Source organism: Rhinolophus hipposideros, assembly GCF_964194185.1.
Source record: "Rhinolophus hipposideros genome assembly, chromosome: 18".
Classification (NCBI taxonomy): Eukaryota; Metazoa; Chordata; class Mammalia; order Chiroptera; family Rhinolophidae; genus Rhinolophus; species Rhinolophus hipposideros.
Window position 1 is genome coordinate 50794262 of NC_138064.1, and position 144179 is coordinate 50938440.

At 39.6% G+C, this 144179-nt stretch overlaps 3 protein-coding genes and 3 pseudogenes across 9 annotated transcripts; 3 read left to right on the forward strand and 3 right to left on the reverse strand.

Moving 5' to 3' along the window:
• Nucleotides 1-8408: 8408 nt before the first annotated feature.
• LOC308510471 (large ribosomal subunit protein uL22-like) lies at nucleotides 8409-13991 on the reverse strand (annotated as a pseudogene). Its single transcript has one exon. The product of its transcript is annotated as a large ribosomal subunit protein uL22-like (transcript).
• Nucleotides 13992-18756: 4765 nt separating this feature from the next.
• Nucleotides 18757-19897, forward strand: LOC308510473 (large ribosomal subunit protein uL18-like; annotated as a pseudogene). The gene has a single exon. The product of its transcript is annotated as a large ribosomal subunit protein uL18-like (transcript).
• A 3147-nt stretch (nucleotides 19898-23044) lies between these two features.
• CBLL1 (Cbl proto-oncogene like 1) lies at nucleotides 23045-42199 on the forward strand. 2 transcript variants are annotated; one of them, XM_081079751.1, is made up of 6 exons: nucleotides 23045-23449; nucleotides 29078-29245; nucleotides 32456-32556; nucleotides 32964-33047; nucleotides 34213-34286; nucleotides 36811-42199. In XM_081079751.1, exons 1-6 carry the CDS (start codon nucleotides 23437-23439, stop codon nucleotides 37844-37846), a joined length of 1476 nt encoding a protein of 491 aa, XP_080935877.1. In that variant the 5' UTR covers nucleotides 23045-23436; the 3' UTR covers nucleotides 37847-42199. The 2 variants fall into 2 exon arrangements, with proteins under 2 accessions (XP_080935877.1, XP_080935878.1); XM_081079752.1 differs by having other exon boundaries at nucleotides 23377-23449; nucleotides 32459-32556; nucleotides 36811-40314.
• A 3844-nt stretch (nucleotides 42200-46043) lies between these two features.
• Nucleotides 46044-79790, reverse strand: SLC26A3 (solute carrier family 26 member 3). 3 transcript variants are annotated; one of them, XM_081079754.1, is made up of 21 exons: nucleotides 79520-79790; nucleotides 70301-70518; nucleotides 69650-69789; nucleotides 68376-68486; nucleotides 67959-68131; nucleotides 66529-66693; nucleotides 64987-65139; nucleotides 64461-64543; nucleotides 61570-61717; nucleotides 61346-61459; nucleotides 61165-61242; nucleotides 57641-57736; nucleotides 56551-56657; nucleotides 55279-55348; nucleotides 55094-55186; nucleotides 53311-53406; nucleotides 52749-52982; nucleotides 51077-51131; nucleotides 49692-49834; nucleotides 49503-49568; nucleotides 46044-47751 (listed from the first exon to the last, which is right to left on the reverse strand). In XM_081079754.1, the coding sequence occupies exons 2-21, from the start codon at nucleotides 70429-70431 to the stop codon at nucleotides 47728-47730; spliced, it is 2280 nt and encodes a 759-aa protein (XP_080935880.1). In that variant the 5' UTR covers nucleotides 70432-70518; nucleotides 79520-79790; the 3' UTR covers nucleotides 46044-47727. The 3 variants fall into 3 exon arrangements, with proteins under 3 accessions (XP_080935880.1, XP_080935879.1, XP_080935881.1); XM_081079753.1 differs by lacking the exon at nucleotides 79520-79790 and adding an exon at nucleotides 71754-72000; XM_081079755.1 differs by lacking the exons at nucleotides 70301-70518; nucleotides 79520-79790 and adding an exon at nucleotides 69941-70160.
• LOC308510475 (small nuclear ribonucleoprotein F-like) lies at nucleotides 54306-54582 on the reverse strand (annotated as a pseudogene). Its single transcript has one exon. The product of its transcript is annotated as a small nuclear ribonucleoprotein F-like (transcript).
• A 32535-nt stretch (nucleotides 79791-112325) lies between the features above and the next one.
• On the forward strand, nucleotides 112326-113345 carry LOC308510460 (annexin A2-like; the record flags this gene model as incomplete). The annotated part of the gene is made up of 1 exon (XM_081079731.1): nucleotides 112326-113345. The coding sequence occupies one exon, from the start codon at nucleotides 112326-112328 to the stop codon at nucleotides 113343-113345; it is 1020 nt and encodes a 339-aa protein (XP_080935857.1).
• Between the last annotated feature and the right edge of the window lie 30834 nt (nucleotides 113346-144179).

Consider the following 144179-nt stretch of genomic DNA (forward strand, 5'->3'; position numbering starts at 1 on the left):
TTAGATACACGATATCTCTGGAGTGAATTTTTGTGTGTGATATGAGGCAAGGAATGAAGATACACTTTATTTTGTTCAAAAATAGATATTCCATTGACCCAGCACCTTTCAATAAAAACACTATCTTTTCTCCTTTAATGCAGTTTTTTTTTTAATCATAAATCAACTGACTGTATATATTTGTGTCTGTCTCTGGGTTCTCTTCTCTGTCCCATTGGTCTCTGTGTCTGTACTTGTACCAATACTTCACTGTATTGATTACTATAGGTTTTTAGGAGCTCTAGATACTTGGAAGTATAATTCCTCCAGTTTGTTCTTTTCCTGCTATATTTATACTTAGCCTTCTGCATTTCCATATACATTTTAGAATAGCCTATCAATTTCTAGCAAATATTATTCTTAATATAGTCTCTAGAATTACCAAAAATTTTCATCAGGGGCCAAACATTCAAAAACTTAAATATACTTTACATTAAGTGAAATAATATATATATATTGAAACCCACAAAAATTAATCATGGTAATGTTTTATTAAATGATGCAAAATACAAAAGCAACTTGAGTTTTGTGTTTAAGTTAGATAGAAATACAGATTTTGACTCATCTGTGTCATAAACTTACATGGTAGGACTCCCGGGTTGAGGTCAAGTGTCTAACAGAAATTGAGATCCATCTAGGTGCTGCCAAGATGGCGGAGCAGGTTAACGCTGTGTGTGCCTGCTGTCACGACCACATCAAAATTACAACTCTACCCGCAGACTAGGTAGCCGAAACATTTGTTTCTCACAGTTCTCGAGGCTAAAGTCTGAGATGAGTGTGCCAGCATAATCGGGTTCTTGGTGAGTGCTCTCTTCCTGGGTTTTAGAGGGTTGTCTTCTGGCTGTGTCCTCACACAGCTAGCTCCCTGGCCTCTTCTTGTGAGAGTACTAATCCCATCATGAAGTCTCTACTCTGCTGGCCTAATCAGCTCCCGAAAGCCCCACATTTAATACATCACTTTGGCATTATGGTTTCAACACATAAATTTCCAGGGGGACATACTGGATTCACTGCCACTCTTCAAGAGAGCTGTGAACTAGGTGGCACTGCCACACACCTGAGGACGCATTCTGATCTCTGTGAGTTGATAAAAATAGTCAACCCTCCCTAGTCTTCTTGGTGAATTCACTTCCTAGCTCATTGACTTGTGGTGAATCTAGCCCCCGAGGGTCCTCTAACCCATCCCTCCAAGCCTATGCAATGTACAAAGGAAGCCTGGACCTCCTTCTATATCATGGCATGGAGGTTTTCAGGTGAATAGGAGAGGTCTGCACCATTCAAACACACTTGGGAGCCCATGACCCTTCTCAGTTAAGTGGTAAAGGAAGGAACTGGTGAGAAATGAGGCTGGGAGGTGGACAGGGGCGAGATTATGAGGGGCCTTTTATATCACATAAAGGATCGTGGATTTTATCCTCCACTCGGGTAAGAGATAAGGGCGAAATTGCTGGGTTACATTACCTAGCTAATCCAGTCAACTGACCTGGATACCTATAAATAAATTCAGAGGTGAAATTAAAGTAGAAATGAATGAAGCTTTTGTTGTTTAGTTTCCAAGGAAAAAGTAACAGATGAACACAGACATTAGCTTTTGTGATTAAGAAATTAAAAGCTGTTCCATGGATATGATTTTTATTTCCCTAGTTTATCCTTTTAAAGACAATTTTAGTATTCTATTATCTATAATAAGATGAGGCATTGCTTTTATAATTAGGAAAATATGTGCTACATTAAAGGATTTAAATGCAGAAACAGATACTGAGATTGAGATTGTGGAGTTAATATTTCCTTATAAACATGTTGCTGTTTCTATGTAAGAGTCATTGTCTTTTCTGGTTTTACTTGCTTGTAAAACAAAGAATTTTCGGTCCCTAAAACAAAGGAAGAAGTGATTGCCTAATCTTTCTGTTTAAACCAGTTATTAAATGTCTGACAAAATACAAGTTCTGGCAAACGAGCGCCCTATGCTTGCTGTGACCTTCTTCCAAAGAATTCAAGGTCGTGAACCTTTGGGAGTGATGCTCTTCTCTTTTCTCACTTCCTCTTGATATTCAGTGGTTGGCATAACCAGAGACACAGCCAGCCACACAGTGTGAGAAAGCTCAGGATGAAAAATCTGTACTCTGGGGAGAAACAATATGAAAGCCAAATTTGCCTGCTTAAATAGTTGAGGCTAGTTTCTCTTTTTAGATTCATCTGCCTTTTGTTTTTTCCAGGGCATTATTTTTCCTGTCTGTTCTTTATTCATTCATTCATCAAGTGTTTACTGTGCATCTATTCTGTGATGGGCACAGAACTCGGGGCTGGGTATACAGCTGGGTATACACACTCTCTGTTGTCATAGAACTTAAAGTCTAATGTGGGAGCTGACCAATAAATACTGGGGTGCCAAAAGAATGTATACAAGTGGACACTTTGGTCAATGCTGCTCAAGCAGTAGTTCGCCTTAATCAGAAGTGTCTGGACGCTGATGGTAACCACTTTGAGCACCTCTTGTAATTGCAGAAGTCAACGTGACTTGTATTCATCTTTTGTTATAGGTATATATTGAGTATTACAATTTTAATAGTTTTCCTTCCTTAAAATGTGTATACACTTTTTGGTACCCTCTGTATATTATGACTAGGGAGCTGCGCCATGGAGTGGGGGTGGGGCTGAGCGAATGAAGCGAGATGCTGAAAAGCCAAGATGCAGATTCACCTGGAATTTCTGGAGCCTCTGAAAACTTGACATTCAAAGAGCACCAGGTTCTTCTTCTTCTTTTTTTTTTTTTTACAAGTTTCTTTTATAGAGTCTGAGTTTGAAAGGGCAGTTTGAAGGGCAGTAGAATACAGTGAGATATTTCTTCTCCCCCATCTTCCCCAAGGAGTACAAAGAAGTCCCATTTCTATGCTTTTTCAAAAACTTTATTTTAGCTCTCCAACGGAGAACAGTTTGAACTAACAGACTATTGTTTGCACTATTTAGTAGCAACTGCAGACTGTTATACAGGAGAGTCAGGTTTTGTCTTCCAGGGGAGAGAATATGTGAAGACAGGCTGTGTGTTTAGTCCAGAGCTAACATGCGATAAGATTTCTAGTTTTCACTTAGAGTTCTGAAGCAGCTTAGACCCAAGCTTCCTAAAAGTGAGAAGATGCACGTCAGAAACTTTATCCCCTCTCATTCTTTACAGGTCCAAGCCCCCTTGATCAATTCTAAATATTGGATTGAAAAAATTTTTTCCAACAAAAAGATTTTGAGGCTTTAAGCTTAGGAAATTTTATTTTTATAAATACCCGATTGTTATAATAAATCATTGGTGATTTTGAAGATGGCAGTTAACATTAGAAAGATAACTAAATATTTCCAATATTCAAGGAAATCTATAAAAGAGTATCTTTAGCTGAACAGTATTGATGTGAATAGAAACAAAAATATCTGAGAAGAATGTCATATTAATAGGTGACACTAGAACACAACACTAGCTCAAGAATTTTAAATTTAAAAAAGATTTACATCGATAAGTTGTCAAGGAAGGGAAAAGGTTCAATTACGCATGGCATCTGTAGTTTAAATTTGTAAAAATAGCTTGTATGGCAGTTCAAGCTATGTTTTTACATTAATAGAATGATTTGATTTTCATTTGTTGAATTATTAGTTACTACTGTCATTTCTTCCGCTATAAATATGGGGCTAATGTTGGGGAGACGGACCTCACTTTGTCTTCTAATGTGTGATGTTAACATGGTAAATTATTTTGGGATTACGAGCAAATTTTCTATTTGTTAAAACCCTGGTGTGGGGTCTAGATGATTTTTCTGACCATGTCGTTATTTTACAAATATGTATGTAGGAAAATATTCATACTTTCAAACAGAAGAGGGAGGAGCTTTCTAGCCTTAGAATAAGAGTTACATGATAAATCATTAAATGGCAAGTGTAAATATTTTTTATGTCTATCAGGGTTCTCATGTGGAAGTGTGCTTTTACCATTTCCCTTGTTTAAGTAAGAGAGTAAAATGGTTCTGTGTGTTTATGAAGGGTTTGCATTTGCTCCAGAGGTGCTGGGAAGAGCAGGCTTCTCCCAGATATCTTGAGAACTCTGGCAACCTTATGGGGACTACATCCACACTTTCTTCAAAGAAAATGATGCAGATGAACTACTATTCTGTTAATATATAGAAAAAGAAACAAATACATGTTAAGTACATGCAAATATATGAAATATCTACATATAGGGATATTTATATGTCTGGTTGTAAAATTCACAAACAAGTGGATTTAGCCACCCTTCCATGTAGGTCAAATGCGAGTAAGTGTGAAAGTGCCTTTCATAACTGCATTACGATGGAAAAAACATCAAAACTGCTGTAGTTTTCCATTTCTACTATATTTTATATGCAACCTATTTTAATAAACTTTGTGTGTGTTTAAGTGTAAATATATGTACGTATATACATATATATACGTACATATATATACACACATACAGAGGGTGCCAAAAAAATGTATACATAATTTAAGAAAGGGAAAAACCTTACTAAAACTATGCCGATGGCAACCACTTTGAGCACCTCTTGTAATTGCAGAAGTCAAACATGGCTTGTATTCATCTTCTGGTATATATTGAGTATTATAAGTTTAATAGTTTTTTCCTTTCTTAATATGTGCATGCATGTTTTGGGCACTGTGGGTATGTGTGTGTATTTACATTTATATATATGATAACTATTTGTTGCAGGGACCTCAGACGACAAATGGAAGGCCATCTGTTGCACAGAGTGACAGGGGTGGGAAAGCGGTGCACTCTCTGAGGAGGAACTATTTAAGGAGAGGATTAGCACGCGTGGAGTTGGGAGGAAAGTGTCCAGGCAGAGGGAACAGCACAGGGAAAGGCCCCGAGACAGGGAAGATCTAAATTGAGAAGGGGATTATCTGCACCTGAGACCAGCAGGCCTGAGGAAGTCGCCAACACAGGCTCCTCAAGGCCAAGAGCTTGTAACGGAAAGGAGGTGAAAGGCTTTGAAACAAAAGGGTGAAAGGAGGGAAAGGGACGGCCAGGTTTGCATTTTCAGAAGATTCCTCTGAAAGCTAGACTTACTTGCAGAGGCCTCTCCCGGGACACACAAGGACCTGGTCTTCTGTGCCTACAGGAACAGGAGCAGGGTGGCCGGGGCCCGGGGGAGGCCAAGGTTTTACTGGAGATCCTTGATTAACTTCTGATTTTGAGGTTATTACATATATATTCCAAGACTGGAAGCAGGAACAGGAAAAGGGCTAGTGCAGATGTCCAGGACAGACTTGAGGCATACTTAGGAACACCTGGTGATCACCGTGGGAGCGAGCGGGAGGGAGGAGTTCCAATGATGCCTGTTTCTGGATTTGGGATTGAGCAGCTAAGGAGACGGGGATGAGAACTGAAATTGGGGAGAGTTGAAGAGAGACTGTCTGGGGCACTAGCAGCTCCAGAATTTCCCTGTAGGAGAGGCTTAGAAGTAGGTGCTGGAAGAAATTTGTCTTAAATATGCATTTGCATAGCATTTAAATCAGTCAGGATATGTTTGATTATGATGCAGTGACCTAAAACACACACACACACACACACCTCAGAACACAAAAAGCAAAGCCTCAGTGACTTATACAACAAAGGTTTTACTCTTCTATCTTTTTGTTTTAATTCTTGCTCAAAATTTGTTGTGGGTTCAAATGACTCTGGGCAATTTTCCGCCACATGACGGCTCAGCATTCCAGGCTGTTTCAATCTTAGGCATCTACGTTGCAACAAATGATAAGCCTAGAACAAAGAAAGGGAGGAAAAGACAGCGAGGCAAATTGTGCACCTGCTTTTAAATATTTCCATCCAGAAGCAGTATGTGTAGTTTTCACTCACATTTTAGTGGCCAAAGTAAGTGCCTGTTGTGCGGGGTGGCCTGCGGGGTCCCTGGTCCCGCTCCCCACCTAAGAACACAGGACATGGTGAGGCCAAACAGGAACACCCACGGAGCCATAGGTAGGGGAGTCATACCACTGTATTCTCGCTGGCAGCACCCGCCTCTCTGCAATCCGCTCTTGCTAGCTCAGCCACCATCTTCTTGCTAGCCCCCATTTTCTGCTAGTGCAGCCACGGCAGTTATATTAGTGGCTGATATATATTATATATTATATTATATATATTATATTATAGTATATATAATATATATTATATCATATTATATATAATATATATTATATATTGTATTAGTGGCTCACTGGTTACAGCTGACGACCAACTAGCCACAGCTGATGGCCATGCAATCACAGTTGATGGACGTTTACTACCCGAGCCTGCACCTTTCCACGTGAGGCCGAGAGCCTGGAAACTGCTCTCCTGGTTCTATTCCCACAGTGCCATAGCCAGGTCTAACTTCAAGGACATGGGTAAATAAAATCCTCCATTGGCGAACTCCAGTAATGTTTACAACATTACTCTACATATGAATGAAAAACTTCAAAAGTCTGTATCAAAGAGTGGGACAGAGGTTATGAAGGGAGGTGGAACTTGGGGCTCGATTAGCCTTCCCCTCGCCCCCAGTCCCACTCCCATTCACTATCCTGTTTTGTGGGGTGAGGGTTGGGGGAAGGGGTTCAAGAATTCCAATTTTGGACACATTTAATTCAAGATGCGTCTCTCCAAGTGGAGGTGTCAAGCAGCGAAATCAGACGGTCAGAGGGCAGGGCTGACTGGAGATGATTTGAGAGACTAAAATTGTAAGTCTACAGTGGGATATGAGCGTGTGAAGCCCAGGAGAGTGGGCTACCCCGGGTCGGGGTAAGACTGAGGAAAACGTGGACAGGATTAGAAGGCCGGCAGAACCCTGCTGACGACCACAAGTAAAGGAGGGTCCGAGAAGGAGACAAGAGGAACAGACAGCAGGGGGAGAATCAAGTGTCATCGCTAAAACTAAGGAAACAGCTTTACAAGGCCTGCGTGTCTCTCCTCCTATCAAAGCAAAGCCCTCCACGTGTGCGATGCGTCCCGCCCCTCCCGGCCTCCATTCCTCTGGCTCGCTCCGCTGAATCATTCCCGAGGCGCCGACACGTGCTCCGGTGAGTGACGTGTCCCACCTCGTACAGCGAGACCCGCCTCCGCCGCCGTCCTAACCAGAGTCCGGTCACAGCGCTGGGCACGCGCAGCTCCTTCCAGTCGCTCCCTCACCCCAAGTTCTCCAGGCCCTTTGCACGGATTCTTCCCTCTGACAGGCAGGCTTTCCCCAAGTGTTTCTAAAGATGAACTTTCTCATCTTTTTAGGCTCAGCTGAAATGTCACCTTCCCAAAGAGGCTTCGGTCACACTTTGTAAAGCGGTTCTGCATCCCTACCCTCGGGCCATGGGCGCCTGTCTTAGTCCGTGCAGGCTCTCTAACAAAAATGCCATAAACTCAGTGGCTTAAAAACAACCAACGTTTATTTCTTACAGTTCTGGAGGCTGGGAAATCAAAGACTATGGCTTCGGCAGATTGCATATCTGGCAAGGCCCCACTTCCTGGTTAGTCCAAGGTACCTTTTCACTGTATCTACACAGCAGAAGTGGGCCAGGGACCTCTGCGTAAGCCGGTTCACGAGGGCTCCACTCTCAGACCTAATTACATCCCAAAGGCCCATCTCCTACTATTATCACCATGGTGGTTAGGATTTCAACATGTCAGTTTGGGAGCCGGGGACACAAATATTCAGACCATAGCAGTGCTTTATATCACATTGTCCTGCTCTGTTTCCTGCACAGCACTTATGAGTCTCTGAAGTTCTTGTTTGTTTACATGCATACTGTGAGTTCCTTCCACTAGAAAGTAAGCTACAAGAAGAGGCTATAAGGAAAACTTATTTGGGGGAGGGTGTGGGAGTTTGGGTGTATAAGAAGTGGTCATTACCCCCCAAAGTATCACATTTGCCGCAATTTTAAGACAGTATGTTGATAAGAGAGTTAATATGATGAAAATAACATTTGTGCAAGCAGTCTGAAATTCATATTGTGGTGCAAGCAGAGAAGTTAGTCAAAGGTTGGCACCTTTGTAAGTGCTGGCTGCCCCACCAACCACAGTTGTGGGGCCCACCACCTCCCTTACCCTGGCCCCAGGCCAGATAACTCAGACGTCATAACCTGCTACACTCTTTTTTTTTTTAAATTAATTAAATTTATTGGGGTGACAATTGTTAGTAAATTTACATAGATTTCAGGTGTACAATTCTGTATTATATCATCTATAAATCCCATTGTGTTCACCACCCAGAGTCAGTTCTTCCATCACCATATATTTGATCCCCCTTACCCTCATCACCCACCCCCCACCCCCTTACCCTCTGGTAACCACTAAATTACTGTCTTTTTTAAAACAATTTTTTTTTTTTAATTGTACTGGCAACCTTATGGTTGAGAGCCCACTGGCCCATGTGGGAATCAAACCGGCAGCCTTTCGAGTCAGGAGCATGGAGCTCCAACCACCTGAGCCACCCGGCCGGCCCCTACACTCTTAAGGCAGGACCTCCTCACAGCTATGCAGTGCCTAGAACAGTGTCAAACACATAGTAGGTGCTCAATAATTATTGAATGAATGTTAACAGTTGCAAATGTTGCATAGAGCTTAGATTCAGGCTGGAAACCACCCACTGATTTTGATATGAAGTTCACTGGTAACCTCAGGTGGGGGCGTTCACAGTTGAGTATTGGCAAAACAGCCAGAATGCAGGGAGGGGGAAGAAAGAGAAAAGGGGACGTGAAGTCGGGGAGATTGCTCTTTCTAGAAGCATGGTGCAAACGGAAGAAAGAACAGGACAGTAATTACAAGGTGCAAAATGAGAGGAGGGGTTTTGTTTGGCTCTAAAAAGTAGAGACTTTACCTTTTTTTTTTTGTATGTCAAGAGAATAGAGCCAGTAATGAAAGAAGAATTGAAGATGTATGAAAGGGGATAACTGATGGTGTGTGGACAAGAGGAGAGTTCGCATAAGTCAGACAAAGAAGTCCCTTTCCTCTGGGATAGCAAGGAGATCAGGATGGGTTAGGGTGGGGGCCAGGAAGTTGAAGGATGGGCCCGCTACTCGTCTCTATTTTCTTTCAAAACAGAAAGCTCAGAAACTTGACTTCAGAAACAAACTGCTCTTTTCAAGTTTTCCTCCGAACTAATTTAATTCTGCTCCATATTTGTTTACATCTCCTCTTTACTTTTGTCTTGTCAGGCTCTGTCTGTCATCTCCTCCCTATTCGGTCTCCACCTGCAGCCCCCTCGGCTGAGTCGGTGTATTACCATGGCCCGTCTTCTGGGATCACCTTGCTCTTTGACACCCAAATAACCTTCCGTGCTTCCATGAAATTGTAGGCTTGCCAGGTTTTTATCTGATTTCTCTAAACATTAATGAAGATTCCCGTGGAGTTTTTTCACATTTCACAAACTTTATCACCTATTTCTGTAACTCAGTTCCAATTGGCATAATAATTCAGCTCAAAGATGGACACAAACTGTCCCTTAATTCCCTAAAATATAACCAAGATATTTTAAACAAGTTTTTATTTGAAGGCTTAGGGATAACAGAAAGGAATTACTGGGAAAAAAAGGTAAAGAAGTGTTTAACTCACATGTCCAGCCCATTTTTTCCTGTTCTACCTTGAGATCATTTTCTCAGAACTCAGAAAAGCATATCTAATTACACAAGTGCCATTAAGATTTCTCATCACATAGAAAAACTTGCTGAAAACCCTATCTGAACTCTTCTGCACTTCCAACCAAGTTTCTGTACCTATGTCAGTTGTCTGTTCCCTTGTGCATCCCTGCAAAAGTTTCCTCCCAAAACACAAAAACCTCTGGCCTTCAGCAGCTTCTTTATCCAGATCGCAACCTGCTCTGCAAAACGAAAGATGGCGGAACAAATTTCTGCAAAACAAAAGCCCTACTTGTTAGTCAAACTTGACCAAGCATCGTACCACCACACCCCTCCTGGGGTCTGGGAATCAAACCAGAATTTTGCCTTGTAATTGTTTTAGACATGCTTTAGGTCATTATTATGGATCAAATGCTTAGTTTGTGGGCCACAATATATTTGTATTTATATATGCACATTGCCTCATTACCATTGCAGTTCTCTCTTCATATGACTTGCAAACTTTTGATGAAATAGAACATTCAATACCTACATGTGGGAGACTTTGTTTACCTGTAGCTGGTGCCACCTACTGGACATCATGTCCAAAACAGCTTTGAGTCTGCTGCTTTTTGTCCACCTGGCAAAGGTGGTGATAAAAGTGAACATGGCTAACATTCATTAAGTGCTTATTATTTGTTAGGCATTGTGTCACATGTGATGTTAATCTAATTAAATAATTGTTTCTCCAAAACACTAGGACGTGGGAACAACTATCCCTGTTTTGCAGAATATGGAAACTGAGACAAGGAAAGCTTAAGTGAGTTGCCTACGACCACTCAGGAAGTAAACAGCAGGGCTAAAATTCCAAAGTCCACACTTTTAATTACTATGCCAAAACAATGAATCAATTCTATTGATGATTTAGTACAATGCGTTTATGCTATATTGGGAGGTGAGTGGTTTAACACCTGGGAGATGGTTTAAGAAGACTTAAGTACTAACAGGTCTCAAGGAGGCAGCTTGGTTGTCCTCTGGGGCATTAAGAAGGGGCCAAAGAAATGTCCTGCACTGAGCAGACAGGATGCATTCTGAATTCCTCTGGTGCCCTGGGCAAGGATGCAGGCGGACTAGGCCATCGTTTTTATTGTCTTTCTATGCAGGAGATCAGCAAATATTCGCAGTAAGTGGGATCAATAAAGGGTAAAAAGTGACACTCTCCCCTCGCCCCCCATGAAATTAGAAAGCTCAGACTCTATCCTGACAATCTGGAGTCTTTATTCCTGACAAAGGAAATGTATACCATTCTCCAGTCTCTCAGTGAGAAGCTCAGTGCACCCAACTGCCCATATTATCTCTGTTGAGGAGACCTGATAGGTATCTTCATGGTGCAGCCAAGGATTTTGTGTATCTCAGGAAAATTAAGTCACTCGCAGATGTATTGGTCAGCTTGCCATAAGAAAATACCATAGATGGGGTGGTTTAAACGACAGGAGCTTTATGTCTTCACAGTTCTGGAAGCTGGAAGTCTGAGATTTGAGGGTTAGGTTCTCGTGAGAGCTCTCTACAAGAAGGCAGACAGGAAGGGAGTTCTTACCAGAAACGGACCTCAGTGCAAGTTCCTTGGTGTCTCTTCCTATAAGGCCACTGATCCTATCGTGAGGACCCCACCCTCACGACCCCATCTAATCCCGATTATTTCCCAAAGGCCCTGTCTTCAAACACCATCACACTGGGGCTTAGGGCTTCATCATATGAAGTTTGGGGGGACACATTCGGTCCATATCACCAGATAGTTTAATTTCTTTTGTTTACACTTATTTTTATTGCAGCGTCTGTCTAGAATTTTTCCAACTTTTCATTATATAGTGTTTTAAACACTAGAAAAGCTGAAAGGATGGGACAATAATACCTGGGTTCATTAATTGCCAAAATTGCCTTATCTGTGCTATCTGCTTATTTAGCTATTTTTTTTGTTGTTCAAAGTAGCTTTGTTCAAAGTATGCTGACATCATGATATTCTACCCTTAACTGTATCAGCATGCACCTCCTAACCATAATACCGTTTTACACTTAAAAAAATAATTCAATTATATCATCTTCTAGCCAATCTGTATCAAAATTTCCCGATATCTTTTAGAGCTATTTTCCCCTGAATTTGGATCCAATGAAGCTTCAAGCATTGCATTTAGTTGTTATAGCTCTTTAGTCTTGTTCATTTAGAAAAGTCCTCCTACACTTTTTCCCCCATTACATTGATTTTTTGAAGAGACTAAGGTGTGGTGATGGCACTGTGACTTTATTATCTCTTAGAGATTTATACAGAAATATTTACAAACGAAATGGGTAAAATGCTTTTACAAAAATACAATGCATAATTGATTGTATTATGGCCTCAGATTTAATTTAAACTTCTTACTTGAGTGGAATCAAAAAGTTCATTCATTGCAGAAGTTAACATATTGCTACATGGTCATAATACAGGAAGACATTGTATGTTCATAATTCTTGAACTCTGCCTAAATTTACCATAGTTTTAAACTTATGTTCATTAATGGTTCAGCTCATCAAAATTTATGGGTGAAAAAATTTTTAAATTCAACTTTAAAAATGCAGAAAAATATAAGGATAAAATTGCAAGAATCACTCAAAATCAATCTATCCAGAAATAACTATTATTAATACCAGGTGAATAGTGAGGGGGAGCAGAGTTTGCCACCCCAAAACACATTTTGGGATATTATTTTAAGCTGGTGATTTAAGAAAAACACAGGAACAACCATAGACTTTCCCCCCAAACTGCCTAAAAGAACTGAGAGGATGCTTCATAGGGACTAGCACGTGACAGACGGGGAAGAACCCAGCAAGGCCCGTTTGATCCAAGTCCTCTGTTTCCCATGGGTAAAGATGGCCCAGCTAACATTTATCAAACATCTGCTTTTCCATCTCCCTGTGAACTGCCTTCCTCTCCACTGAAGTCCCAAACCACAAACCCCTGTCCACCTCCATAGCTCAAGATGGTATAGAAGCCTTACCTACCCCATATGTCCTCAGATCTCACACTCTTATGAAATCCCCTTATACAGATCTCTAATAAATTTGGTCATTTTCTCCTGTTAAACTGTCTCATATTAATTTATTAGGCCTGTCAGAAGAACTTAGACACAGCATGCGCAGCTTTCTCTCTACAGCTACGTGGGTAGGTAAGTAGCAATACTTTTACGACAATAATGCGGTTCTCTACACTCAATACAAGGCCTTCGTGCCCATTCCTTGATCTGCCTCTGCTCTAGTAGGACTGCAAGGGGATAATCCTGATAGGCTGCAGTTCCCTGGCTCCTAGGTCAGCTGCTATCTGGCTGGGGTCAATGAATGGGAGACTGGAGGGCAAGAGAAGGGGAGAATCCAGGGCAGATTCTTCACAGACATTGTGTTTTTTCTGGCTCTGTGTTTCAGGGAATAGTGTTTTCTCCCTTTGTCCCTTCAGCCTAAGGGCTCAGTGTTTCTGGCTCTTACTCTAATCACTGGGTTACCTCATTGTCATATTTGGCATCTTAGCTCCTCCATCACCTATACAACCAATTCCCTGCATTAAATTCCCTCCCTGAAAATAATAAAAGTAGTTTCTAGTTAGACCCTGACTGCTCTGATAGATGCTATTTTAATTGCAATATTCTACTTTTTGTTCCTCCTTTTATGAGCATTTATTTGATGTTGAATTTACTCCCGGGCCGTAAGTTTTTGTTTCTTCAGTTTCTTCTGGGAGATCTTCTTCTGAGCAACCTCCTCTTCTGGTTTCGGAACAATCTGCTCTTTTTCAGTGAGGATCACCTCGATGTGGCAGGGGGAGCTCATGCACGGGTTAATCCGCCCGTGAGCTCGGTAAGTCCTGCGCCGCATCTTGGGAGCTTTGTTCACCTGGATGTGCTCAACGACCAGCGAGTCCACACCTAAGCCCTTACGTGCAGCGTTACTCTCTGCATTTTTAAGCATGTGCAGCAAAAATTCTGCACTCTTTTTGGGCCAACGACCCTGCGTCCAGCCCCACTGTTTGGCCCGGGCGCATCTCCCAACTCCGCCATTGTAACGACGGAATGGCACACGTTGCTTTTGTAACGTGACATCCTATAGACGCTTGGTGGCTTTTGGGATATGCATCCCCTTGATGGCCTGGGCAGTTTCACGAGTGTTCTTAAAATGAACCCGTAGATTTGAATCTCTCGATTTACAGGATTTTGTGGGGTTCTCTGGGTCAAGCGAATAGCGAACCATTTTCAGAGGTCACCTCAGGCCTCTTTCGGGAAGAGGAAGCGCAATATTCTACTTTTAATTAATTTTACTTGAATTTGATACAACAAAAGAACAAGAGGCAGAAAATTTTTTTCTTTAACATGAAGGATATTACTTTCTAAGAGCACTTTCTAGGTTAAGGAAAGAAATTATGAAAACCTCTCAGAAGTTAGAGTTGTTATTCTTAATATTTTTAACTATTGTTCAATTTAGACAGTAAAGGTAGATGATTCATGAAAAATTAGTGCTCACATACTATCACCTCTCCACAAGTTTTTGGTTACACTATGTTTATTTTGTTCAGTTTTATAACATTCATATTCCATTCTGTAACCACAATTTCCCTAGTTGCTCAGTATTAGTCAAGTTACATATTTAAACCAGTTGTATTTCACTAGAATGTAAGTTTCACACAGGCAAGGTGGATTATTTGCTTTGTTCACTGAGACATTTAAAATGACTAGAAGAATGAGGAATTCCTGAGAAAGGGAGACTGGAGATGAATGCTGGGGACCTGTATGTCTGAAAATATCTCTAATCTACACTGAGACATCCAGGATGCTGGGATAGAATTCTAAATTGGAAATCACTTCGCATAATTTTGAAGGTACTGCTCAATTTTCTACCTCCCGCAATGCCTCGCTTCCTTTAGCTCAGCTCCATCCACTAGAGAGAGTGCTTTGCTTTAGGCTTTTTTCACGTTCATTAGTAACATTTTAAAATTTTCTAAAAAAGAAAATCCATGTGAAGTAATTGACCATTATGTTTTCTAATGTCTTTTACCCAAGAATAGCTTTTCCCAGAATTTGGTACCAGGAAAATGTCTGAATCTCAGGGAAACTTCTATGCTATCTTTTACAAGACAATAGGAATTAAGTAATCTACTGTGATTCATTTTTTTTTGGTCTTGACTGTTAAGGTCCAAGTCCATTAAACTCTCATACAATACATTCAGTTCATTTGTATCCTCAGATGTTTAATAAATGTGCAGAAAAGGAAAAAAATAAAAATGACTATTGGGGGAACCTGGAAAATGACTAGAAGAGTGCCTGCTACTAATGAATAAATTAGCTACCAGAGTTATTCACTCTTAGTTTTAAATTTTAATCTCTCTCCTTATTCGCTGGGTTTCATTGTTGTATATGTGTGTATGTGTAAACAAACACACACAAAGGGTTTTTTTTCTCACTCAAGAGAAGTTCAGACATGCTTTGCTGTTTGAGGTCCTTCTTGTTTGAAGACATGGGCTGTTGTCTTCTGGCATTAGATGTTCTTTGTTCATTTTATTGAGTGAACTCTGAAATGTTGGTGTAATAAATTGTCACTAATTCTTTACAATCCCAGTGGTCAATACCCTCCTATCATAATTAGTTTTTTTAATTGTAACTTTTATCCATTCGTTTGCCATATTCATTTGTGTGCAGAAGTTTTAAATGTTTTTTTTTTTAAAGTTTTGACAGGGCCATATTATCTCTGCTGATGTTCTTTAGTAAGTCAACAAGTATTTTGTGAGCACTTTCTGCTAAATACTTCCATCCTCTGCTAAATACTGTGTATTATAGAAATATGGATGGCCAATGGACCCTGTCCTCAAGGAGCCTGTTTTGTAAGGTGGACACAATAAGCATGTTACTACAATATGAAGTAGAGAGTGATGTCTTAAAAGAAACACGGTGCCTGGATGTTCTGAAGGGGCAGTAATTACCAAGAAGAATGAGGGAAATGACCAGTTATTGACAGCCTGTTATTTGGCAATAAAGAATCTGCACAGATGTTATCTCCTCTGATGATAAGGATAACTCTGTAAGGAAAGTTATCATTATCCCCATGTACCAACACAGAAATTGAGCTTATTGACAAATTATGACACAGGAAGAGTTGACATTTGAACCCACTTCTGCCTGCTTCCAAACCTCATGCTCTTTATCTATTACATGTTACCTGTTGCAAGAATGAATCAGAGAAGGCTTGATGGAGAGAATGACATGCAAGGTCTGACCAACAAATTCGCGAACTCATCCTACCTTCTTTCCCTGAAAATAAGACCCAGCCGGACAATCAGCTCTAATGCGTCTTTTGGAGCAAAAATTAACATAAGACCGGGTCTTATTTTACTATAAGTAAAATAGTAAAAGTAAATATATATATATACATATATATATATTATACTATATATATAAAACTGGGTTTTATATTAATTTTTGCTCCAAAAGATGCATTAGAGCAGATTGTCAGGCTAGGTCTTATTTTCAGGGAAACACGGTAGAAAAGTGCTCCATACCTCATTGATGAATATCACTAAGGTCACTTTCCAAGTCCTCCCCTTGGGAAGCTATGCACCGGCGCCAGTGACTAGTACACCCATCGAAGCAATTTTGGAACTCTTTTTCTGGAATGGCCATCAGAGCTGTCGTCGTCTGTCGTCGTATTACCCTTGATGTCCTGAATATCATCAAAATGTCTTCCTTTCAATATTTCCTTTATCTTCAGGTAAAGAAAGAAGTCATTGGGGGCCAGATCAGGTGAGCAGGGAGGGTGTTCCAATACAGTTATTTGTTTACTGGCTAAAAACTCCCTCACAGACAGTGCCACAGACAGTTCACCAGTGAGCTGGTGCATTGTCGTGATGCAAGAGCCGTGAATTGTTGGTGAAAAAAGTTCAGGTTGTCTTTTTCACACAGCCTTTTCAGCACTTCCAAATAGTAAACTTGATTAACAGTTTGTCCAGTTGGTACAAATTCATAACAGTCTCTCTGATATCAAAAAAGGTTAGCAACATTGTCGCAACAAGTTGTTCGCAAACTTAATTATCAGACTTCCTACGAGCAGGTGTCTTGATGGATACCGTGTTTCCCCGAAAATAAGACCTGCCCCGAAAATAAACCCGTTAAGATCATCAGCCAGACAGACACATTTAGTACGTTATGACGATGTTCCAGAAGACGACATGACTGTATTTCAATAAATGTAGATTGTCGTACATGTAAAAATAAGACATTCCCTGAAAAGAAGCCCTAATGTGTCTTTTGGAGCAAACATTAATATAACACCTGGTTTTATTTTTGGGGAAATACAGTATAAGACCCGGTCTTCTTTTCGGGGAAACATGGTAGGTATGTTTTCAGGTTGGAAGTATTGCAAATATATGCCTAGTATTTTCCTCAACTGAGGTATGGGAGGGTATTAAATCTACTGTCAAGAAATGGTTTTTGTTCGTTGGGAGACCCAGTTCTCAGGTGGTTACCAATTGCAGAAAAGAAACTCCAAAAAGACTTGTTCTTGAGTTTCCCGGTATTCTTTCGTACGAGGTATCTATTTTCTTCCTCATCACCCCTTTGCAGTCACACAGGATTAAGTCCTCCCAATGCGAAGATTTATCCTTCCTCTCAGACATTTGTAGAACAGCATAAGCTCTTCAAAACACCATGAGAGATATAAAGCAGTGGTTTTCAAACTTAAATTCCAAGACATTAGTGTACTTCTACATTTTAGTGAGTCATAACCAGCTTTTTTTTTTTTTAAGGGACAGAACAGAAGAAGAGCAGAGAACATTATATATGCTGAGGGTAAGTACAGTTTCATGACACTTAGTGTGTGTGTGTGTGTTTATGTACTGGGCTATGACATAAAATAAATTTCTGATAGTGAGAGACATATAAACACTAACAGGGCCTATTTACAAACCAAGTATGCCAGGAGAGCTGGAAAGCCCTCTTCCACCTGGCATGGAGTGGCCACTGGGGTCGGGGTCGGTGAGCACTTGGACAAAAGCCTTCTCACCTCTAGGAAACAGGGTCCCAGACTGCTTGCTTACAAACATGGCATAGCTATAGAGCATTTTAATACCCTAAACATTCTTTCAGGAGTGAACTAAATAGAAATGTAGAGAGAAAAAAATAAGGCAATTATCTCTTCACAGAAAGGCTACAGGGACGAGCAGACCTGTCCAGCTCAGAGGATCCCACTGCAAAACTTTCCTTCTCAGGAAGGCAGGCAGGCTGCGGGGCCTGTCCAGACCAAAGGGCTTCTGCCCACGTGGGTGTGATGCTGCCTCCGGGCTGCAAAGCTGGGAGTGGAGAAATGCCTCGGTCAGCCGTGCACAGTCCTGCAGCCCTCAGCCTCTACTGCCTTCTCATTCCCCGGCTGTTTCGTTTTTAAGATTCTTTTACATTAGCTTTCCTTTTTCTTTTTTTTGTATTAGTTTCAGGTTTAAAAACAATGCAACAGTTAGACATTTCACCCCTCACAAAGTGATAAACCCTGCCCCAATCTACTACCCTTCTGACATTGTATATATCTATTTCAATTCCATTGACTCTATTGCCTATGCTGTACTCCACATCCTGTGACTATATATTAAATTATAGTTGACATTCAGTATTATTCAGCTTCAGTGTACAGCGCAGTGGTCAGGCATCTACACTGTCCATGAAGTGGTCTCCCTAATAAGACAAGTGCCTATCTGACACCCTACAAAATCTTTACATTACTGATTATATTCCCCAAACTATCTTTCATACCCCACGGCAATATTGTAGTTACCAATTTATGCTGTCTAATCCCTTCCCCTTCTCCATTATCCCCACCTCCTCCCATCTAGCAACCGTCAGTTTTTCCTCTGTATCTCTGAGACTGTTTCTGTTTACTTTGCCCATTTATTCAGTTCTTGTTCCACATATAAGTGAGATCATCTGGCCCAGGTTTTGATGATGGTGTTTGGAAAGCCAGCTGCCATACTTAATAAGGCTTGGCTGTGGTAACACACTGGGGGTCAGTTTCAGGAGCTGGTAGGCAGAGGAGGAAGCTGGGACTGGCAGGGCTGGAGTTAAGCCCGCTAATACAGTTTGAGAGCAGATCACTCTACTGACTCCAGTATGCAGAAGTCAAAGAGCCTTGGCTAGCTTTTCTCCCCTGGGGCTGAGCTGGGCCTGCAGGCTGTGATGAGCTGCGGACATGCATCCTGTTCCGCAGGATGGGATTTGGTCAAGTTGTCAAAAATAAGGCCTACTTTAAGAGATGACGAGAGGGTAAAACTGATTACTATGCCTGGAAACGCTCGGTAATCCTGGATAAAAATAAGTACCACACACCCAAATACAGAATGAAAAGTTCGTGTAACCAACAGAGATATCATTTGTCAGACTGCTTATGCCCGTATAGAAGGAGATATGATAGTTTGTACAGCTTACGCTCATGAGCTCCCAAAGTATGGCATGGAGGTTGGCCTGACAAATTAAGCTGCTGTATATTGTACTGGCCTGCTGCTGGCCTGCAGGCTTCTCAATGGGTCTGACATGGACAAGCTCTAGGAAGGTCTTGTCCATCAATCAGGAGGTGACTGGAGATGAATACAATGTAGAAAGCACTGCTGGTCAACCTGGTGCCTTCACCTGCTATTTGGATGCAGGGCTTGCCAGAACTACTACTGGAAATAGAATTTGGGGGTCCATGAAGGGAGCTGTGGACAGAGGCTTGTCTGTCCCTCACAGTATCAAACGATTCCCTGGTTATGATTCAGAAAGCAGGGAATTCAGTGCAGAAGTACATGGGAAGCACCTCCTGGGCCGGAACGTTGCAGATTATATGTGTCACCTAATGGAAGAAGATGAAGACGCTTACAAGAAACAGTTCTCTCAATACATAAAGAACAACGTAACTCCAGGCATGGAGGAGATGGATAAGAAAGCTTGTGCTGCTATACGAGAGTCCAGTCCAGAAGAAGCCTAAGAAGGAAGTTGTAAAGAAGAGGTGGAACCGTCCCCAAATATCTCTTGCTCAGAAGAAAGACTGAGTAGCGCAGAAGGCAAGCTTCCTCAGAACTCAGGAACGGGCTGCTGAGAGCTAATAAACCAAAGAATTGTCCATGAAGATTTTTCATATAAAGACAGTAATAAATGTATTGATTAAGCAGCTTAAAAAAAAGGTGTCTTGGTAAACACCAGGCTTGCTTTGTGTGAGTATCAGCAGGCTAACAGGTCTAAAGGGCCTTATTATCCCTCTTCAAAGCCCACTTCCAGTCCATTTTTATAGGCAATTATAATGAAATTGTAACTAACATTTAATATTCATTTAATAATGTGCCAGCGCACTACTGTTATCTCATTGAATCTCCACTATCATGTCAAGAAACAGTGAATATAGTAACTATCCTGGTAACAATAACAATAGCCATTTAATGACGACTTATTGTGTGCCAGAGGGTGCTAAGTGCTTTAGACAGATAACATGTAATTCTCACAACCCAAAGGTAGGCACTATTATCCCCATTTTACGAATGAAGGAAGTCAGCCACAAAGATTAGGAATCTGCCTCAAGTCTCACAGCTGGTAAGTGGCAGTGCTGGGTTTGGAACCATCTTTGGCTCCCAAGTGCATATATCTACCTGCTATATTCCACTGTCTTTCCCATCCATTTCTGCTTATCCAACCTGTCAGTGTATATGGACACCATCCCGATCAGGTCTTCTCTTGTTAACATTCATTCACACTTGTGGGCTTTGGCCATTATCGGGGTCTCTGGCTTCTTGGTCAGTTGTTCTTCTCCTACATATATTGGTATTAATTCACCTTCCCCCCGCCCCTCCCCACATTTAAGCTCTGCTCATTGTTTCTGACTATATCTTGCTAAATTATGTTGTTCATCTGACTATACTGTGCTAGGTTTTGTTTATATGCTCTTTCTTAACTATTACTCTGAAATCTTACTTTTCAAGCTTCTCTACAATCATACCTTATTTTACTTTTCAGTACTTGCAAACATGGATCAACAGTGCAACTCGACCTGATATGGAAGTAGACAGAAGTCTTCTATAGAAGCTGTAACAATTCTTACATCCTGTTTGCTATGCCTCTCATTGCTCTGCTCCATCAGGCCCAGCTCAAGTCCCCCCACACAGCCCCTCTTCCTCAGTCCTACTACGCATCTTTGCCTCTGAGTTGTAGGCAGTACTGCATTCCCTCAAAACACACAGGATTTAATTCTCCGTGTTTTTTGTTATTTCTATAAATGCTAGCCTGTGCGGTCCCTAAGGTAGGGACCATTATTTATACAGTTCTTACCTTCTGCTGTCTTAGGCACTACAGTGTGATAGAACTAAAAGAGCATTACGGAGATGAAGGTTCATGTCCTGACCTGGTATTGAGGTATTGAGGAGCCTCAAACAAACTCTTGGAAGACAAGCTCTCTGATACCCACCCTATTTTTCCTGTAGCATAAACAGTGCTATGTAAATGGGGGGCTATCAAAGCATCTTGAAGAACTGGCTTGTAATTCACAGGCCAGCAGATGGTCTGTCACTAGGATGAAAATACGCACCTCAGTGCTTCAGATCGTCTGTTACGATGTTTCATCTTTATGCACCTTAGAGTAGTGCCGTGCTATAAAATAAATGTGAATGACGACTTTCAATAAAGAAATTGTGACATTACAGCACACAAGTCACCAACAATAGCTACCAAGCACAGTAATAAAATCTGTATCTATAGCTTTCGCTTATCAGTTTAGTTAAGAGATTTACACTGCTGCACTGGTAAAGTGAAGCAACTACAGTTAAGGGAGAAATGAATATAGAGCATAGAATGCTAAAGTAATGCATGAAAACAACAGATGTTAAATGAAATAATTCACCAAATGTTTAACATTTTATCAACAGGAAGTCTAAACAGGTGAGTTTTCTCTTAGTTAACTTTCATAACAATGCTGACAAAACTTCTGATTTACTGATTATATAAAATACAGTTTGAAAGTTATTTTTTCTTCTAATTATTTAAATATTAGCATCAGTAGACACTAATGTTATTTTCAACCTGGATTTGCATCAATCTAGAGTATGGCCAATAGGCTAAATATGAGGATAGAAAAAGTAAAAAGAGTACTTTCTAGGTGAAAACGACCTTTTTTTAAAACCCAAATTGGTGAAAAATGCTCAATCATATCAACACTGTAAATAAGAGGTATGGAAGGTTAAGCTTCTGCCAGCCTCCAAAACAAAAAATAAGGCCAGCAACCGAAAGCATCTTGAAAACCACATTTTAACAAAAGCAGGGGTAATCTTGATTCACAATTATCCTTAGTTGTGAAGGTACTTAAAGACTTGTTCACAAAGTTGCAGGTATAGCAGTGGGAGTGTCTTTTGAAGGATTCAAGTAAAACACTCACCAAATAACTCGGAACATAGTATTCAAAGCCGTTACTGTGTATCTATACAGATACAGCGCATTGCTACACATACTTTATTTGGAAGTCAGTACCAACCTTTCTTGTAAGAGGTCAGTGTGATCTCTTATTGATGAAGGAACTCTGGCACTGAAAGCGTGAATAACCCAAGGTAATGATGTCGTCACCAAGGGACGACAAGAATAGAACCCAAATCCCCTGACTCCCCAGCTTGTGTTTTCCACTAATTGTGCTCCTTTCTCCCCATCAGAGGGTATCCACGCTAAGAGAGAAGGCAGTGGACACAAACGAGCCACGTCCGAGAGGGGGAGACGGCACTGAAGGTCTCAGGAATCCCTCTTTGCCACTTTCCGTGTTTTGGCCTAAGAAGATGAAGGCGGCGGCGGCCACAAGCCCCCGGGACCAAGACCTGGAACTAGGTACTGCTCACTGTGGTAGCTCCCCTTCCTCGTTTCAGGCCCCGCCGTCCCCGTCTCCCGCGCGGCCGCCCCACGCGCACCTCCGCACGCCTCTCCGCGCGACCCTGCTCCGGTCCTCCGGACGCACGTCTGCCTGCTCCTAGAGGCAGCAGCTTTTAGGCTAGAAAACAGGTGCAGGTCAAGCATGATAGATGTGTCGCAACGGTTAGAAACGTAAGAGGCGGGCACGGGCACAGATACCAAGTCGGCGGTGCGTGGGTCTATGTAGCTCGTCGCGACAAAGCGACCCTCAGGCAGCCAGCACAGCGCCCTTGTCCCCGGCTGGGAGCGTCCCACAGCTCACCCATCCCCCGGGCTACCTCCGCCGGAGGACGCCCAGGGCGGCGCGTGTTTGCACTTTCCCAGAGCCGGGGAGGAGACGGCCGCTGCGGGCCGGGGGGATTCCAAACCGTTACTCCGCCTGCCGGGGTGGGGCCGCCCAACGGCCGAGCCTGCGCAGTGGGCCTGGCCGCTGCGGGGAGCCGGCGCACTGCAAGTCCCAGAAGTCAACGCTCAGCGGGGCGGGCATCCGCCTCACCTGCCAGGAGCTTAGTCCTCCAGCTACTACCGCTCTCTCCCTCCCCGGTTCCCGTCCGTCTCCTTTCCAATTAAAGGCTACTTTCTCTCGAAGCATGTGAGGACAGGCCGTAGCAACCCCCGCATCGAAGGCCTTAGCCTGCTCGCTCTTTCTTCCTCAGCCCGAACTATGCCTAATTCGCTTACCGGAGTTGGCTACTGGGAGCCGGGAAAGGAAGCCCTCGGAAGCCAAAGCCGGGGCAACCGAATCGCACTTCCGCCTCCCAGGCTCCGGAAGGCAGCGCGCACGCGCTCCCTGCGACTCCGGCGCAGTTGACTTCCGCTCCCACTGTGCTCTGCGAGCCGAATCATGGATCACACTGGTAAGGAGGCGGAGGCAGTGGGGGTCCCGGTTCCATGCCCCCTTGGCCGGCCTGGGACTGGTCTCCTAGCGGACATAGAGGGGTTACGCTCGCCCTACGTTACTGGGGTGTAGCGGTGAGAAAGAAATCTTAGAGACCCCTCCCCCTGCCCGGCAAGGGCCTGCTACTTCCCGGCCTACTCTCCGGTGTGGTACCTGCAGCCTGGGTGCCGGCGACGGCCGCTTGTCGGCTTCTGCGGAGCCCCGAGCCGGGACGGCGGGCGGCGCGGGCCTTGTGCGGAGATCTCGCTCGCTCTCTGGCTCTCATTCTGAGCGCTGGGCCCTGCACTCCGGGAACTAGCGGGGAGATCCCGGTCTCGGAGACGGGAAGCCTTTTTCGCTGGGAGAGGATCCGCAGACTGGGCTGGAGACGTCCTGCTGTCTCCGTCGGCCTTGGGCGGCGCTGCGGGGTCAGCGCCCGGGGTCGTGGTCCTCCCGTCCTCGGCGGACGGGAGGTGGGAGCAGGGAGGCGGATGTGGTTCTCGGGGTGATGCTCGGAGCAGCTTCTCTATCGAAGCCTTCGGCCATGGCCCTTACTCGTCATCTGGGGGCATTTACAAAGGGGAACGTAGAGTCAAGACAGTCACGTCTTTTTCTCAAAGTAAGAATGGCTCCACTCTTTGTGACGTGTGTTTTGGTTTAGCTTCCTGGGTGCTTGGATATTGAATGAGTGTACTTGGAATTAGAAAGTGCTTCGTATAGTTATGAAACCACATCACAAATGGGGGGAAAAAGGCTTTCCCCGTATTAAGTACTTGTTGGGATGTCCTCAGTCATCAAATACTGTCTGTCTGTCCGTCTGTATTTCTACCTGTCTATCCATCTCCGAAACTTGTAGGCCTGGAGATGGAATGGTACACAAGGCCGAGTTACTGTCATGGAGGTTACATTTTGTTGGGGAAGGTACAATGAATTTTTTAAAAAGCCCAAATGTTTACCGGTTATGATACGTTCCTTGAAAACAACAAACGTGCTGTGGTAAAGGCTAATGGGCGCACGCTTCAGAGAGGGTGGTAGGAAGGGTCTTTCTCGAAAGGTAGCAGTAACAGCTTGAGGTCTGGTGGATGAGAAGAATGCAGCCATGCAATAAATCAGGAGGAAAGCATTTTCACCGAGTACAGAGACTGAAGTGGGAAACCAGTCGGCTGCAGCGTAGTGATTAGCAAGAAGGAAAGAGCTCTAATGCGAGATTGGAAAGGAGGGCAGGAATCAGGTCGTGCAAGACTTGGAAGGCCATGTTAAAGATTTGAATTTATTTTATGTGCAGTATGAGCCATTGAACAGAAGTAGAGGAGGAGCATAATATCTTAAACATATAATAGGTTCTATGGAGAAGGGTGTAAGAGAGGGTGGCAAGAATAATAAAAAATAGACAATTTAGGAGGTAATTGCAGTAAACCAGAAGGCAGGCTTGGCCTACTGAAGAATGGGAGTGGGCAGATTCAATAAATATTTTGGTGGTGAAACTTAAACCCAAACTGATAGATTAATTTGGAGAAATGTAAGAGAAAGAGAGATGCCTAAGTTTCTGGTTTCATCAGCTAGGCAGTGCCTGTTAACTGAGTTGGGGAAAACTTGGGAGAAAAACATTTTTTAAAGGGGTGAGAGGTGATTGGTCAGCATTTGGGAACAAGATTTTGGACTGCTAAGTATGAAATATATATTGAGATATACAAGGAGACATGTCATGTGGAGATCAGAGAAAGAGGTGGGCTGAAAAATACATATTTGGGGCTTAGTATCACATACCTGATATTTTAAGGCAAGAGGATGGACAAGATCACTTAAGGAGCGGGAATACATTACAGTGTCTAGAACCAGGCTCTAAGGAACTCTGATGTTTGGAAATTTTGTAGACTTGAAACTAAGATATTGATGTTAGAGTAGCAGACATCCAACATTAGCAAAATATTTCTCATTGAGCCTATTAACTGGAAATGGGAGTAAGACCCCACTCCGTTTAGAGAATGTTGTTAGGAAACTGTAATATGGGTGGGTGTGTACCTGAGTATTTAGTATCCTAGTTCACTTAAGTTAAAAAAAGTAAGTTAAGTTAAAAATGTAAAAGTCATCCTAACATGAAAATATTCACTCATGACCTGACCATTTAAAAAATTAGTTCCTACTCAGATATCTCTGCTGCTTAATACTAGTTTCTTTTCTGTTAGTTAATTTTGTTACATCCTTGATGTTTCATATCAGGAAACTATCAAATGCTGTATATAAATTGTGATTACAAACCTTACAAAAGATTCAGGTTTTCATGTAATTTATAAAAGTGAATTTGAATAATTACTTAAACAATTATTTGAATCACAGAATCATTGGCAAGTGAGGAAATGCCAGTTAGCCAGTTAATTGAAGACATTATGACAGGATAGGCATCTCAAAAGAATGATTTTAATATCAAAGGATTAAGAGAAGTCCTTGAGGAAATTGACAAAACCCTCGAATATTATGCAAAAATGACTGATTTTTCTGATCATGCTGAAAAAGTCAAACATATCGAAGGCTACGAATAGAATTTTGCCAGCAAAATTACTCCAAGAAACTGCCAGTTAACACTTAATTTATTTTTTGGTCATTCTAAGAATTAGCACTTAGCTGTAACTGTAATCTAAATTTTCTAAATTATTTTTTGGTTCCTTTAATTCAAGATAAAATTCTAAATATCTTAAAAAATCATATATAAAAGTATTATTCCTTTTTAAAGTGGATTCACCTTAAATGGCCAGTTATATCCTTCGTTCTCTTTCTTTGTAACATCAAAGGACTTTTGCGGTTTTAGTTGGCGTTTTCAAAAGGAAATTGTGCTGTAATTTCTGATTCTTAAACCAGAAAACCCAAGACAGACCCAGAGTTGATGTCATTATTACATGTTGTACTTTGTTGATGGATTCGCAGTCTGTAAGACAGGCGGCAAGGTGTGTAAGGGGCAGCAGGCTCTTGAAAGTTGTGTTGGGTTAAGCAAACAACAGTGGTGATAGTGACTTCAAGGGCTCAGGGTGGTGTGAAAAGGGTTTGGAGTGATGGCATGTTGGTATTCTGATCATTCACCAAGGGAAATCCGTTAAGAGTCGTTTTAATATCTGAAGTGCAGCATTGAACTGTTAACTGTCTACAAGAACTTGATTTTTTTTTCAGTCCACTGGAAAATCAGAAATAACTTTAAGCAAAAAAAATTCATTCTATCATACTTGTCTTTTGGCTATTACATTGCTTGTAGGTACTTACGTAAGCAACTAGAATGAAAGCAGATGAAATACATACTCAACTTGTTAGTACAGTTAGTGAAGTCTTGAAAATTATCAAGTTGGGTTTATCTTAATTGATTTTAGCTGTGCATGTAATCCCTTTTCCATGAATTTTGTCTTGAGTATTAGCTATTTTAAAAGTAATAGTAGAAAGTAGACTGAAAGGTACTTAATTATTCAGGACCCATTTTGAATGATGTTCTGTATATTGTTCAGAAAGAGTGCAAATCATCAATGTGAATTTAATGTGTTTGTAATCCTAGTAGCTCTGGAGGTCATTAGTACTAGGTTACTACTTCCAGATTTGGCTTTACTCTTTAATGTAGACATCTTGGCTCTCAATCGTGGTTGGACTATCTCCTCCAGTAGCAGTTACACAGCCTGTTCAATCACTTGTGATGTTTAAAACATTACTATTTGAAAAAATTATTTTATTTGCATTTCCTACTTTATGGCATTTCCCTTTCTGTCTTTAGTAGGTAAAGGTGAAAATTTTCTGTATTGTAATACTTTGTCATAGACTTGAATAAAGGTGACTTTTAAACTTCAGATGGAGTAAGTTCTTTGAAATAATGCTATTTATTACTCATGGGATATCAGTTAATTTATTTCATAGTCAATAATGAGCAGGGACTTAGAAAGTGTAAGTTGTTTATACCTAGTTGAAGTACGGAAACTTTGCATCTTCCTAAATTATAATTTTCCTTTGCACTGCTGACTAAAACTAACAGTCACATGTACATCTAGAAATGTTATTTCGTGTTTGTACTACTAAGTGATGTGATAATTTTTGCTATGTTCCTAAAATGTTTTTAGAAAAACTATTTCACACTTAAGGGAATAATCTCCTTCCTTAAAACTAACTTTAATTTCAATGCATTTACTTAGTTTTACCACTGTCAGTGTTAAGTTTTGTGTTTTTAGTTTTATTGATTGTCCTGATGTAGAATCAGTTTACTAAATGTATTGAGTGCCTACTTTGCATGCTTGATGGAGACAGGGATGGTTTCCTTTTTCTTCTCAATCCCTCTTTTTCTTCTCGATCCCTCTTTTTCTTCTTTTAAAAAATCTCTTATTTACCGTATTTTGCCATGTATAGTGCGCTCCTGTTTGTAATGCGCACCCATGTTTTTGACCCAAACTTTCAGGGGAAAAAATTTTGTTTTAATTTTTTAATTCAAATTTTTATTTGTTTACATTTAGGTACTTGTTTTTTTGTATTATAAAGGAATTTTAGCATTTAGTTTCTGGCATTATGTTACAAGAAATTTCATGTAACAAATAATTACAAAACACAAGAACATATACAAGGTACAAGCAATTTTATGGGCCAGTAACAAATTTACGATATTTACGCATCATAGAAGGCCAAGAACTCTTCGTTGTTGCAAGTTCGTCATAAGTTCAACAAAACCAACGATCGTATTCCAGGGTATTATTTTGCATACGGATATTGTTATTGATTTCTAGAGTTACACTCTTAACTCATAAGCATAAATAAAAGAATTAAAAACATTTATATAGATATGGAATTAGTACTATCCATGTATAATGCACACCTTATTTTTCCCTCGCAAATTGGGCAAAAAAAGGGCGCATTATAGATGGCAAAATAGAGTACTTCAAGACAGAAGTTCTTATCTTGGGTTCATGAGTTTTATTTTCTATAAATTCCTCTGGAATTATATGAAAAATTTTATTGTCTACTGTTTTAGGGAGAATTCTATAACTTTAGTCAACTTTTTAAAAGGTTCCATGTCTCAAAAAGCATTGCTTTAGGGTTGGCCGGATGGCTCAGTTGGTTAGAGCGCGAGCTCTGAACAACAGGGTTGCTGGTTTGATTCCCACATGGGCCAGTGAGCTGCGCCCTCCACAACTAGATTGAAGACAATGAGCTTCCGGAGGGGCGGCCGGATGGCTCAGTTGGTTAGAGCGCGAGCTCTCAACAGCAAGGTTGCCGGTTCAATTCCCACATGGGATGGTGGGCTGCGCCCACTGCAACTAAAGATTGAAAACAGTGACTGGATTTGGAGCTGAAGCTGAGCTGCGCCCTCCACAACTAGATTGAAGGCCAACTACTTGGAGCTGATGGGCCCTGGAGAAACACACTGTCCCCCAATAAAATAAAATAAATTTTAAAAACCCCGAAAAACCCACATTGCTTTAAGGGTTTATCCCAAAGTAGAGAAAATGAGCACTTACATAACATAGCATTCAAAATCAGAATCCAGATACTCAACCCTTGATAATGTTGGGTGTGTTGCTTTAATACTTGCAGCAGAATACTCTTCAAAAAAGAAAAACTAAAAGATGACAACTTTTTCTCCCTCACACAGACAATGAGTTACAAGGTACCAATAGTTCTGGATCATTGGGTGGTCTTGATGTTCGAAGACGAATTCCTATAAAGCTCATCTCCAAGCAAGGGAACAAAGCCAAAGCTTCACCGCGCACGCCGAGGACAATAAACAGGATGCCTGCAAAGGCTCCGCCTGGGGATGAAGGTAATTTGTCGCAATTTAGAGGTCCGAAAGTCCTTTTGTTGTATGGGATTCCACCAAATAATCCATGTGATTTTATTTATAACTACCTTTTTAAATCTTACATACTCTCTTTTCTTGTACTTTTCTGTCCCTTTATAAATATTTTATTTAGTTTCTTTTGTTGTTCAAAAGGACACTGCCTATTGTTAAAAATTTAAACAATGTTGCAGAAAGCATAAGATTAAAAGTAAAATTGTCCCTCTCACCCCCAAAATACTTCTCCCCCAATATAATCTCTTTCAACTTTTTTATACTTTTTTTCATCTATAACTGCCCTTTTTTCATGTAAGATGCATTTGAGATTTTGCCTTCTCAGGATGTACAGATATACCTCATTTAAGAAAATAAGTTTAGGTATTTCATATATAGATATTTTTTCTAATTTTTTGCTGTTAAAAGCAATGTTGCAGTAAATGTCCTTATACATATACCTTAATATGTATACTTTGTAAAATTTAAACTTTGCATTGGGCATTTTAGAATTTGACAAATGTCAAATGACTCTTCAAAAACAAGTACATTAGTTTATGCTCCCACACATCAATACTGATGCTTACTATTAACCTTAAAAATTTTTTGATATACTTTTCTTTATGAGTGGAGATGTATGTCTTTTCATATTATGTTAGTTATTTAGTTTGCCTAGGATCTACCTGTTTATATTCTTTTTTTCCCGTTTGGTTGTCTTTCCTCTTGATTTTTACGAGTTTTTTGTAAATTAATAAAATGAGCTCTTTATTATATATTGTGTGTTTTCTCTCCCCCGCCTTCTTGAATTTTATATATAACATTTTTATTATAGAGAAGCTGGAAGATTCTAGGTAGCAAATATCCGTATTTTTCTGTTACGACTTCTGAGTTTTTTTACATTCTTAGAAAGGCCTTTCCTATAGTCTATGAGTATAAAACAGTTTTCCCATCTTACCCTTTAATACAGGAGCAGCAGACTATGACCTGTGGGGCAATTCTGACCCTGTTTTTGCAAAATTTTATTGGAACATAGCCATGCCCATTTGAGTGTTGTGTATGGTGACTTTCACACTATGCTGACATAATTAAATAATAACAAGAGACCCATGGCTTACATTGCCTACGCTATTTACTTGCCTGGCCCTTTACAGAAAAGTTTGCTGATCCCTGCTTTGGAACATTAGGGGTATGTATTTTGATTATTTAAAAAACAAAGTGGGGCTGGCTTTATTTATTTTATCTCTAAAACAGCGAGATACTTACCCCAACCATTGAAGTATCTCTTTTCCGTGCTGAATGGGAATCCCACCCTTATCATATATTAAAGTTATACAAGTATTTGTGTCTACTTCTAGATGTGCTATTCTACCCCAGCAATCTGTCTTTATTTCTGTTTTTAGAATGAGACTGTTTTAATTATACCTTATATTATGGTTCCTTTTATTACAGGGTTTTTTCCTCCATCTAAACAAATATATTTGAAATCAAATGTTATAAATCATGGTTGCAACTTAGGGCTGATGCTGTACTAAACTAGGGTCAGTAAACCTGGGACTCCCCCTTTGGCCTTTTCGGTTTTTAAATCATGTTTTAAAACTACACGGTAATGTACAAATAAATTCCTGTAACAATTCAAACAACGCAAAAAAGTTAAAATTCCCCTTGTACCCTTTCCCTCTCATGTATCCCTTCATTCCCACCCCACTTCCTAGAAGGAGCTACTGTTACCAGTCTCTTTAATAGAGCAAATTTAGGCTGAAGATAATCTTTGGATACATTAGATTCACCTATTTGGGGTAAAACAATTTTTTTGATTGTTTTTTTTCCCCTTAGGCCTTGTTGAAAATATGGAATTTGGGGTACTTGTATCTATACAAATATGTATATATTATATATATGTATATGTATATGTATGTGTATGTATTTTAATGATGGATGGGAATGCAGGGTAGAACTATGAAAAGTGATAATGTACTCCTAATTTCCTTGGCTTTTGTTTTGCTCAATAGTTTTTTGAGTTTTAGACAAATAAGAAAAATTGAGTATTAGATGACACCAGCTTTTATAAGGTATAAATGGACCATATAAGAACCTAGGGTCACTCAAATGCATCACTGTGTGTGTCCATGTCCCTGTCCATCTCGTGCCCACTTGTCCTGTGTGTGTGTGTGTGTGTGTGTGTGTGTGTGTGTATGTATGTGTATGTGCGCGCGTGTGCGCAGGGGTGTGTCCATCTCTCCTCCTCGTCCCCGTCTGTCCTGTATCTACATGTACGTACTCAGGTGCTGTAATTTAGCCACGTGGGTAAAGTTAAAACTTGGTGTGCTTTGCTACTCGGTTTACCAGTTCTAGGGCCAAAAGAGTTGTGAGAAGCCGGGCACTTTGGAGAGATAAATTGTCTTCTCAACTTTACTTTAGTTAATTGGATTCTACCTAGAATCCTCATCAGACTGTTCACTGGTTTTCTGTTCTTTTGTATGGGATGAGAGGATTACAATCAACCTTTTAATTAGGTCAGAGAAATTGAGCCCATTTAATCCTCATATTGTTTTAAGTTTACTGATACTGATATACGCAGTATAGGGAGACTACTTGTAAGTAGATAGGATATGGCTTCTGTTTGGGTGATTAACCGGGGAGAGGTTTAAATTGAAAGGATGAAGTATCAATATGTCTGATGTTTCTAAAATCAGGCTCAGTTTAAGGCTGAAGAAGAGGATACCTAATTTACTGAGTCATAAGAAGAAAGTCTGCAGAATTCTTTGTTTCATTATATTCTTTTGGCCTCTTGCAGCATGATACCACTTTGGTAGATAGATTTGAATAAATGGTGATCAACATCTTAAAAATTTGTGTAATAAGCATGATGATAATTAGTAGTTTTATACAGGAGCTAGTTGGGTGAGTAATGAACACTTGAATGGGAGTGAAGAGAGCTGAGTTCTGTTCCCAGCTCTGCCACTTACTTCTCTGTGTTGTTACTGTGGGTCTCCTTATTCTAATATTCCCAGGTATGAAGTAAGAGCGTTGGACATGATCGCCAAGACCACTTCTAGCTGATGTTTACACTAATCTTGGTTATCTTGTTCTTAGAAGAGCTTTGAAAAGCATCAGTGAACAGGCCTGTTTTACCATTGTATGTGTACTTCCAAATGAAATTCAAGATAGAAAAAGTTAATAGATAACTTTTTTTTTTCTCAGAAGGATTTGATTATAATGAAGAAGAACGGTATGACTGTAAAGGGGGCGAACTGTTTGGAAATCAGCGAAGGTTTCCTGGACACCTTTTTTGGGATTTTCAGGTATTACTAAAATAAAAGCATTTATTAGAACAATAAAATATTTTAAATATCTTATTAGAACAATGCAGAATACACAAAGAATGGTATGAACTTTGATTATAGCTAGGTCTCTCAGCGCACGTGATTCATTTGTTTATTAATGCCCTACTTCTGTTTCCAAAAATACTTTGAAGCAATTTTCAGTAAAGTCAGGTAAAATCAATAACTATTAATACTATTTAAGAAAAAAGAAACACCAAAAATAAAGTACAACCAATGGTGGGGAATATGTAAGGATACCAAGAAACTTTTTTTATTTCTAATTGTTTTAACAACATTTATAAAATGCTATTTAATTAATTATGTAAATTATAGATATGATTTTAGAAATGCTTAAAAAGGAAATTTTAATTACATCATTTCAACAGATAAACATCCTAGGTGAAAAGGATGATACACCAGTTCATTTCTGTGACAAATGTGGATTGCCTATTAAGATATATGGGCGAATGGTAAGTACAATTAAAGTAAATTTTATTTTTGTAAATGTAAACATTTATGTAGTGGTAGGATTCTGAAATTTAAATAGCTTTATCACTGTTTAATGACTAATTTTGTGACATTTTAAATATGAAATAGCTAAGGGAAATTTTGGAAGAATAATGCATTTAATATAATTATCTTGACAAAGTCTTGAATTGTTTATAAAGTATTAGTTAAGGGAACTGTTATAATTTCTGAAAACTAAATAATTTCTTTGCACTGTTTCATACCTGTTAGCTTATATTTATTCTAGTTTATTAAGGAAAATTTTTTTCTTGTTTAATAGAATAATGTCAGTTATGCATTTCTGAAGGCTATAATTTTTAACGTAAAACTCAATAAATAATATTTTTTATTTCTGCGAATTGAATTCCAATATTTTTTTAAAAAATTACAACCCTACCCTGTAATTTTACAGTCATTTTTACATATACTCCATTAAAAAAGGTAGTTTTACATTTGTGTTTGAAAAAAATAAACTGAATTCAGTAATATATCTGTGATGGTAGAGGGCATCACACATTGATTGTGTACTATTTTGTACTATAATAGTACACATTGATTGTATACTATTGCTTTGCTGTATAACATTAATTAAATAACAGTCATGGCTATGAAGGTTAAAATGGCCTAACATCATTTTACTATGTCTTGTGTCTTGATTTATTTTTATAAGTTCGTGAACTTACAGCTACCAGGGGCAAAGCTGCTTATGTTAAATCTAGGAGATATTTGTTATCTTACTGCTATGGAATAGTTTCAGGAGGAACAGGATATGATCAAACAGGATATAACCAAACAGGATATGGTTATAGTATTCTTTTTCAGAGGCTTTTAACTTGTAAGGACCATGGATGAAATTTATAGGGTTCATACCTTCAGAAAGTATAAGCGAATGAGCATCTATATGTTTATTGAGGAAAGGGTGGAAGTTTTCATCACATTCCTAAAGGATTTTGTGACTTAAAAAGGTTAACTATTACTTTTATATAATTGGCATAACTTACTAATTGTTCATTTTAACAAACAGTTCCCAACTGTCTTCTATGTCTAGGTCACTGTTCTTACTGTTATTTTTTTTTGAAATATTTTAATTTGTTCTAGTATGCTTAACTGTAACATGTCTCTTCACAGATTCCATGCAAGCATGTTTTTTGCTATGACTGTGCTATTTTACATGAAAAAAAGGGAGATAAGATGTGTCCAGGGTAAGATCATCATTAAATTTTAAATAATAAAGTTTGTGATCTTTATAAATACTGCAATTTATAATGTTGGTTAAAGGTCAGAGGTGATTTAAACCAGCAGCAGGCTGTCATATGTGTAGGCATGGCTAACCTTTCTCTGTGAGTCCAGAGTCGGCCTTAGCCTTCTCCTAGGACGGGGCTAGGTAGCTTCTATCAGTCAATTCAAATTGGCCAAAATGACCAAGTGTATTTGCTATCACAAAATTTGTTTTATAGACTAAAAATAGTTATTTTCTTTTTTTGATGGTACACTGGAGAAGGTAGTGTTGCACGGTGACTGAGAGCAAAGACTTTGGAATTAGAATTCCTGGGTACAAGTCCCTGATCTGCCATTTATTAGCTGTGTGACATAGACTGTTTCTTCATCTATGAAATGGAGCTAATAATAGTACCTGCCTCCCTGGGTTATTATTAGAATTAAATGAAGAGAGAGAGAGAGAGAGAGAGAGAGAGAGAGAGAGAGAGAGAGAGAGAGAGAGAGAGAGAATAAAATAGTATATGTGAGCATAAGCTCTTATTTCTTACCTTCAAATCTGATTATTATGTGTTGAGTGTATCTTGGAACACCATCATGGCATAGACTCAGAAAAGTTATGAAGATCTAGAAGTATTGGTTGATAATGGTCTATACTGGAATGGTCTTGAAAGATCTAGATTAAGCTAGGAAGTTTTATATCAGTGTAGAACCCCTGACAGAAGGCTTGGGAAAGCTTTGAGAGAAACTTCTCTTGTCCTAGTTTCTTCTAACCTGTGTCATAAGCTATCCCGACCTGGAGTTGTAGTGTTGGTTGATAGCAAAGCTCTGGATGATTGTAAGGGATGATTTCCTCTTACGGTGTAGGAAGGCTGGCATCACAGAGAGAAAGGATGATTCAGAGAGAAACTAGTAAAAACGAGTTGTCTTGGCATATTTTTATTAGCGCCTGAAAGTCACATTATAAAATCTGTTGTGTGAGTTTAAAGAATATTTCTTCCCTAGAATTATAATTCAGAAGAATTAGGAAATTAAAAGTGCATATTCGCTTGTTTGTCTAACTTCCTCTAATGCCTAATTTTCCAACATTGTACATTCACTTTAAATTATCTAGGAGATTTGATTGCTTCATTGGGATAAAGGATTTTAGATGTTGTAAAACACCATGGTAGAGTACATTAGAAGGTTTTCTCTTTTATATGTGTTCTAATGTTAATATTTAAGAGGGAATTCAATCTTCAACTTGAATTCCAGTTAGTACCTCCCTGGTTGGCCCTGAGCTGCTTAGAACAGTAAGCCTGTCTGGATTAAGAGACCCAGATCAGAAAGTGAAGACCTGGCAATGCAAGTTAACATAAATATTACATTGCTAGGATTAAGCATCACCGGAAAGAAAGTGCCTCACATCCTGATACTGGGGAAATATTTCTGAGCTTACAGAGAATAAGAAGCAAAAAATGAGAAGTGAGCCAAAAGGCCACTAAGGGAAGCCTGCTGGTATCAAGAAGGAGTGCCAGCCTTACATCAAGGATGGAAATACAGATACAACTCAAAAACCTAGAATGTAGACCCATTTAATATAGTATCACGTGACCTGACATTCATATTTAATGATGATAGCTTATATTTATACATACCTAGTGTTTAACTAGTGATGAAATACTATCGTTTTCATTGTTCCGTTGATTTTAAGGACACTCTTTTAAGTAGGGTGAAACAGATATAAAAATCTTGTGAGTTAGGTAAAGTAGGTGTTTTAACCCATTTTACAGATGAAGAAACAGACATATTGAATGACTTCCCCAGATTACAGAGCCAGCACTAGATCCCAGTTCTTCTGGTTCCTAGTTCAGTCCTCTCTCCACTATTTTAAGAAGACTCTAAAAGACGCAAGAGTGGATTAAATATAATGAATGAAAAATAGTAACAGTTTTGACCCTGAGTCATTAAGAAAATAGAGTTAAATTTAGTGCTTACAATTTAGAAAGATAGGAGTGTGTGCTACTTCTGAGTAGTAAATTTGACTGACAGTTCAGAAAGGTCCCCTTATGCTCGTACTTGTTTCTGTAGTCTTTGTGGCATCTTCCACTTTTTGTCTTCCACTTAGTTTTATTTGCTCAGCAAATGCTATTGCTTGGTAACTAGCTTATAAGGTTGGATTCCTTGGTTGTGACAGATTCTTTGGTTTGCCCTTCCTGGGCTTTTTTGCAAATACATGCAAAGTATAAAACTATTTGAGAAAATTAGATACATTCTAGGTCTTAGGGAAGAATAAGGTCTTTTCTTTAAAACATTCCGTTTGATACACTTTCAGTTTTTTCTTGTAAGATTTGCTGACGCTTAATAGCAAACAGATAACGAGGTGGGAAAGTTAAAGATTCACTTAATAACTATTGTGAGCTTTTGCAATATTTTCCATAACAAATTTAAAAAATAAGCCTATCTTTGAAATGAATTGCATTATTTTTAGTCTGTTTTTAGTAAATCCAATTATTTCCCCTTCTGATTTAGCTGTAGTGATCCTGTGCAGCGGATTGAGCAGTGCACACGAGGTTCTCTCTTCATGTGCAGCATTGTACAAGGCTGCAAGAGAACATACCTGTCTCAGAGAGACTTGCAGGCTCATATCAACCACCGCCACATGAGAGCTGGGAAACCCGTTACCCGTGCTTCACTTGAAAATGTTCATCCTCCTATTGCCCCACCACCCGCCGAGATCCCTGATCGTTTTATCATGCCGCCAGACAAGCATCATATGAGCCATATTCCACCAAAGCAGCACATCATGATGCCACCACCTCCTTTGCAGCACGTGCCACACGAGCACTATAATCAGCCCCATGAGGATATTCGTGCTCCTCCCGCAGAATTGTCCATGGCTCCACCTCCACCTCGTTCGGTCAGTCAGGAAACCTTTCGTATTTCAACAAGGAAACACAGCAATTTAATAACCGTCCCCATTCAGGATGACTCCAACTCAGGTGCTAGAGAACCACCACCTCCTGCCCCAGCACCTGCTCACCACCACCCCGAGTACCAGGGCCAGCCCGTGGTGTCGCACCCTCATCACATCATGCCTCCACAGCAGCATTACGCACCTCCGCCCCCCCCTCCTCCTCCAATAAGCCATCCAATGCCACACCCGCCCCAGGCCGCAGGTACTCCTCACTTGGTGTACAGCCAAGCTCCACCTCCTCCAATGACCTCTGCTCCACCGCCAATCACCCCTCCCCCGGGACATATCATGGCCCAGATGCCACCGTATATGAACCATCCTCCTCCAGGACCTCCCCCTCCTCAGCACGGTGGTCCACCTGTAACTGCACCCCCTCCTCACCATTACAACCCTAACTCTCTACCCCAGTTCACTGAAGATCAAGGAACTCTGAGCCCTCCATTCACACAGCCAGGGGGCATGAGCCCTGGCATATGGCCCGCACCCAGAGGGCCACCGCCTCCTCCACGAATGCAGGGCCCACCTTCTCAAACCCCACTGCCTGGACCACATCATCCAGACCAGACAAGATACAGACCGTATTACCAGTGATGAGAGCATTTTGAACTGAAGATAGGAGGAGAAAATACCTATGTATAGTCGATCTTTTAATTAAGTTTTGGCTGTTTGGGGAAGGAAAACACCTCTTATTGAGGTAGCTGTAAAACACCTAGGATCTTGTCTCTTAAAATGGTTTTAAATCTTCACCTTAGGATTAATTTCAAGTACTATCCTGTAGTGCGGATAAGTGGCTCAGTGGAGCTCGCCTATATTTGAACACCTTTGTTCCCGTAGTGTGATAAATTGACCCAGAGGTGACCGTTTGTAAAAAAATTTGAAAAAAGTTTTCATTGTTCCACTTTTCAAAAGTATTGCTTTTGTTAAACCCGGTTTAGTTTTTCTTGTGATACATTTTGTTAACCTGTGTAAAAGGATTAAATTTCAATATGGTTGTAAAAATGCTATTTTTATGTGAATTTAAGTGCAGCCACATACTGTTTTTTAAAACCATATGTTTTACCACTAATTTCCCAAAGTTACAATAAAAACCTAAAATAAAAAATCTACTAGAATTTACTGTCAGGCAGACTGTTAAATGGTAGAGAATAATTACACATTTTAGGCACTGAAATTTTGAGGTATATTAAGTATATAATGCACTTCACTTGGAGGCCTTTTCATCTTCAGGCAGCCTCAGGAGCACCAAAACACATTGAAATTCCAGACTAAGATCTGTTTGTAATATTAAAGGGCATTACTAGTTATTCAGAAAGATACAGCCAAAGTCATTGACTCTACAGGCTGCGAGCCGTTGGGGGATGCTGTTACTCATGAATACTTTTTACTGAATGGTTGGAATCACGTGATTCACCACACTTATTAATCTTAAGTAACATTATTTTATAGAGCTGTTTCAATGGTGTTCTTTAGATGAAGTGTGTTCTACTCTGCTCACTATCTTAAATATTTAGGGCTGAATGGGCCTTATGTAATTACTCAGTTCATGGTGGAGTTTGATCCTGCACTTAAATGGGGTCTTGTTTCTTGGCTTTTCAATTACAATTGGAATGCCAGGGAGGGATTTTGAATACTGTATTAATGAAAGACATTCCTGTAGTCACAAACTGGCATTTCACAGATTTCACTACTGTGTGGTAAGGGTTCTTCCTCTAACTTGAAATTTAAAACTATTCATGATTTCCTTTTTCTTTCATTGGTTAAGCAGTCTAACGCTTGGGTCATGTTAGCATGGAGTCGACCAGATGATTTTGTATTGGAGAAGAGACAAGCAATGATTAAATTGTGAATTTCAGTGCTTTACAAGGTGCCTTTAGAGTCAGCTTTTGCATTATAGGGCTTGTTACAGTCCAGCTAAGATGACCACTTACAGTTTCTACAGAACTGATATGTACAATTCAATATTCTTAGGATATTGTGTATCCTTTGAATAAACCCCTGTGAAGTATTTCCTCCCCCACTAAAATGGTGCATAATATAAACATGAAATGTGTAGTATGCAGATATCATTTATTAAATAGTTTGTAGTGTATAAATTTAGAACATTTCTTTTTGACAAAGGGTGAAATGATTGCTAATTTACCATTTAATTCAGTCAGGTACAGGCAAAATAATTTCTCATCTGGGATAATCAGATGCAAAGTCATCTATGAACTTAGAGCTGAAGTTAGAAATAATATAAATGGCCATTTCAAATGTGACCAGTCAAAAAAATAATACACTTTTTTTAAAGTTAAGTGATTTTTCACAATTAACAATTTGAGAGTCCAGTGTTAATGTAATATTTCTAATGAGAAATTTTTGTTACTAGAAGCATGGGAGTGAAATAGTGTGAAAAGTTGGTGAGTACTTCTATCATATTACTGTAGGTACTTGGACTGGTGCAAACTTGATTCCCTTTCATGCCCCTTTTTAGGAGCTGTTAAAATATTACTTTTTAGGAGCTGTTAAAATTTTACTGTTGAAAATCCAATACCATTCTTTGTTTTATGTAATATGAAAATAGCCAAATTTACTTCAGAGCTTCTCAGCTGTTTTTGAAGAGCTGTTCTGTTTTTATTGAAATTCGCTAGAGTTGATTGTGGTACGAAACCACTTAGGTATTGGACAAAAAATTAGTATCATGATAAAATTCCACATGTTAAGAGAATTCTCGTAGGCTTTTTAAAAAATGATTATTTTCAGTTAGGTTTAAGAAATGCAATGCAGGGAGCAGGTCAGATGAATTTTTAGCAGACAAAATTTTTAAATGGTGACTTGACTTCATCCAGTTATTGTTTGAACGAGGGTGGGTGGGCAGAAGGATTAAAAAAAAAAATCACTGTTGGTGTTTCTTTCCTTAAGGAAAAAGATGTGAATCCCAGCCTTATATCAGGGAAGCCTTTGAATCTATGATGGACATTAGTCTAAATTAAATGTATGTATGTTTCATTATATTGCTCTTAAGACTACTGAGGTGGCAGTTTAATTCTTAAAAACAATAAAATGGAAGCATAAATACTATTTTGCCTAAATGAGTTTTTACCTAATGATGACAACATTTGGGAGAATGCAGAATTTCCATGGTTATGTTGATACAACATTTACAGTAAAATTAGATTCACTTTTTTAGAGAATAAAAGCCAGAAGTTGAATGTTAAATTTCTTCAGTGGCATGCTTGTTTGGAGCGTTATATATGGTATTTGGGAAAATTCTTGCAAAGACCATAAAAAACTATATCCATTTTGCCCTTTAAAAACCATTGGCTTAAAATTATTGTGCAAATATTAACTAGATACCACTGAAATATAAGTGGAAAAGATAGTTGAACACATTTTTAAACTCACAATAAGTGAACTTAGGCTTTGTTCTGACTAACATACTGGAAGAGTAGCTTTCATACATCTTTCCGGAAAAGCCTATAGTCCTGTCATAAAATTTTTGTGAAAGTCCTATGTTACAAGTACATGGAAAAAACTGAGTACCTATAACAAAAATCTGCTTTTCTAGTGATCTTAGATTAGGCAAATTGGTATATTGATGTTAATTGAAGTTTGACATAATCATATTCAAACATTTTCTGAAGTAGATTTTTCACTATTTTGTAACTGTAATCCCTTAAATTGTGGCCTTGAAACCAAGCACAATTTATGCACAATCTAATGAAGCAATATTGGATATACTAACTAGGCCGAAAGGGGAGGGGGCATAAACCAGTTATGATACTTGGTAGTGATACTAATAAAAACATTTGGATTTTCAAACTTTTTTTTGTTTTATGTTCCTTTAATTTCCCATTGAGGGAAAAAGTGTTATGGCAGAATTTTTTTTTTTGACTTTTTAAATTTTTTCCCTAGTTTTTTAATTTTTCAAATATAGTTGACAGTCAATATTTTATATTAGTTTCAGGTATACAGTGTAGTGGTTAGACATTTAAATAATTTGTAAAGTGATCTTCCTGATTAGTCTGGTACCCACCTGGCACTATACATAGTTATTACCATATTATTGACTATATTCCCTATGCTGTACTTTACATTCCCATGACTATTTCATAACTACCAATTTGTATTTCTTAATCCCTTCACCTTTTTCACCCTGTCCCCAACCCTCCTCCCATCTGGTAACCAATTTGTTCTTTGTATCTGAGTCTGTTTCTGTTTTGTTTGTTTATTTTTAAGATTCCACATATAAGTGACATTATATGGTATTTGTCTTTATCTGACTTCACTGAGCGTAATACCCTCTAGGTTAAGGCGGAATTCTTAAAGCAATATTCTAGTGTTAAAGTTTAAATTTCCTGTCTCCCTATCTTTAAGAAATACGAATTTTTAGGTATTACAGAATCACAGAAATGAAATGAACAATGATAGGTTTAGTTCTCACACTTGGACAGGACCATGTCTTTTTAAAAATCTAGCATTTTGAAATGTTAATCTACTCTATGACCTGTGACCTCAATATCCCATTTCTATTCTAAGTGGTAAGCACCAAGTTTCATATTGCATTTAAGCCCATTTTTATTAAGCTACCATTAAAATTGTTCTCCCTTTGCCTGCCTTCAGATTGAAAAATACTGTTCCCTTTTACTTTTCTTCCTAAGCGTTACTTTCAAAACCTTTAACTTTTTGTTTTAAAATTTGTACTCATTTCAGTTATACAAGTAACACTTTTTTTGGGAAAACAATGTAATATTATAAATAAAGCTTAAGAGCCCTTGACCACTGTTGAAATGAACATTTCCCTTCCAGAGATAAGTACTATGATAACTTTGGTTTGTATATATATCTTATTTTAGTTACAGAGCTCACAACTAACTAGGCACCATTCTCCGGTTAAGCATCCTAATCTATGATATATGTAGTATTTCATGATCTATATTCAATAAATACATACTGAGCACCTACTGTGTGTGATATAAACATTCATTCATTCACGCATTCATTCATTCTGGTATTTAAGTGCTAGACACCATTCTGAGCACTTAAGATGCATTAAGTCTTTAGAGACAAAAGATCAACAACTTTCATTATATAATAAGTGTGATAAAATCCTGTGGAATAAAAGAAAAGTCAGGATAATCAGGTCGTGGTAGGTTTGCAACTTTAAATAGAGTGGTTTGGGTAGAACTCATTGAAAAGACATTTGAGCAAAGATTTGAAGTAGGTGAGAATTAGCCATATGATAACATGGGGCCGGACTTCTCAAGCAGAGGACGCAGAATGTAAAGGCCTTAAAGGGGATTGCACCTGGCATACTTGGCAACAGTAAGAAGGTTGGAGTGGAGTGACGGAGATGAGTTAGTAAGAGGAGGTCAGAGGAAATAACAGAATCGGGAGACAACAGGCTTTCTAGGCCACCAGGAGACTTTGACTTAAGACTGACATGGGAAGGCATGGTGTTCTGAGTGAAGGACTGACATGACCTGGCTCTGAAAAGGATCGATTATCCTGGCTGTGTGCTGAGAAAAGATGAGGGAGGCAAAGGTAGACCAGTCAGAAGTTTGCTTTAATTCCAAAAGAATAGCATAGGTATCAAGAAGTGGGTGACTTGTGGGAGGGTATATATGTATACATACCGTACACACATACATAAAATATATATACAAGTTATATGTAAGATAAGAATATAATTTATAAAATATAAATTTATATATATAAATTAAGCACATATTATATGCTAGGCATGGGTATATAATGAACAAAATAGATATGGTCCTGGCACTTGAGCTTACATCCTAACTTCCTTAGGAATTGTTCCTGGTGGTCATCCCTAAATTTTTCTTTAAAAAATTTCTTAACATTCTTTTTCAAAGTATAGTGGCCATTTTTAAATATTACATTTAAAAATGTATTATAAAAATATACACACAACTATAATGAGAGAGACATATTAAATTTGTTTAATTCTGGACATTAATAATATATTTCCTGATAGCTTTTCTGGGTACATTTACTTACACAATGCTTCGTTAGTGACTTTGGAACAAATCTGTAGAACACCTGTGTTGTTCCTGAGTATAGTCCTGCCTTATACCAGATCAGTTTTTAGACAGGTTTTAATTTCTCCTAAGAGGTAGTATTTTCTGATGGTAAGAGCCTGGGCTCTGGAGTCAGGCTGTCTAGCTTGAATTCTGGCTGTGCTACCTGCAACTATGTATATAACTTAGGCTAATTAGTTATCCTCTTTGAGCCTTGATTTATTTTGCTTTTCTAAAAGATGGGGATAAACATAGTGCGTGCCTTACAGGGGCTATTTTGAGAATTAAATTAATTGATTCTAGGTCTACTTTAAAGGTAAATAGAACTTCCTGCCAGTTTTCAGCCTGAGCGTCTGGAAGGATGGAGTTGGCATTGACTGAGGTGGAGAAGATGCTGTTAAAGCAGATCAGGCGCTCAGTAGATCAGTTTCAACATGTCAACGTCCCGATGAAGATGGCAGGGAAATGGATGAAATAGTCCTCTTCTCTGTCATTGTTCATGCAGTTTCAAGTCAAGCTTGTATTTAAGACACTTCATTTACATTTCTAAGTGGTAAGTTACTGTGTTTAGACAAGATATCAACTATTAAAATAATTATTAGAAAATGAATTTACAGAAAAACTGCCCAACACATGTTAGCTTCAGCCTCTCTTAATTTCAATAATGGATCTGTCTTCACAAGTTTTTCTTTCTCCCAGTTTCATCCCTGGATATCTTCTCCCCTTCCATCTTGCTCTGGTTTATATAAGTTTTATTTTTATCTTCCAACATGCTCTCTGAGACTCTTCCTAAATCAGGGATTCGATTTTTGTACTAGTCAATTGCCAGTATTTACTTTGAGGCAGGCAAGTAAAGTTCCCGCCCCAGGTATTCCCATGCCCCAAAGCGTATCCACGTTAGAGGCCTTGGAGAAAAAAACATTTAAGGGTGAGGACATGCAAACTTCAAAGATATTAAGGTTGAATGGACCGTGATGGAAACATGATAATTGGAGTGCTTGTCCCACTGTGTGGTATTTTGTTTGGCAAGAAGCGTGTAGAGGGCACCTTTGCTTGGGAGGATGCAGACATCAGTGGCAACCCTATGTAAGGCTTTTGCCCCACTCTTAAGCCAAATGATCAGTTAAATAGCCTCATGTTTTTATTTCTGTTCCCTGCCCTCTATAGAGGATGAGCTGTTAACCTGATGCCATCATAGGGCATCATATATAAATATATATGTATATACGAGGTCTGACAAATTCGTGAACTTGTTGCAATGATATTGCTAACCTTTTTTTGATATCAGGGATTATTCATTATGAATTTGTATCAATTGGACAGTTAACCAAGTTTACTATTTGGAAGCGCTGAAAAGGCTGCGTGAAAAAGTTAGACTAAAACAACCTGAACTTTTCGCTAACAATTCATGGCTCTTGCATCACGACATTGCACCAGCTCACCTGACATTGTCTGTGAGGGAGTTTTTAGCCAGTAAACAAATAACTGTATTGAAATACGCTCCCTACTCACCTGATCTGGCCCCCAATGACTTCTTTTTTTATCAGAAGAGAAAGGAAATACTGAGAGGAAGACATTTTGATGGCATTCAGGACATCAAGGGTAATACAATGACAGCTCTGATGGCCGTTCCAGAAAAAGAGTTCCAAAATTTCTTTGAAGGGTGGACCCTATGGCATCGATGCATAACTTCTCAAAGGAGTACTTTGAACGTGACAGTAGTGATATTCAGCAATGAGGTATGTAAGCACCTTTTCTAGGATGAATTCGCGAACTTAATTGTCTGATGACATATATTTTTCCTCTAAAGCCCTTAGGGTGTCCATGACGCCTTAAGAAATGTTGCTATAAAGAGTGTTGATTTTCTGGTTTTTAAGTAAGAGTAGCTATGTAAATAAACCTTTGTTTAACTTTCTGTAATTGGTTTTAAAGTCCAAGGGACACCCCCCCCCTCAATAAAGACACTAATAAAGGATGGAAGCGTACTTTGCCAATAAATATTTAGAGGTGAAATCTAAACTGGGACATTTCCCATTGGCAAAGTGGTGTGATGTTGAACAGAGGGCACTCAATCTTTTTCTGCTGGGGCTGGTGTTTAATTTCTAACTATTACATAAAATAAATACAAAGTTGCACCAAGAACAGTGCCAGTGAAGCATGTGTGCTGAATGTCATTCACTAGCTAAACAGAGCTGTTAGTCTGCCCTACGAGTTACAAATAATGACCAGTAGTGAAGAAAGAGTCAGACTTTCTTCTACTATTTTTTCTTTCCTCTTATTAAGACCAGGAAGAACTGGCTACTCATCATGTTTTCTCTTTACTTTTTACCTTTTTGCCTTTTCAGTTTATGTCTTCCATTAGCTTATACAATTTTCATATTAAGAGGTGTAGAAAATAAGGATTTGCTTCAAAAGGTAGTTATAGAAGAATTGTGTCTAAGTCTGAATAGGAGGTTGGATGCTTTAAAAGCTATAGGGATTGTACGTCAAGTGTAAGAATATATATTTATATATATGTATGGTTTCTGGCAAGGCTCTCTGTACATGGGGCTTGGGCAAGGTGCTGGATTTGGGTTTTTCTCAAATCCAGCCCTGGAAACAGAATCATGGTGCATTTCTCAGCTTTCTTCTCACCTCAGGTCGATCTACAATAACTTTCTGGAATGGCTTTTCATTCTAACCTTTTTCTATATAATATAACTCTTAATAAGGGTCCAGGGTTATCTTATGCTATACATTTCTTTATTTCTTTTCTTTTTTTTTTTTTTTTTAAAGATTTTATTGGTGAAGGGGAACAGGACTCCATTGGGGAACAGTGTGCACCTCCAGGACTTTCCTCCAAGTCAAGTTGTTGTCCTTTCAATCTTAGTTGTGGAGGGTTCAGCTTCAAGTTGTTGTCCTTTCAGTCTCAGCTGTGGAGGGCTCAGCTCAGCCCCAGGTCCAGCCGCCGTTACCAATTGCAGGAAGCGCAGCCCACCAGCCCACCATCCCCTGCGGGACTCGAGGAGTTAGACTGGCAGCCTTGTGGTTGAGAGCACACTGGCCCATGTGGGAATTGAACCGGCAGCCTTCGGAGCCAGGAGCACGGAGCTCCAACCGCCTGAGCCACCGGGCCGGCCCCCATTTCTTTATTTCTAATCTAAATTCCTTTTGCTGTTCTTAGATCTTTCTTCAAATAAGAGAAATACCACCAGTCACCTCCCATATTTGAAAACAATCATTAGATTCTTTCTCAGGACCCTCAATACTATTAGGTTTTCATCAAAGGATGGAGCCAATATATTATAGCAAGCAGAGCACTTAGTAAGCAGGGCTTTGGCATCAGATAGATCTTGGTTCAAATCCTGTTTCTGTTAGCAAAGTGACAACAAATTGGTTGTCTGAGCCTTTCCCAATTTCCTCACTTGTGAAATGAAGAGATCTTTGCATATTGCTGCATGGATTGAGATAATGTAATGTACCCAGCATGTACCTGGCCTAAAGCAGATACCCATTTTGTGGTTCTTTTCCCAAACTATAAGCATTCCCTTAAAGGACTCAGTATTCTAAAAATGAATGTTCTACAATGAAATGGGGAGTATCGAGTTAAATGATGATTTGGCAACATTTTCTCATAAGGAAGGAAATGAACCTAACTTTTCTTTCTGGGTAGGCACTTCCCATCACCTGGGAGTTAGGAGGTGTGCGTTAGCTCCTCAGCTCCATCACTAATTCATCTATAAATGGAAATAGCAATTACGTGTATATACATATATAGTCACGGGAGGTGGAATATAGCATAAATTGTAACAGTTATATAAGATGGGGTAGTAGATTGGGGGAGGATGATTATCACTTTGTGAGAGGTGTAAATGTCTAACTATTATGTTGCTTTGTACACCTGAAAGTAATAAAAAAATAATTTTCAAAAAAAAGAAAGCCATAGTGATAGTCGTAAAATCTGGGCCAAGAACCCTCATTGCAGGGGTTTTAGAAGATTCTCGTGTAGGAGGCTTCCAGCCAGACGACTATAATATGGACTTCCTGCAAGCATGTTCCAGAAAGCAAACAAAGAGCAACACAAGACATATCTACTGTACAATTGAATTTTTATAAAAATGGAGATACACTGGTATGGGCAGTATAAATGAAAGATTCAAAGCAGTGGTGTAAATACACTGTAAAATGTGCACGAAGGTAGTGACTTGGATGGAAATCTGTCAGTGCTATAAAAATACATATAAACAAAAACACTTTCTTCCTTTGATAAATCTACAAGCTATAAAATTAAGAGTATTTACATAATTTTATACTAGATATGTGAAAAGTATACCATGCTAGAACAATCTCGTTCCAAAGTTTGAAACATAATCCTATCAAAAATATTCATACAATGTATGATATCAATAACCTTCAGGGTATAAAGTTATTCTGTGTGTGACAGTCAGATGAGGATCCCTCTGAATTATATTTTGATTAGAATTTCGTTTCAACTGGTACCTGGAAGAAGACAAAGTTCTTGTTTTAAAAGAGTTGTTAAGTTCTATCCCTTTCAGTAATCATATCTTGTGTTTAAAAGGAGTTGCGGTCAATCTGATTAAAATTAGAAGCTAGCATTTGCTAGTTAACGTTTTTGTTTTCCGTTTTTGTCTTAAATTGTAATAATCAAATACCTTCTGTTGCTACTTGGTTAACATAGAACCGTGTGATACCATGTTGTACCATAAGTATCTTTTGTAGGCCTTTTTTAACTTAAAATAACAATACAATGCATTGTAGCAATATATTTCTTCCCATTTGTTTCAGGGGCCACACGAGCTCCAAAGAGTTATATGTGTTGGCCTGACACATTCAGTTTTACATGAATCACCACTGGTGGCCTGTCCATAATTGCTGATTTATCTTCTTCTAAGAAACTCAAGGAGCTGGTGTTAAATGTTTCTTTTTTAAAATATTGGGAAACAGATACAGGATGGTGCTGACTACATTTTGCTAAACAGTTGGTTCTAAAGCTTTGATCAGACGTCAGGCTTAAATTCTATTCCTGTTCTTCATCCTCTAAAAGCTGGTGAAAATCCTGAATCCAACTACTTGGCAGAGGGTTTCTGGCAACGCTCTCTGTACACGGGGCTTGGGCAAGGTGCTGGATTTGGGTTTTTCTCAACTCCAGCCCTGGAAACAGAATCATGGTGCATTTCTCAGCTCTCTTCTCACCTCAGGCCGATCTACAATAACTTTCTGGAATGGCTTTTCATTCTAACCTTTTTCTATATAATATAACTCTTAATAAGGGTCCAGGGTTATCTTATGCTATACATTTCTTTATTTCTAATCTAAATTCCTTTTGCTGTTCTTAGCTCTTTCTTCAAATAAGAGAAATACCACCAGTCACCTCCCATATTTGAAAACAATCATTAGATTCTTTCTCAGGACCCTCAATACTATTAGGTTTTCATCAAAGGATGGAGCCAATATAGTATAGTAAGCAGAGCACTTAGTAAGCAGGGCTTTGGCATCAGATAGATCTTGGTTCAAATCCTGTTTCTGTTAGCAAAGTGACAGCAAATTGGTTAAGTTGTCTGAGCCTTTCCTAATTTCCTCACTTGTGAAATGAAGAGATCTTTGCATATTGCTGCATGGATTGAGATAATGTAATGTACCCAGCATGTACCTGGCCTAAAGCAGATACCCATTTTGTGGTTCTTTTCCCAAACTATAGGCATTCCCTTAAAAGGACTCAGTATTCTAAAAATGAATGTTCTAGAATGAAATGGGAGAATCGAGTTAAATGATGATTTGGCAACATTTTCTCATAAGAAAGGAAATGAACCTAACTTTCCTTGCTGGGTAGGCACTTCCCATCACCTGGGAGTCAGGAGGTGTGTGTTAGCTCCTCAGCTCCATCACTAATTCATCTATAAATGGAAATAGCAATACTTCCCTACCTCATGGATTATTGCAAGACCAGAATAAAATTCTGGTTGTACTTTGACAACACAAAAAGTTCTCTCTCTTATGTTCAATATTGCATTAATAGAGATTTAGTATCACTGTTTTCCCTCCCTTTTGTCCTTGGGGGAGTTTATTTTCCCCCAAAGGTCCTGGAGATTGGTCTTGCTTCAATTTTCTAGGGATGAGGCAGGGGCTTAAACAAGTGCTAGACTTCCTGCAGTCTGCTAGAAGAGGCCTCACTACTTTTAAGTTTTTTGTTGAGAGATCTAGATAAAGATAAACCTGTTGAAGAATCTTACCTTACATTCTCTGTTACGTAATCCTCCATTTGTGTTTATAGTATAATCAAATTTTATTTCTTTTGCCTGAGAAAACCAGAATGGAACTATGGATTAGGAACACTTTTAAAAAATATATTGACAAAGAGAAATTTAAAAAGCAAAGATGGTTGGTTATACAAATGTGAAAGTGACCAAAAAGCTGGTTACCTGACTGGAATTAAACTTTGAAGTACTGTAATCCTTCTTCATCAAAATATGCAAAACAGCATCATGGATTGTTAAGAAAAATATCGAATCCTTGACTTCCTCATCAAAAAATTCACACCGTGCAAGCTTCTCAATGAAATCATCTGAAGAGAGAAAAGAAAGAACAATAGTTAGGAAGAAGTAATTGTCCACAGGTTTCTCCTTCAGGCAAATGTGCATTTCATTGACGTCTGTGTGAGTGTTGGGAGTTTGCAATGGTACGATCCCAATGTGCCATCAGTACCGTGTATTCTGGAACCAAAGCATCCCTTCTAACACAAGTATACTTTTAATGCCCTAAGGTAAAAAAGATAGAAGGAAAAGGTTCAAATGAGAAAAACTTTTCGTAGTTCCAGAGCCTCGATGAGAAATGATAAAGGTGTGGATTAAGGTTGTGGAGCTAAAGGTGGAGCTAAAGAGGAAGAAACTGATTCAAGAGATATCGAAAGGGGACTCACTGAATGCAGAGGGAAGGGGAGAAGGAGAAATTAAAGATGGCTGCATGGTTTCTACTTTGGGCAACTGGGTGAGTGGTGATGGGGTGATTGAGATAGGAAAGGAGCAGTGGTTTGGGGAGGGAGGGTAATATATTTAGTTTCGAACATGTATACCTGAGGTGCCTGGGGGACAGCTGCATATATGGGTCTGCAGTGAAGTCTGGGTTGGAGGTGTAGTTTGGGAACTCATTAACGAGATACACTTGCAGTCATAAGCATAGAGAAGGTTGACTAGAAAGGGTCCCTGGAATTAGAACTCTCGGGTTTAAGGGTGAAGCCGAGGGAAGATGGACTCTTCAAAGAGGGGGAGAGGGGCCGACATTGGATGCTGAGGAGCTACGAAAGTGCTGGGAGGTGACTCGGAAGAACGGTCTTGCAGAAGTCGGGGAGAGTTTCAAAGACAAGTGCTAAAGAAGAGGCCAAATGCCAGCGCGAGCTCCGTGGGAAGCAGGCTGCGGCGGGGGCAGCTGGTCTTGGCAATCTGGGCATCGCCCAGGAGCCCAGGAGCTTGGCGGGGCAGCCCCTGAGCCAGGTGGAGCAGAAACCAGATGCTTGTGAGCTGAGGGGACCAAGGGAGAGAGAAGACAGGCCTACATTTTCAAGAAAATGAGAGGAAAAATGGTTACATATTCACTCTTTTGCAGTCTACTTAACTGGGATTCAAAATTACATATCGGCTCAACTGAAATATAAAGATGCTATTTCCATAAGGATTTCTATCGGATCAGTTACAAATTAGATTTCCTTCTTGGTGATCATAAAACATAGCTGGTCTTTGTAGAGGGTGTCTAGATTGAGTTGGCAATGAGCCTGAAGTGATTGTCAGAATATAAAAATAAAACAACTTACCATCAGTTCCAACAATATACACATCTACCTTGATCCTGATAAATTCTTGCAAAATCTGTTAAAAAGAAAGTAGATCTTCCTTAGGGAAAAGTTTCACTTGTCAGAAATGTAAAGAAAACTATCATAGTTAGGCCTTATGGGTGACATATTGCTCCCAGAACTTTTTATATTTTGAAAAGAGATAATAGTATAAAGAGACACTAAACTTAAAAACAAGGCTCAGTGACAGAAAGAAATAAATCCAAAGAAAGAACTCTCTTGGTAGAGTTCTTATGGGAAGTATGATGGGAAAGTACGGGAAGGATGATGGGGAAATGTCCTGCCTCAACTCACAAGAAAAGGTCAATTCACTTTTAAATGAAGGGAGAAACAAAGGAGTCTCCTCACTCCACCATGATGCTTACTTACATCACTCCCTAATTTTAAAAGTTTTTTCTATGTTATGTTCTTGACTTGAGCTTTCTACATATATAAACAAAAAAAATCCCTAAGACCCGGAAGTTGTTCATTATTCCTGTTCACAGTGACTGGATGTGTCTAGCACCAATAAATCTTTATCCAATTTTCTGGTCTCTAGGCTAGAACAAATACCATCAGTGATATCATTAAGGACATATAAGGTTAGAAAAGTAGCTTATACTGCTGATCAATTTAGATAATCATTAATATCATTAGAACTTCTACAAGGCAACTTAGGGCTTTCAAGAAACATAAGGCAGAGTCCCTGTCCTTTATGTTACATTGCCAGGATGAAAAAAAAAAAAATCTCGTGTGTGTGTGTGTGTGTGTGTGTGTGTGTGTGTGTGTATGTGTGTGTGTGTGTGTGTGTGTGTGTATTTTTCCTCCAAAGCTAAAACAAACACAAAAACAGAGAAAGAAAAGAAAAAGCAAGCAGTATTGAGAGTTTTATGATAAAATTTTTTTTAAAGGTAAGTTTGAAAGAAATGAAAGTGATCCTGTTTTCTACGTTTGTAGCCAGTTCACCCATACTTAATACATCTTATCTTAGCTCAGTTCTTATGTAGGCAGATTTCTGTGCAAAACCAAGCAAATGAGGGAAAATATGGAATTTCTTAAATTTTCTTTATATCTGTTTCTGCATTTCTGTTAGACACTAATTTATTTTGGAAATCCTGACAAAATTGTGGAAAGAAAACAGACTGCCCCCTGATTGTTTCAGTCCTTTTTAAAATCACATGTGACATTTATTCTTTCATCTCTCTCTCTTTTTTGGAAACAGATTGTTATATAGCCAAGCGAAATTTCATCAGCTTATAATCGCTGAGAATAAAAACAAAAGGGCCCAGTATTTCACTTTTTCCCAAGACCTTTCTAAATCTTCTCTATTTTAGGACAATTTAGATACAATGCCCACAATAATTTGAAGGCACTGCAGGAGGGAGTGAGCATGGTTGTCCGCTAGCAGGTCAGGATACATTAGAAATGTAGGTTTAGTTGCCTTCAAAGTTTTATGCCAGTCTCATATTAAATGCACTTTTGAAGAGTTTACTGAACATGTCCCACTTGCACTCACACTCCCTCCAGAGAATATTCTAAGGTTATAATTTACTTTTACTTAAGTGTGTATTATCTAAAGAAGCATCCTTCCATAAATACAATTTTTCACCTTTCGTCACTGATTAGTTGTCTCCATTAAGAAAAATGAAATTACCCTTTTGAGACCTCTCATTGAAGAAACGTCAAGAAATGACACTGCCGAAAAATCAAGAATAAGGCTATGCAGGTCAATTTTGGGGACCTCAAGGTTGAGAGGAAGATTGGCATTCCAGTCTATGTGGAAAGGCAGGTCTGCGGTGTTGATTGGCTGATCCAGTTCTTCTATCTGATTGTTGTCCAGCTCTTCGTCAGAATCTTTCAGGCCATCAATGGTACATACAAATCCTTTCTGCAAGAGAGGACCATGAAATGCACAATATCTCTGACCACGGAATACACTGTGTATGTCAAGGATAGCCAGTGACTTTCTGAAGCCCAGATTCAAAGTTGGGCCAAGCAAATGAGGTTGTAAACTTGTTTATTTGGAGAATAAAAATTCTCCTAGGAGAATAAAAATTTTAAGGGGTCCATCAAAGTTCCGTTTAAAAATACAATAATGGACACACGAAATAGCTTGTTTCTCTGGCATTTAATGGAAAAGAATGGAATCAACATATTGATCTACACTTGACTAAGCTTTGAGCTATTCTCCACAGACATGTGGTCAAGAGACTTACTGGTGTCACTTGTAGCAGGCCTTTCTTCTGCAGTTTTTTGATTTTCTTCACGGCTTTGTTGCGCTTGCGTAGAATTCGAAGTGGGCTAAAGCCAACCTGAAAAACCCATTGCTGTGTTACGAGAGTACTGAAGATTCTGCTATTTATGTGCTGTAATGTTAATAACGTTAAGTGGAATTGAGGCCTATAATAAATATATTTGTAATAAAATGTAAGTGGTTCAGACAACATCAGCGAGAGCATTCAGACCTAGAGTTTGCTCGTCCTGTATGCAGTTAACATCCGAAAGCCTCAGTACCATCCAGGAGTCGTCCATAAATTATCCACGAATGAGTGTAAACTCTGTTTGAATCCCTTTGTGGTTTTGGCCCACGCAACTCTTAGGAGATTTTATTTTATTTATTTCCTAAATGTTGAATATGGGTGCCATAATTAATATTCTGCTTCCACATGATTTTATTCTATTAAAATGTATATGATGATAGTTTGTACTATCTATTATGTGATTTTATTTTATAATTTTAATATTAGATTTGAGGATAATCTTTACTTCCCTCTTTTCAAGACAAATGTATTCTGATTGTGGCAATATTTAGCTCCAGAGTAACAACTAAGGAGGATCAAAAGATACTAGATTATGTGAAAAGGATAGTATGTAAAGTCATATACACCATATGAACCCATTATTATAAAAAAAAATTGGGTAGAAAAATGTTTGATGCTTACCAAACTAATAACAATAGGTGGGGCTTTAAGGCAGAAGCTCAATGCAAAGTACCGATAGACCAAAAGGCAGGTACAAGAGTAACTGCTAAGCTCTCGTTTTCTAACCCTGAAGATGGCTTCTTTGTCATCTTCTCTCCAGTCCACCAGGGGACACCCAGTTGTTATTTCATGTTAAATATTCACTTACATTATATTTATTGATTTCATTTTTTTTCCAGATGGAAAACAATTTTTTTATTTTATATATAAAAAAAGCCCCACAAAAGATGCTATTCTCTCATTTCCCCATCTTCTTCCTCTTCTTCAACACCCCTGATATAAAGCACATTATTACACTTTATTACACCTTATTAAAACACCTTATTCACCCAGATGTCCAGACAATGCTCCATCTATGTGTTCTTCTGTGTTTGCAAGCTGCATGTCCATATAGCCATCTACAGATACCAGGTAGCCTTTGTACTCCATTCCCCACTTAAGTTTCACCATTACTGGCATCCCCGTCAATCCATTGAGGAAAGGTTTGGGATTGAGGGGCAAACTCATTGTGATGACGGGCAAATGCTGCAGGTTACAAGTCCCCGACCCTGCTGTTGTCGTCCCTCGTGATTGGACCACCTACAGCAGGGCCGGAATCGTGGCGCTCCAAGAGAAAATCAATTTCATTTATATTATAAATATTTGTTTGCTATCCTGCATCTCTTCAATGATGCAGTCAAATATTAAATCCTCTTGTTTCTGAAGTTGATGTCCCAAGAAAATCTGTAGGATACTCTCTATTAAAACCCAGCAGCCCCAAATCTGTGGTAATTTTACTCTACAGCAGAATTTAGTCAAAGGTGACTATATATTGGACATCGTCCGAAAAGTCTTATTTCTCAACGTGTTAAAGGACCCCTTATGAGGTCATTTCACCATGGGATACAGAAACACTACCACAACCCAGCCTCCGCATATGTGAAATCAATGACCCTCTCTTGTTACAGAACAAACATTTCATTTCTAGACATTCAGTGGAATTACAAAACAAAAAAAAATTAGTAACCCCCAAACTTACAGCATCAATAAGTTTCTGCTTAAAGAAATTAATGTTTGCAAAGTAAATAGGGGATGGACATCTGAAAATTTTCACTCCTTCCCGTTCATATATCTGTAAGGCAGAGAAGTAATATTAGATGGTGCCCATTAGATTCATATTAATATCATTTAGCAGGTCAAAGTAAAAAAATGAATCTTCCTTACTTCAGAGTAATCTTTTTTATTTTTATAGATGTTGCTCCTTCCAATGTTAGCCAGTGTGCTGCATTTTGGACTGTAAGGAAAATCAACATCATTCGTGTGAATCATTCTTGTGTGTTTGGGGGACTGATAAGGCCAGCACTGATATTTTCCTAGCCTACCACAGCAGGCTCCCTTTTCAAAATGTCAGAGGTTGGGGGCTCGTTGTGCCGTCAGAGACCCTGGAGGGCAAACCCTTCCTTTTTCTTATCCTCCCATAGCTCCTGGAACTGTGCCTCCCATCTACCACATTCTAGTTTACAGGGTGCTTCGGTAGGCTTTTGCCGTGGTGATTCAGAACAGCACAGTTATTCGGTAAAATAAGGCAGAAGTGATTATCCAGTTGTATCTATGTGGACATGGAGAAGTATAATGACTTGCCTATGACCACTCAGTTCGTCTCTGTGTGTAATGGGTCCCCAAGAAATGAATGAAGTTATAAATGAGTAACGAGTACAGGAACATTGTGATATAAATGTACTCTGTCAGTCAAGAATGAATTTTAGGATAAAACTTTCTGTTCTAGAGCTCCTTCACCCCCAAGAAGCCTGAGTTGTCTGCCACATTTCCAACACCGGCGGAGTGACCACCTGTGGTAACATTATGTGGCAGAGACTTAAGCATCAAGACAGTGTTTGGACTTGAGGACTGTTAAGGATCACGAATTCTAAGTGGCTTTTGTGGAATTCTAGGATGAGGGGCCTTTGAGAAATTCTCTTAATTCAGCTCCATAGTTTTCAGGTTGGAGTATGGTCTAACAACCTAAAAAGAGGAATAACTCTCCACAAGACATGGAACGTCTCACAGTCTTCTCAGTAACACATCCCCATGTTTAACTAGTCTAAGGCCAGCGCTGATGTCTGCCTGACCTACCAGAGCAGCCTCCCTTTTCAAAATGTAAGAGGTTGGGAGGTTGAACCTGCTCAGAATATAATTGCTTCCAGTGTACAGTGGGGCAGACAGACTCAGAAATTTACATGATGTCTTTGAAGCGGTCACATCTGGCAGCAGATCATCAGCGGGTGGGACATGGGGTGATGGCTCTACGTTCAGGCCCTTCTATTGTCCTTTGGGCCTGGGGGTGAGCAACCTGAGGAAGGACGGACTCACCAATCCTGATAGACCTGCATGCTGCCTATCAACTGAACTACTTTTCCCTTAACTAGTGACAAGCTTTTCTCTTCTGACACTGGCAGGTCAAAGTCTGTGAGGATGCAGAGCATGACAAGCACTCACAATTGGGTCCTGAACACGATGGTCAGGAGCTGGAATGCCACACTCGCGGCCAGGCCCAAACCGAGTCCCAGGACAACGACAAACGTGAAGGTCATGATCCAAATGAGCTGCAGAAGGAAGGCAACACATACACTGCAACTGACTGATTCAAGTACAGTGTCTTAGGTCCAGAGCTATGAGAAAGCGTGAACTGCTACAGACAACAGTGAAGGGTGGAATTATACAGATGGGACCTGCCTCCAGAGGTCACTTCTGCTGGCTTAGGTTCTGAACCATAGAAACACAAGCAGATATCTAAAAACTCCAAAGGGAGTGCATCTATTGCCAACCCCGTCCCTTAAACAGTTAAGAAAATTAATGTATATGTCACAGCTAAAATTCCAGAATCAGCTGCTAAAATTAGCAAACTAGCAAATTAGTCGGTAGAACCTATATGAATCTCTTACTTTTGGGCTGCTGATTTCATTAATGGCTATGATATCTAAAAGCATTTTAGCATGCCAAAAGGCTGTGGAAATCCCCAACAGTTATCTAGCAGGAACAAAATAAACCAAGTATAGTTTATTACTTGATGCCTGTAAAGTTCCATAGGATATGGTGTTTTTATGCCACAGACTTTGACCCTGCTGTAATTATGGACTCTACTTCTCATAGCAAGGCAAGTGGAGAGCAAGGGGAGCCCCTACAGAGTATTTCCAAAAGGAATGCTCAGAATTTAAGTTTTTCACAGATTCTCTGGTAACTAACATATGATGTAATAAAGACCAGAAACAATGCATACCCAGAACTTCAGAGAGTTTCTGTGGCATTTGGGATGACTGTAAGAGTTTTTAGAACAGATCTAAGGAAGTTCTCTACTAGTGTTTCTTGGAGCATTTCCTACTTGCAAGTAGCTCATCCTTTTAAATTAAAATCCTGGAGAATGATCATTAAAGTATGCAGTTTAAAGATTGCAAATGAAACAAACCAAGGTTATTTTAATAGATACATAGAAACAAAATTTCTCTTAGTTTACAATGAAATATGCATTGTACATCAGCATTAAAATATCATCTTGATTTCTCTCTCTAATACAATTGCCTCTACTTACACAGTCATACTTATCCTTTCGCCACAGTCTTCGTACTTCTGTGAACTGCATCAACATTCCCTTTAAGTTTCCAAGTGCTAAAGCTGCCAAAACAGACTGAAAAACATAAACAGCAGATGTACTTCAAGATAGCCAAATAAGCCACACAGAGGCAAAGGTGAGGGTTGCAGATAAGTGAGTTTTTTAAACAGCCTCAAAGCAAAGGGCACACCCTTTTGTGTTGTGCCAAGACACACCAGACCTGGGACTCTGACCTGGCCCCATGTGTGATTTTGTCCACAGCGACAGTACCATGCCACAGATGATCTGACAACACCTACTAGCCTGTACCTTGGGACCAAGAAAAGCAGATCTTAAGCCCTAGGGTGGAAATAAATTCTTTTCCATCAGAGATAATCTAATGTGTATCTATTTATCGGACATGGAAGAGGGGGTTGCTCTTTGATTATTAAAAAAAAACGTTTGGGAGACTTCGGGTTCTGGGATTAGAATGCAAAGCTTTGATGATGATCAGCAATCATGCCATTTAGAAAGGAAAAGCTGAATATCACAAAGAGGCTAACAGATTGGAGGCAGACTCTGGGACAGCGTGAACCATATCTGCCATGTTCCCTGCTGTATCCCCAGAACCAACCAGACTAAATGCATATAGGAGGGGCTCAATAATGATTCAGTAATGAGTGGATGAGCTAATGAATTAATACTTCCCAAGCCAGGACTAAGCACCCAGTCACACAGCCTCTTTTAAGTAGCCCTGATGTGGACACCATTGAATAGTAGTTTCACTAATAGGTCTGAACGGAAAATTCAGCTTGGCCACAGCAACACTTCAGGCTTCTGATTCTCACATGCCCAGTGAGATCATTTAACGTACAGGAATGATGACAGTTAAGGTGAAAAATGCTGACTCACCAAATATGGGCCCTTTCTTATTTGGATTTTAATACAATGGTAGGAATATGCCCCAGTCCCTATCCCCAGTTCAAACCATTCCATTCCAAATGTGCTATGCAATTTGTATACTGATTACATTCATGCCATAAAAACACAGTGTACAAAAACAAAACAAGACAGACACAGTTTTTATTTCCATATCTCAAAGATAGTTTAACGGATTTTTGATTTTCACAAGTAACATTTATAATTTAATATCTAATCAGTTAATTTTACTCACTGTGAGAACAGAGGTCATTGTTTAGAAGACTGAATATGGTCTCAAGTGACTTTAAAAAGGAAATTGCACTCAAATAAACACCGGTTCAGAAATGTTAAAAACTGAATAAAGCCTGTAATCTAGTTAACAGTACTGTGTCAATGTGTCCCTGTCGGTTACTGGCTGTGATTTTGTACTAGAGCTATATAAGACACCATCACCACGGTCTCTGGGGAGGGGTTCATCGGGCTCTATAGTAAGCCTCCTGCTTTGGGGGACCTCAGTATAAAACACGTCAAGTGCCACCTGCAGAAGAGACTTTTCTTCTCATTGGCATTATTTCCCTGTTCTGTATTCCATAGAAAGACAATTGGAAACAATTAGTAATGAAATACATACACAATAGAGCCCTTTAAAAAATAAAGATTACAGAGCATTGAGAAACCATAGACAGGAAAAGGAGGATCATTTTACTAGGAACCTGGTATCCACACAACAATTGATACAAAGAATTAAATGCAGGGCGGGGTGGTGGCTCAGGAGGTTAGAGCTCCGTGCTCCTAACTCCTAAGGCTGCTGGTTCGATTCCCACATGGGCCAGTGGGCTCTCAACCACAAGGTTGCCGGTTCAATTCCTCGAGTCCCTCAAGGGATGGTGGGCTGCACCCCCTACAACTAGTAACTGGACCTGGAGCTGAGCTGCGCCCTCCTCAACTAAGACTGAAAGGACAACAACTTGACTTGGAAAAAGTCCTGGAAGTACACACTGTTCCCCAGTAAAGTCCTGTTCCCCTTCCCCAATAAAATCTTTAAAAAAAAAAACCCAAAGAATTAAATGCGTATAAAATGCTTAGGAATCTGTTGAGGCTTAATAAGCACTCAAAAAACATTCATTATTAGCTATCATTATGGGTTATTTTGCCCTTTCATGATAAAAAGAAGCAAACGACTGTTCAGGGACCAGGATATTACAGACACAATGGTCTAAGGACTTGTCACCTGATTCTTTGGAGGAGAGGTTTTGACTAACATCCCGGACGATGTCCTTGGGTGTTGTTTTCTCACAAGAGATAGGATTTTATATGGCGATTGTTTCTTTAGTTTCTGCGAGTTCATGTGGGTGAGGCAGACCCCAAGTGTACAACCTGGAAGAAGCACAAGAGGGCAGAATTCTCTCCGTAGGGGGTTGTATGTGCATTTATTTTGACTGACATCTACATTCTTCTGTTCCTTTGTGGGTGACTTCTTGACTCCTTTGGAAACCAGGAAGTTACCATATGGAGAACACATATTTTTGGCAAACAGTACTCTGCACTGCTGAATACAGAGTGGGCCAGCGAGGCTCTTTGGGGTGATCAGAAACCTGGGACCAAATTCACATTCCCACCACCAACCAACAAGGAAAAAGGCCTAGATATCAACCAATCTACGTTGGCTGATCCTGTCATATTTCTATGTCCGTTGTAGTCAGAAGGTGTTAGAAAGTTCAGAGAATAATAATGCTAACAACATTAACAAAAAAAGCTATCATTTACTGTCTATCATGTGCCACACCCTGGGCTAGTTACTTCGCGTGCCTTATTTTATTTAATTTTTGTAGCAACTCTGTGAGGTGGGTGCTATTTCCCTCCTTATTTTACAAATGGGCAACTTGAGGTTGAGAGAAGTTAGGTAACTTGCCCAAAACGCACAGAGAAGAAGTGACAGAGCCAGGAATAGAAGCAGGTTTGCCGTTGTCTGGTTTCCTAGAGATCCCGTGGTTTCCAGGGTCTGCTATTAGGTTTTTCACCTGGGAGCCGCAGCAGTTTACAAAGCATTCATCTAGATCCTCAAAAACTACATCCAGGATCGCCGGACAGAGGAGACTGAGGGTGAAGGTGCAAAGCCTGTGTCTGGCTGTTTGCTCCCGTCTTGCAACCTGACATGACAGCTTTGGTCTTGGAATCCAGCCAAACTCCGGGAGCTGCAGGGTGGGTTTCTAAGAACAGGTTGTGTGGCTGGTAGCACCGTCCTCTGACTCAGAGGCCCTGATTACATCCAGCTTTAAGAAAACCTTCACTTCAGTTCATTCATACTGAAGCTGCAGTGCCAAAGTTTCTATCTATCTAAACATTCGTTATATTCCGGACTAGGAACATGGGAAGAGCAGAGTAGATAAGAAAGTTTGGGCATGTGCATTCCTAACATTCACAAAATGCTACTAGGGGAAAAATAAATATTTTTGGCCCACACAGTACTGGCTAAGAAGAACACTTGGGAGTTTGCAGTTACCTCATTTTCCCATTTGGTGTGTTTCCAGAGTTTAGGAACCAGGGTTCTTGATTCATCACTCAAAGGAGAGAGACAGTATTTAAACAGAGACGGTTGTTACCTTTTGCATTGGCTCCAGAAGATATCCCATGGCTACAATTACAATCAACACGATAACAGCAGAGAGAAGCCCAGCAACCTGTGAAGATGACAGTATTCTCATCACAAAATCCACTTTCCCCTGTTTCACATTCCCCAGTGACTAATGCAGGACGGTCCTCACAGCAAAGATCCTGAAATACCTGCGTTTTGCCTCCAGTGCTCTCCTGAATCGCCGACCTGGAGAGGGCGGTACTCGAAGCAAATCCTTTGAATGATCCAGTGAATATGTTACTTACCCCCAAAGCTATTAACTCCTGACAAGAGAACAGGGAACAGGGAGGAACCTTTTTTTAGACGCTGCACCACTGATACTATGCACACAAAACAGTATTTAATTTAGACCCAGCGTAGGTTGTATACTTACCTGATTGCCATCAATTGGATAATCGTGTTTGAGGGAATAGACACTGGCAACTGAGAAGGCCACTGCGAAGCCGACGATTGCAATGCTAAAGCTATCTCCGATGGTCTCTTTGAAAATCTGCAAGTCAGGTGTAACAGGGGCCTGAAATCTGAAATGGAAATAAAACAAGTCTGAATGTCACCAACCTGCTTATAAACCTTCAGCATATCCATCTGCTCTCAGGAAAAGTCCAAATTTCTTATCAAGGGCCCAGTCTATCCCGTCCCCCCATTCCTGCTTAAATTACTACCATTTCCTAAAATGTATGCTCCAGCCACACCCAGCTTATTTGTTTGCTTGTTTGTTTGTTTGTTTCTCAAAGGTGTCACCCGTTCTCTCACCTTGGAAGCTGCTGCTAACTTTCTGTTCACTCTGCCTGAATCATTCTCCTCATCCCCAATTCTTCCAGAGAGTCTTTCCTCACTGCAAGATCAGTGTTAAGATAGATTCTCTGTGCTTCATCAGCTCTTGTGACTTCCCTCCCCCATCCCTTCCACTGCCACCTTCACCCTCACCCGGGCCAACTTCTACCCAGACACTGAGCGGAGACTGGTTCACTGTTCTGTGACCAGGATGGAACACTCTTCGTGGCGTATGTCAGGTGGTCAATAATTGTTGGGCAAATCAATGAATGAACGCCATTTAGGATGAATGATGCCTCACTTTGGAGCATGACTAGCAAGAATTTAACACCACTGAAAACTTTGGAATCTGTTATCGTCGAAAAGCAATGCTGCTTAAGTTTGATACAAGATTATTAATACAGTCCAATGAGAGTGGTACATCTGGTGTGATTTTGCTAGTATAACTATATTATAATGTATACTTATATCCCCATAATCTTCATGCAAAATGTCTTAGGTCCTAGTTGTATTGTTGTATTGTTACATCGGGTGGCAAAGCATCACCCACAATGCCTTCACTACTTCTCCACAGAAGAAGACTTTCTGAGGAAACACAGTTCTGAGGCAAGACAAGCAAGAAAGTCTTCTTTACATTGATAACATAACCTTTCATGGAAAACCCTTAGCAAACAGATGGGACTGTTTCATGGACTCTGTCCCATGCTGCACAGAAGTGCTGGAGCCAGCTGTACCCTGATGGAGAGTGGTTTTCCATTTATAGTGACACTGTGCCAGGAAAACGATCAACTCAGATGTTATTTTTGAGCTTATAGACTTAGAGCAGTTAAATGATATTTGCTAACTGTATTATAAAAGGCACACGTATCTCAAACTCAACAGCGGTTTACTCAAATGCCCAGCTCCTGTGAACAGCTAAACCTTATTGGTGGTGGGATGATTGTATCCATTCAACTCTTAATTGCTGTTCATGCTTTGTGAATATCCATGGTTAAAAATTTTCAACTCTAATTTTGAAGAAGTACTATTATCTCATATTCTGAAGCTACAATGACTCAGAAAGTTAGCTTGGAATAGTGTTTGTTTATGAAATAAATCTAAAATCAGTGATACAATTAAAATTCACATTTGATACCAAAATAACCAGAAGCCTGCTATTATTCTTTTTTTCTAGCCTCTAAACATCATAGAGAGAATGGTGCAATGAAATTTTATGGTCTGAAAACTTGAGTTCATTTCCTAAGTCTTGTTACTTACCTAATTCCCTTCTTGACCTTGAGCCCAAGGTCAAGAAGTGATTCAGAAGTAAACCCCAGGCATTCTGCCTCTAGAACCTGTAAGCCTGCCTACTAGGCTACACTGCCTCTCTGTAGAGTGTAACGATTACTAAGTGTGAGTTCCCCCCTTCCACGCCTGACACACACTGTGGAGGAGATTTATTGACATTTAAAATATATTCACTAAGTAAAGTCTCTAAGATTGTAACTCAGTGATGTTAAGTTTATCTTTTATTTCCAAAACCCTCCTGACAAGATCCCTTTGAATTTAATAAGGTGTAATTACTTGAAAGCTGCAGAGTGGAGAGAAACCCTAGAAGCAGTTTTTCGGCTTCAGTCTAACTCTTACTTTAAAACCTTTTAAATTAAAAGTGATGTTTGTGATTCATGAAGTGTAACACATGAATAGCTGGTGATAATATGTTTTTGCTTAAAAATATATATTTGCTTTTAAAAGAAGTTGGTTATTCTCAAGTCAACAATGTACATAAATACTAATTCTGGGAATTCTCAAATATTCCTTAAGCACGGGAGGGAGGTCAGTCTTTTTTCTTTTCTTTTTTAACAGGAACACCTTTCTTTGGTAAGCAAGTTGTAAGAAATTGATGCTATGGTCTGAGATCAGAGAGAGAAAAGAGAGCACAACATTGGATCTGCCCTCTCAATCCAATCAATGCAATGGGATACATTTTCCAACTCCTCATATGAATTAGATCTCTGATCCTTCTGCCGGGCTAAGAGTTGCTCTGGCTTTGTTTTGAATCTGATCACGGGAAAGAACAGCGTGTGCTTAACTGGGCTGCTCCGGCGGTGTGCCAGGTGTGCCTTCAGTGTTTCCTTTGAACTGTCGGATCTTGGCTCTGGTAACTTCAAACAAAGCACTACATATTGTTTATAGTAACTTATGAACAAGGAAATCTGGTTTCATTTGGTTTTCTTTTTTTCACGAGAAGCTGGTTAAATCTGCCTATTTTGCAACTTTCACTATTTCACGTTTACTTGTGTTTGAGTCCTTGTTCATCTGGTTTGCGAGTTTTTCCACAAGGAGAAAGAAACTTCCTGATATTAAAGACTGCAGACCCACGTGTCCTTGTGGCTCCTTCCTAGAAGCCTCATGAATGCTAGTGCAGGAGGACTCTGGCCTGGAGTAACGCATACGGCTGCCAGCTCTCTACCTAGTGCTTGGAGATGCCATCAGAAAAGACACACTCACCCTTTTTGCATCTCCCCAATCACAGCCACGTTATACCTGTTTTTGAAGTCAAAGCCATAGGATATACCTGTTGCGATCACAGTCTGCAAAGTCACAAATTGCCCAAGTTAGAATTGTGAGATAGACCTAAGCGTCTTGCTTTGCAAAAAATACCACTGTCAAAAACCACCTCTTGACCTATTAGATACGAATCTCAAGCCCAGGCTTTGCTACTTTTTAAAAAGTCCTGAGGCAATTCTGATGTGTCGCCAGAGCTGAGAATCACCGCTCTAATTCAAACAGGTCTATTGACTTCTCAATGACTTGTCCTCTGCACCAGCCTTGTCTTACATGAAAAGAATAAACCCCAAATCATAAAAGGACGTGATTAAATTCTGAATGAAGAGAAAACCTTACTAAGTGTTGTACTTCGAAAGTGCACAATGGCGTCTGCCCCACTGAAACCTCCTCATCTACAGATGGTGAAGGGCTTCCAATGTACAAACATGAGACTAATGAATGATAAAGCCTTAAAATAATCAGTTACCATGATGAGTTCAATTGGGATGGGCACTGGAAGTCTCGCTTTGTAGCGTTGATTTATCTCTTTAACCACAAATAAAATGAGAAGGACAATCAAGGACGTCACAAGGTCTGCAATGTTAGTCTTCTCTATTTGTGTGAATATGGAATTTAGCACCTAAAATTATAAAAACAAAAACACCCAAGTGGTATATTAATGTGGTTACGACACTCAATTATTTCCAAATAGATAGAATAAACAGTGAAGCAAAAGGACGGACAGACATTGGCAGTGATTCTCTGCTCTGCTCCTTTCACCATGGATGAGTAGTTACAGAAATTAGCACGCAGGTATGAGGAGCCTAAATCAGCAATGTCAGCACCACACTGGTTTAGAGATGCTTCTGCATTTTTGCTGGGAATCTCTTTGGCTAGTGTCAAATTTTCTTGGATTCTTTTCACATTTTTACAAGTGGTCTCTTCTGCTCTTAGGTCCCTCTGACCAACGTTTCTGATCCCTGATAGATTTTCTTAGGATGTATCCTCTTAATTCCTGGCTCTTTTTAGGTTAAGACCCCTCATATATCTTCGTTTACTCTCTGTGCCACTTTTGGAAATGATTTTGTTGGCTAACTGCGCTGTGGGTAATTTTAATTCTTGCAGCCAGTTAAATTCCATGTCTATGCGACCAAGACAGCTCAAGCAGACCAAAACTGGACCTCAAATTGCCCTGAAAACACTCTTTGGGTATACTTTGGGTATAGCTCTGGATGGGGGTGAGAGAGTATTAGTTCTAATTTGGAGCAAATTCTGTCTCAGACTTCCAATGACTGTCTCGATAGCGACTAACAAGCCCAAAGTTAGCAAAAGAAAGGAAATAACAAAGATCAGAGTGGAATAAATGAGATAGACACTAAAAAGACATCAATAAAATTAAGAGCTGGTTTTTGAAGAGATAAACAAAATAGACAAACCTTTAGCTAGATTCACCAAGAAAACAGAGAGAGGACTCAAACAAATACAACCAGAAAAAATAAGAACACTTTGTTCTAGAGTGTGTCCTCTGAAGGAAGGACGAATCACTGTCCTATTCACATATTGACCAATTTTCTTTTGCTTTATAAGCAGGGGTGTATAAGAGAATCATGAGGACTTCAATTCTAAAAGAACGAGAACTGCTTTTTAGAAATCGGGAACTATCATCACTCAATTAGCACATTTCTTTCAAAATAAGATTTTAAGAAAAATTTAAAAACTTGGGACAAAATATTAAAGCTTTTAATAATGTACTTAGATTTTTTTCTTTTTAATAATATTCAAGAGTCAAATCTAAGAGAAGTGGTACTTAGTTTCTATTGTTTGCATTAGTTGCATGGTAGACATGGTTGATTTTCACTGTTGTTTTCTTTGCCCCTAACTTTCTTAATGTGAATAAATTTCACAACCCATTTGTTTCTTGGAAGTCGTAGGTAAGCCCCATAGCAAAGGCATGAAAGGAAAGTTCTCCCAGAAACATGATAGTGAATTTCATGTATTTCAATAATTTTTAAGCAAAAGGAATACTTACTTTGAAAATTGAGAATGGATCAGTGTATGCCTTGACATTCAGCTGAAGAATAAATTTGAGTTGGGAAACCAAAACATGAACAGCGGCAGCTGTGGTGAAGCCACTAATTAGGGATTCAGATAGATATACCACCACGAATCCGACCTGCAGAACCCCCATGGCCAACTGGAAAGAGAAGGCAAGGCCGGTGTTAGTGTAGACGAGGAGTACAGCTCAGCAGCCGAAAGGGCCAGCAATTGAAATGACTCAAAATGTAAAGGTTCAGCCTGCACATACGTATCTTAAAGAAGCATGAGTCCCTGCCTCCTGGAACACCTCCCATTAGAGGTTTCTCCCTCTTCTCCCCAATTCCATCCCATCTGCAAGGTGAAATATTATATGCTGTTCAAATAGCATGCAAGTCTAGCACACTCCCAAGAAGTAATAGGCTTATCTCCCCATCCACTGGTTTTTAAAGATGCAGTATCTTTAGAAGACTCACCCATAAGCCTTTCATAGCAGAATACCTAGCGTCAGCCCTCATCAGTTTCCCCACATAATTGTAAGTTACGCTTTCTAGCTGCTGTAGCTACATGGGTGAGCATCCATCCACAGTCCCTTAAACAAGTTGTTTGACTTTTGTAAGAAGTAAATAACCTTGTATTGAGCATCCGAAGTGCTCAGTTTTAACTGGGGACAAAAATCCTTCCCTTGGATGCCTGGCCTGTCTTATCATATGTGTCCCCAGAACGCAGCCAGAGCTGTGGACCTGCAAAGGCACGAGGCTCAGAAATGGCTTAGAAAGAACAGACCACACTGTTTGTTAATAGGACACACCACTTGTGTATTTGTGTAAATGGCCTCTTTCTTTAAGGAATGGCTTTAACCAATAATATCACTATTCATAAACTTGGGCAACATCTTGAGGAGCCCATGACATTTTCACGTCAGCCATGGTGTGTGGCATGGAAGGAAGGCTTTAGGCTCCTCCATAAATCCCTTCAGCTTTCCCCAGATCTTTGATATGGACAGTTCAAAATGCTAAACCCCAATCCCTTCCAATTAGATTACAGTCCCTGAGGAATTGGGAAGAAAAAGGTTCCAAAGCTCTCAGTTTCACTGTGACTTGCACATAGTTATGTTTAGTGATTATATCAATTCCCAGGTATTTTACTGAATGCAGCAATTCAGCAGTTCACTCCTCACCACGTGTGCCTTCCTCTTCCCACTTCTCCTTCTCTCTAGACCCATGTTCACTGATCCTTGCAACATGAACTGCCCCTCCGCTACTGGTTGGTGAGTGATCCTCCTTAAATTGTTTCCTATGTGCCACAGAAGGAGGGCTACAAATCAGAGGAAAGAGTAGGGAGGCACGGCAGGACGGAGGAAACGCAGAAAAATGTGTACCAGTCAGGACAAGGGGGTTGGGGATTCCATGAGAAAGTGCTCACCTGCATGATTCCAGAAAGAACTGTGACCATTGCAGCTACCATCACCTTATGGTCATCTAGTGATGAATTATTACTCATTGAGCTGTTAGAGGAATTCATAGCATCTGGACTGGCTGTTGGGGTTAATCTCATAACTGTTGCTCCCACCATGATACTCAGAACTGGAAATGGACCTAATTAACAGAGGGTGCACTGTGGTCAATATATGCCTCCCTAAAGTACAATTGTCTTTCAACCATCATGTAACATAAAAAAAACTGCTCTGTCCTCCTTCCCCAAGACCCAGTCCTAATTCTTACAAGAAACTATGACTCTTTTCCTGGATTATGCACAATTTGAAATTGACACAATGTATGGCTAATGGAATTCATAAAGAAAAGGGAGTGTGAGCGTTAATGAGCCCAGAAATTTACTTACCCACAGATATGTGTCTAGAGGTGCCCAAGAAAAAGTAGACTATGATCGGGAAAAAGGCTGCATACAACCCATAGCCTGGGGGTATGGTGACCAGCAGAGCATATGCTAAACCTGTAAATACACAAAATCAGGATTCTTATTTCTTGCAAGGGGAATCATAGAAGTTCTCTTTAGGTTCTTTAAGTATTTAAAATTGGATCCTAAATATCAGTTACTTTATTAACTCAAATGTATCAAAGATGTAAATGTAAGAGCTAAATCTATAAAACTCTTAGAAGAAAACATAGGTGTAAATATTTGTGACCTTGGATTAGGCAACGGTTTCTTAGAAATGATCCCATACAGCATAAGCAAATTAAAAAGAGATAAATTGGGCTTTATCAAAATTTTAAAATGTGTGCCTCACAGGATACTACAAAGAAAGTAAAATGACAATCCTTGGAAAGGGAGAAATTATTTGCAAATCATACCTTGAATCAGGTTCTAGTATCCAGAATATATAAATAACCCTTGCAACTCAACAATAAAAAGATAAATAACCTAATTTTAAAATGTGCAAAAGATTTAAAGGGACACTTTGCAAAAGACATACAAATTGCCAGTAAGGACATGAAAAGACGCTCAGCATCATTAGTCATTAGGGAAATACAAATCAAAACCACAATGAGACACCATTTTATATGATTAGAATGGCTAAAATAAAAAACGGCAGACAATCACAAGTGTGCACAAGAATGTGGGCAAATTTGAACCCTCATACTTGGTTAGTGGGTGATGATATGACACAACAATTACATTCCTAGGTATATACCCAAGAGATGTGTTCCCGCAAAAACTTGTACATGGTGTTCATAATTTGTAATAGCCACAAAGTGGAAACAATTCAGATGTCCATCAACTGATGAGTGTATTAAGTAAGTGTGGTCTATCCATATAGTAGAATATTATTCATCCATAGAAAGGAGTGACATACCCATGCATACTGCATCATGGATGAACTTGAAAACATTCTGCCAAGTGAAGGAAGCCAGACACAAAATACAATATGTTCTGTGAACCTATTTATATGAAATACCCAGAATAGGCAAACCCATACAGACAGAAAGTTGTTACAAGAGGAATGAATGGGGGGGCAATGTGAAGTAACTGCTAATGGGCAAGAGATTTTTGGGGTGGTGATGGTGGTGAAAATGTTCTGGAATTAGATATGATTTTGTACACATTCAAAGGGTTAATTTAATGATAGCTGAATTACATCTCCAAAAAAAAGTTACCTTGCAGGACACATACAAGCCCTGTGCTGATTCCAGAAACAATGTCACTGAGTAGCCATTCCTTTATCCGGTATGCTGGTAACCAAGACACTATGGGGAGCAGAGAGAGGGCAATTCTCTTGGCCTTTTGTGTGGAACAGCTGAAAACATTGAAAGTCACAGGTCAGTTAATTAACATCAAATTTTAAGTTTAGTACCTCACGGTAGGTGCAAAATTGGTAAAGATGATAAAGATATTAAAGAACAAACTAGTACTTTCACTAGCTTTCCCATGCACATTCACCTCCTTACCCATATCAACTGCTCCTGGCCACCACTAAAGGATTTATTTAAAAAAGAAAAATGCTGCTTTTCTTTAGCTGTAATAGAGCTTATTTGTCATTCTCAGCTTGAAATGGCCAACATTCCAATTGAGAATTTTCCTCTGTTCTCATCTATTAGTCCTCTGATACGGAAAGACTGTGTTGAGAGCTGAGATGGTGTTCATTTCAGAGACGACCTTTCCAACTCTGGCAGGGAGGTTTGGAAACCAAAGATAAAAAACCTCTGAAGACTATGGGCTACAGCCAGAAATGAGCGCTTGAAACCTTGAAAATTTAGGAGAAAGTGGTTTATTTATTCCTAATGCCAGTATCTTAAAAAATATCTTACCTACAAAACACTTTGAGATGATCCAGAAATGTCTTATGATATCTGTGTTTCTTCTTATGTTCTTCCCCAAAAGCATTTGCAGAATACACTGGCCTGGCCACAACGTACTGATTCCCAATGGGTTCGATCATTTTGCTTCCTTGGATGGCTGTGGCAAGTGGTAGACCTTTGGAACTATGTGGCAAACCCTTCTTCTTGCCTTTAGCAGGTTAAAATGCCTGAAACCAAACGGAGCTTGTGTCTTAAATAACTCAGAGATAATGTGATGCAATTTACAGATGAGTGAGCTCTGGACTGAATGTTACCACCTTTTGAGATCAAAAGAGGCAGGATTAAGGGACCTGGATTGTGTTTTGTGACAGTGATATTCCAATGAGCTGGACACTGGACACGGCTCCTTTGGGTAAGTAAACAAGGGCTTTTATTTATTTATTTTTAAAGACCACCAAAAAGCAATAGACATCGACTCAGTTTCCTAATCAGTGAGTGCATTTTTTACTTGTAAAGTAAGATCTCCCCAAGAAAAGGAATTCTATTTTTTTTTCCCTAGAAACATTTCCCAAGTTATGGCATTGGAGTCCTGGGACTGATTAGACTTACAGTCTACTCATTGCCTCTAACTCCAGTCAAAGCTGTTCCATTTTACCCATCAGAATTCTTGTGATACCTTAGAAAATGCTTTTAATGTGGGAAATTCAAGAATATTGCCCATTTAAATTATTTTCTTATTGTTTCTGGGAGTTAAAATAGAGTTTTAAAATTTATAGTTGATGACACTAGCACAAAGTATTACTTGGCGACTTAGTTCACTAGTGATGAGAGCTTTTTAAGGAAAGATCTTGGGCAATTGACTTAACCTCTCTGAGCCTCAGCTATGTAATTAGGATAATAATACTCAAGTTTCAGGGTGATTGTGAAGACTAAATGAGAATGTTTTCAAAGCATCTAGCTTGTGCCTAGCACACAATAGGCATTCACTATATGGTAGTTATTATTATAACTGTGCATTTTCTGCACGAGATTTAAAAATTTTTTGTTCTTATCTCAATCTATTATAATTAAGAGATCAATTTTGCAAAAGCTTTTAATGCACATTACCTATTTAGCCCTCACAATTCTTTTAGGCACCTATTATTATTATTGTTATTTTCTTACAAATGAGAAAATAATGGCACACCCATTCCCACAAAAAATCTAAGTACTTTTTCTCAGATCATGACAGTTAGTAGAGTGTCAAAAATGTGACCTCTGTTTTCCAACTTCTTCGCTATTTTTTTCTACCACATGGAGTTTCTCTATTGCCCAATGCGAAGATAATTAAAGAACATTCCAACTAACTATTAGCATTTTCCCCTTCTAATCTTGGTTCTGTATTGCTACTCGTAACACCCAGAGTTTTCTTCCCTGAACACAATCACAATTATTAATTGAATTATCTCAAACTAGATTGTACCTTGTTACATGGTGCTGTGTCATAGCTCAGAGGGATTTTCAGCATGTTTGCAGAGCTCAGGTTATAACCAGGAATCAGGGGCTGGTCTCAGCTTCTGGCCCCACTGGACCTCTCTATGACCACGCGTTTCTCTCACCTACCCCATTCCCTACCTTCCTTCTAAAGTCCTCTCTACGGACATTCTCTGACCACAGTTTAGTGCTTCCGGCTCACCCTCTGGCTTGATTTCCAGAATCTGAGTTCCTCTGAGCTTTGTTACGACAGAGCCTCTCTACTGCTCTTTCTGAGCCTCCTCCCACCTCAAGCTGCTTGTCCTCCCTGCTGCTCATCTCTCTCCCCTCTCCCAGCCCTTCATCCCCATCCCATTCCAGGTGTCACAGCTCACTAACTGTATAGTACTTGCCATTGTCAGGACAACTTGTCCTTGATGCAAACTTGGCTTACTCACTGCTGTACATAGCACGGATTTTTGTCCTTATTTGCTAGTTACCAACAATATGGTGGGGGCATTAACACTTAGATCTAATCCATGTTACTGGCTCTTGACAACTCAGCTCTCTTACAAAGCCTGTCTGGAGTGTCTTTCAGGAACAATTTCAATCCTGTGTAGTATCCAACCTAGCCAGTCTTAGTATGATGAAGACTCTGGTACTGTTCGTTTTATTTCTGTCAGATGCTGCCATGAACAGAAAAAAAAAGATTCCACTATTTTGTTGCTTTACTCATATTTTCACCATGTTGTTCACGGAAACTTATTAGTTCTCTTCCTTAAGAAAGATCTTGAAAGTATTTCTTTTCTTCCTTTTGCTGCTGTGTGTTTTCTCTCTGCTAAATCATAGTCTAATTTTTTTGGCCAATGTCAATGATGGCAGAAATAACTTCATTTCGATTAAGCTTCCTTCCTGAGGAAGACCATGGCTGGCGTTTTGGTAGGCTCCATCATACCTTCCACTGGATAAAAGGCATGACCACTGGCCATCCTGCCACAGACTGGAAAATGCCTCCTCCTCCTCACACCAAGAGCTGAATAAGATGGGTGTGCTCAGGACAGGACTCAAAATTAATTAATTAATTTGTTTTATTTGTTTTAGGGAGGGCACAGCTCACAGTGGCCCATGCAGGAATTGAACCAGCAACCTTTGTGTTATTTGCACCACGCTTTAACCAACTGAGCTAACCGGCCACCCCAAAATCTTTCAAGAATTTAGAGAGAGAGAGAGAGAGAGAAAGAGAGAGAGAGAGAGAGAGACCTTAATGGCCACATTCTAGTCTTGTTTGTTTCCTTTGCTGCCATCCCTGCTTTCCCAAGTGGTTGCCTTATGCTTCACATGTAACCGACGATCTAAGGCCCAAATCAACACCCCAATGGTGCCTCTGCTGAGAGAAGCTCCAGGTAGTCATAAATCAACGTCACTCTCCATTTCATTCTTTCAGGGATTCTTGAGAATGACCTACATTAGCTAGGAATTCAAAAGGGAATTTCTTAACTTTTAAAATAACCCAAACAAGTTACCTTTTCCCCAGAAATTCTTGGAAAAATTTTTCTTGGTTCCCAGAGTCACAATTCCAGTTACACCCATATGAATGCACACCTTTTCATGTTCTACCTCTATGCCTCAAATTTCTCTCTGGGTTCCTTAGAGTGTCAGTGGCTTTTGAGAGATTGAAAGTCATTCTCAGGGATCTTCCTTCTAATAGTTTTACAATTCTAAGCTTTGTATACATTTCCACTTTTATTTCCTTTCTTATGAAGTGTTCTTTTTAATTTTTTGGCCTTTATAGTATATATATTGCATACATAGGCATGAGCTTATTCGTCATACACATCTGTCCTTCTCTGCTTTTTTTTTCTGAATAGAAATTTAATCCTGACGTTAGTTTCTGAAGTTCAATTTTTTCCAACTATTCTGGTATATTAATAACTTGTTGATATTTCTAGCGATGATATATGTATTGCACCCCCCACCCCAGTTCCACCCGTCTCCAACCTGTAGCCCAGCACTGAGCGTCACCACCTGGCTCCCAGCCACCCCCACTCTGCCTGCCCCACTTCACTGAGCATCGTCTTATGGCCCTGACCTTTCAGCTCCTCACAATTTATCTATTCAGTGTTCTAGTCTTTCAGGGGTCTGCCCTTTCTGCTGGAAAACCACTAATCTGAACCAACATACTCAAAAGCAATGCTAGTACTTTTCTTCAATGAATGGAAACTTGAAACCAGGAGGCAAGCAGGTGTGCAGGTGCTTCCAGTCCCTCTCCCGTCACAGCAGATGCCCCCACCACCTTGCACAAGGTGGGCTCTCAGTGACCCCACCCCTCAGTGGGATCTCCAAATACCCCTGTGTCAGGCAGTGGGAAACCGGAAGTCAGTCAGTGCTATTGCATGAATTGGTCCTTGAGCGATGAGAAACACAGCGGTGTCCTGATAACTATGCCTGGGCAGAACAATTGCTCCATGGAGCACCTTGAGAGGGACCCCAATCAGCAGTGATGAGGAACCAGAAATCAAGGGCAATACATCTCACATCTGGTTGGTGTTAAGCTGGACAGAAGCAGGGAGATGATGGTATCAGAACTGGAGAGGGCCAGAGTGGTGATGAGGAGCGAGTGGGCTGGGGTTGGGGGAGGGTTGGGTGGGTGAAGTGATATCAGTGTAGATGTTGGTGAAGAAAGGTCAGAAGGGGTCCCGGCTGGGGCAGGCAATCATTTCCAGTTAAATCCTGTGATTCCTCTGTGCATCAGTCACTTTTGAAACACAGCAGGGTAATTGATTAGTTAATTAAGCCATGAAAAATATAACAAATATTTTTTCAAAAGTCTATATTATAGAGGTGAACCAAGTAGTTATTTCCTTGAGAGAAATAAACGGGTTATCATTTGGAACATAAAAAACACTCCTGTTTTTCCCTATCCTTTAATGATGATCCTTTGAAAGCTATCAGCATCTCACAAGCCCTTCCAGATTGTTTCCGAAGCCTAGTCTTTTCCCTGCAGAGAAAGGAGAAGCTGCCATAGAAGGTGATTAAAGGTGATGGCACTGAGGTGAGGCTAGGAGGGTGTGGAGGCCCTTCCTTCACAGAGTCCCCAGGCAAGACAGCTAAAGGAAAAAGTTTCAGATTCTCTTCCCCCCCCCCCCTTTTTTTAACCAAAATAATATGGATAATTCTAGTTCACACAACTCTAGTTCAGTGTCCAGATAGGCAAAAACATACTGTGTATCTCGCATTGCTTATTCTGTTTATGTGACTTGCGTAATTTATGGTGGTCTTATAACATCTTCTAGGAACTTAGTTTTAGCTTTATCTTAGTTTAGGCACTAAACTTATTACTATTAGACAATTGTTTTTATTGGCAATTGTTATTATTGGCCATATTGCTGAGAAACTAAGTCAAACCTCATGTAGCTAGGAGGTACAGCAGAAAAGAGCAAGAACTTGGCAGCTGGGGAGACCTGGCTTCACATTCTTGCTCTGCCATTGCCTAACTGTGTGGTTATGGCCAAGCACTTCTAATGGTAAAAGGTACTGCCACTACCTTCCCTGTAGGGCTGCTGTCAAGACTGAAAGTAAGTTACGTAAGGAGAGACTTCTTAGCTTGAATTTCATAGATAAAGGCCTCGGATCTGAGTTTAATATTGACAGCGTAAACCCAATTTACAGCTGTACCTATATGACAAAAGTCAACTGGAATCTATCTGAAAATGTTAATGTTGCTCTTTTCTATGACTTCATGTTTACTCTGAGCTTATCCAGAATTAACAGTTTTCCATCCTCATCCATTTATTTTAACTTAATTTTGAAGCATCTCTGCATCTATGATATACAGAGCCTTTGATGTTATGGCTTTGGCCTGTCTCTCAAGCCTCTTCACTCTTCTTCCTCCTACACAATCTTAAGAGTTTCCTGGCATACCATGATATTTAGCATCTCCATGCCTTTGTACACGTTGTTTCCTTATCTGTGTTCTTCTCCTCTAACACCTGGTAAATTCTAATTCATCCTGAAAAATACTCAGCTGTCCCTGACCACTGATTTGTTCCTGTGTTCCTTCAACAAATATTTATTGGCCTATTGTTTGTCAGGAACTCTTTCCTAACATAGTTGTATAAGATAAAAAGATGCTGCAAAGTCTTCATGGGATCCTTCAGGAAGAGTGAATCATTTCCTTCTTGTACATACCGTGGGCAGTCATGTGCCACATAACATTTCAGTGAACGATGGACTGCATATATATGACAATGGTCCCATACGATTATAATGGAGCTGAAAAATTCCTATCGTTTTGGGACGTGGTGGCCTTATTGTCAGAGCACAATGCCTTACGTGTTTGTGGTCATGCTGGTGTACACAAACCTACTGTACCACCAATCGTATAAAAGTATAGCACACACACCTGAAACTAATTAAAAAATGACAAAAAATGTATACACATTTTAAGAAAGGAAAAAACTATTAAAATTGTAATAAAAAAGTATAGCACACAGAATTATGCACAGTACATAATACTTGCTAATGATATAAATGTTACTGGATTATGCATTTAACGTACTATACATTTTATAATCATGTTAGAGTGTACTCTTTCTACTTACAAAAAATGTTTGCTGTAAAACAGTATGCCGTGTTACCTGGCAGAGACTTCACACATCTTGTGTTTACTGAGTCTCTTAATTGAATCATTTTATCTGGTACTTGATTTAATCTTGTGTTGTTTTGTTCATCATGGACTCTAAGAGTTTAAACAATGATGAGTTTAACAGTTTAAAGCTGTGATGCGTGTCTCAGAATTTATCCCCATCGTTTAGTGAAGCATCACTCTATGTATTTCTATCCCATATCTTACTGTACTGTTTCTTATTTACAAGTTTCTCTCCTCAATGAGATTCATTTCTCCAAGAGCAAGGGCCAAATCTTGATCATTTTTTCCTTTTTGCATAGTACCTGTAACTTAGTAATTGCTCAGAAAGGTTTGTTAAAATAAACTGAACTATAAATGAAAGACATATGAATGATAAATGATGTAGTCCTAAACTCCAAAATTTACATACATTGTAAATTTACATACATTGGAGGAGTGCCAATGTATTTATTATCTGATTGGTACAGATAATAAACTGTACCAATCTGTACCAATCTGTATTGTACTGTATTTATTATCTGATTGGTACAGATAATAAACTGTAAGAAGAGGGCATGTGAATGTGTGCTGGAATTGAGGAAGGGTTAATAAAGGAACTGGGTCTTGAGTTAGACCTTAAAGAACAGATACATTTGGAAGAGATGATGAGAAATCAGCTGGGGATGAGCAAAATCGTGTTTAAGGGACAGTGATGCAAAAATTGGAACAGAAGACATTGTTCGTCACCTTCAGAGGAATGTTAAGATGTGCCATAGCAAGGAGTTTCAGACCCAGGAGGCTCACAACAGAATAAAGAGAATCACTTGACTTTCTGTCAGGCTTTGTGGTTTCCTATGCACTTTCACATTTCCCCCACTGTGTGTTATCCTATGACGTACACGGCGAATATGGGCACTGTCATCACCAACGTACAGATGAAGAAATTGAGATCAGACAGAATAAATGACTTTCCCAAGTGTCACAGCTAGCATGTGGCAAAGCTGGAAAAATAAGCTAGTTCTTGTGAATGCTTCTCTGCAATAGACACTCTTCTCTGGCATATTGATGTGTGTGTGGGGCGGGGCATTAGCCCTGCTCCCGAGAGAGACGAGGGAAGAGAACAGAACTCCAGTTGAGGCCCCTCAGCGCCCTTGCTCTTGAGCATACGTGTGCCTCCCCCCAGGGACCTACTCTCCATATCCCCTACACAAAATGTGAGCCTGGGTAGCCTGGAGTTCAACCTCCTTGAAGTGAACTGGCTTATTCTCCCCTTTGTTCCCAACAAAGTGAAACAGAGCTTAGAGGAGGCTCTTCTTTTTTCTTTGGAGAACCAAAGACCTTCATTGTAGAGGGAAGTTAGACTGAGTTATGATTTATTTATTGTAGTAATTAAAAAATATCCATTCTCATTTTGCAAATTGTTTTGTTTCTTAATCGAATATGACTTATTTAGTAGATATTGATACATTTGTTCATTTATTTATGCACTCACTCATTTGTCCAGATGGAGCTGGCAAGTTATGTATTATCCCACCATAAACTACTTATTTCTGAAATCAAATAGTGGCTTTCTAATTTCTCAGTAGGAATGATCTTTATGTGGCCAACTTTCACTACACTGTTTCTCTGAATGACAAAGTTACTTTGGAAAAGAGACTTATTTAGTCCAATGATTTAATGTTTTTTTCCCACTAGCACATTTAAAGAATGTTGTGTGATCTTTTCCTGACATTTTAAAGAATGAATTAAATCTCTTCTTGTTAGGACCAGTAACCTGTGGGATAAGAAACTAGTCCTGCGCAACATACAGTTGATCCTTGAACTACATGGAGGTTGGGGGGCACCAAATCATATAACTTTAAACTGCCCCCAAATTTAACTACAAATAGCCTACTGTTGACTGAAACTCTTACCAATAACACAAGCAGTCAGCCAACACTTATTTTGTATGTTATGTGTATTATACACTGTATTCTTACAATAAAGTAAGCTAGAGAAAAGAAAACGTTAGGAAAATCCCAAGGAAGATAAACTATATTTACGTGTACTCAGTGGACCTGCACAGTTCAAGCCTGTGTTGTTCAAGGGTCACCTGTAATATTACTTGTGGCATATGACACTCTGCTACTTTGCAATGATAGTTTTTTTCTCTCTCTCGTCTTTTTTCAATGTCTATCCCACTTGCTTCTATTCCTTTTTCTCCTCCCATCCTTTTCCTTCTTGGACTTTCTGGTGTGCAGACAAATCCCTCACTTCTGGACAAAAAGGTCTTTCTCAATATCTTCAATAGAAACAGATGATTCTATTTCCTAGAAAAACGTTTCGTAAAAGCTTGCTTATTTGCAAGCTTCAGAACAAATGGTCTACCTATAAAGTCAGCTTTGGGTGCAGAATTAAAGGAATTATGTGAATAAGTAAGTCAAAAACCTCTGCTATATTTGAAAAGGCGATTTAAGCTTTAACAATGCATATGGCCAAATCAAAGTCTATTCAAATATTTACTTCACATTGCCAGGGCTCTATACAAACATTTTTAGCCTATTGTTAGTGGAATCATTCAAAATATTCTTGCTCATGGAATGACCTCAGGAACACAATCCTAACTTTTATATAGGCTTTGATCAGAAAATACATACCATTTTCAAGAAAAAGAAAACTAGTTTGAATAAAATAATCATAAAATTGTTTCCTACCTGATACATACTTGGTGAAGCACTTCAGCCACAATGAACAATTTCTGAGATAAAGTAGCCCCGTTCTCAGGGATCGTGTTCATCCACTTAGGTCTATATAGCCTGTGAATGCATCCATATGTACGAGGATGTCTATATATAGATTATGTAAGTCAGTGGGGAAATTACCGTTCTGTCAGCTTTAATAATTAACTCTCATTAACTTTTACAACAATGGAAAGACTCCAGTGTGATCTTGACCTTTGAGACTACCATCAGCAAAAGGGATGAGAACAGCTTCCTCAAGTTCCTTGTGAGATTATACCACTCATTGCACTTGTGTGTATGTGTGTGTGTATATATTTCATTGGTTTGCAGAGCTTTGTGCAGCAGATGTGCACGTGGACGTAAAAAAAAAAAAAGAAAAAAAAAAAAAGAAAATCTCAGCAAGGATCATCTCCCTGAGGTCTTACCTACCAGTTTAGATGGGAATTCAGTTGCTTCTTGGCTGGATGGCTTCATGGAACTCCCAAGCTGCATAAGGGTGGGTGTACCGGTTAACTCAGGGTATGCTGAAGGCCCTTGTTAGGAAGCTCTCCCCACTCCAAGCAGCAGGCCTCTGTTTGCACTCTAATTCCTGACCCTCCCCACACTTGGCCTGTTAAGAGCAGTGAACTCTATGTTACTAAGGCCCGTGAAGACTCTCCATCCTCATCTTACTTAACCTCTCAGCATCTGACTCTGCTGCAGACTTTTCCTGGAAATACCTTCTTTTAAAATGTCTAACTTTTTTTTTTTAACCACACCTCTCTTTATATTTCACCTCATGCTTCTCTGCCAACTCCTCCTCTGTCCAAACATGTACTCCCTTCTTTTCTCTCTCTCTCTACCCTCTTGCCCTACATAAGAGTCTAATGACTCCCTGTGACTTTCACATCTCTTAACTCCAGACTTTAGATCCACATATTGAATTGCCTGGGTGCCCCAGAAGCATCTCAGTCTTGTCACATCTAAATCTGAACCCTTAATCTTTCCTCCCAAATGTGTTTCAGCTCTAATTTTCATCATTCCAGTGCAGAACACCCCCTGTCTTCTCATGTCAGAAACCCAGGAATCATCCTTGACAGTTCTTGCAAACGCTCTCCCCACCCACAGCCAATCCATCTTCACCATCCTCTTAAATCTACCTCCAAAACATATGACAAAGCCATTGTTTCTCATCTCCACTTTTGCCTCCGTAGCCTAAGCCACCATCATGTTGCACAATAATAGCCTCTTGCTGCACTTCTTGCGTCTTCTTTTAGCCCTTCTAGTCTCTTCACCATTAAAAGTTGGAATGATCTTTCCTTGCTAGTCCGCTTCATGGAGCTAATGTTTATCTTTACAATACAGGCCTCCAAAATCTTGCATGATATGCCCCTGCCCAGCTCTCCAACCTCATCTATCTCCTCTCTCACCATTGTCTCCCCTCCAGCCACAGTGACGCCAGCCGTTAGCCACCTGAATTTGCTAGCTCCTTTCAGGCATTGTTTTCTCTGCTGAAATGCTCTTCTCACTCCCTCTCTGTCTCGCTGTTATTTAGGTTCAGTGTCACTTCCTCAGAGAGAAACCCTTTGGTCCCCCAATCTAAATTAGCTCCTCTTGTGGCTCTGATAACATCCTGTACTTTTCTAACAAAGCATCATAATTTTAAAATAAACTATGATTTTTGCAACTAGTACTGGTCTACTGGTTGACTCCCTTATTAGAATGAAAGCACTATACAAGCAGGGGCCTTGACTGTCTTATCTACTACTGTATCCCCAGCACCTACGATGAATCCATCACAGAACTGGTTGAATGACAGTTAAATGAACGAATTGTATTCAATACAACAGAATTCCAAAAGAATTTGGACATGGCACTAGTTTGTTCTAAATTAATCTAACCTGTATTTTCAAACTTATATCAACTGTATAATGGAATTAGCTGTGGCTTGATTTAAAGCATGTAATATGGCTTTTTATTGTTTTAACAAATGTACAGCATTTATTCAGAACTACTGTGCATTGGTCAAAGTGTACTTTTGGATCTGGTTGTTGAAAGAAATAGAAAATAACGCCTATAAAGATAGAATCTCAGAACCATTGATCAGATTAAAAATTATTTATTTTAGAACAAATAAGAGAGTTTTGTTAGGTTAACAGAATATAGGCTGAACAAAGACAAATCAAAAGCATTCCTGTATACTGACAATAACCAAATAGAAAATATAATAGAAAGAAGGATACCACTGGTAACAGCAAACAAAAGCTCCAAAGATAAGTAGGAATAAATCTTATCTAAAGATGTAAAGAACTTTATGAAGAAAATTGCAAAGCATCTGTAAGGGATGAGAAGAAAAACTGAAAAAAATATACACCCATACATCTTCAATATCTTCATGATATTGAAATATCATAAAGACGTTTGCCCCAAATTAATCTAATACATTAAATGCTATTGCAACAAAAACCTGAAAGTGAGGAGACTTATTCTGCCAGATACACTTATTACAAAGCTTCAGTGTTGTAACAAACTCTACAGGAGGCAAGTGCCATGAAGCAGAACAGAAGGCCCAGGAACAAATATGTAAACTTGATATGTTGTGATCGAGATTGCATCACACTAGAGAAAGGATGGGCTTTCAATAAATGGTGCTGAGAGAACTGGCTATCCATATGGAACACATGAATTTAGATCTCAACTTCACACCATACACACAAAAAGTTTTTCAAGTTGATTAAAGAGATAAATGCAAAAAAGCAAAATTTGAAACTTTTAGAAGAAAAAAACAAATACCATTATAACCTTGGGATAACAGGATTTCTTAAACATGCCACAAAAATCTGCTCATCAGAAGGAAAATTTAAATAATCTTGTCCAGACTGGACAAGATATTTGCCCCCAGTAAGTCTTAAAAAGGATTAATGTCCAGTATATAAAAGAGACTCCTGCAAAGAACAATAGACAAAAGACAAAAACTCAACATAAACTGTTAATTTACAGAAAATTTAAAGTGTCAATTAACATATGAAAAGATGTTCAATTTCACTACCTATGATCAGAAGTGGAACTATGTTTTGTGGAGCCTGAAGCTTATGCAATTTATGGGGCTCATTTGAAGCAAAACAAATAAAAAATTACAAATACAAAATTACCTCTGGGGCTTTTGAAGGGGCCCAAGCAAATGAAGGGTCCTGAAACTTAACCTTCATTTATTTCATGGTAATTCTCTTCAGTAACAAATGTCTGAACTACTCTGCGAACTACCACAGAGAATATGGAGCTAGAGGAATTCTTACACTACCACGTTTCCCCCAAAATAAGACCTAACCGGAAAATAAGCTCTAGTATGATTTTTCAGGAGGAAATCCCCTGAACATAAGCCCTAATGCGTCTTTTGGAGCAAAAATTAATATAAGACCTGGTCTTATTTTGGGAGAAACATGGTACTGTTGTGAATGTAAATTGGGGTGATTACTTCAGAGAGCCCATTGGCACTATCTTGTCAAGTTGAAAATACACATCTAAGAGTCAGCAATTCTACCCTTACATGTATATCCTTAAGAAATGTTGACCAGGGCTGGCCAGGTGGCTCAGGCGGTTGGAGCTCCGTGCTCCTAACTCTGAAGGCTGCCGGTTCGATTCCCACATGGGCCTGTGGGCTCTCAACCACAAGGTTGTTAGTTCAATTCCTCGAATCCTGCAAGGGATGGTGGGCTCCGTCCCCTGCAACTAAGATTGATTTAAGATTGAACACAGCACCTTGAGCAGAGCTGCCACTGAGCTCCTGGATGGCTCAGTTGGTTGGAGCGCCTCCTCTCAACCACAAGGTTGCTGGTTCGACTCCCGCAAGGGATGGTGGGCTGCACTTCCTGCAACTAGTAATGGCAACTGGACCTGGAGCTGAGCTGTGCCCTCCACAACTAAGATTGAGAGGACAACAACTTGACTTGGAAAAAAAAAAAGTCCTGGAAGTACACACTGTTCCCCAATAAAGTCCTGTTCTCCTTCCCCAATAAAATCTTAAAAAACAAAAAAAGAAATGTTGACCAGTATTCAAAAATGTTCATAGCACCAGGTCCATTTACAAGACAATGGGTAAGGGAATGATGCTTTGTTCGTAAAATGGAACTCCATACAATGATGAAAACTAAAACTAATGTATTAGAGCTGCACATAACAATATGAACTCTCTGACAATCACAAATCGAATGAAAAAATTATGAATGAATAAATACAATATGATTCTATTTATATCAAGTTTAAAAACACGCAAAAATGCTATGTTTCACAGATATATAGCAAATGTATAAGCAATGGAATAATAAACAAGAAACTCAGAATAGTGGTTACCTCCGTGGAGAGAGGAAGGAGATTTATTGGAAAGGGCTATGAAGAGGGATTCAACTCTATTTGTGATATTTGATTTCTTTTTCTTACTGAGGATTTCTTTCTTTTTTATTTTGAAGTACGTATTAGTTTCCTAGGGCTGCCATTAACAAAGTGCCGCAAACTAGATGGCTTAGAACAACAGAAATTTATTTTCCCATAGTTAAGGCCAGAAGTTCAAATCAAGATGTCACAGGGCTACGTTTCCTGTGAGACAAGGAGTAGAATCCCTCCTTGCCTCTTCCTAGCTTCTGGTGGGGCCCTCAATTCTTGGCATTCCTTGTCTTGCAGCTGCCTCTCTTATCACACGGTATCTCTGTCTTCTCCTCTTTTTATAAGAACACTAGTCATTTTGGGTTAAGGGCCTATCCTACTTCAGTATGACCTCATCTTAACAAATTACATCTGCAGCGACCTTATTCAAAATAAGGTCATTCTGAAATGCTGTGACTTAGTACTTTAACGTATCTTTTATTTTTTTGGTAGTGGGGGGAGGGCAGAGCAATTCAATCCACAACAAACATGCAGTGAAATATACAGTTTTTAAATGTATATTTTAATGAGTTTTGACAAATACATATACCCACTTGTACTAATTTTTTATTCATCTTGTAACAAATTACCACAAACAATAGCCTAAAACAACACAAATTTATTATCTTATGCTTCTGTTGTTTTGAAGTCTCACATGGGTCTCACTGGACTAAAATCAAGGTGTTGATAGGGCTGTGTTCCTTCCTGGGTCGCTAGAGGAGAATGTTCCTTGCCATTTCCATCTTTTAGAGACCACCCATATTCCTTGGCTCGCAACCCTGTCCTCCATCTTCAAAGCCAGCAATGTTACATCTCTGCCCTTTCTTCTGTTGTTTTTCTCTCCCTCTCTGACTATAGCCTGGAAAGTTTCTCTGCTTTTAAGGGCTCAGGTAATTAGACTGGGCCCGCCCAGATAATTTCCCCATCTCAAGGCCCTTAACTTTAATAACATCTGCATCTAAGATAACACATTCATGGGTTTGGAGTGTTAAGACATGGATATCTTTGGGGCCATTATTCTGCCTACCCCATCATGTAACACCTACCCCATTCCTTCATGCCTCTTCTCAGTTGATACCAGACAACCCCCAGAGGCAACCTCTGTTCTGATTTCTATCATTCAATTAGTTTGGCCTGTTCTAGAACTTCTTATAAATGGGATAAACGGTACGTTCTCTTTTGTGTGTATCTTCCATCTCACTGCATATTTTTAAGGTTCATCTGTGGTATTATGTGTATCAGTTGCCCATTTTTTAAGTTGTTGAATAGTATTCTATTTTATGAATATATAAAAATTTGTTTGTATATCTCTTGTTGATGAACATTTGGGTTGTTTCCATTCTGGGACAATTATAAACTTTCGTTTTTGGACATGTATTTTAATTTCTGTTGGGTAAAAATCTAGAATTTTGGGTCAAGAGATAGAAATATGTTTAACTTTATATAAAAGTGCTAAATTGTTTTCCAAAAGTGGTTTTATCAATTTAAATTGCCACCATCAATGTATGAAAATTCCAGTTACATTTGGTACTATTGATCTTTTTCAGTTCTAGCTATTAGGTGGGTGTTTGTTTTATTTATTAAAAAAAAACAACAAAATAACTTTCCCCTCAAACAACAAAATAAGGAATATTCCTCAAAAGGTGGCTCACATTTCATGAAGTAAAGATTTGGTGGTATAAGTTAGCAAACTTTTTAAAATGCCATTATATGATTATAACTTAGAAGAATTCTTTAAAAATTAATAATAGTTGAGCCTTAATACAACAAATTAATTGATTTACACATATATCCTAAGAAACAAATCTTTTTCTCTCTTGTCAAATTTTATCCTCAGAATTGACATGATGACTTGAATTAAATACTTCTCTTGGATTTTCAATATTCTCTCACTTCCTAAAGGTGGGCTGTGCTTTATTTATTTATTTTTCTGTTTCTAGAGCCTGACACGGTGCTGGGAATATACCCAGTCCTTAAAAAGGTGATTGACAGAATAAACAAATAAATGAGCATATTGATTTAAAGCATGAATATGAAAGACTAGAAATATCTATCTCTCTTTTAATAGAAAACCACAGTTACAAATTTGTGCTGAAATCTTAATTTGACGCCAGTTATAAATATAGGTTGAGGAAAAAAAATCCCTTTTTCTATTCCTTATTTATAGGGGAAGAAATCTGCTTAATTTAAGCAGAAAATTAACATCTGTGAAAAAGAAATATGAGGGATTTTTGATGTCCACAGTCTCCTCAAAACCAAGTTTTCCACCCACAAGTTTGTTTCAGATGTGGTATTATGACTCAGAACATGCTTGAGATGGATATTTTTGTGTTTAGTAGCCTAGTATCACCCTATTCAACAACACTAATAGGGATGGCCTCCCAGCTGTACTGAATTCTACTAGTGGTAAGAGTCTCTGGATAAAATTTTCATGAGTCAAATTTAATTTAAGTGTAACAGAAGTGCCTATCTGGATAGCCCCAGAGATCTGTGGTTAGAAATCAGGGACTGTGAAAACTCTATAAAAACATGTGTGTGTGAGGGTGCAAGTGTGAATTTTTCAGGTTAGATGTTCCATAGTCTTCATCAGATTCTCAAAAGCCAAGAAACAGGAAAAAAGATAGAGCAGAGTTAACAGATTGAATATTATGGCTATCTTGATTCGTCAGTTATTTCAATTCGTGTATAACAAGTAGTAGACTCAGTTAAATAATTGACTTGATTTTGCTTCTGAGTTGACCTTTCAAGTGTTTCGCTGACGAGATCAAAACCAATTTCCTGGTGTAATGCAGGTGCATGCCCAGACATCATTAACAGAATGGGCAGAAATTACACTAGCAGGCAAATCTCTCGGTTATGGAGAGAAAAACAAAACTCCCCTCCCCTCGGTTTACTGTTATGTCTAGACTCGAAATCATACTGATTTTTCTACCAGACCCCAGGCTGCCTTTGCAAAGGTTCATTTTGCCCGTACAGAGCATCTTTTTCTGTTTCCATGAGGAGTTATGAAATGAGGCAGTTCTTCTTTTGCACCTCATAAAGACTGACTCCAAAAGGATTCCAATCCATCAAAGGAAATTATTCCCAGTTTAATATGAGTCTCTGTTAATCCCTCTTAGTCTCAAGATGAGACCAGACACAGATGGAAGCTTAAATTTCACAATGGAGAGAAAAGAGTAAAATCAACCAGGAATCACTAATCAGAAGCAAATTAAACTTTCTGGTGTCTTTTGTTTTGGTCAAACTTGAGATGATTTAGAAAAGAGCACAAAAGGAAAAGAAGAAACAGTCCTATAGAATACAATCCGAGAGAAACTCCATTAGAATGACCTAGCAGAGTCCAAGTCATCCTCAGATATATGTGGGGGGTGGTTCAGGAAGGGAGAGGGTGGTGATGGTGAAACTTTGCAGGAAGTACACTTTGTACTACCTTGAAAACCATCACCTGGGGCTCATGGCTTGTCTAAGCATAAATCACATTTCCTCTACTGCTTATTGTTATTTTGATTTGTTTTACTATGTGTAGTCATATGATAAAACTTCTTATAGCAATATTAGAATGAAGGATTGCATTTTATATGCTTAAATATAACATTATAACCTTTGGTCCTCATCATTCGTGGCCTCCCTCCCATAGCTAGTCTGCATTTTAGAGGTGGGACTCCCCGTAAAATCCTGGGTGTGCCCAGTACATTGGGATGGGAGGGCCAGACGGGTCATTTTGAAATGAACTTTCACTTTATTGCCAACATTATTCAACGTTTTGGAAGTGAGTCAACTTCGTCTTTGGGGGAGTTTAAAGAGTTGGCTGGGTTTTGCACCAGCCTCATCGTGGTAGAATTTTCTAGTAAACAATAAAGGCTTCTAACATAGATGTTGTCCACAAGACTCCCAACATCTAGATAATAGTAAGACTGCGTTAATCCATTTTTACTTCTCTACCAAAGCAAAGGGTTCCTTTTGGCTATTTTCTTAGTTCCTGATGCAAAGTGCTATACTTTTCATGTCCTTCCTGGAACTCTCCTCCTTTGCTGTCTGTAATCTTGAATGCTCTTGAATCTCCTGTCTTTTAGCAATCTTTTTGTAGTCACCTCTGGTCCCCAAGGCTTAGTTTTGTTCCTCTGCTTTTCTAACTCTACATTCACACTTTCAGAGAACATTATTCTCTCTCTGGTCATGATTCCAAAATCAGCATCTCTACTCATCTTCACTCAGTTAAATGCAGATCTTATACTTCTGGTTTCCTACATGAATGATCCCTTTAAGTGACTCTGCAGCTCCTCAAACTCAGAATATCTAAAACTTCATGCAGCAGCTTAAAACTATATTTATATATAATTTAAAACAATATATTTTTAACATTAAACAACTTAAAACTATGTATGTAACATTATTCATGTGTCAGTTTTGCCAGATGAAAAAGTTTGAAAATATTTATTCTAATAAGAATGTGGAGAATCAGGACCCTTTGTGTTGTGTGAGTACAGGTTTTTATTGGTACACACTATTTATTTGGCAATATTTATCAACAATTAAAAGACATTTATTAAAATTGAACACCATATTATTTGACCTAACTCTTCCACTTCTAAGAATTTATCTTAGAGATATAGGTTCACAAATACGTAAAAAAATTGCATACAAGAATTTGTACCAATATACACAATGGAATACTATTCGGCGTTAAGGAAAGATGATATAGGAGCATTTGTGACAACATGGATGGATCTCGAGAGAATAATGCTAAGTGAAATAAGTCAGACAGAAAAAGCAGAGAACCCTATGATTTCACTGATATGTGGTATATAAACCAAAAAGAACAAGACAAACAAATGAGAAACAAAAACTCATAGACACAGACAATAATTTAGTGGTTACCAGAGGGTAAGGGGTGGGGGGTGGGTGATGAAGGTAAAGGGGATCAAATATATGGTGATGGAAGGAGAACTGACTCTGGGTGGTGAACACGCAATGGGATTTATAGACGATGTAATACAGAATTGTACACCTGAAATCTATGTAAATTTACTAACAATTGTCACCCCAATAAAATTAATTAAAAAAAAAAAGAATTTGTACCACAGCAATGTTTTGTAGTTGCAAACAATAGCAGCAACAACATCCTACAAAACAATCCCATTAATTAATTCATTAATCCCACTAATCAGGACAGACTGGTCAAATATAATACCCCCATACAATGAAATACTCTGCAGTTTTTATTTTTTAATAAGGCAGATCTGGAAATCTCTGTTTTAAAAATATGCTACTAAAGGCCATGTAAATCGAAGTTGGTAGAGTATGATCATATTTGTATAAAAGAAACTTTCAAGAAAAAATACATAAGCAGCAGTTAATAGTCACTATGTTTTAACAGTGGTGTTGGGAAGAGGAAGAAGATTTCCTTTTCAATGTATACAATATTGTATTGCTTGATTTTTGAAAATACAGTTTTTATTGATAACATAAAAAACCCGATTTCTTTCTTATTAACTCGTCTCCTGGTTTCCCCAAACTGTCCACATCACTCTCCAAACAACCTAGCTTGATTCCTCTTTCATTTTTAACTTTCTTATAATCATCCACTCCCCTTCCTCTTCTTCAGGGTCTCCCAGCTTTATCCTTCCCTCTCTAGCAAGGCTACCTCTGCTCTGGTCCCAAATCCTCATCATTTAGGTCTGTGAAAATCTTAACAAGCCATTTAATCACTCTTTAATTTTCTCATGTGTGAAATGGGTATAATAACCCCTACACTGGAGGGGAGGAGGTGTTTTAAGATTAAATTACATAAGAAATTTAGGTTTCTGGAACATAGTATTTCTCAATAAATGTTATTTTCCACCTTTTCTCTAGAGATTTTCCCTATTACCACTGTATCCTCTAATTCATAGTATGTGCAGCTAACAAGGTAATTTTCTGAAAATACTCTTTTCATCATTGAATTCCTTTGTTAATTTCCTTTTGTGCTATGACTCTACCCTGGAATCACAGACTGGACCAGTAGACAGAATCGTTACAGCTGGTGAGCCATGGAGGCTCTTGAAGAATTTCTTCTGGAAGGAAGTGGAATTGCTATTACTGTTACCGTAAGTCCATACTAGCTGAGGTGGTGGCTCCTCCTGGAACCAAGTTTTCCCACAGTCAAACCCTTTTCCTCCCCAGCCTGAGAACTTTCTGTGAATTCTCATTGATTGAATTTGAGTAGAAACCAGTGGGTAAATAGATAAAGCCCCGAATTCTCTATTCAATGCTCACGATTTTGCTCTATCACATCCATTCCACTTTCTTTTCTACTTTTCTTTAATCAAGTCAATATATTTCTATACTGTCTTTCCCATGTTCATTTTTCATTCTTACTTCATTCGGCACAAAAGCTACACGTGCTCATTGTAAAAAGAAAGTATTACATTTTACGGAAACATACAGAATAAAAAGGAAAGTCCTCTTCTACCATGCCAATTTTACTTGTCAACCAACAAAGCTAATCAAGAGACAGAAGGTAAAATTTTTGGTTTCGTCAATAGAGTTAGGTAAGAAGAGAAAATATAATAATCTTTTACCTTTTGTATCTGTTTTAAAAACACTGGCTTTGGAGATTTTTAAAGGATTTGGTGGGTATGAGGCAAAAATTCCATTTTTCTTCTGGATGTGCTCATTCGACTGCTTCCTATTGCTGAAGACAGAGCAACTAGAAGCAAATAGTAGCTAAGATGAGCACAGCAGATAAGCCTTGTTTTCCCAGAACAAACCACAGCTTGGATAAAAGGAGATATCATCTGATACAACCAGGTATCTAAGACCTCAGGTTCTCTATTCCTTCCTCATGGCCCAACTTCTCGCTCTCCCCATTCTAGTGTATGAGGCTGAATGGTGGGCTTATTTACCTCACTTGACATAGGTTGTTTCTCAGGAACCACTCTGTCTCCTGAGCCTAAGGCAGAATCATTTCTAGGAGTACTCTGTTGTTCCCTTAGAGCCTCACTGCTCATCTTGCCAATATTTTTCATAGGCCCTTTTAATTAATACAATTCTTATACTTTGGTTATTGGGCTGCATTGGCAATTGATTTATGCACACATTAAAAAGTATATTATTGTACAGTATATAGGCATATAATTTAGAGCTCATTAGATGTGATGCTGTAATCATTTCTAGAACAAAATATAGCTTCAGGCATTTGGTTGCAAACATAACCCTGCTAGTGCAGCATTGTTCCTATGAGAAAATCAGATTTAATTCAAAATCTTTTGATTTATTATAGCTTTTTGAGTAATGCAACCCATTGTAAGTTTAAGAACTGCTTGTACCAGTATTACTATTTGTTATTATTGGCTGCTTGATTCATTATGAAGAGATTGAATATGTAAGTACTGCCAACTTTAATACCATGTAATCAAAATTTTAGGAACAGATGGGGAAGAACACATAGGTCATGGGCAATTGGGTATGAAAGGGAAGGAAAAATGACTCTCTTTATTGAAAAAGGAGTTTTCTTGACAAGACTTACTAATACTAATTAATAACTGACATTTAGGTATTTACAGTTGCATTGTTCTATTTTTTAAAAACTAGGGAACATGATTCCCACCGGCTTTTCTCTTTTGTTCCAATAACATTAAAAAAATATTTTACCAAGACAACAATCTGATCCAAGCTAGCTCAGCAAGGAAAGGCAGCCAAGAACAGAGGACAGGCTACTGTGATTTCTACATACCTTAGAGACATAATTTTTAGCTCAAAATTTTATTATATTACATTTAATTTAAATTAGTTACCTACGGTATATATCATCTTTTACTTGTTAGCACATTTATACAGCTCTGAAAAATCTCCAAAGAATGTTCCACCCATTGGCTTATCTTCTTCTTCTTCTTTTTTAATCTGTAGAACATTTTTAATATTTGCTCCCAGTTTCAGCCGTGCCTTTACTCTTGTCTAGCTAAAGCCACCTGTCTTCTTTTCATCCATAAGATTCTCAGCCTTAGTTTGGAAGTGTGTGTGTGGGTGGGGTGCCTGTTTCAGCAAATCCATGTTTCAAGCAAGGGTCACCAGAGGGCCAGAGGACAGAAGCCCCAGCTCTGGTGCCTACTCTGACATCCCCAGAGCCCCACATTGGCTTTTCACTCCCCAAAGTAATGTTGTGAAGAATAAAGATTTGACTATACATACAAGGTGTGTGATCAAACAATATGGTGAATATGTAAATTAAAAAAAATTATTACAGTAAAAGACACATTCCCATTAATCCCCCTCAAAGTACTCCCCCTTGTTTCGAACCAACTTGTTCCATCGTTCTTGCTGCTTTCTGAAGCAGTTCTTAAAGTCCTCTTTCATAAGTGTCTTTAGTTGCCCTGCCGTGGCTGCCTCAATGTCCTAAATCATTTCGACTTTGGGGAAGAGCCAGAAGTCGCATGGTGCCAGAATCAGGTGGATGAAGACACACCATAATGTTTTTATTTGACAGAAATTGCCGTACCAGAAGTGATGTGTGACACGGAGCATTGTTATGATGGAGGGTGATTCACTGCCCACTTTAAAACACACCTTCTTTCAATTGTAGCTCACAAGTTGAAACTTGTCACACACTGTTACCAAGGTTCAATGTACTGCTTCCCATATTGAATATCCCTGCCTTTCCATTTAATGGCACTCGGCAGCGACATTCACCATATTTTGTGATCACAACGGAAAGGCTCAGTGTCACACATGGCTACTGGTACAGCAATTTCTGTCCAATAAAAACATTATGATGTGTCCTCATCCACCTTATTCACCAGATCTGTCTCCGTGTGACTTCTGGCTCTTCCCCAAAGTCAAAATGATTCAGGACATCGAGGCAGCCATGACAGCACAATTAAAGACACTCACAAAAGAGGACTTCCAGAACTGCTTCAGAAAATGGCAAGAATAATGGGATAAGTGTGTTCGAAGAGAGAGGGAGTATTTTGAGGGGTATTAATGGCAATGTATCTTTTACTGTAATATATATTTTTTATTTAAACATTCAGCGTATTGTTTGATAACACCTCATAGTTCCTCTTCCAGAGCATATTACTGAGGTACTGAGATCAGGCTCAGTAATGAAGGCTGAGACCCCTTTGTTAATCCTTTCCTGCCTGCAAGTGTCCTTTTTGTCCTTATCCTTTCTTTCCTGTTAATTTGAGAAAACTTATGTCCTTATATTCAAGTTCTTAAACATTTTTTCCTCTGTGTCTGTAAAGGGAAAAATTTGACATCCAAGAATGTGAATCGGACATTCCCCTATCTATTGTAAGTTGCAGGGTACCAACTGCAAGGTCACTGGCTCATATAAGAGAAATCAGCATCTCACTATTTTGATGCAATCTCCTAACAAGTTTGTTGGAATTTTGCCATTATCATCTATACATTCAACATTGACTAGCTGCCTAAAATGTGCCTCCCTCAACATTGTTCCAAATTCTTTTATAATTCAATGTTTTGTTTTATTTTATAGCTTTGGGAATAAAAGAGTTTTAAAATTCAAAATAAATTATATAAATGGTTACCCTTATCTTTTTCTCCTCCTCCTCCTCCTTCTTCTTCTTCTTTGTAAAATATAAGGGATTAATGATCGATGATTTTCCTCGAGAAAAATGTATGCCCCTTAGAGGGCCAGGGAATGATCTTCCTTTCATTTTTCCTGCTGAGGTGACTTCAGATGTGGTGGCAAGTTATTTTGGATCATGTGAATACAGGCAACCACTCTGGGAGAGTAGGATAAGATGGAAGAGCCAAGGTTCCTGATGCCCTGTACCAGCCTCAACAAGATATCCCTAGTTTTGTGTCTAATGATAGCATCTTCTATTATAGTCTTACAGCTTGTCCAGGTAAAGAAGTTAGAGTCATTAATCCATAGTGTTCAAAGCTTCTCAAAAATTATTTTATGATTGAATTTTCAGTAATAAAGAGCTTGTATTAAAACTAGAATCATTATTAAAACTAGTGACCATTTTACCCTCAAATATTTTGCCATGACTCCAATTTTAAGTCATTTTCTATAGTGTATATGAACTTTAAAACCTGATATTCCCATTTTGGGGTTGGGAAAATACTACGTAGTTACTGAAGAAGACAGCTTTTGGCTGCAAGTAACTGAAACCCCAAATCAAATAGGTTTTAATATAAAAGAAAAGTAATGGCTTCAGGTAAGATTTGGGCTAGCTTCATTTCTTTTAGAATTTCTTGGCTCTGTTAGCCTCAGCAATCTCCATCAAGTTAGATTTTTCTCACGAGAACTGAAGTAGAGACTATTCAATTCCAGTAGAATTTTTAGCTGGGCCCATGACAGTCTGGTTAAAGTCTGCCTTTCCAAGTCCCCTTATAGCTGGGTGTGACCATATGACCAGATCTGTCTGACAAGATATGAGCAGAAGGCATGTAGGCAATTCCTAAGTCTTGTTCTTAGAAATATGGGATGTGTACTCCTTCCATGTTTTCTTCCTTCCCATTCCCTATGAACAGATTTTGGGCATGGTAATGAATCACTTTGAATCATATAGGTGAAGGTAACACTTTTGAAGAAAAACCACCACCCTGAATCCTATAGATTAAGGCAGAACAAGAAGAAAGAATTCTGGGTCTCTGACACTGTGGAACTTCCATGATAGCCTTGAACTTCTGATGCCTTAACTATAATATGGGAAAGACATACTCCTATTTTGTTTAAACTACTATTATTCTGAATCTCTATGGAGCAGCCAACTAGGACTTCTGGGGTCCTTGAGATGAGACCCTTTCAGTGGATCCCGGAGGTCAAGTCTCTTTTTATAATAATACTGCTGTAGGCTGAATAATGGTCCACCAAAGATGTCCACATTTTAATTCTTGGAACTGGTGAATATGTGACTTTATATGGCAAAAAGGAATTTGCAAAATGTGATTAAGTTAAAGGTCTTGAGATGGGGAGACTACTTTGGATTACCTGGGTGGGCCCAATGTAATCACAGGGTCCTTATAAGAGAAAAAGAGGAGAGCAGAGTCAGAGAAGCTGTGATGACACTGCATTGCTGGCTGGAGGAGGGGTCCACAGGCCAAGGGATGCGGGCAGCTTCTAGAGGCTGGTAACGGCAAGGAGACAGATTATCCACTAGAGCCTCAAGAAGGAGCCGTAGGTGCTGACATCTTGATTTTCACACAGCAAGGCTGATTTGGGACTTCTGACCTGAGAAGTGGAAGATAAAATTTATGTCATTTTAAGCCACTAAGTTTGTGTTAATTTGTTACAGCAACACTAGGAAACTAATACAGATACTTAGATGTTATCTGCTTTTCAAATTCTCATTCCCTTCCAAACATACACTGGTTTTCCAGAGGTTAGATGATACGGTATCACAATAGATTGAATGCTTCAGACATGAGAATTCAGCCTTTATTAAGTTAGATATTAAAGAGGCTTGCAGAAATAGAAAAATAATGCCACTTTTCTCACTAATCTTTTTTGTTTGTGTTGGAAAATTCAGTTAGTTTTTTCATTTAAAACTATGTTATTTATATTAACCTCTAAGAGGTCTTTTTATTGTTATTTCAAATGAATGAATAAACAGTTTTAAAATTCTCAGTTTTAATTTCTAACACAGTAAATATGAATAAATATAACCCACATAAATACAAGCTCTTGTGGTCTTCAATTACTTTTAATGGTGCAAATTGATCCTTAGATCAGAAAATTTGAGAACCACTAATACATCCTAAACAATACAGGACCAAAATCGGCTGCTACAATTTTAGACCATAAATTCACTCACCGTACTACACAAAGGAGGAGAGAGGTTTCCTTCAAAAACATAAAATAGAAGCTAGTTTTCATTCTGGTTGAACCTACTTAGGATGTGTGCCCATTCTTGTTCCAATCACTGTGACACAGAGCTGGATTACTCTGATGGATTCAGCAACCATGACCCAAGCCTGGAGCTGGGGGTGGGCTCAATCCTACCTAAACGGTGTGGCTGTTACCCAGTGAGAAAGGGGACATAGGATGCCAGGCAGTCAGCCAATAACACGCATTATGGTTACCATAGGAAGTATGACGATGACGATGATAAACCATAGCCCTTCTTGTCAAGCTCTGTTCTAAGCACTCACTTAATTCTCACAGCAAGTCAATGAGGAAAGTATTGCTATTTATTATCACATGTGATACACTCTCTATCCCCACGTCAGCTCAGAAACATACTTGAGGAATGTTTCACTTTCCTAAGACATTGACTGAAGTTTTACCTTTAGCATATTCTTGCAGTAGAAGGCAATGGTTGGTAGCACAGTCTCGGGATCTCACAGATTTACTCACACTATGCTCAGATTGTAATTGAGGAAAATGAGGGGGATGTTTTTTTCTATAACCTATATGATACCCTTTATAGCCCTCCATCGTATTAGTAGGGGGAAATTGTACTTTAGTCTAATTTAATAGTTTAATTCAAGTCAACAATTTAAATGGTTTCTTTAGATTTCAATATTCTGTTTCCTTGGAGACAATGCTCAGTATGTTGGATTCCTGATCCTCCTCTCCGGAAAGTGCTAAGGGGTTTGGGGGGACTGGGTGAGAAGAAGCGTGATGTTAGTGCCTGTGGTGAAGGACTGTGAGCTCCTCAGCGCCACATCCTGGACTGGCAACTGCTAAGGCACAGTGGACCAGCACCTGGGTATTCTGACGAGTGCGTGGTTAAAATGAGGCATGTCTTCCTGCTTGGCTTTGGTAGGTTGCCCTCCTCTTCACTAACACCTCCATCCTACCTGGTCTTCACTAGGCCTGAGGACACTTTGGACATGAAAACTTTTGACAAATTCCTCAGCCAGACTCTAAACTCATATCCATATCACACATCCCTGATGCCCCCCAACCCTAAATATCCCACTTGGGAACAAATATCCTTAGGGGAACTGAAGTGAGACCCTCCCCCTGCCTACTGAGGCTGCATTTTGAACTTTCTTCAGCGTGGCTGCCTTTACGTTAATGCAGGGAAGTTCATGAGGTCATTCCTTCCCAGAGTTTTCAGCAGAAAGCAGAGAAGAAACCCCTCCAAGCTAGGCTTTCCTTTCATCTTTTTTTTTTTTTTCAAGGATTGCCACTTTTTAAAAAAAAAAATTGGGGAATATTGGGGAACAGGGTGTTTCTCCAGGGCCCATCAGCTCCAAGTCATTGTCCTTCAATCTAGTTGTGGGGGGCGCAGCTCAGCTCCAAGGCCAGTTGCCGTTTTCAATCTTTAGTTGCAGGGGGTGCAGCTCACCATCCCAGGTGGGAATTGAACTGGCAATCTTGTTGTTGAGAGCTCGCGCTCTAACCAACTGAGCCATCGGCCGCCCTCCTTTCATCTTACCTACTGCTGTTCTCTCAAGGGCATTGGCACAGAGAGGGAAGACTGGGACATACACCTCTCCCTGCCTCTCTAACTGCTCGTCACTCCACAGGCCATTGAGAGGAGAAAGAGGAGGGCTTTTCCATATTACCTAGACCTTTGCTCTATGAAAGCTTATGATCAAGTCTTCCAGACATGGTTCTTGATGGTAAAGGATGAGATAAGAGAATTTAGAAAAATCCTTGCTTTCAAGCCTATGGTCTTGCTAAGGAATTGAAAATCTGATCTTGGATATCAGAAGCTGAATATTAACTCTCTCTCTCTCCCCCTCTGCATTCCTGTTATAACAATCCAAAAGACACACTCTTCCCTGCTCTCCACCTCACTCAAGACCCTGGTATGACTTAGATGCTCTAGGGGAAAGGATATATATATCTGAGAGACAAGAATACAACATAAAAATACGTATGTGGGAAAAAGGCACATTCATGCACTTGATAAGGTTACCCCATGACAAGGACAAACCTAGCTTAAAATCCTGGCTCTGCTACCTATCAGTTGTATTCCCCTAGGCCGGTTAACATCTCTAAGTTTGGGCTACTTTATCTATTATGCAGAGAAAACAATAGTATCTACCTTATAGATTTTTTTTGTAAAGGTAAAATGAGGTAACATACACAAAGCACTTAGTTGGGTTCCTGCCACATAGCAGGTGTTCCATAAATGTTAATTATTATATTAACATATATGTTTATCACATGCCTGCCAAGCCCATTTCCATACTCATCTGTTTAACACGTCCTGTGAACACACATGCTAATTATTCTATACATATTTTTCTTGAATCAGTCAGTTAGCCTGCGCTCAGGATTAAGTTGAAGTAAATTGACATTGTGAGAAAGTATTATTCAATAACTTGTCAAACCACTTTATCGGCATTTTGCTTCCTATCAGTTCCTTCCAATTCTTATAGATTGTGCAAAATAAGATCTCTGACTCTTCAGGGACATACATCTTTATCGGGTGGAGGTGGTCATTTCCCTTTTTCGGCCACGGAGAAGCTTGATTGGAAAGAAAGGAAGGAAGGAATGGGGGGAACCTGGGAGGAAGAGAAGGAGGCTGGGGAGGAAGAAGGAAGGGAGGGAGACCCAAGTAGCACCATCTACTATAATCTTTAAGACTAGTTTGGCTGACAAGTATAAAGACTGCTGTAATTCTTTTATTTTATTTTTTTAAATTTTATTGGGGAATATTGGGGAACACTGTGTTTCTCAAGGGTCCATCAGCTCCAAGTCAAGTTGTTGTCCTTCAATCTTGTTGTGGAGGGCGCAGCTCAGCTCAAGTCCAGTTAGTCTTTGTTGTTAGGGGTGTAGCCCACCATCTCATGCGGGAATTGAACCGGCAACCTTGTTGTTGAGAGCTTGCTCTCTAACAAACTGAGCCATCAGTCTGCCCCTCTGCAGCTCAGTGGCAGCTCATTGCCTTCAATCTAGTTGTGGAGGGCATAGCTCACTGGCCCATGTGGGAATCGAACTGGCAACCCTGTTCTTCAGAGCTCAAGCTGTAACCAACTGAGCCATCCGGCTGTCCCAACTGCTGTAATTCTTATGTAGAAACATCCGTCTACGCGTAACGAGAAGGCAGTCTGCTTATTGTAGAGTCTTTAATGAACAATTCAGATTTTTGTATAATTTATTCAATTAACAGATTTCCCAAGATCCTGCAAAACAGGCATGAAATTATAACACAGACCTGTTTTATAGCTCTAAGAAAAGTGTTTTACGTATACAACTGTATACACATAAGGAGGTGATATGGGCAATCACACTTTTTCTTTAAAAGGACAGATAGTAAATACCGTGTTTCTCTGAAAATAAGACCTAACTGGAAAATAAGCCCCAGCATGATTTTTCAGGATGACATCCCCTGAACATAAGCCCTAATTGTCTTTTGGAGCAAAAATTACTATAAGACCCGGTCTTATTTTCAGGAAACACAGTCGTTCAGGCTTTGTGGGCCATACAGTCTCTGCTTCCAATGCTCAACTCTGCAGTTGTAGCTGAAAGCAGCCATAGAGAATATGCAAATTAATGAGCGTAGCTGTGTTCCAATAAAACTAATTATAAATACATTTGAACTTCATATAATTTCCACTCATTACAAAATGTTATTCTATGATATTTCTTCTAACTATTGAAAAATGTGGGCTGAACAAAAGACAACAGGCTGGATTTAGATCCTGGGACTGTAGTTTGCTGACCCCTGACCTATACAATGTAATTTTAGAAACACTGAGGGATCTTTCTACTTGCTTCTGCCCAAAACCTGTAATTCCACAGTGGATATTTGAGTGCTTCAGCTTAGGGTTGTTTTTTGTTGTTGTTGTTTTGTCTTTTTAAAGAAGATACAAATTTCCCTTGGGTAGGCAACGCTTTCAGTTGTTATCAGCCTTTACAATTACATTTTAATACACTTCTGATTCTTAGTAGATTTTGACAGGGAGAAAAATAAGAGGACCCTAAATCTTCTCTGGAGGAAAGAGGTGCTAAGGAATGTGGAGAAGAGGAAAAGGTGGATTAGTGGGAAAATTTTGATGGCATGAAAGACAAGCTCGCCTTGTTCAAAATTTGGCCTACTATCACGGTTGCTTGGATAGACTTTAGAAAAGGAATTGATCAACTATGGACGGTCCAAAGGCAATGTCAATAATAATAGTTGGAAGAGAAAACCTAGGCTGGAACTATCAACTTCCACCAGTGCTTTGAGGGAGCCATTCTAAAGACAAGTTGGACAATAACTGCCAATGCTGAGTTCCTATGGACTTTCATCATGTGAACACTGTATTTTGATATAAGAAGAAAACTCTATTTAAGAAGCCATGGATTAAAAAGATAACAGGGTTATCTTTCTAAATTGGTCAAATGAAGGGCTTACACTCAGACCCAGTTCTCTGATGTACTCACCCATGCGTTATTTGACTAGACTTGTGCTGTCCAATACAACAGCCACCAACCACAAGAGGCTACTGGGTACTTGAAATATGACTCATCTGGAGTAGTAAGTGTTGTTAGGTATAAAAGACACACTGGATTTTAAAGACTTAATACAAAAAAGAATGTGAAATATCTCACTGTTTTATTTTATTAAAATTTTTTTCTTTTTCAATTATAGTAGGCATTCAATATTATTTTATATTAGTTTCAGGTGTACAGCATAGTGGTTAGACATTTATATAATTTATGTAGTAATTCCCCAATTAGTCTAGTAACCACCAGCACTGTACATAGTTATCACCATATTATTGACTATATTCTCTGTGCTTTACTTTACATCCCCATGACTATTTTGTAACTACCAATTTGTACTTTCTAATCCCTTTACCTTTCTCATCTGTCCCCCCAACACCCTCCCTTCCGGCAACCATCAATTTGTTCTCTGTATCTATGAGTCTATTTCTGTTTGTGTTTGATTATTTTGTTATTTAGATTCCACATATAAGTTAGATCATATGGCATTTGTCTTTCCCTGTCTGACTTATTTCACTTAGCATAATACCCTTTAGGTCCATCCATGTTGTTGCAAATGGTAAGATTTCATTATTTTTATGGCTGAGTAATATTCCATTGTATATACAGAGGGTATATAAAAATGTATATGCCAAAAAGAATGTATACACATTTTAAGAAAGAAAAAAACTATTAAAATTGTAATGCTCAATATATACTGATAACAAAAGATGAATATAAGTCATGTTTGACTTCTAGTTACAAGAGGTGCTCAGAGTAGTTACCATCAGCATCCAGATACTTCTGATGATGGTGAATTACTGCTTGAGCAACGTTGACTAATGTGTCCACTTGTATCACTGCACATGCCATTTCAATTTCTTCCTGAAGTACCAGCAGTGTAGCTGGTTTTCTATGGTACACCACATCCTTTAAGGTCCTGGATAGGTGAAATCAAGGGGTGTTATGTCAGGAGAATGTGGGGGAAAGTCGGCCATACTTCTTCGTCCTATCCATTGGCCTGGCAAATTCTCATCGAGGTAAGCTCTCACGTCTTGGTGGTCCTGTGCTCCTCGAACAACAACCGTGCTTCCGCCATTTTCTTTGACTGTACTGCCTGTCGCATAGTGACACTAGCATTCATTTGGTTAACTCTATCTTTTGAGTATCTATGTATACTTCAAAAAGTAATACATAGATAACACCTTTTAAAATGTGTGTACATTTTTTTGGCACTGCCAGTATGTACCACTTCTTCTTTATTCAGTCGTCTATTGATGGGCACTTAGGTTGCTTTCATATCTTGGCTATTGTAAATAATGCTGAAATGAACACAGGTATGCATATATCTTTCTGAATTATTGTTTTAGATTTCTCCAGATTAATATCAAGAAGTGGAATTGCTGGATCATAATTTTTAATTTTTTTAAAATAATTTTTAATTTTTTGAGCAAATTCCATACTGTTTTCCATAGCGGCTGCACCAATTTACAATCCCACCAACAATGCACGAGAATTCCCTTTTCTCCACAGCCTCACCACCTCTTGGTGTTTGTTGATTTATTGATGATAGCCATTCTAACACTTGTAAGGTGCAATCTCATTGTGGTTTTAATTTGCATTTCTCTGATGATTAGTGATATTGAGCACCTTTTCATATGTCTACTGGGCATCTGTATGTTCTTTTTGGAGAAATGTCTATTCAGGTCCTCTGCCCAATATTTATTTATTTATTTATTTAATTTATTTAATTTATTTATTTATTAGTTTCAGGTGTATAAAACAACATAATGATTAGACATTTATACCCCTCACAGAGAGATAACCCCCCTCCCAGTCTACTAACCTTCTCACATCCTATATAGCTGTTACTATACCATTGACTATATTCCCTATGCTATAATTTACGTCCTATGAATATATATATACATATATGTATATGTATATATATACATATATATGTAGAATTATGTGGAATGTCAGCTATAAATATATAAATATAAACATAGATATGCATATATATGTATATATTTATAGTTGACATTCCATATAATTCTACATCAGCTTCAGGCATCTACACAACCTATGAAGTGATTCATCCCAATAAGTCCAGTATCCATCTGGCACCCCACATAATCTACACAACATTATTGATTATATTCCCCATACTGTATATCACATCCCTGTGACTACTTTGTGACTACCAATTTGTATTTTCCCTTCACCTTCTCTCTCATCCCCTCAACCTCCTTCCCATCTAGCAACCATCAGTTTTTTTCCCCATATCTCAGAGTCTGTTTCTGTTTTGTTTGCTCATTTATTCTCTTCTTTAGATTGCACATATAAGCCCATTTTTTAAGTTGGATTGCTTGTTATTTTGGTGATGTGTTGCATGAGTTTTTTATACATTTTCGATATTAACCCCTTATCAGATGTATCACTGGCAAATATCTTCTTCCACTCAGTAGGCTGTTTTTTCATTTTGTTGGTGGTTTTCTTGGCTGCACAAAAAACTTTGAGTTTGATGTAGTCCCATTTTTTAGTTTTTTCTTTTGTTTCCCTTGTCTCAGGAGATATGTCAGTAAAAATATTACTTAGGGTAATATCTGAGAGTTTACTTCCTGTATTTTCTTCTAGGAGTTTTGTGGCTTTGGGTCTTACTTACATTAAAGTCTTTATAATCCATTTTAAGTTTATTATTGCATATGGCGTAAGAAAGTGGTGGTCCACTTTCAGTTTTTTGCATGTATCTGTCCAGTTTTCTCAGCACTATTTATTGAATAGACTGTCTTGACTCCAATGTATATTCTTGTTTCCTTTATTATAGGTTAAATGACCATATAGGCACGGATTTATTTCTGGACACTGCTCTGTTCCATTGATCTATGTGTCTGTTTCTATGCCAATACTATGCTGTTTTGATTACTATGGCCTTGTAGTATAATTTGATATCAAGTAGCATGATACCTCCACCTTCGTTTTTCTTTCTCAGCATTGCTGTAGCTATTAGAGGTCTTTTATGGTTCCATATAAATTTTAGGGTTATTTGTTTTAGTTCTGTGAAGAATGTCATTGTTATTTTGATAGAGATTGCACTGAATCTACAGATTGATTTGGGTAGTATGGACATTTTAACTATAGTAATTCTTTCTATCTATGAGCATGGTATATGTTTTCATTTATTTCTATCTTCTTTAATTTCTCTCTTCAACGTTTTATAATTTTCTGAATACAGGTCTTTTATTTCCTTGGTTAAATTTATTCCTAAGTATTTTATTTTTTATTTTTCTTTTATTAATTTCAGGTACACAAGGCAAAGTAATACTTAGACGTTCATCATTTATATCCCTCACACTGTGTGAACCCTCCTCCCCTCATCCACTATGCCTCTGACATCACACAGAGCCATTACATTTCCACTGTCTCTATTCCTAATGCTGTACTCCACTTCTTGTAAGTATATACATACATATATACACACATATATATATATATATATATATATATAAAATTATAGTTGGCATTCATTATTGTTCAGCTTCAGGTGTACAGTGCAGTGATCAGGCATCTACATCATCCCTGAGGTGGTCTCCCAAATGGGACAAGTGTCCATCGGATACCCTACAAAATCTTTACAACATTATTGATTACATTCCCCAAACTAATTTTCAAAACCCAGTGTCCACCTTGTGGTTACCGATTGTTTTCTAATCCACTCACCTTCCCCCTTATCCCCACACCCCCACCCATCTAGCAACCCTCAGTTTTTCCTCTATGTCTCCAAAACTGTTTCTGATTAGTTCATTCACTTATTCTTTTCTATAGATTCCACATATAAGTGAGATCATATGGTATTTGTCTTTCTCTGTCTGACTTATTTCACTTGACATAATGTTCTCTAGGTCCATCCATGTTGTTGCAAATGGTAAGATTTCTGTCTTCTTTATGGCTGCGTAATACTCCATTGTATAAATGTACCACAGTTTCTTAATCCAGTCATCTACCGATGGGCATTTTGGTTATTTCCATGTCTTGGCTATTGTGTATAGCGCTGCAATAAACATAGGAGTGCATAAAGATTTCTGAACTAGAGTTTTGGATTCCTCTGGATAGATACCTAGGTGTGGAATTTCTGAATCATAAGGTAGTTCCATTTTCAGATTTTTGAGATACCTCCATACTATTTTCCATAGTGGCTGCACCAATCTGCAATCCTACTAACAGTGCACAAGCATTCCCTTTTCTCCACATCCGCGCCAGCACTTGTTGTTTGTTGATTTATTGATGATAGCCATTTTGACTGGAGTGATGTGGTATCTCATTGTGGTTTTTATTTGCATTTCTCTGATGGTTAGTGAGGTTGAGCATTTCTTCATATGTCTGTTTGCCATCTGTATGTCTTTTTTAGAAAAATGTCTCTTCATGTCCTCTGCCCATTTTTTAATTGGGTTGTTTGTTTTTTTGGAGTTGAGTTGAGTGAGTTTTTTTATAGATTTGTGATATTAATCCTTTATCAGATATATCATTGGCAAATATCCTTTCCCAATCAGTAGGATCCCTTTTTGTTTTATTGATGGTTTCCTTTGCTGTGAAAAAACTTTTTAGTTTGATGTAATCCCACATGTTTATTTTTTCTCTTACTTCCCTCGCACGAGGGGATATATCAGTAAAAATCTTACTCCAGGTAATGTCTGTGAAGTTTCTTTTTATATTTTCTTCTAGGAATTTTATGGTTTCAGATCTTACATTTAAGTCTTTAAGCCATTTTGAATTTATTTTTGTATATGGTGTAAAGAGGTGGTCCAGCTTAATTTTTTGCATGTGTCTGTCCAGGTTTCCCAGCACCATTTATTGAATAGACTGTCTTTACCCCACCGTACATTCTTGCTTCCATTGTCATAGATTAAATGGCCATATAGGCATGGATTTATTTCTGGACTCTCTATTCTGTTCCATTGATCTATGTGTCTGTTTTTATGCCAGTACCATGCTGTTTTGATTACTGTAGGCTTGTAGTATAATTTGATTTCAGGTATTGTTATATCTCCCACTTTGTTCTTATTTCTCAAGATTGCTGAGGCTATCCGGGGTCTTTTACGGTCCCATGTAAATTTTAGGATTATATGTTCTATTTCTGTGAAAAACGTCGTTGGTAGTTTGATAGGAATTGCGTTGAATATGTATATTGCCTTAGGCAGTATGGACATTTTAACTATATTAATTCTTCCTATCCATAAACATGGTATGTGTTTCCATCTATTTGTATCTTCTTTCATTTCTTTCTTCAGTGTCTTATAATTTTCTGAGTACAGATCTTTTACTTCTTTGGTTAAATTTATTTCCAGGTATTTTATAGTCTTTGGAGCAATTGTAAATGGGATTGTTTTTTTAAATTTCTCCTTCTGATGTTTCATTATTGGTATATACAAATGCAGCTGATTTCTGAATATTAATTTTGTATCCTGCTACTTTACTAAATTCATCTATCAGCTCTAATAGTTTCTTGGTGGAGTCTTTAGGGTTCTCTCTATATAGTATCATGTCATCTACATATAATGACAATTTTACTTCCTCCTTATCGATTTGGATGCCTTTTATTTCTTTTTCTTGTCTGATTGCTGTGGCTAGAACTTCCAGGTGAATAGAAGTGGAGAAAGTGGGCAACCTTGTCTTGTTCCTGATCTTAAGGGGAATGGTTTTAGTTTTTCCCCATTGAGTATAATGTTAGCTGTGGGTTTATCATATATGGCCTTTATTATGTTGAGATATGATCCCTCTATTCCCACTTTCTTAAGGGTTTTTCTCATAAATGGCTGCTGGATTTTATCAGATGCTTTTTCTGCATCTATTGATATGATCATGTGATTTTTATTTTTCATTTTGTTAATGTGGTGTATCACATTAATTGATTTGCGGATGTTGAACCACCCTTGCATACCAGGATGAATCCCACTTGATCATGGTGTATGATCTTTTTAATGTATTGCTGAGTTCTGTTCGCTAATATTTTGTTGAGGATTTTTGCATCCATATTCATTAGAGATATCGGCCTGTAGTTTTCCTTTTTTGTGGTGTCTTTGTCTGCTTTTGGGATCAGGATGATAGTGGCTTCGTAAAAAGTGTTTGGGAGCCTTTCTTCCTTCTGGATTTTTTGGAAGAGGTTGAGGAGAATAGGTGATAATTCTTTTTTGAACGTTTTGTAAAATTCACCTGTAAAGCCATCTGGTCCAGGGCTTTTGTTTGTTGGGAGATTGTTGATTACTGATTCAATTTCCCTGGTAGTAATCAGTCTATTCAGGTCTTCTGTTTCTTCTTGAGTTAGCCTTGGAAGGTTGTACACCTCTAGAAAATTTTCCATTTCTTCCAGATTGTCAAATTTGTTGACATATAGATGCTCATAGTAATTTCTTAAAATTTTTTGTATTTCTGCGGTGTCTGTTATCACTTCTCCTTTTCCGTTTCTGATTTTATTAATTTGGGTCCTCTCTCTCTTTTTTTTAATGAGTCTGGCTAACGGTTTGTCAATTTTGTTTATCTTCTCTAAGAACCAACTCTTGGATTCATTGATCTTTTGTATTGTTTTTCTGGTTTCTATTTCATTTATTTCCGCTCTGATCTTTATTATCTCCTTCCTTGTACTCCCTTTGGGCTTATTTTGCTATTCTTTCTCCAGATCCCTTAAGTGTGAAGATAAACTGTTGATTAGTGATGTTTCTTGTTTCTTTAGGTAGGCCTGCAATGCTATAAATTTCCCTCTTAGGAATGCTTTCACGGCATCCTATAGATTTTGGGTCGTCGTGTTTTCATTTTCATTTGTCTCGAGATGTCTGTTGATTTTTTCCCTTGATCTCCTGGTTGATCCATTCATTATTTAGTAACATGTTATTCAGCCTCCATGAATTGGTGTGTCTTGCAGTTTTTTTCCTGTAGTTCATTTCTAATTTCATAGCACTGTGGTCAGAGAAGACACTTGGTATGATTTCAATTTTCTTAAACTTATCAAGACTTGTTTTGTGGCCTAACATATGGTCTATCTTGGAAAATGTTCCATGTGCGTTTGAGAAGAACGTGTATTCTGCAGCTTGGGGTGAAATGCTCTGAAAATATCGATTAAATCCAAGTGGTCCAAAGTATCATTTAAGGCTGTTGTTTCCATACTGATTTTCTGTCTGGAAGACCTGTCCCTTGTTGTCAGTGATGTGTTGAAGTCCCCTACTATGATAGTGTTACTGTTGATCTCTGTCTTTATGTCAGTCAATATCTGTTTTATATATTTAGGTGCTCCTATGTTGGGTGCATAGATGTTTACTAGGGTTATGTCCTCTTGTTGGATTGATCCCTTTATTATTATATAGTGCCCATCTTTGTCTTTTAATATGTTCTTCATTTTACAGTCTATTTTGTCAGATATAAGTATTGCAACTCCAGATTTTTTCTCATTTCCATTTGCATGAAATATCTTACTCCAACACTTCACTTTCAGCCTGTGTGTGTCTTTTGATCTGAGGTGAGTCTCTTGTATACAGCACATACAAGGGTCTTGCTTCTTATCCACTCAGCCACCCTATGTCTCTTGATTGGAGCATTTAATCCATTTACATTTAAAATGATCATTGATAGGCACATAGTTATTGCCATTTATAAATTTGTAGTTAGATTGTTTTCGTCTTTCTTTTATTTACAGAAGTCCTTTTAGTATTTCTTGCAATGCTGGCTTGGTGGTAATAAATTCCTTCAGCGTATTCTTTTCTGGGAAGCTCTTTATCTCTCCACCAACGTTAAATGATAGCCTTGCTGGATAAAGCAATCTAGGTTATAGGTCTTTGTTTTCCATCACTTTGAGTATCTCCTGCCACTCCCTCCTGGCCTTCAATGTTTCTGTAGAAAAGTCATTTGACAGTCTTATGGGTGTTCCCTTGTATGTAACCTTCTGTCTTTCTCTTGCTGCTTTTTGGATTCTCTCATTGTCTTTAACCTTTGCCATTTTAACTATAATGTGTCTTGGTGCGGACCTGTTTGGGTGTATCCAGGTTGGAACTCTGTGCACTTCCTGGGCTTGCATGTCGGTTTCCTTTACCAGGTTTGGGAAGTTTTTGTTCATCATTACTTCAAATACATTTATGTTCTCGATCCCTTGTTCCCTCTCTTCACCTTCTGGTATTCTTATCATGCACATATTGTTGCGCTTGATGTTATCCCAGAGGTCTCTTAGACCATCTTCATTGTTTTTTATTCATTTTTCTTTTTATTGTTCCATTTGGGTGATCTCTGCTAACTTGTCTTCTAAGTCTCTGATTCAATCCACTACCTTATCTACCCTGCTGGTAATTCTTTCAAGTGAGTTCTTTATTTTAGTTATTGTGTTCTTTAGTTCTAAGTGGTTGTTCAGTATGATTTCTCTATCCTTCTTTATGTCATCATTAAGCTCCTTAGACATTCTTATCATCAGTGTTCTGAATTCTGTCTCTGATAGGTTGGTTCCCTCTATTTCATTTTGTTCCAATTCTGGAGGTTTCTTTTGTTCTTTTATTAGGAACATGTTTCTTTGTTTCCCCATTCTGGCTGACTCTGTATTTGTTTCGATGTATTAGGTAGATCCCCTAGGGTTCTTGGTTTTTATTGGGTTATCTTATGTAGTATGTGTCCTTTTATTTGACTTACACCACTTCCCTATTCTCCTGTGCATGTGTTCCTTGTGTTGTGTATATTGTCCTGTTAAAGTTGAGCTTTAATTGCTTTTGGCTTGTCAGTAGGTGGGATTAATTCCTAGGCTGTCATGTGTCCTTCTTTATGCTCACTCTCTCTTTGCTGAAGTTCTCACTAGGTTCGTTAGCATCATTATAAACAGTGTTTTGGACTCTGCATCTGGTAGGTTCTTGCCTCAATTTTGTTTAGTTCTTTTTCTGGAGGTTTCTATTCTTTTATTTAGAACATATTTCTTTGTATCTTCATTTTTGGCTGCCTCTCTATTTTTGTTTCTATGTATTAGGTAGGTCTGCTATGTCTCCAGTCTGTAACTGGGTAGTTTTATGTAGTAGGTGGAGCCCTGTAGAATGTGTTGCAGTCTTTCTGATCAACTGCACCTGGTGCTCCAGGACTGTCCCTTGTGTGGGTTATCTCACTAATAATTTTAAAATATGGATTTTATGTTGAAATGATAGTATTTTAGATGCACTGGATTAAATAAAATATATTATTAAAATTAATTTTACCTGCTTCTTTTTGCTTTTTAAAATATGGCTATTAGAAAATTTAAAAAATATATATGTGGTTTGCATTGTTGTTCTATTAGACAGTGCTGAACTCGACTTTGAACTGACAGGTAGCAGAGTGTAATGAAAAAGTACTAGAAAAGAAGTTGGAGGCCTGAGTTTTACTCTTACTTCTGCTTTTTACTTGTTTTGTGACTTTGGGTAAGTCACCTATTTTAATCTTCAAAATCTGATTTAGAACTAGAAGATAGCTAAGACCTTATCTAGTTATAAAAAATATTATTTGGGCCAAGAATATTTTCATTTCTCTATTATAAATATTATTAATAATGTGTCAGATAATGGAAAGCTAATAATCTTCCTATACTTATCTCCAAGAGTCTTAAAGATAAAACTATGAACCAGTTATAAAATTTATCCTTTATCATTCCAAAGAAAGGGTAAGACAATGCCACATAATTAAAGTATTAGTGTAACTATAATAAATTTGCTTGTGGCTCTCTGAACCTCAATCTGCTTCATTTCAATCTTTCTTTGGACTCCTGAAATGATCAGAGATCTGGCTTAGACATTTGTTTCAGCTTCATTTTTAGAGGTTTATCCAGCAATAGCTTCCAGGGTGTTCTTGATCTCACTACTGCTATTGGCTTGAAATGTTCCCTGCTTTTTTTTCACCTGATCCAAAATTACAGGTCCTTCAGATGCATTTGATCTCACACTGTGTATCAGGCAAAAGCCAGAATCATAAAAGGAAAGGTCCTTCTCTAGCAACAGAATTCAGAAACATTTAATTAAGAGATTCTTTGGGTCCTAAACCCAAGATGATTTTTCTTGTCACTTTTATTCAATTGTCTCCTAAATAGGTCTAAATATTATTGTAACCCATAATTTTTATGTATTATATTAATATTAATATGTACCCATACTCATATGTTCTGTATTTATTGTTGAATGCATGACAGCTATAGCCCTATGGAAGGTATATGTGAATGCAAATTTTATTTTGTTTCCTTGGAAAGCATGAACTTCATGTATGTTTATCAAAATAAATTTCATTTTTGAATAGTTTCAGATTTACAGAATAATTGCAAAGATTGTACAGAGTTCTTATATACCTGACATCCAGTTTCCCCTAGTATTAACATTTTACATTAGCATGGTACATTTCTTTTCATTAACACACAATATTGGTACATTATTATCATTAATTTAATTCCATACTCTCTAGGTTTCTTTAGTTTTACCTACAGTCATTTTTCGGTTCTGGGATTCCATCCAGAATGCCATATATTTAGTTGTCACATTACCTTGGGCTTCTCTTGGATGTGATGGTTTCTCTGACGTTTTTTTGATGACGTATTAGTCAGGGTTCTGCAGAGAAACAGAATCAACAGGAGATTTTACTTAGGCAGAAGTTGGTATTGCAGTTTCAAGACACAATTTCTTTTTGGGAAACCTTAGTTTTTGCTTTTAAGTTATTCAACAGATTGGATAAGGCTCTACTCCACCCACATTATAATCTTTATAATTTTTATATTCTTTTCTTAATCTTTATAATCTCAGAATCAACTGATAATAAACTTACACAAGCAGAGTCAACCAACTGATTATAGATGTTAACCACATCTAAAAAATACTTTAATAACAGCCTCTAGATTAGTGTTTGATTAAGTAAGTGGCTACTATATAGCCAAGTTGATACATAAAACTAAGCATCACAGTGACCTTAACAGTTTTGAGAAGTATTGATCAGATATTTGTAGAATGATTCTCAAGTGGGATTTGACTGTACTTTTCTCATGATTAGAGTAGGGTGATGTATTTTGGGGTGGGCTATATTTTATTCATCAATGGTCTAGTGGGTGACTTGGCTGGGTTGTTTAAAAATAAGTTCCTTAGAAATATTTTGGGAGTCTCCAGCAACCTGACTAAAGACGTTCATTTGCCTTGCTGCAGATGATTCTAGGAGACCTCGCCCCACCCAACTTTCAGGTACACCCAAGCTGCTTCCAGTGGTTTTTCTGTATAAACAGCCTGTCTTGGTTCATGCTGAAGTCTTTCCTAAAATTTCTCAAAGGTTCACAAAGCCCAAACGAGAAGCATCTAGCTTGGGAATGTCCAGTGCCCTTTCTGAGCATCCCTAAAACTGGAACTCACAACAGCCAGCCTCCATTCATTACTGGGACTCTTGAGGTACCTCCAACCTCACCACGGATGATGGCAATCTATGGATTGCTTTGTGACTCATACCAGGTGGCACCAGGCAAGGCAGAGGCTTGGCTGAACTTGGGTGGGTGGCAGGGCCCCTCCCAGGAAGCCCTGGGAACTAGCATGCCTGAAGGCCAGCTTTGGAACAAACTAAAACAAATCCTGCTCTGTAGGGTCAGCCCCTGCACAATAAATCCTCCACTATAGTTACCGCTGGTCCTCATAACCAATCAGCTGAAGGGTGAATCTTTCCCATTGACAGGCAAACAGAAAGGTAAATACAGCCCACACAAGGGACACACCTGGAGCACCCAGCTCTGGTGACCAGGGCCCTACAGGACACCTACAAAATAAGACTACTCTAGTAAGACCAAGAGGCATAGTAACCTTACCTAAGACATAGAAACAAACACAGGGAGGCAGCCAAAACAGGAAGACAAAGAAGCATGTCTCAAATGAAAGAACAGAACAAAGCTCCAGAAAAAGAACTAACCAAAATGGAGACAAGCAATCTACTAGATGCAGATTTCAAAACACTGGTTACAAGCATGCTCAATGATCTCAGTGAGAACTTCAACAAAGAGATAGCAAACATAAAATTGGATATAGAAAACATAAAAAGAGAACCAACCAGAAATAAAGAATACAATAACTGAAATAAAGAATACATTAGAGGGAATCAACAGTAGATTAGATGAAGCAGAGGACTGAATCAATGATTTAGAAGATAAGGTAGCAGAAAACACCAAAACAGAACAGCACAAAATAAAAAGAAACCGAAGAAATGAGGATAGCTTAAGGGACCTCTGGGACAACATCAAGCATACCAACATTAGCATCATAAGGGTACCAGAAGGAGAAGACAGAGCAAGAAATTGAAACCTGTTTGAACTAATAATGATGGAAAATTTCCATAACCTGGTGAAGGAAAGAGACATACAAACACAAGAAGCTCAGAGAGTCCCAGACAAGATGAATCCAGAAAGGCTCACACCAAGACACATCACAATTAAAATGCCAAATGTTAAAGACAAAGAGAGGGTTTGGCATCTGGGGACGCTTGCAGTTCTCGGCGCTCGGCCCAGCATTTTGCAAAATGTCTACTGTTCACGAAATCCTGTGCAAACTCAGCTTGGAGGGTGATCACTCTACACCCGCAAGTGCTTACGGGTCCGTCAAAGCCTACACCAACTTTGATGCTGACCGGGATGCTTTGAACATTGAAACAGCCATCAAGACCAAAGGTGTGGATGAGGTCACCATCGTCAACATCTTGACCAACTGCAGCAATGAACAGAGACAGAATATTGCCTTCGCCTACCAGAGAAGGACCAAAAAGGAACTTGCGTCAGCACTGAAGTCAGCCTTGTCCGGCCACCTGGAGACGGTGATTTTGGGCCCGTTGAAAACACCTGCTCAGTATGATGCTTCGGAGCTGAAAGCCTCCATGAAGGGGTTGGGGACTGATGAGGACTCTCTCATTGAGATCATCTGTTCATGGACCAACCAGGAGCTGCAGGAAATTAACAGAGTCTACAAGGAAATGTACAAGACTGATCTGGAGAAGGACATTGTTTCCGAGACATCTGGTGACTTCCGCAAGCTGATGGTTGCCCTCGCAAAGGGTAGACGTGCAGAAGATGGCTCTGTCATTGATTATAAACTGATTGACCAAGATGCCCGGGATCTCTATGATGCCGGAGTGAAGAGGAAAGGAACTGATGTTCCAAAGTGGATCAACATCATGACTGAGCGGAGCGTGTGTCATCTCCAGAAAGTCTTTGAAAGGTACAAGAGCTACAGCCCTTATGACATGTTGGAGAGCATCAAGAAGGAAGTCAAGGGAGACCCGGAAAATGCTTTCCTGAACCTGGTCCAGTGCATCCAGAACAAGCCCCTGTATTTTGCTGACCGACTGTACGACTCTATGAAGGGCAAGGGGATTCGTGATAAGGTCCTGATCAGAATCATGGTCTCCCACAGTGAAGTGGACATGCTGAAAATTAGGTCTGAATTTAAGAGAAAGTACGGCAAGTCCCTCTACTACTACATCCAGCAAGACACCAAGGGTGACTACCAGAAAGCGCTGCTCTACCTGGGTGGAGGCGACGACTGAGCCCGCGATGGCGCGAGCGAGCGTGCGTCCAGGAACAGTGCTCCTGTGTTTCCAGCTAACAATTCTAGAAAATCAGCTTGCCACTAACAGCCCTTGTATCCAGCCTTGTGAGCATGACGTTAGCGTAGCCGGCCTCCCCACCCTTATTTCATTTGCCTAAGCATTGCCTGGCTTTCCCGTGTAGTCTCTCCTTTTAGCCAAAGAAAAGAACATTCCACGGAGCTGGAAGAGAAATCTATGATGTGAAACACTTTGCCTCTTGTGTACTGTGTCATAAACAGACGAATAAACTGAATCTTTACTTTAGAATCAAAAAAAAAAAAAAGACAAAGAGAGAATCTTAAAAGCGGCAAGCGAAAGGCAGTTAGTTACCTACAAGGGAGCTCCCATAAGACTCTCAGCTGATTTCTCAATAGAAACTTTGCAGGCAGGAAGAGATTGGCAGGTAATACTCAAAGTGATGAAAAGAAAGAACCTACAACCAACATTACTCTGCCCAAGAAAGCTATCACTTAGAATGAAAGGACAGATAAAGAGCTTCCCAGACATGAAAAAGCTAAAGGAGTTCATCACCACCAAACCAGTATTACGAGGAAGGTTAGATGGACTACTTTAAAACTACACACACACACACACACACACAAACACTCACACATGTAGTTATTGCCACTATATATATGTAGCCATTGCCATTATATATGTGTGCTTATTGTCATTATATATGTACTTATTGCCATTATATATGTGTACTTATTGCATATATATGAAGTCTGACAATTAAGTTCGTGAACTTGTTGGAACAGTGTTGCTAACCTTTTTTGATATCAGAGGGATTATTCGTTATGAATTTGTGCCAACTGGACAAACAGTTAACCAAGTTTGCTATTTGGAAGTGCTGGAAAGGCTGCATTAAAAAGTTAGATGGCCTGAACTTTTATCCAATAATTCATGGTTCTTGCATCATGACAATGCACCAGTTCACATGGCACTATCTGTGAGGGAGTTTTTAGCCAGTAAACAAATAATTGTATTGGAACACCCTCCCTACTCACATGATCTGGACCCCAATGACTTCTTTCTTTACCCGAAGATAAAGGAAATATTGAAAGGAAGACGTTTTGATGACATTCAGGACAGCAAGCATAATACGACGACAGCTCTGAGGGCCATTCCAGAAAAAGAGTTCCAAAATTGCTTTGAAGGATGGACTAGGCACTGGCATCAATGCATAGCTTCCCAAGGGGAGTACTTCACAGGTGACTGTAGTGACATTTAGCAATGAGGTATATAGTACTTTTTCTAGGATTGGTTTATGAACTTAATTGTTTGACTAACAATTAAGAATCTACAGCCAAATTTAAGGTTGTAAAGATGTACCCCTTCATTTTCTTTCTTTTTCTTTTTTTTTTAATGGACTTTCGTCTTACTCAGACACATTCTCTCTCCCTGGTTCTTTTGTGTGTTATTGATTGATTGATTTTGAAGAGGGTGCATCTTATGGTGGCCCATGTGGGAATCAAACCGGCAACCTTTGTGCTATCAGCACCATCCTCTAACCAACTGAGCTAAGCGGCCACCTCTACCCCTACATTTTCTTCTAAGATTTTTATAGTTTTAGCTTTTACATTTAGATCTTTGATCTATTTTTTTGTAAATTTTTTATATGGTATAAGGTAGGGATCCAAATTTATTTTTTTGCCTGTGGATATCCAGTTGTTCCGTATCATTTTTGAAAAGACTGTTCTTTTGCCATTGGAAGGTCCTGAAACCTTGAAAATCAACTGATTATAGATGTATACTCCAATGACCATTGCACTTTCTCTACTCAGACCAGACCAGATGGACATGTGAAATTAACCTTAAAAAAACACACTGATTTAACATGTGAAGCCTATCTGTTCTATCCCCCAAATATAGCCAAGTTGGTGCACTTCTCTCCATATCTGCTGCTACTACTTTAGTCTAACTCTCATCTGGACTCCTGCAGTGGCCTCCCAACAGGTTCTCCTTTTCCTCTCTCTTGACCATTCTAGTCAATCTGCAAATCAACAGCCAGATACATCTTCTAAAATTAAATTCTGGTCATGTCAATCACTGGCCTTAAATTCCTATTATGTCACAGATAAAATTCAAAATCTTTAACATGATCCCAACAAATCATTGGCATGATTTGCCTTGCCAATACATTACCCCACACCCCTCTAAATCATTACACTCTAGCCTTTCTGGACTTCTTTCTGTTTCTTGAACTCACTAAGCTCTTTACTACCTTATGGCCTGTGCACATATTGTTTCCTCTGCCTGGAATAATCCCCCCACTCTTCACTTATTCATCCTTCAACCCTCAGCTTATAATGTGACTTCTGCACAGAGGCCTTTGCTGATCTCTGCCCCTTTATTCTTTCTCCCCAATTCTGGCTATTTCCTTTCCTGACCCTTATCACACTGTGTAGTTACACATTTATTTATAGGTATGTGCTATTTGTTATGCCTGATTCCCCCACTAGACTCTAAGCCTCATGAAGGCAGGGCTGTGCTTGTTCTGTGTTGTTCTTGTACTTCCTGTACCTAATGCATACCGTGTTTCCCCGAAAATAAAACCTAACCAGAAAATAAGCCCTAGCATGATTTTTCAGGAAGACATTCCTTGAACATAAGCCCTAATGCATGTTTTGGAGAAAAATTAATATAAGACCCAGTCTTATTTTTGGGGAAACATGGTAATAATAATCAACTAAATGCTTGTTGAATGAATAAATAGCCAATATCTGCAAGATGAGAGTTTTTAATTCAATTTATCCCCTAACCTCCCATTAAACATTTGTTGAATGCCTATTAGTGCTGAGAGTAAAAATGAATAAAACACATTCCATATCTGTCTTTGCAAATATGACCAAGGATTTTTTTTTTTAAATGGGGAAAGGGAACAGCACTTTATTGGGGAACAGTGTGTTCTTCCAGGACTTTTCCAAGTCAAGTTGTTGTCCTTTCAATCTTAGTTGTGGAGGGTACAGCTCAGCTCCAGGTCTAGTTGCCGTTGTTAGTTGCAGGGGGCACAGCCCACCATCCCTTGCGGGAGTGGAACTGGCAACCTTGTGGTTGAGAGCTCTGCTCCAACCAACTGAGCCATCTCGCCACCCTGGAGCTCATTGGCTTCATTCTAGTAGCAGAGGGTGCAGCTCAGTGGCCCATGTGGGAATCCGTCTGGCAACCTCGGCCTTGGAGCACGGCACTCCAACCACCTGAGCCACCGGACTGGTCCTGATCAAGGATCTTGAGGTAGGGAGATCACCTGAATTATCCAGGTGGATCATAAATGCCATTACACATATCTTTATAAGAGAAGCAGATGATGTGAAGATAAAGGCAGAGTTTGGAGTGATGTGGCTTACTTAAGTCAAGGAATGCCAGCAGCCACCAGAAGCTGGAAGAGATGAGGAACAGTTCTTCCCTAGAATCTCTGGACGGAGTGTGGTCCTACTGACACTTTGGTATCAGCCCAGTCATACTGACTTTGGACTTCTGGCCCCCAGAACTGTGAGAGAATAAATTTGCATTCTTTTAAACCACCCAGTCTGTGACAATTTGTTAACAGCAGTCACAGGAAACTAATACAGACAGTGATACAAACAAGTAAATCATTGCAAAACAATATCTTACATGGAGATAAGAATCAAGGTGTGAAAGAATGGTCTGGGAGGTGTCTGGGACAGTGTCCCAGAGGGAGAAGACATTGAGCTGAATTTTAAAAGGTAAGTAGCAGTTTTTCAGGCAGTGCTAGGGCTGGTGTGTGAGGAGGTTGTTCTTGGCAAAGCAGCGGTGTGTGTAAAGGCATGGGACACACAGAGCATGGCATGTTCAAGGAATCAAAACATCTGGATTCAGCTAGAGCGTCAGGTAGGTGGAGAAGAATGGTGGGAATAAGGAGGTAGAGAATTAAATTGTGGCCAGACAGTGAAGGGTTAATGTAAGTGCTAGGAACTAATGGAAATATAGGGATGATTGATTTGTAGAGAAAGAAATTCTGCAGTAACATGAATAGTGGACCAACGAGAATGAGACAAGCTCAGATGTGCTAGTAACGGCATCTAAAGATGAATAAGACACAGTTCCTGCCCTTAAGAAGCTTAGAGACCAAGAGGGGAAACAAACAGGGTAGCAAATGAGTACTCTATCCCGGAGACTTGTTATAAGGCTGTGGTGATGATCCTGTAAGAGATGAAAGAGTAAGGCAGTAGCAGTAGGGATAGAGAAATGGAAATACTTGGAAGACGTGTCCTGGGAATATAAACTAACAGAACTTGGAGACCTACAAATATGGAGTGCAGGAGAGGGAAGACTCAAGGACAAATCAAGGATTTTAGCTTGTGTGGCTGAGAAATACCATTAACAGAACTATATGGGGAAAGGTCCAGGAGATTAGTTCTAATTGAATTTAAGATGTCTGAGGGATAGCTAAGTAGAAACTTTAAGAAGATGCTGAAAATTGGTTGAGAGTCTAGAGACACAGATCTGGACGTCATCAGCATGAGCTGGGACTTGAGCAGGCAGATAAGAGAACCAAGGTCAGAGCCCTGGACAGTACTGGTACCTGAATAGGATAAGCACAAGCTCTGTTGTGTACCAAAAGGACTGTAGACATGAATGAGCATTCCAGAGTCTATGACTTCTGCAAATGCCTTTCCTTGAAAGACTTGGATCTCAGAAACTTGAGTTGTTGCAGGCTCACCACCTGAGAACTTGGTTGGCAGCCTATACTTCTGTGCCTGCTGGCTTTCTCGGATCCTGCTGTGTAATTTGGTTAACCTGAATACCCACGTCAATAACCAAATCCTTGGGTATAGTTAATCCAGTTAATCCAGTGAGCACTGAACGATCCTATTTATTTGGTCAATCGGATAACCATAATGAAAATCAAAATGTTCCTTTGTCTCAACAATGGGACCAATTTATCATGTAGACATTTCTTGAGATAAGTATTGCATTTTCCAGTTATTAACAGGCCTTTGGTTAGATTGGCAATGACTCTTAAGCTATGTAAATTGAGCTGGAATCAATGAGGTCAGAGCTCAGGAAGCTTTTGCATGCTCAATGCCCTTTCTGAGTGTTCCTGGCAGACTGGAGGCATCAGCAAAAGAGGAAAAACAAGAAAAGAAGATAGGAGAGGAAGAGAAAAGGGGAGAGGCAGGAATGGAAAGAGGAACTGAAGGAAAGAGAAAAACAGAGAAACAGAAAAAGATATTTATCTGAATTTGCTTCTAAAGGATAGGATGAAACATTTCCAGAGATCACACGATCAAGGTGGCAGTGAGGGGTTGCGTCCTGCACAACACAAGCCGTGGGAAGGCGAGGGAGGCGGCGAGGGTTAAACTATCATAAAGAGACAGAGACTCAAATATAGTTAAATCACAGAGGACCAAGGGACTCACAGCCTCCAGGGACTGGAGCCCCCAATCGGTCACCGTGGGTATTCATTGATTTTTTACAATAGAGATCACATGATTAGGGGCAGGGTCTGCGAAACTCTTACACCATACAATAATCATTCATTCCAAATCCCATAATCGTCCCAAAGCAACCGATGCATACCATCCCCCAAATGACCAAGGTGTGGTGCATACAATCCCTGGGGGAACAAGTCTCACAAGATAAGATTATCCCATGAGCCAAACAGGAGGGGCGAGATGCTGTTGTTCTAATGGGTCCATTACACCTGAGGGTAAAGGACAACAGTTGAGGCATGCGTCAGCAGCTTCTCAGAAGAGGAGGGGCACAGCTACCTCCTAACTTTACATTAGCTCATGGGGGTCCTAGGGGGGTTCCGTCTGCCTTAGGTTGTTTCTCCCGTGAGAAATCTTACCTGTCTTTGACTGCAGACCCTGCTTACAAGGACCAAACATGGAGACTTAGAGTAGCATAAACTCAACCCCAATGAGGGACAATCCCGCAGGGTCACCTTTCCCTAAGGAAAGACTGGAGGGGACGGACGGCTAGGCTGCTGTGTGACTACAGTGAGGCATGCATTTCGATGGGACAAACCTGGGCTCTGAGCCCTGGTGCCGCCATTCTAGTTGTGTGACCTTGAGTCAGGCAAACTTTCTGAGGTTCTTTTCCCTCTTCCTGAGAGGTGGTCTGATGCAGAGATGGAAAGCCATGTTTATGGAGCTGGTTTTAAATCCTGATTCCCACACATATCAGCTACATGACCTTGAGCAAGTTACTTAACCTCTTAATAACTCGCTCCCTCATATTTTAAGGTGGGGATAATAGAATTCACTTAATCTAGTTGTTGTGACTCATACATGAATTAATACTTGTAAAGCACTTAGAAGAGTGTGCTTGATAATGTTGCTAGTAGCTATAAAATTGTAATGATTAGATTGTAAAATATTGGTAAATGCTCTTAGCCCAGTGCCTGGCTTATGGAGGCACTCATAAACTGAATCACCTTCCCTTTTCTCAACTCCTCGGATACCCCAGATGTAGCCAATGGTAGAAGAATGACTGTTCCTTAACTCCTCTTTCTTTGTCAAGACACATCCAAGCCCCTTGGACCAGGCTTTCTCAACCCCCATCAATAGCCTGGTCTCACTTTGTTTTGGGACAAACAGATAGATGGAGCCCCGCCTGAGAGGAGGGTTTTAACAGGTGCTCTTTTCCAAAGCCATCTTAACAGTAATTATAAATGGTCTAATAATTTCAGTTAACTTTGCAACAGCTCCCAAAGTTTAAGACTTGTGGAGTGTAGTCATACGCATGGTATGCTGATTAAAACAATAGTGCAAAGAGAGATCTAGAAGACAGAAATTAAAGTCAATACTGCTAAAGCTCAGCAACTGGAGAGTCCCTGCTATGTTCCTCCTTCTGAGTGTGATTTGAGTGAAGAATAGGGAGGCAATTATTTTTGCCCCTTTCCTAAATAATGAAGATATAAACAACACCACACACACACACACACACACACACACACACACACACACACTTCCTTTTCACATAATTCATTAGCTGCATGAATGCAAACCTTATGATTAAAAAAGCCATCCTTTCCATATTTAGTGCAATTCTTGCAACACAAAAGTCAAAAACTGGGCAAGCCTAAATCCTGAATAGAGAAACATCCATAAATGAATGTGGGGAGCTATGTATGGCAATTTCACTCCTGCAGTGAGGGGAGCACAAAAGATGCCTCCTGCACTTTTTGCTGCCTCTGGATTACTTTTACTCTGCTGTGATTTCCCATTTACTTTCTACTGCCATGCTCCAGGACTGTAAGACACCCTGGTTGCAGAAAATTAGATGACACTACGTAGTTTAGAATAAGCGCAAGACATCAAACTACTTGTGTTTGATTCCCACAGTCACCGTTTAGTATTAGGGGTATAAATCGCACAAATTCCATACCTTCTCCTTGCCTCATTTTTCTCATCTCTAGACTAGACATGGAGCTAGACCTGACCACCTAGGGCTGTGTGGAGATTAAACAAGATGATTACATGAGATAAAATGGTTAGTCCACACTCTAATTCGTGTTTAGCAGTCAATACATAGATGCTATTATTTTCAATCACACAAGGTTAAGGCCAAATACCAAGCCAATTGTTGAGAAAAGTTTTGCCTACCCTGGAATGGATGAACACTTTTCCAATGGGCAGGAGAAATTGAGTTTGTCATAAATGCAGCAATGTGTTCATTGCATGGACTTTTTCAGGGTATAGCTATCTTTTTAAAGTGTTTACTATGTGCTAGGTTATCCTGCAGGAATTGCTATCAAGGTCACCTGTCAGTTGGCATGGAATTACAGATTAAATGTTATTGCTAAATATCTGCCTCTTCTACCTTATATGTGTGAGGAATCCTGACGAATATTTTCTGGAGATAAACCCCAGAGAGGAGGATCCCTAAAACTTGCCAAGTGTGGGAGATGGTGGGTATTATGCAGTCACTCTTACATTTCTGCCACCGGCTGGCCTAGCAGTCTCTAGCCAGGACTGCACCTCCTCTCCCTTAAAGTTGGCTTCTGCTTCTCTCTTGGTGATATCCCAAGATCACCCGGGGTGAGAGGGGATTGTCATGTCTTTAGGGTTTTGACTTCAGCAAGGCACACCAACTTCTACATATATTTCTGACACCACATTTAGAGACAAGATATAGTCAAAGAAGAAATGCATATATATACAGAGGGTGCCAAAAACAATGTATATACATTTTAAGAAAGGAAAACTGTATTAAATTGTAATACTCAATATATACTGATAACAAAAGATGAATACAAGTCACGTTTGACTTCTGCAATTACAAGAGGAGCGCAAAGTGGTTACCACCAGCGTCATTTTAATACAGTTTTCTCCTGTCTTAAAATGTGTATACATATATTTCTGGCACCACTGGTGTGTGTGTGTGTGTATATATATATATATATATATATATATATATATATATATATATATATACAAGTGGACACTTGGTCCACGTTATATATATAAAAGTGGTCCATATATATATATATAATATATATATATATATACAAGTCCGTTATATATATACAAGTCCGTTATATATATACAAGTGGTCCATATATATATATATATATATATATATATATATATATATATATATACACACACACACAAGTGGACACTTGGTCAACGTTGCTCAAGCAGTAGTTCACCATAATCAGAAGTGTCTGGACCCTGAGGGTAACCACTTTGAGAACCACTTGTAACTGCAGGAGTCAAATGTGACTTGTATTCATCTTTCATTATCAGTATATATTGAGTATTACCATTTTAATACAGTTTTCCTTTCTTAAAATGTGTACACATTTTTTGGGCACCGTGTGTGTATGCATATATATATGTATATATCCATACATATCCATATGTATACATACATATGTATACACACACGCACACACACACATGTATTTGTTGGAGGTGCGGAATGAACCTGGGCAGCAGAAAGGGAGAAATTCAGGCGATATGTAGTGGCACCAATTGCTGATCACTTCTTTTGTGTTTGTTTTTTGTTTTGTTTAAATGGGGTTAAATTGGAATTGAACTGATTATGCAGTTTTAGACATCAAAAATGTCTCTTGCACATCTCCCATATTTCTGTGCCCTGTATTCCTTCTTTGACCTCACCAAATTAATGAGATCCATGGGGGCGGGGGACATCCCTGTCCCACCACACTGGTCTTCACCTGAAAGCCCTAGTGGAAGTCAGTTGTGTGATAGCTTGGGGGGCGGGGTGCTTTAGAGAACCTACCTGCACAGCCTCACCTGACCATCTTTGTCCTCTCAGCCACTATTCTCCCCACTCTGCCCTAGCTCCCCGGCCTTCATCCTGTCTTAGTCACTCTTATGGGCCGGTGCATAGAAAGACCACAATCAATTGCCGTTGAATGGATGAAAGAACTTGGGTTTTGAATCTCTGTATATTAAGATTACATTTCTGTGTGTGTGTGCGTGCATGCGTGCCCCAGCCAGAAAGTCTGAATAGAGTGAGGTTTACAGCTAAAAAAGTTTGTTGTTTTTCCTTCTCCTGAGCAAAGTCTTAGAGGCCCAAAGGGGAGATAACACACAGTTTTTTTTCTACATATTTTTTTCTCAGGGGAAGTCTTGGCAGATTTGGCCCTAAGTATTCTGTGGAGGATTAGTAAAGGGCAAAGATACATATCATAGACCCAGATCAGGTACACTGCTTATGAAATACGGGCTGAACTGGCCAAGAATGCAATAAACCCAACCCAGAACGCAACACCGCAGGAAGATTCTGTGAGGTTTTCACAGATGCACAGTGAGGCAACGTGTAAGGATTTGAAGCATGCCTCCACCACCACCACCACCTTACTCCTCCTACATAAATCAACCACCAACCTAGATTCAAACATAGGAGGACAAAACACCCAGGGCGAAGGGGCATGAACAAAGGACAGGAATGTGGAAGCTGGTAAATAAAATGTAACCGCTGTATCTTAGCTGTGTGAGGACAGCAGTCATTTTCCTGCGGGTTGGAGAAAGACCACCTACCAACCCAGAGACAGCAATGAGGGCAGGGAAGGCGTTCTCTCCCTAGGTGTCCTTCGATTTGCTACTTTGCAGCAGAAAAACACTAGATTGTAAATCCTAGGATGTGGCCCAAAAACTTGTGTATAGCTAGGGTAACTGAGCAAAGCCTTTTGTTCAGGGAGTCCCAGGTACATACTAGTAGGTGCTCAGAGCATGTAGCAAATAGCGGAATCCAATAAATAATTCTCCAGAGCCTGCAGCCATTGCTCCTTGGATCATTCTGAAGTCTAAGTGAAGGTGTGCCAAAAGGAACATCGGTCCTAAAACGGTTAATACCACCCTCATACTCTAGTTGAAATTTTTTGCCTTCTTGGTTTAATCTGAGATTGTTCTTCCCAATTAAGGCCAAGGGCTTCCTAAAGTCTCCATTAAAAATTTTATTTTAAACCTAGGCACATTAACACACTAACACCTGTTAGCTCTGGTTAGTTTATCAGGTATCTGCAACAGAATAGAGCCCAGAGGGTAAGGTAAGCAGGGAGGCAAGGGAAGTGGGGGGTGGGGTTATTATTTCACCCACACCTCAGCCTAATGAGGGATGCAGAGCAAGAATTGTCTCCATTTGGGCCGGCCCGGTGGCTCAGGCGGTTAGAGCTCCATGCTCCTAACTCCCAAGGCTGCCGGTTTGATTCCCACATGGGCCAGTGGGCTCTCAACAAAAAAAAAAAAAACAAAAAAAAAAAAACAAACTTGGGGGAAAAAAAAAAAGAATTGTCTCCATTTTACAGTTGAGACAATTGAGGCTCAGAGGGTTAAGGGATTTGCCCAACGCCACAGCTCTAGGACAATGGTCTTTCCATCATGTTGGTCCCACCTGAGACTTGGCGTGATTTCTGCTGAGAGTTTCAGAGAAATACCGAGTGGGTGTCCATAGTTCAGAAGCTGCAAGTACAGAGGAAATGTAAGTTCCCTTTATGCCCTAGAGTTTACAGATCTTGAACCATGAAATCCCACGTGCCACTAACCTCTAATTGGGAGCACCAATGGATACAGTCTAGAGGGGGAATGGGAAATGGTTGATGTAATAAATTGCATCAATCTATCTAATATTCATTCAACACATATTCATTGATCACTTACTATGTATCAGGCACTGTTTTGGGCCCTGGAGATGTAATAGTAAATAACAGAGCAAAATATCTCTGCTCTCGTTGAGTCTATAGTCTAGTGAGGAGAGACATGCAGTGAACAGAACAAGCAAGTGCCATTTACAGTGTGATGTTCTGGAGAAAAGTGGACTGCAGAGTATGGGGTGGGGAGAATGATGGGTGCAACATTAAATTGGGTGGTCAGGGATGAACCTATTGACATGGTGAACTTTGAGCCATACCCCGAGGGGGGTGAATGAGTAAACCATGAGTATACGAGGAGGCGTCATCCAGCAGAGGGAATAGCGGGTACAAAGACTCTGTTGCAAGAAAGTTAATGACATATGGTGAAGAAAACCCTGAGTAAGAAATGTTGTTTGGTGGTTCCCGCAGGCGTTGTTTTTGATCAAGGGGGATAAATACTTAGTTAATATTAAACTGCCTATAGTCAGGTTAAACATTTGGCCTATGATTGCCAGAGAAGAAATCAATATCTGAATCTTGGACTATGGTTTAAGTAGAAAGTTATCTTTTTAAGCTGTTTCCTCATTAAAAAAAGCTTTAACTTACTAATTAATTAATAATTTACTGACTGTGAGAATGCCTTGCATGATGTATTGATCAAACCCGATTCTTTCCTGTTTAGAGGTGTTTGTATTCACTCCACGGCACTGGACAGGGGGAGGTATTGTGATCACGCGCCGATCACCACTGTGTTCTAGTGCACAACAGACACGATTTGGTTCCCCCAAACTTGACGAATTCACCGCAGAAGTCTTTTAACACAGAGAGAAATGTATTTGTGAGTACTGCTTGGGTTTCAATGCAGTTCAACATGTTTCAGACAACCATCGTGCCTCTGAGACTGGGAGATAATAGTTGTTGGCTTTAAAGAGAATCACGGTACTGCTCAACTCCTGCTGCTACTGATTTGGGCTGCTCTCTCTACACAGGGTCCCTGCTCTCCTAGGTTCAACGAACATTCATTAAACACCTACTGTCTTAGACCATTCCAGCTACTGTAACAAACCATCACAGATCATGTGGCTTATCAACCACAGAAATTTGTTTCTCACAGTGCTGGAGGCTGGGATGTCCAAGATCAATGTGCCTGCAGATTTCGTGTCTGAGGACCCCCTTCCTGGGTCCTAGAAGGCAGTCCTCCCGCTGTGCCCTCACGTGGCGGAAGAGGTGAGAAAGCTCTCTGATGTCTCTTTCGTAAGGGCACTAGTCCCATTATAAGAGGGCCCTACTCTTATAAGCTAGTCATCTCCCAAAGGCCCTACCCCCAAATACCACCATATTGGGGATTAGGTTTCAACATATGAATTTTAGTGGGGCACAAACATCCAGTCTATAACACCTGCTCTGTGTGTGAGGTGTTGGGTATGCAACAGTGAACGAGGCAAAAACGGGGCCGGCTTTCACAGGACTTTCCTCTTCAGGGAAACACAGGTAATAAACAAGTCTATCCATAAACAGACAATACAAAGTGAAAGATCATGGGTAGTGAAGCAAACCAGTGGGGTATTGTGACTGAGATTAACAGTGGTCCCTCAATCAAGCTCAAGAGAATCAAGGAGAGCCTCTCTGAGGATGTGCCATACAAGCAGAGACCCGTAGCCTCAGAAGGAACCCCTCAGGAGACCAGCTGGGAGAGAACGCCCCAGTGAGGGAAATGCATGTGCAGGGGGCGATGGTGAGAAGGCAGCATCTGGACTGCACCAGGCGCGTGAGAGCGGAGTGTGCCGAGCAAGTGTGGCGGGACGTGACTGGCCTCCACCAATTGTTTCATGAAAACATCCATCCAGCATTGTCCCTTTGATCATGTGGATCACACAGATCCAAAGTCATCCTCCAGGAGCTAACAGTGGGGTTTGCTTTTATCTTATGAAGACGGGACGGCACTCACTTTTTAAGTCGCGTTAATTGGGATGTAATATGCATACAATAAAATTCATGTTTTCAGTGTGCAGTTTTGACAAACACATACCGCTACGTAGCCACCACCACAATCAAAATACAGAATGGTTCCATCATCCAGAACAATTCCTTTTGTAGTTGTTGCCTCCTCCACTCCCAGCTCCCAGCAACCACTGATCTGTTTTCTGCCCCGACAGTTTTTTGCCTAACTGAAATCATACTTCACATCATGCTTTCTGAATCTGACTTGTTCACTTGGCATAATGCATTTGAGATTCCTCCATGTAGTTGTATCACTAGATGGCTCCTTTTTATTGCTGAGAAATATTCCTTAGGGTGGATGTACCACAGTTTGTACCATTCCCAAACTGAAGGTCATGGGGTTGTTTCTGGTTTTTGGTAATGTTAAAGTCATGTGTGTGAGTGTGTGTGTGTGTGTGCGTGTGTGTGCGTGTGTGTGTGTGTGTGTGTGTGTGTTGTAAACATATGTTTTTATTTCTCTAGGCTAAATACTTAGGATTGGAATCGCTGGGTCATATGGTAGTATTTATTTAATTTATAAGGAAGTGACAAAAATGGCGCCTGGTTATATCATTTTGCATTTCCACCACCAATGTATGAAAGTTTCACTTAGTACTGGAACAATGCCAGTTAACACAAATCTTTTTTGCTTGTTTTGTTTTAAAGGTAATTAAGATTTCCTTTCTTTTCTACCTCTGTTATTAAATTTGCAACATTCACTTCTAGATTGGATTCTGTGTTGTTTGGATATGGATAGAGAATGGCACATGTTTTGTGGATAACAGTAAAAGAAATGATGTATGACTGGATCCCACACAGAGCCAGTGGTCGGCGCCGAGGGTCCCTGCTTCTGCCTCGGGTCATCCTCAAGTCTTGGCCTGGTTTCTAGTAGGCCTGGCTGTCAGCCTGGCAGGTAATCCCCTAGGCTGCTCCAGCTGCAGGGCTCAGAGGGATGGCACAGCCCCAGAAGACTGCAATCTGACACCATGGACCCTACATACTCGTAGTATCTGAGACTGGGGAGCAGATCTTGGCAGCTTCAGAACTCGGCTGTGTTGTTGCAGAGTCTCTAAAATGACAACCACGTGGCTCTGGACACACATGGGGTGCCTGTGCAGTGGAATGCCCTTCCTTAGTTTCTAAACAGAAGGAGATGCCCTTCTGTTTGAGGTGCCCTACTGCTCAATCCCCCCTTTGCTTAGTGCTACTTAAACCAACTTATTTGAGCAGAGTGGAATTTAATGGGTACAATAGACATCAGATCTCCATAACTTGTCTAAGGGACTAAGTGACACAGTGGTACCTGGACCGTATTTTCTGAATCACAAATAAGGAAATCTGATTTGATAGAAAATTTAGAGAGACTCCTGTATATTTTGTTATAATATTTATTCACTATTTGAAGAAACATGAGAATTTCTGGGACAGTTGGGTGACATTTGAGGGCAAGGAACCAGAATATTTAAAATTATCAGAATGGTCACTTGCCTTACAGACCAGGTTTAGAGCCACTTGTCCTGCTACCTTTTTAACAGTGATGGGGCTAGGGAAATGGACAAAGCTCCAGGGTTATGGTTATGTGTTCACTCTTCAGGCTTTGGAGGGAGAGGAACTTCAGTCCCAGCTCTGGTTCTGCCAATCTTGACCAGTGTGATAAGTTAAACTTCTTAACCTTCCAACCCATCAGTTTCTTCAGGAGGGTTAATGTGAACATTAAATGAGATGATATTTGTAATGCTAAGTACAGTGCATGATACAAGCAAGTGTTCCGTTAATGACAGTGATAATTAAGACTATTTTCTTTTTTCTGCAGATATAGGGAAAAGGGAATATGAAATTCCAAACCGACTGATTTACTAGAAGACAAAGAGGCAGAGGATTGCTTTTGTACTATAGGAACTTCTATATTTTTCTCCTTGTTCCTCCAACACGACAGCTGAACATGTCTGGAGTGCCATAACTGAAATCACCAGCTTTATTAGTTTTCTATTTCTGCTGTGCAAATTACCACACACTTAGTGGCTTAAAATGTCACAAATTTAATTATCTTACAGTCCTGTGTGTCAAAAGTGCTATGTGGTTCTCACTGAGCAAAAATCAAGGTGGTGACAGGGCTGTGCTCCTTTCTGGGGCCTCTAAGGACAATCTGTTTTCTTTCCTTTTTCACCTTCTAGAGGCTGCTCACATTCCTTGCTCATGGCCCCTTTCTCCATCTTCAAAGCCAGCAATGATGGGTTGAGTCCTTCTCATATCACATCTTTCTGATCCATTTTTCTGCCTTATTTTTCCACTTTTAAGGACTCACATAGTTAAATTGGGTCCACTTGGATAATTCAGGATCATTTCTCAAGTTCTTTAACCTTAATCAATTCTTCAATGTTCCTCTGCCATGTAAGGTAACATATTCACAGGTTCTGGGAATTAAGATGTGGACATGTTTGGGCAGGGGCATTATTCTGCCTAACACATCAACAAATTCAAAAGACATTTAAATGGAAAACTAAATATAAGAAGAGAGGATATATATATCTATAGATAGATATATTCATATCTGTATATATATATCTATGCATGTATATAGAAGTTATAAGTATCTAAGTACCTATGGCCTACATATTAATTCAAAAATGAAAATTATACCCAAGCATCCATAATTAACTGATATTTTTAACTCCATACCTCTTATTAGGGAAATTTCAAATAAGAGTAATTTTATTATATTTCCCATGTAAATAACCCAGTTATTGAAATACTTAAAATACATCTCCTTGAAATAATGTTTGAAAGACAAATTCATTGGCCACTCAAGGCAAACTATACCAAACTCAAAGATGTATTGTCTTGTTTTCTATGTTTCCCCAGAGGAAGGTGGAAACCCTCGTCATGTAACATCCCATCATGATACATTTGCTGACATAACTACTCACTTGTGTAATTTCTGCACACACACTCCCCTCTACACATGTTTGTGTTATTTTTTAAAACTGAGAACAGAGCAGTGAATTGTTCCCATTGGCATTGCACTTGAGGGGTCTCGGGTGACTGCGATTGGAGAAAGTAATCCTCCGGCTGACAGAAGTAGACAAGGCTCAGTTGGAGTAGTTGAGGAGGTATGAGCAATGCTTGCTTTTCTGTTCAGCATATTAGATATTTTTCCCTCTCAACCGCTTTAGCAAAACTTCAAAGGAGTCCCTACTTCTTTTGATAGTCACAGAAACCTGATTCATGGAGAAAACAAAGAAGAGGTAGGGAGCTGAGTTGGCAGTTATGGGAAGGGGCATATGTTGAATAAATTCATTCATTTTGCCCACACCTGAAGGCAAAATCATCCAAAAAACACATATTATTTTCTTCATGTACCAGTCTTTTATTACTGTAGTAAAAAATATATATGGGTGCTATTGTCAATTTGTTCCTTCAACCTGTACCTTGAATAGTTTTTCCAAGAATGATGCACTTAAATTTATATTTTCCCCAATAATCCATGTGACAAAGAACCAGTGTTTGCAGCATGACTGGCTAGAGATGATTTGTAGTCTATAGTTAAAAAAGTAAGTAAAGATCACAGGTACATTAAATGAGGTCAAGTAAATTAAATAAGGTCAAGTAAAGCCCTTAGGTCGGAAAAAGGTATGCTGTAAGAAATAAATGTTTTTCTCACTAATCTCACCTACCTTTTCACAGATGGCAGATCAGATCTATGTATTTGACCTTACATAGGGTTCCTGGGGATTGTGATCATTTAGATTCATAATTGCTGAAGATAAGTGCAACTTTCTGCCAGTAAAATCTAAAGGGTTAAGCTCACTGGACAAAAATATTTCCCAATAACAGAGAACTCTGAATCCCCCTGGGGATTTCACAGCCAGCCCCCAGGGCCTAGGTGCGTCTGCGGACAGCGTGGCCCTGCTCTGGAGATGCGAGCATGTCAGTTTGGAAGGCACCACTGTGTGAGAGCAGAAGCTAGAACAGAGACCAGTTCAGATGGTTCTGGTTTTTCCTACCTGATGACTCCCTCAGCCCATCACAGCTAGAAGTGGGCCTTGCACCAAAACCAGCTCATGACTGTAACAAAATATGACTATGGGAGGAAGACTTGCTTCATTTCACTTCAGAATCATCCCACAAGGCCCCGTATACTGTGATGTTTGACTTTGCCACCTTTCAAATCCCTTCCCACCTCCAAAGCCCCAGCTTCTCCTGTGTGGGCAGGGCAGCATGGAGGGTGTGAACAGCATGGACTTTACCATGGGTGAGGTCAATGTCCAGAGGCTAGGCATTACTCACTTGAAGATAGGAAACTGGAATTAGGGCTTGGAAAATTGGGAGTGGAGAATGGGATGGAAGAGAGAATATAAAGATACATGCTCCAGAAAATAGAGTCACAGTTCTGGTTTATGCCCTTGACTTCAAATAAAGTCTGCTTATAGAGAACATACACTGATCCTTTAAGTGCCAGTGTCCATTGGTTCAGTCCTTCAGTCATTCAACAAATATTGTGAGCACTGATGTAGAATCAGACTCTGTTTTAAGTACCAGGGAACAAAACAGATGGAATTTTCTTGGAAGCTTTCATTCTAGTAAGGGGAGAAAAACAGATAATAAATAGGTAAGCAAATAACAGGATAAGATGATACAGACTGCAGAAGGAGAAACAAGAGTGACATCTGAGTGTCCCCGGCACCAGTTATGTGAAGTACTGATGAAGAGCTCCCCAGGAAGAGGGAAGAACCTGGGCAAAGACAAGTCCAGATGGTCTTGAACAACAGAAAAAGGGCCAGTGGGCTGGGAATCTTCTCTTGAGATATGATTTTGATTTGTTTTCTTTAATTATGGTAACCATTGTAAGTGTACAATTCAATGGCATTAAGTACATTCACACCATTGTGTGGCCATCACTATGCATCTCCAGAACGTTCTCATCATTTCAAACAGAAACTACCCATTAAACAATAACTCCCCATTTCCCTGTCCACCCATCCCCCAGCAATCGCCATTCAACTATCTGTCTCTATGGATTTGACTACTGTAGGAATTTCATATAAGATGAATCGTACAATATTTGTTCTTTTATGACTGGTTTACAAGGTCTGACAATTAAGTTAGCGAACTTGCCACCGTGCGCTTACATTGGCAGCACTGTACAAACAGCTCGGGAAGGTTTCATAACCTTGGTATATCAGTGTCTCACAGCTGTGTTCGTGTGGACGTGTGGCGGTGTCTTGCTGAGTGGCGTTCATTATTCTTGTTGGGTGTTTTTGTGTGCCACTGCGAGGATGTCTAAGCTTAAATTAGAGCAACAAACAAACATCAAATGTCTTGTTAAATTTGGTGAGAGTGGAAGTGAATTCAGAGACATATTAGTCCAAGTTTATGGGGATAATGCCATGAAGAAAACGTATACAAATGGGTTAGACATTTTTCTGAGGGGAGAGAACGTGTCACTGATGAAGAGAGGTCAGGGTGGCCAGTAACGAGCAGAACTGATGAAAACATTGCAAAAATTCATTGAATTGTGCATCAAAATCATCCCCTGACTGTGAGAAGCATAGCAGACCAAGCATATATCAGTAGAGAAACAATTAGGAAAATCTTAACTGAAAATCTTGGCACGAGAAAGGAGTGTGCCAAAATGGTTCCAAAGGAGCTCTCGCATCACGACAATGTCCCAGCTCACACAGCACTGTCTGTGAGGGAGTTTTCAGCCAGTAAACAAATAACTGGATTGGAACACCCTCCCTACTCACCGGATCTGGCCCCCAATGACTTCTTTCTTTCCCTGAAGATAAAGGAAATGTTGAAAGGAAGACATTTTGATGACATTCAGGACATCAAGTGTAATATGACGACAGCTCTGATGGCCATTCCAGAAAAAGAGTTCCAAAATTGCTTTGAAGGGTGGACTAGGCGCTGGTGTCGCTGCATAGCTTCCCAAGGGGAGGACTTGGAACATGGCCGTAGTGATCTTCAGCAGTGAGGTATGGAGCACTTGTTCTAGGATGAGTTCGCGAACTTAATTGGCAGGCCTTGTACTTCATTTAGCATAATGTTTTCAAGGTTCACCCGTGTTGTAGCATGTGTCAACTCATTTTTAAGGCCGAATAATACTCTATTGTGTGTATATACCACATTTTGTTTGTCCACTCCTCTGCTGATGGACATCTGGGCTGTTCCCACATTTTGGCTGTAGTGAATAATCCTGCACATTGGTGTTGAGACTCACTTTTAAGCTGTTGACATCAGTGGTCTAATTTAACCCTTGCAATGGGTGTATATGTGATTGAAACACACATAAATCGTATTTACAAACAAAAACAAAAACATGATGGCTTAACTGATACTGTATGTCCCCCATCCCTAAGATTTATAATTTACATAGTTATTTTATTTATTTTTATTCATTAATTGAGTTGGTATTTATATACATTTCCTAGATATTGATTGAGTATAATTATAAAGGATACCTATTGAGTCCAGGGATTGAGTTTTGAAATCCTTGCAATTATTTTCTTTCTTGAAGTGTTCAACGTAAAGTGTATAGTAAAAAGTAAACATGTTTTTAAAAAAACGCATCATGTGAAAAAGCACATAGAAATGACTTGGTTTCAAAACTGTACCAAAGTTCAGACAGAATGCTCTGGAAGAGAGGACACTTCCTACTGTGATGAAACAAAGATGCATCTTCCTCTGTTCATGTAGCCGTGAGCTCTGTGCCTATCTACGAAACTGTGACTAAGTACGCCACCAGCCATGCTTCCCTCAAGGTCATTGTAATGTTCGGACAGTGGGGCTGAAACTTCCATGAGCCCCACTCTACCCATGAGGAGGAGGAGCAGTGATTACAACTTCCATTTTCACCATATGTGGATGGTGGTTTTTCGAGGTGCTCCTCAACAAACAAATTTAAGTGCACATCTGAAATTTATATTGTGAATGTTGTTTAAAAAGGTACCAAGTGATGCGCCCCCTACCTCCTAAAAGTACATTTTGAAAGCTAGATTCATTAGTTAACTAGATAATTTAACCAAAGCTGAAGACATTCACCCAGGGAAGACTCTCCTCACTATTTTAAAATCCTGGTTTAAAATTTTAAAATTTCTTTAATGTTTGTAAACTCTAAATCGTATGGAAAGATGTAGCCATGTAGCTATTGAAAGTGCTTTCATGGTAAGCTTTTGTGAGACCTCACTAGCAAATCACAGGGTTTTTTAGATTCAAAATCACTATACCCCTGGCATCTTCGGTGTCAAGGACTGTGTAAGAATAACCCTCACTTATTATGATCCTATTATCTACATGACTAAGGAATTCCAGACATGAATGAATGTGACTGCCCCCAGTGGTTTCGAAGGACCTGCCAGTTGAGGGTGGGGCTCGCTGAAAAGATGTCGTTGGATTGGGTTCTTAGCCCTGTGCTTATCAGCCACATACCCAGAGCAGCACTTCCTCTTGAGCAAGGGGCCCGGGAGGATTTTGCCGAGACTGCCAGCATGGTTTGTTCTGTGGGCAGGCAACAGGTGGTGAACTGGGAGGGCAAGTTGAACTAAGTCTGAATTACTGTTTTCTTCTCTCCCCCCATAAGGACAGAAATGGGTTTCCCTTTGCCGTTTCCCACTAATGCTGCAGACAGAGATATTGGTGGCTGCAGAAGCTCCTAGCGCCCCACTCAGAGAAAGTGTCACCTCCCTGGACATTATTCATTCCTGAACTTTCTCCTTGCCAGAGAACCAGACAGCTGCAGCACTCAAGGTAACCGGAAATTCCTTTTCCTAGTCCTAGTCCTAAATTTCCTCTTTAGTCTATAAATTCTATCAGAATACCAGCCCTGAATTAACAAGATTGTCACCACACTTCCAGTTTACTCTGTGAAATCTGCAGACATCTCCTCTGGGTTAGGGGACCAAAAGATTGTCCATTTTTAGCAATTTGTCTCTGTGGCCTAGCACAGTGTTATACCTTTGGGAAATTAGCTATAGTTGAGAACTTAACAGTCCTGGATCGAAACAAATGTAAGTCTTGCAATCCTTGCCAATTTCTCCTTGCCTGTGTCCATACTTCCTTCAAATGTAAGAAGAATTTACAGTTCAGAATTTACCTCTAAAAGTTGCAATCTGGGAAAAGTAGATCTAATGTATGATACAGAAAAGCTGAATGGGAAGCTGTGCTTAGTAAGATGACCAGAAAAGCTAAATAAACATCCCTGATCAAACACTGCAAAGAAGATATCCTCCATATTGGTGGTTTGGGGGGAGGGAAAAATGGGTAAAGGGGGTCAATTGTATGGAGATGGATGGTAACTAGATGGATGGTTAGTGCTGAACATTAGGTAGTGCATACAAATATCGAATTATAATGTCGTATACCTGAAATATATATAAACTTGTGCAATAATTTTACTACAATAACAATACTTAGACAGAAAAAAATGATATTCTCTAAGACTCTTGAGTATGCAGCTCAAACTTCAAAAGTCTCATCTTCCCTGCTGGGATCCATGCCACCTCCATTACTCTGTTCCCCACCCCCAAACTTAAAACCTTATTGTACCTTCATTCACAGAATGAAGAGCCGACTCCATCACAGGCATAGACTATGACAGGCTTTCCCTTGATAGACTCTATCTTTCCGGCTCTATCCTTAGATACCTCCCTCCCCCACTTCATGCTCCAGTCCAACTGAAGTTCTGAGTTCTCCAAATGTACTGTGCTGTCTCTATCCCCCAGGCCAAGCCTTCGCTTGTGTTGGCCCCTCCGTCCCAATGGGCTTTCCTCTGCCTCACCTGGTGCAGAAAACATTTGGCACATTTTGACTCACAGTCCCTGAAGTCTCTTCCCACATGTGAAGATCACCTTATGCATCTTGTTGGCAAACAGCCCATGTCTTCCTCTACAGAAGACCCAACACTCAATTTGATGGCCATCCTGGCACCTACAATGTGGGCAGGCAGCCTTGGCTTGGCCCATCAACTGTTCCTGTCTGAAACATGGAATCTGGTAGTCATGCTACCAAGAAGTGGGATAGGGAAGACTCCTTCCTGGCTGTGATGGTGGTAAGGGCAGCAGTACCCGGATCCCTGGGGCCGTCTGCAATGCCACACCACGAACAGCATCCACATCACACTGGAACCGCTTTCCTAACTTGCTCTGTGGCCTTCTCCAAACTTTGTGGCTAACTGATGTCCTCTTCACAGATTCTGGCCAGAATCTGTTTCTGTTCCTTGCAATTAAGAGTCGGACAGTTATACCTGACTAGCTTCTATTTGGTCTTCGAGACCCTCTCACTTACAGCTTTATCCAGAAACAGCACCCATCCGTTTCCATCCCTAGCCAGTGTGTATCTTCTGGACTTCCATAGCAGTCTGGTCCATACCAGCTCAGCACTAGTGACACCATGAGATGACCTGCCACTCATCTGTCCCCTCTTCTAAACTGTAAGTTCCCCGAAGACAGAAACTAGGTTTTGCTCCTCTCTGTCTCCAGAACCCAGCACAATGTGTATTATGACCTGCAGTAACAGTGGCAGGAGTACTAATACTAGTAGTAATAGTACTAACATGTACTGAGCACCTACAATGTGCCAAGGGCTGCATTCTCGTCAGATGCAAAAAAAGAAAAAAAAAGACATTAACTTAATGAACAAATGAATATATACCAAGAGTTGTTCACAAGATACTTTTGAATAGAGTGGCTCAGGCAACCTGGAGGAAACATGGGTGCCATTCCACTTCATCAATTAATACCCCTTCTCTCTCTCTTTTCTTCCTCTGGATACATCTCTAGTCTTCCACTCGTATCCTCAACTAGATAGATGATCAGCAGTGGTTATGGCGTTAGTTGCCAGTGCCTTGCCTTTCAAAAGAAGCTTCTGAAAGTGTGACGAGGTTTCAGAAGTATCGAAGCCTTTACTGTGGAATGGCTTACCGTAGACCATGCTTGTTTTTATGGAGTGGGCCCAGGAGCTGGGGATGCAGAGAGAATGCTTGTGTACCCGTGTGAGGAGTGGGTGAAGATGCTCCCATCCTCCCTCCATCTGCTCTCTTACAGGGGAAGTCCGCTTCTGGGATCTTTCTAAGCCCCACAGAGGTTTTTCCAGGGCTTTGGCAAAGTCATCTCCCATGGAGAAGACTCATGGTGAGAAGGAGGAGAAGAAGCCATAGACAATCCTGTTTACTTTTCAGTTCCCATCCTCCACATTCATGCCTCTTGGCTCAGTGAACACAGAATTGACACACCATCTCTGAAAGGCTGCAGACCCTTTTGGATTGCTTCTCTGTCTAACACTTGCAGTATATTTCCCCCTAACAGGAAGTCTGAGGGTGAACAGAAAGTCCTCAGGTCAGGTATAAACCCACCTTAAAAGCAAAACCAGACAAGCAAACAAAAAGCAGGGTAAGAATGGGGACAGAACAACAACAGAGAGTTCCCCAGCTCACCTGCCATTCCTCACATCTGACATCCTGCAGGTTGTCCTGGTTGGTTAGCAATATGTGGCTGGAGGAGGCTGGTTACTTGTTTCAAAACAAACAAGGTCCTCAAATCCTTTGAACAGCTAAAGGAACAGAACACTCCATTAAGATGTGTTCCTTCATTCCCTCTGAACTGACATCTTTATTTACAAGGGTGGCTGGTCTTGGCTGGATAAATGGCAGTCAGATGTAGATCAAAACGATAACCCCAAAATGCTCATCTCAGAACACAGCACCAAGTGTCTTCTGCATGAGCCTTAATGTCCTGATAGAATGGGGATCACATAGGGGGGAAAAAAAGTCATGGGAAAACGTGAATGTTTTTAATAGTTTACTGTGGTTAGAGGCTCACCGTATTTCTGACTCAACTTTATAACGTTTCCTATCTCTAAGCCAGAAGGTTCAGAAGTATGGCTTTGGTGGAATCTGACAAGGTACAGTCTTCGCAATGAGTCTTTTCCTACTCCTCTTACTTTAGAATCCAACCCACATATACCGTTAACCCTTAAACAACACAGTTTGAATTGTGTGGGTCCACTTAATATGTGAATTTTTTTTTCAATAAATACTGTAAATGTATTTTTTCTTCTTTAGGAGTTTCTTAATAACATTTTCTTTTCTGTGGCTTACTTTATTGTAAGAATACAGTATATAAGACATATAAAATGTAAAATGTGTGTTAATTGACTGTTGGCTATTGGTAAGGCTTCCAGTCAGCAGTACGCTCTTCGTAGTTAAGTTTCTGGGAGTCAGAAGTGATAGGTGGATTTCCAAGTGTGCAGGGGGTTGGCGCCCCACTCCCCTCATTGTTCTAGGGTCAACTGCAGAGCTCTTTGAATTGCGGAGTGCATACAGACTATGGCACTTGTGAGTTCATTGCCTGCTGTTCTCACATCACAAAATGCAGTGGAGTGAGGTGAGCTAATGGCTTAATTTGGTCAGTGCATCAGTGACTCTAAATGAGTTACCCAATTTAGGGTACACTAACTCTCAATTATCAAGACTAGTTTACCTGCACTGTACAGATTAGTCACTAACCTGCTTTATGCTATACAGAGTGTTTTAAACGTTTGTCTATTTCTCCAGATTTGTACTAATAAGATTTTTAAGGTCAAAGATTTTAAAATAAATATTAAAATTTAACAGTTTGGTGAATTATTTTTCTTTCTTTTTACCTGCCATGCCACAAAGGAGAAAATTCCAGTACTTTTTACCACCTGTACTACTCCAATCCTGGTTCACGTCACTGCCAGCTGCCTCTCAGACACTGAGAGAGTTTCCAGACACATTGCCCTGCCTTTACTCTTATCCTACACCCTCCCAGCACAGTTCACCCACCACACAGCAGTGAGAAGTGTCTTTATAAAGTATAAATCAGATCACATCATTCTCTACCTTAAAATTCTCCCCAGGCTTCCCCTGACAAGCAGAACAGAACGCACGCTCCAGGCTTAGTGTACCAAGCTGAACTGACCGGGATCCTGCCTGGCTCTCCCAACTAACACATAACTTGCCTCTCTGTCCTTGGCATTCCAGTCCCTTCAGCCTTCTTTCTGTCTCTTAAACACACTAAGCTTGGTCCCTCTGTGGGCCTTTGCACTTGCTGTTTTTTCTGCTATTTGCTTCTTCAACAGATCTTTGTATGGGTGCCCCCATCTCATCGTGTGGGTCTCGATTCACATCTCTTTGGGAGATCTTAAAAGACCACCCTGGATACATCAGCACCCCCTGCCCACTTCTGCCACTCTATCCCACATCTTATTGTAGCACTTGTTCACTCACCATGGAATAAGTAATAGTTTGTAGAAAAGGCTCTCATATTAAACAATTGGTGAACAATCATTATATTGTTATATATATATTTATCATTATATATCATTATATCATTATATATATCATTATATATCAATCGTTATATATATATATACATATACATATGTATATATATATTGCTTACAGAGACCTTGGGAATAGCATGGTGTGGTGGAAAAGTATGGACAGGGTGTTAGATGGGCTTTGAATTTTGGCTTTGCCACTTGCTGTGTGTTTCAGTTAGGATTTCTTACTTGAAATTAACGCAAACCAGCTTTGGCCAGCTGTTCACCCCTTGACTACCCCCCAGCTGTAAAGAGGAATGACACAACTCCCTGACTCGTTGGGAGGCAGGTACTTGGAATTATGCTACATGCAAGGGAGCGATGTGATTCCCCCAGAGAAAATCAGGGTGCTCTTAGGACTCCAGGCAACGCAAACTAACAAATGTCCAACACACTGTGTGACCTTACTTAACCTCTCTGAATCTCAGTTTCCTCATATTTAATATCTACTTCTTAGAGTTATAAGAATTAAACATGGTAGCTAGCCCAATGACTATTTAGAGTGTCTAGAACATAAATGTTATTTTATAAATGTTATTCCCTTTTCCTCTTCCTTTTGACCTGTATAGTTAAAACTTGTACCTCTAGCATTCCCAAACTCAGTTGAAAGCTTAATAATTGACCTAGCTCCCCAAGCCAGAAATCGGGGAGTGAACGTCAGTCTATTTTTCTGTTGTTTTCACCTCCTACACATGAGATAGCCATTTCCCCTGGACGATTACATCAGCCTTCCAACTGAGTCACGTGTCTCCCCTCCCCTCTTTGTCTGTGTCCCTGAGGCAGAACCTAAAGTGCAGGGACTCTGGAGCCAAGCTGTCTGGGTCTAAATCTTGGCTTTGTTCCTTAACAGCCATAGAAGCTCAATCAAGCTGTCAAATCTCTGTGTGTACCTATTTCTTCCTGTGTAAATCGAGGATGATAATAGTTCCTACCTCAAAGAATTGTTATGGGGATTAAATAAGTTACTTTAGTAAGCACTGAAAACAGTGCTTGGGTCATCCTGAGGGCTACACAATCGAAATAAATCTATTGCTAAATAAATCTACCTCCTGCTGCTTCCAGAATTATCTTTCTAAAATTTAACTGCAAACCTTGTGCTTGGAGAAACTATGCCACCTGCCTAACCCATTTCACCCTTTTGGGCCTCCTTCTCCAACTGCCCAGCCCAAGCTGGAACTCGGCCCCTTTGTACACCTTGCACTAAACCCTTTTATTGCACCTGGCTCATTGGGTTGTAATAATTTGTTTGTTTTCTGCACTAGTCTGTGAATTCTTGGAAATATAGACACTTAGCTGATTTACCTAGGTATGGCGACTACCTATGCATCCAGAAGAGGTGCTTAATAAATGTTTTCTGATTGAATAAAACGACCAAAATAGTTGATATTTTGTCCACTGAGCAAAACAGAGGCTATTGTGTTCAAAAGTAGTTTTACTAAAAATCAAAGGACTGATATTCCCCTGGGATTACTTTCATTAACTCACCATAAAAATCCAAGACCATAATTTTAAATGTTACCATTGTGGGGACATTTGTATAGAAATCTAAAGTCATGGAGAGCAAGAGTGGCACTATCTGGTGGCTCCATGCAGGGATGGAACATCTAGAATCTAGATGAGAGGGTGATTTGCATATGGACCTTGAACAACGATTAAGATTTCAGTTAGATCTTTTACTGGGCACTGGAGAACAGGTCGTTCCCAGGTTGCATTCGGTAGCAGGCCCTGAAGTGTAGAAATTCTGTTACTGGTTGAATATATACCGATCTGGCTTACATTCCAGGCCTGCCAGTGGGTAAGTTTATACCTTGTTGTGAAAAATAGAAAGACCTGAATTCTTGCCTGGATCTGGAGCCTTCCACAGCTTACAGAAGCACACCAGGAGGACATGGGCAGGGCTAGGGTTTTATTGACTGGTATCTGCTCCAATGCCTGAGAAAGTTGTCAGCTGGAGGCCCAGAGTTCTGCATGGTTGAAAGTGAGAGAGACGAGGCTGGTCAAGAACACTGAGGGACAATAGAGGACCTGATAAGGCTGGGGGGACATTCGCTTCAGGAAAGAGCTGCATGCCTACAGGCCCAGGAGAAGTCAGCTGCAAAATGCGGCCCCAGACAATGTGAACTTATTAATATTGCATCCCCTGCAGAGATTTAGAAAACATCAACGCGCAGGCATTGACTCGTACATCCTCAGACCGACTGAGTCATAAATCCCCCCGGGGGGTTTAGGCCCAAGCACCTCTAAAAGCTCTCTAGAGGATTACAATGTATAATGTAAACAGGATTGAGAATCCTTGGTGAGGAGGGAAGGAAAAGGCCCCTTTCCTATTTATTGTGGCTGAGGGCTGTCTAGAAAGCTCTGTCAAGTTACTTAGACTAACATGAAAGAGGGGGATCCTGGACAACCCCTTCCCTATTTCATATCATGAGGGTCAAGTGCCTGTTGTCACTACTCTGATCCTGGCAGGGCTGTGACAAAAGCTCATAGGAGGTAGCAATTGTTTGGGATCAACACCAGGAATAGCCTATGAAACGACATGTTGATATTAGTTTGATAAATAATGGGGGGGGGTCCTGAAAACATTTTCTCTCATAAAACAGAAAACAGCATCAATCAACGATAGAATAATTCTTACTCGGCTGTTCAATGGATAACAAGAAACCTGAAATTTATTAAAAGATCTTTCAAGAGATAGCCAACACCCCAATAATTATGTTATAATTTGAAGTTGAGGTAAAAAGTTGTGCTTTTGGAAATGGTTAACAGAGGAGAAGTTGGGTGTAGAGGAAAGATCAAAGTTCAAAGACCTCACCCAAGCCCCAAATTCACAATTTATTGCCTACCTTGAAGGTGTTTCTTTACTTAGAACATGTGATTAATACAACTACTGCTAATGTATTCTTCAGTAGGTTGTTATGAGGTAGCGTATGTGAGTGCGCTTTGGAAACTAGAAAGTACTACCTTCACATTATTATTTCAATTAATCATGAGGGATTAAGGCTGATGAGTTAATTACTGTACCTAAATAAGAATTGAAGTCTACAATTCATAAAACAATATTCTGATTAAAAAATTACCTAGTATTTTTGTTGGAAAAAAGTAATACATGGCAAATGGCAAAAAACACCTTAAATAATATGAGAGTATCCATTAAAATATAGATCTCCCTTCTACCCCCCAATGCATCTTCTTCCCTAGAGGCAACTGTTAACAGTGTGTTGAATATCTTGAAATTTTATATAAGTATAAAATTATATATAAATATATTAAAAATATATAAATTATAAATATATATTATATAAATATATAAAATAGTATATATAATTTATATATATTACTTAAGATAAATACATTAAGATAAATAGAGAGAGGCAGGTATTTTAAATTATAGAAGTAGGAACAAACTATTTCTATAGAAATGGTGAGAAACCCTGTCTTTACCTTGCTGTTTCACTTCCTAGCAGGTCTTGGCAGCCTCTAAAGCAGCAGGTCTTCCAACAGAGATTTACCGCACGTCTTAGCACTGCGTGGCAGGGAGGCACCAGGCCCACCGTGGACATTTAGGGGTTGCTGTTCTGTGCAACACTGCAGAGAATGCCTTGAGCATACATCTTTTTGCACTTGTGCAGATATAATTGAACTAGATACTTAATTGTTAAAACAGCTAAAGATATCAAGGGACGTTTCCTAACCTAAAGAGAGTAATTGCATGGGGCTGGTGGGTGGGGGGCGTGGGAGGTTGTAACTTATTCCTGCCTAGGTGGAGTTCTGAGTCTATAGAATGGAGGGCAACTATTATGGGACCACATGTTGAAAGAAATACTTGGCACAGCTACCAAGAGAAACGTGTGCTTCCATAGTTCTTCTGTTAGATATGGGGCTGTAGGTACTCATGTTCCAGAATCTGCATCAGTTTTAGTTCTACAGGATCATCTTTCCACTGATATCTGTTGTAAAAACTTACGCTAAAGTAAGTTGCCAGCAATAAATATCCACACAGCCTCCCTTGCGCTCTGTCCCTCTGCCAGTTTTGTGTGGATCTGGGAGTGCTTATAATGTAATGGTATCTAATAATGCCTCGGAAAGGCAAAACCAGTACAAGGGGGTCTCCTCAGTAGTGAGGCGTGGCCTGTGTTCTCCACTTTCCACTCCCTTTTCCACCTTTCCAGTTCATTCTCCGTTGCCTGAGAAGAAGTGCAGATTTTTCCCAGTTTCTTACTTTTTATTTTAATTCAGCAAATGTCTACTGGGTATTCACTGTGTGCCAGACGCAGTACTAGGTTCTGGGGATGGAGGTGTTGACAATAAGACAGAGTTGCCACCGTCATAGAGTTTGTAATCCCATGGACAGGAGGAGGTGCAGGGAAGTAAACAGGCTTTTATTCATTCATCCATTCAGTACATACTTACTGAGGACTTCCTGTGGGCCAGGGCCTGTGCTAGGAGTTACAGATCAAAAGATGGACACGATGGTCAAGGCCCCAGACTTCTTGGAGCTTATAGTTCAGTGAATAAGACAGAAAACAAGAAAACCCACAAATAAAATAATTATAAATTGTCACACATTCTACAAATAAAACAAGGTGCTGAGACAGAGTGTGATAGGGGATCATACTTTTAAAAGGATGGTCATGGAAAGCTCCTCTGAGAAAGTGTCATTTTAGCCAAGACTTGAAGATGAGAAGAAGCCAGGCATTAGGAGAGAGAGAGTTTCAGCTAGAGGCCACAAAGGCCCTGAGACTGAATGAACTTGGCACGTTGAGGAAATGAAAGGAGACAAAGAGTTGCTTTAGGGAAGAGCTGCATGGAGTGGTGAGTGAATAGAAGAGACACTTGAATTAAGTTTGGGGAGATGGTGGTGACATCATTCAGGGCTGTAGTAAATAGTTTGACATTGAGTTTATTGTAAGCTCATTGGAAGGCCAGGGGAGGATTTCTATGCAAAGGGTTAACCTGATCTAATCTGTGTTTGAAGTGTCACTGTTGGTGCTGGTATGTGAATGAACTGGCGAGGGGCCAAGAACAGAAGCAGAGGGAACATTTACTAGGCGTTTACAGCACTTCAGGTAAGAGGTGAGGTGGAATGTTTAAGATGGGGCTGGCTGGTGGGTACATTTGAGTTATCATTGGAACTAGATTTATCAAAGCTTTCTGAAGGATTGAAGGTAGAGGGGAAATAAGGTACCAAGACTATCTCGTAGGTTTGGGGCTCAAGCAGTTGAAGGTCTGTATTGCCATTTACTGAGACAGATGAGATTTTTTTTTCTTTTTATTAGTTTCAGGTGTACAGACAAGGTAATACTTAGACGTTCATCATTTATATCCCTCACACTGTGAACCCCCCTCCCCCCATCCACTATCCCTCCGACCTCGCACGGAGCCATCACATTATA

Excerpts from the sequence above, each read along its gene's own strand:
- CBLL1 (XM_081079751.1), top strand. Across the intron at positions 33,048-34,212 it reads TTAAGATATATGGGCGAATG|ATTCCATGCAAGCATGTTTT; the intron begins GTAAGTACAATT and ends GTCTCTTCACAG. Across the intron at positions 34,287-36,810 it reads GGAGATAAGATGTGTCCAGG|CTGTAGTGATCCTGTGCAGC; the intron begins GTAAGATCATCA and ends CTTCTGATTTAG.
- SLC26A3 (XM_081079754.1), bottom strand. The coding sequence starts at position 70,431 with ATGATCGAACCCATTGGGAATCAGTACGTTGTGGCCAGGCCAGTGTAT. Across the intron at positions 64,544-64,986 it reads TCCCAATTGAACTCATCATG|ACTGTGATCGCAACAGGTAT; the intron begins GTAACTGATTAT and ends GTGACTTTGCAG. Across the intron at positions 56,658-57,640 it reads GAAAGGATAAGTATGACTGT|CTCATTTGGATCATGACCTT; the intron begins GTAAGTAGAGGC and ends TTCCTTCTGCAG.